General features: G+C 48.2%; 2 protein-coding genes across 6 annotated transcripts; both read left to right on the forward strand.

Moving 5' to 3' along the window:
• The first annotated feature begins 7,546 nt into the window (after positions 1 to 7,546).
• GABRA3 (gamma-aminobutyric acid type A receptor subunit alpha3) lies at positions 7,547 to 71,438 on the forward strand. 5 transcript variants are annotated; one of them, XM_057398450.1, is made up of 11 exons: positions 7,551 to 7,703; positions 14,915 to 15,125; positions 16,778 to 16,906; positions 20,578 to 20,699; positions 45,532 to 45,599; positions 49,108 to 49,328; positions 55,423 to 55,505; positions 59,185 to 59,328; positions 60,931 to 61,083; positions 63,337 to 63,548; positions 71,089 to 71,438. In XM_057398450.1, exons 3-11 carry the CDS (start codon positions 16,818 to 16,820, stop codon positions 71,416 to 71,418), a joined length of 1,422 nt encoding a protein of 473 aa, XP_057254433.1. In that variant the 5' UTR covers positions 7,551 to 7,703; positions 14,915 to 15,125; positions 16,778 to 16,817; the 3' UTR covers positions 71,419 to 71,438. The 5 variants fall into 5 exon arrangements, with proteins under 5 accessions (XP_057254432.1, XP_057254433.1, XP_057254435.1 ...); XM_057398449.1 differs by lacking the exon at positions 14,915 to 15,125 and having other exon boundaries at positions 7,547 to 7,703; XM_057398452.1 differs by lacking the exons at positions 7,551 to 7,703; positions 14,915 to 15,125; positions 16,778 to 16,906; positions 20,578 to 20,699 and adding an exon at positions 33,578 to 33,708.
• Positions 71,439 to 103,642: 32,204 nt separating this feature from the next.
• LOC130593376 (gamma-aminobutyric acid receptor subunit gamma-4) lies at positions 103,643 to 138,884 on the forward strand. Its single transcript, XM_057398454.1, has 9 exons — positions 103,643 to 104,082; positions 109,552 to 109,700; positions 109,896 to 109,963; positions 128,661 to 128,881; positions 129,476 to 129,558; positions 130,657 to 130,794; positions 132,253 to 132,405; positions 134,359 to 134,561; positions 135,578 to 138,884. The coding sequence occupies exons 1-9, from the start codon at positions 104,027 to 104,029 to the stop codon at positions 135,869 to 135,871; spliced, it is 1,365 nt and encodes a 454-aa protein (XP_057254437.1). The 5' UTR covers positions 103,643 to 104,026; the 3' UTR covers positions 135,872 to 138,884.
• The last annotated feature ends 3,076 nt before the right edge of the window (positions 138,885 to 141,960 follow it).

Here is a 141,960-nt window from a genome sequence, read left to right on the forward strand (position 1 = left end):
AACTGCCCCTTTTTTCTGTGCCCAGCCACATGCCAGGACAACATGAACATATGAACCTTTTCTGAGCAGTTCCTCCTTTTATTGACTACTGAGCTTCTGTCTCAGCCTCAGCTTCCCACGAGGCTGCCTCCAGGAGCCAGCGGTTGGAGTGTCCTGTCTCCTGCAGCCACCACTCACCTTAATATCATGAAGAGCTCTTATTACCTGGGTCTCTGCTGTTTTGTTTCAGCTAATTAGAGCTGATGAGATCCCCTCAGTGTTAGACACTTGCTTGTCCCTCAGCTTCCTGTGGTCCTTGTAAAGTTTACCAAACATGACAAAGTATTAATCCTTTCAGGGACCATAGCACAGGCAACGTGGTGAAGTTTAAAGCTCCTGTTAAAGTAGCAGGTTCAGCTGAAGCCTATAGGAACCTTCTGCTTTCATGCCGACAGGCTCTATCCACATCCATACTATGTGGCCAACCACCCGTCTTGGTCCTAAAATTGCTATTTTGAAGAACGGTCTCTACAGTTAGTCTCCAGCTCTGGTAGGTCCCTGAGTGCACCAGGGTTCATACTTCCCTTGAGATTTATTCTCCTCATCACCTTTGCACCTGAAACCATCAACATCTTTGTACCAGGATGCTCACTGTCATTTGGTGCGCAGATATAAACTGAGCCCAGTTATCAAGGCGTGATAAGACCAGGGACGTCTTTGGGATGACAAAGAAAGCTGGGGAAGGTATCCAGAGGGGAGGGAAGACCTGGAATAATATAATCCATGTAATATGAACATGGGGCATTTTCCAAACACTTCAGCAAGTGTTATGAACTCCTGCAACTTCTAATGTGAAACTCATTATATTTGGCCCTGTTTCAAGTTCCAGATTTTGTCTTCATGCCACTGTCCACTTCCTTCTGAAACAAAAAATGAGCTCACAGTTTTGTGGGTGCAGAGGCAAGCTGAGAAGGACCCTGCATCAGAAAATGAATCAAGCAGGACTCTTAAAGCCAGCCTTCCTAAGCACTTGATTTAGGTGAGTGTTAGGTACCTAAATTGCTTAAGCATATCTGGACTTGACAAGCATGCGCAATGCTAGAAATAGAAATGCTGAGGCATCCAAAACCTTATGGCTCCACAGGGGCATTTTTGAACTGATGCTGCTATTGTAACTGCAGAAGAGAAAAGAAAGAGTATGTGAACAGGTCTTTCTCTCCAGGTTTATTTCTGCTCTTGCCAAGGGACTGCAGGACAAGTACAGTCTCTTTCAGGCCTATTAGCTTTTATGAATTTGTTCCTCTGCCAGCATATAGTTTTTGAAATTCAAACAGCCATCTCTGCTAAGAGAGCTCTGGTACTTCTCCATGTAGTTGGACGTGGCTTCTGGAGATCCAGATGGACATTTGTCATAGAAGCAAGGCTCCAGCGCTTTGCTTTGTCAGGATGTGCTGACATGCAGACCTTGAGCTCTGCAGTGTCCTGCAGGAAGGGTGATTTAACTCTTTGAGTTGTTGTGTGAGTGTACGTGCTGAACATCTGTGTAAAATGAAGCTATATAGCTATGCCAGTGCCCGCTTCTGAATTCCCTTGGGCACGTCCAAGCTACGGGTAAAACCCCAGATACACTGGAGCCTTTATCTAAAGTGCCAAGCATTATGTGGTCTTGTACAGAAACACCACGTTGTGCCTCAAGCATCCCTTGGAGTTATATGCGTATATCAGTACTGCTCAGGGAACGTGGAAAGGTGTGGAAAAAATATCATCTTTTCCACTAGTGCACAATAGGGACATGGTTTAGTTGTGGCTTGACAGTGATGGGTTAACAGTTGGAATCAATGATCTTAAAGGTCTTTTCCAACCTAAGTGGTTCTATATGGGATACAAAGAAAAAGCTGCCCCTATTTTTTTTAAGTGTTTGAGGTGGACAGTTTCAGCAGCAAGAACACCTTTTTGCTGTGTATTGGAGAGGGTGAAAAGAACACCATGTCCTGCAGCCCCTTCCCAATGCCACAGGGGAAAAAACACGTGGGGGAAGTCTGCTCTTGTGGGCACCAGCAGATTGTTACCAATCGCGTACCTTTAATTCACCAGCACATGGGCAATAACAGTGGGTTTACTGGTGAGGTGGTGCCCAAACAGGGGTCCTGATGAGAGAACACGTTGAAGGGTAGCCTTGCATTTAAACTGAGCTAGGGGAAAGGTTGCTCTTGAGCTGTTTCTCGATGGCAGGGACAGCACAGCTTTGGAGGTAGCTCTTTGCTCCCTTCTGGCAGGCTTTGAGGGCTTCACCATGGACAAGGATGGGAGGAGGATGCCTTACCACGGGGGAAGGAGGTGTCTGTCTGCCTCAGCTCAGTGCTACCTACCTGCTGGGGGCTGGCCCAGGGCTCTGCTCCCTGCCCAATGAATTAAGAACACAAGCTCACTGCTTCAGGGATGCAAACATGGTGCTGCAGAGGGCAAACAGCAGCTCTGTATGTATATGGGAGGATAGGATGGTGGCAGCAGGGCTCCCAGCATCATGCACCGTGAGCGGTGACCCCCATCTCCAACCCAGGATGCAGGTGGGTGGCTGATTTATGGCCAAGGCGAGATAGGGGTCTCTGAGTTGAGCTGTAGGCGAGTTGCCATGGAGATGGGTTAATAAAGTACCAGGCAGCAGCCAGCTCTGACGCTGCTACGGTTGCAAGGAGCTGATGGGGAGAAGGGGCAGCTGGCCTGGTGGGGATGGAGAGTGAGAACAGGGTAGCACCAGGAAACTGGGACAGGACTTGGGTCTGTAGGGCTGTTGAGGGTGCTTTGAGAAAGGAAGGGATGATGGGAGAAGAGAGTCCCTTCTCTCAGCTCTTTGGAAGGAGGGTGTCAACATGGTGCTCCTTGGTGGTGAGTGGGACCAGCAGCTTTCAGTGAAGTGGTTGGAATCCTCTGCAATCAAAGTGTCTTTTGTCCTGGTCTACTGCCTGTGTCAGCCACCTGTCTACTTAGTGACTGTAGGCTTGCTGCTTCCCACAGCAGCATGAGAGGGAAAGCAATGTGGATGCCAGCTTCCAGAGGACACTGCTGTGCTTAGTGTTGCCTTATGTGTAAGGAAAACTAGACCTGCTCCCTGCCAAGGCAGGTGCCTGCACACAAGCACTCAGACCCTTTCTAACTGCAAGCCCTGCGCTTACGTGCCTTCAGCCTCAGAGCACGTCTGCACCAGCCCGTGAAGCAGTGTGTTACTGGAGCATGTCTCCCTTGACATACTGCCCTTCTGCCTTTCAGCCCTGGGGAAGGTCACCTCTTCCCTTACTTGGTCCTCCACCCCAGCCATTGCAATGTAACTACAGCCAGCTCTTTTAAATGTATGGGTACTGGGTGGGATGAATGGGAATGGCATGGACTTGCCTCCAAAGAGGTGGTTGTACTGGAGCTATTCTGCACATCCCAAAGTTCTTGCTCCAGCTTGCATATTCAGAATGGACCTGCTCTGCTTTGCTAGCAGAGCTTTAATCTGCAATCTCATTCAGTTCAAGGGCACTGTAGCATGGACCTAATACTAAGCCTGCTTTTACTCTGGCTAGTTGGGTAAGGTGATGGGAGGGGAAGACTTAGCTAATTATTAGTGAGATATTCCCAAACTGCTGTACTTCCATTTTGAGAGATTACTCCTCTGTAATATGATGACAGCCATATTTTAACCTTGATCTCCATAAGAAAGGTTTTGCCTGAAAGCCATCAGCTCCTGGAGTGAGAAAGAGTTCAGGCAGGTGTTCCAGCAGGTTAAGGGAGGTGAAAGCTTATGTGTTTTAACAAAGAAATAAAAAGCCTTATGCTGGAGTGATGCATTAAAAGATAATTGCTTACAAGGTTCTCAAGATGTTTTTATGCCTCCTGAATTGATGGATGTATCCACAGAGACTGATGCTCATATTGCAGGGTTCCCTTTCCTCCTGGACAGAGCAGATACCAAAACAGCTCCAGCAAGCTAATGCCAGCTATAGATAACTCTACCCTCCATAGAAAAGGTCGTCTAAAGCTGGACTACTTGAGCTGCCTTCTTCCCTGGCCAGAGCTTCCCCACCATGACAGCATCCCATGTTGAAAACCATCCTGTGCTGCTGGTGAATAGTCCTTGTGTCTTTAACTCTGTCATCATGCACTATCCAGATGGTAGGTGTACTCTCCTCCCTTATGGGTCAGCTGGCTTTAGGCACTGGCTGGGATGAAGGAGGACTTCCACTGCCTCCCTTGATATCTCTGCAGGGCTATCTGGTGAGGTGAGCCAGCCAGCCCTTACTGCTGCAGCCTAACCATAAGGAGCACAGATCATGCAAGGCTTTGGGGTCTGTCTGGTGTAGCAGCCTCTATAATCCAGGAAGGATTTGACTGGTGGAGACCTTGGTTGTTGCTGTTTGGTAGCTAGAAGCAGGCCCTGCTATGGTGCACAGGTGCCCTGCTCTGCCCAGGATTTGTATGAGCTGATATGGTGTGGATCCGCACATCTATAGGGGTGGGAAGCGTTGCAATGTAAATGTCCACAGACCTCTGCATTTAGGGTGCCTTTTAGGTTCTACACCTCTTGCTCTGCTCTTAACAACACACTACTCATGTGGCTACATCCTTTTAATTCCTTACCTTGTGCTTGCTTTCCTGTCTGACCCCAATTATGGCCACTTCCCATACTTTTGTAAGGAGAACTTGTGGTGTGGCTAAAAGGGAAGGGATTTCATTTGATATGTATATTCCTGGGAAAGCTTCTCCAATAAAGGGCCTCCTGCCCAAGCCTCTTTCAGACTGCTACCAGTGTCAGAGGAGACCTCTGAGTGGAGGAGGCAGTCTTTTGAGAAGGCATTTCAGAGTGGAGTGAGATGCTCCTGGGGAAGTCTGTATCGCTGTTGCTCATGGATGAACAAGCCTCAGGCAAAGCATGGTTTCCATTGCCTGTGACTATTGTTAGCACTACTTAAATCCGTAAATGTTGGAATGTTCTTCGACATGAACCATTTAAAAATCCTGAGTAATTTCTGTCTCCGGATATGCTTGTGTCTCTGATTCTGCTTCATGCCTCTTATATCCAAGGCAGTTCGTGCCAGAAAGCTGAGTCAGTTTGGAAAGGAGGAAGAGCAAGTATTAGGGCTTCTTCTGCTCTCAGCCTCCAGGCAACCAGTATTCTTCAGTTAGCCAGGTCCTGTATCTCATCCCACCTCTTGGCATGGTCATCTTCGTGATATTCTCCAATGGAGTATTGGCCTCCAGTGAGAAGATGTTGGACCAGATCCTTGGGGCTTTTAGTTAAGTGAATGGCTGTGCCTTGGGACTCCCTGATCTCTTCCCCATTTCCTTGCCAACACTCCTGTGTTCGCAAGCATGTAAATCAGGAATGGAAGATGTGCTTTGGAGGAACCTTAGGTGTAAGCAGAAATTCAGTGTGAGTATCATAGAATCACAGCATGGTTTTATTGGAAGGAACCTTAAAGCTCATCTAGTTCCAACCCCCTGCCACAGGCAGGGACACCTTCCACTAGACTACATTGTTTCAAGCCCCATCCAGCTTGGTCTTGAACACTTCCATAGGACATCCACAGTGTCTCTGGGCAGTTTGTGCCAGTGTCTCACCATGGCCAACATGTGTTGCTCATGGCACTTTTCTTGAACACTTCCATGGGACATCCACAGTGTCTCTGGGCAGTTTGTGCCAGTGTCTCACCATGGCCAACATGTGTTGCTCATGGCACTTTTTCTTAGCTGACCATGCTTTGTGCAGGAGTTTGGACTCGATGATGTCCTGAAATGTCTTTCAATGTGAATTTTCCAAAGATACTATGATTTTCCCCAGTTGTGGAGACCAGAAAAAGCCCTCCTCTGCTGGCACCCCCCCCCCCCCCCCCCCCATTGTCTCGTGTGATGCTTTTGATTACAGCAGAAAGAATTTATACTTCTTAAAGCAGGAACAGCCCGACACCATGTACTGGTTGCTGTTATTCATGTACGAGCAGTCTAAGGGCAACTAAAATTCTAGCTATCCATGTGGGAGCTCAGAAGTAAGGTCCCTGCAATACAAACAAAAATAGCTTTTGGAGATCAGAAAGTAGTAACTTGAAGACTCAGCTGATGATTTAAAACTATCCTGTGAGTACTTAATCTCCATCAAGTAGGCTTGGATGTGGTCTTGAGGGCTAGAGGGACTTACTTTGATTATTCATGGTTTGTGGTAGTCACAAAGTTCCTGTAAGAGAGCCAAGTCTTGCAGTAACACTAAGGGGTCTTCCTCCTCTGGTCTAAGAGATATCAGGTTTGAGAGAGGGGGCACTGTGTTGGACAAAGCTCAAGTATTGCTCAAGACATTGGCCTTCAGATCATGTGAGGTCTTGCCTATGACCCCTGTCCAGCAGAGGAAAGAAGAACTCTACTGGCATTTGAATAGATACAAGTCTTGATGCCTGTATTAGAGACCATGCTTGGATCATATGGAGCTGAAATTTGGCTCTGGAAGAGAGCTTAAGTTCTCTTCCTATTGTCCAGAAGCAAGTCATGGTGAATACTTCTATCTCACCAAAACTGGGATGAGCTGTGGTCTGTACGAATAAGGTAGAACAGCGATTACCCTAAACTTCCTCCTGGAAACAAGAACTGGATCATTTTCTGATATCAAAGTGCAGAGAACTTTTAGTTAAACTGAATTTAACCACTCATGCCTTGAGGACATTTGCCCTGAAGTATGTTAGCATGTTATGGTAAGTATGCAGGAACAAAAGTATTTTGAAGGGATTTGGGGGTGGTCAATAATGCCTGCAGTTATGATCTTTTATGTCCTCCCGCATCCTCAGGGGTGGAGGAATGGTTATGTACCTTGGAGTCAGAGCTGCGGCTGAGTCTTGCAGTGCGTGTGTAATAGGGAGAGCTCTGCAGGGACAATATATTTTGAGTGCGCCTCACTGTCAGCTTTCGCCTTCCCAGCTTCACTGGTGTGTGGCTCTGCAAAGCACCCAAAGCCCAGCCAGCTCTGTCCAGTGCATCTTGCATCACGCTTCCTTGGGATCCCTACACTGCCACGCTGAATCTGTCCTTGTGTTCACTGCCTACTCCTTGCTGCGTTTTAACCTCTCTTCCTTCCACTTCCCCCCCCCCCCCCTTCTCTGCATTTATTTTCCTCTGTGTGCCATTTTATTGTGATATAAATCTTGGCAATTCCAAGTTGCAGGCCAAACTTCCCTGCCCCGCTGGCAGATCTGGGATTTGGCCAGGCTTTGCAGCAAGGAGGTTGGCAGGAGTTGGGGTATAGGGTACCCCTCGGGCTGCTTGGCATCTCCCTTCAGAGCACCAGCGCCGTGAGAGCTCCCCCTCCATCCCCTTTCAACAGGTAGACGCTGGGAGCAGCCAGCCGTGCTCATCCTCCGGCGCGGAAAGGATGCTGCGTGGCCGGGGGTTTGGCGAAGAGCCGCGGGGCATCGCTTGGGGTGGTGGCCCCAAGCTGGGGAGGGGAGGGCGGCAGCGAGCCGCTCTGCGGGGAGGGCAGCTCCGCACAAAGCGGGTGGGTAAACCCTCCTCCGGCGCGCGGGGAGGAGGAGGAAGGCGGGGGGATGCTGCTTCCCTCCCTCCATCGCGCTCTCGCTCTCTCCCTCCCTCGCCGCGGCCGCAGGAGCGCAGGCAGCGGCAGCCCCGCACGGCGGCTCGGGGCACCCAGCCCCGAGGAGCGCAGCGGGCTCCGGCCGGGCCCCGCTGGGGCAGCCGAGGCGGCGGTGAGTGCGGGCGGGGCGGCGGTTCGCGTCCTGGCGTCCCCGGAGTCTCCCCGCGCCGCCTGGGCGGCTGCACCGAGAGGAGGGTACCCGCCCTGCCCGGGGGTAATGGGGAGCGGGGGGCAGCGAGGACCACCCGGCCGGGGATGGGGCTCCCAGGCGCTGCGCTGCCCGCAGGTTATTGTCAAAGGGCCGGTGATCAGTGCGGGGAGCAGCGGCTCGTCCCTGCTCGCATCCCCCAGGGATGGGGGTTCGGGAGGGTCGGAGCATCTCTGCTCCCGCAGTAACTCCTGACCGTGCCGCTCCGAAGCAAAGCTGCCGCCCGAGCCGGGCAGGGGTCCCCGTGCGCTGGGGACTCTCAGGGCTGCAGCCCACCTGCCTGGTACTGCCGGCTGGAGAATGGGGATAGGTGTAAGCGGCTGTGATAGAAAATGTCTGTATGAGGATAATACTAGAGCCGGACAGTGAATGCAGGGAAAGGGCTGAGTGGAGAGAGCGGTATAGTAAAGTCAAGTCAAGTTTCCCCCTGAATCCTGCAGCCAGGCCTAATGGGCACTGATGCTGTGTCAGGGGGGCAGGAGAGGGAATAAGGCTCCAGATCTTTCCTCCTCCCCCCAGACTTACTAGGACTGAGGAGTAGCATAATATAAAATTAAGCATTAGAGAGTCCACGCTGCAACATTTAATCCATTGTTCCTCGCACTGCCTTCTGCCAGAACAATTCTCATCTGGACAAGAGAAGTATAATTGAACAAATAGTTCATTTCCCTAGCCAATTGCATCCATAGTCTATCCTCTGTATCTGCTGCTGTCTGGCTGCAAACACAGCGGCGTCCTCAGGCAGAAAGGGAGAGCTGGGACCCTCTGGTAAGGCTCTGAACAGCCACACAGACCCAGCAAGAGCAAGCTCACCTGAGTTGTTCTGAAAGCAGCAGCAGATTTGTTCCCTCATCTGTGGTCCTCTTAGCTTCCTTGTGGGGAGTGTGAAGAAGATAAATAACAGGTGGCAAGACGGGTCCAGCCTACAACTAGAAGATGCTACGTGTGGTTCAGGCAAGTCCTCTCCTTTCTGTAGTGTGTTAACTTTCTCTTTACCCTGGAGGATAAAGGATTTTGGGCTGTTTTGAGGTGGTGATGCTGTTGTGTTTGCCAGCCTGCCCTTCAGCCTGTGCCTGTGGTGGCAGGGTGCCCTGCAGTGCGCTCGCATGCATGCACAGATGGAGGAGTGCATGAGCCGATGCTCCTGCTCTTTTCCAAGAGAGCTTTGGGCAGCTGGCAGGGTTGTGGCTGCACCATGACCTCCTTGGCACATGCTTGGCTGAAGGCTGCATCCTTTCCTCTGGAATCTCCTGCTGGTTTGCAGAGCACAGCAGAGCTCAGTGCATGGGGATACACAGATGTATTGTCCGCACTGCTGCGAGATGTGCTTAGCACTGGGAGGCTACTGCTTTTCCTTGCTTCTGGAGCTTCTCTTTGCAGGTGTGCATCATACAGCTTTCCTCCTTCTATTCTTTCTTGTTTCCTCTTTCTTCTTTGTCTGTAGATTGTCACCTTCCCACTTCACTCTTCAGCTTCTACTTCATCTTTTCCTGCTTAATCCATTCTTTCACCTCAGTTTCTTTCTCCCTAAGTAGACCGTGTCCTCTTCAGCCTGCTCCTCTCAGCACTGGAGAAGCAGCCCAGCCCCTCATCTCAGTAGGAGTATTCCTGCCAACTGTTTACAAAAAGTAGCACAATACTCAGACTGAACACTGACATCATTACATACCCAGCCAGAGAGTAGTAAATAATACTGCCTTTCAAGCTTTTGCCCAGTGGTGAGTCTTTTGACATCTCTTTTGCCCATGGGCTAAATGTATTATACTTGGCTTGTATTTACTTATATTCTGGAAACACTAAGTCAGTGCACAGATATATGGTATCAAAGGGGATGTATATTGATGTCTTGCACCGTGTACACTTACTGTGCCTGTATGCATTCTGTGCCTGAATATGCATCATACAGCTCTGCTCCTGCATTCAGGCTTTGACAGTCATGCTTGGCAAGTGTCAGCGCTGTCAGGGAAGGCACAGTTGCTGAGGTGTGGATATTGTTCCATCAGTGAAGGAAAGATGGCTGTGAGGTGAAGGTCAAGAGCACCAGCAGAAGGCACAGAGCTTGGCTAGCCGTGTCTGGCCTGGTTAGCGTGCTAGCTAGTTTTCCAAAGATGATTGTGATTGATCGCAGACTGTGGGTACTGTCAGCACGGTTGTATTTCCAGTTGTGCTTGTGAGCCTGAGTCTGTCTGCAGTTGCTTTGATTGTGAGTCAGTCTGTCTGCAGTTGCAGTAGCTGTGAATCAGTGTCTGCCTGTAATTACGTGGGTGAATCAGTGTTGGCTTGTTACACTTTGAGTGCAAATGGTTTCCCATAGCAGTTGTGGGTGTGAATCACTCTACAATCCCTCTGGATGTGTTTTTTGAGTAGAGAGATGCAACACTGGGATTAATTTTGTTTTGATGAGGAAAAACTGTCAAGCAGCTTCTCGTTTTGAAAAACTAAAGCTGAGTTGGGAGCTGGGCACAGAGCTTGTTCCTCTGTTACCAGCTTTCTACTGAAGAGATCTGCTTTAAGGCTTGCTCCCAAGGTTTCCATGTTGATCTGAACCTTTAATTCCTTTAACTTGTGCCGCTGGTCCTGGGTGTCCTCTTCTGCTGGCATCTCTTGCAGAGCTGCAGACAATGCATTTGGTAACCATCATGTGTGCCTCATACCTTGTGTGTGACACGTTCATGGGAAGGTTGTTTATGGCTTGTGCAGTGTGTGTTTATGGGGACAAGCTAGTGTGTGCCCTCGGGTAGGTAAGCACAAACATTTTCAAGCTTGTGAGTTGAAGACTATGTGGTTCCCTTGCCATATGCCTCTTGCCGTGAGCCAGGGCTATTTCTCTAAGTAGATTGTAAACAGCAAGTTTGATTCAGGTAGGTGGAGGAATTGCTGCCTGTCTCTTGTTCGTGCAAAACACTGTAGTATCTTCTGGCTTTCAGCAGCATCTGTATGGCATAAAGCAGTGCTAAACTGAGAGGCAAGTCAGAGAAATTTAGGCTACATCAGATGATGGAAGCAGAACACTTGCCTTGGTCCAGGCTAACAAACTAAGCATCCCCTGTGCTGACTAGTGCAGGTGGAGTGTGATGCTGGCACGGCTGGACTGCTTCCAGGAGACACTGACTTGGGTGTCTCTGCCTGTGTTGTGCAGTGTATGCCTGTACCCCATTTAGCTCATTTCAGAACAAAAGGATGCAAACAACCAGTAGGACAAGAGTCTTGTGAAATACCATTGTAACTTACGCCATTATTTTCAGGCTCCCAGGTGGATCTTGGCTGCCCATTGTCACCCCTGCCCTCTAATAAAAAGAGTTTTATTCTAAGAGACCCTTCTTTAAGCTGAAGAAGTTGAGAACCAAAGCAAAACCTCCTCAACGGAGACACAGGGTAGCATGCACATTGCCTGCATTTACTGCTGCTGAACTGAGGGCTTGCTGGCTGCCTGTATCTGCAGAGAGAGCTTGGAGCTTTACCCAAAGACGTGCTACAAGAGGCATAGCTGTGATCACCACAAGGCTGGTGTGCTCATGGAGGACTGGTGATGGCTGGGCAGAGCACAGTCTGTGCAGTCTGGATGATTTTGGAATCCCTGAAAGGTGTCAGAGGACCTCTCCTAATGCCTGGGACCTGTTTTACAGAGGCTGTAGTGCAATGAGGAAGGGCTTTAAGGAGCTTCTTGTGCTGTGCAAGTGAGCCTGACTTTGAGAGTAAATATGCAGGTGTTGTGAGGTCACCTACAGTGCTGTGCTCAGATGTGTTCCTGTGCAGGTGGATGGATGTGCTTGTCATCCACAGGGTCAAGATCACCCTCTTATCCCTGCATGGAAGTGCTTGTAGCTGGGCTCTTGCACTGAGGCTGCCTCTAATTTCCAGTTTGTTTTCCAGCTGCTTCCCAGCATCAGCTCCTCATTGCACAGCCCTCTCTGAGATACCTCGCTTGGCAAAGAACTGGAGCAGCTGCAGGGGCTGGGGGCTGAGTGAGAGCTCCGAGAGCTCAGCACTCCTTCAGCTGATGCCACTGGTGTTGGTTCATGGTGTGTGGGCATGCTGACCAACTGACACTGCAGGTACACAGCATCTCTGGGTGCAGCGATGGGGTAAAAATGTCCTTTGGGCTGTTTCATGAATGCTGCCTGCATTATTACACTACTGCTAAGTGAATCAGGTTGTTCCCTTGGCTGTGCATGTTCCAAGGAGGCAATAATTAGAGAGAGGTACTGATGTGGCTCTCACAAGTGAACACGGGTGGGTTTATGTGTCTTTTCTTTCTTCATTCCCTCTCTGATGCTTGCTGTTCTCCCAGGCTTTATTGCAACTTTACTTTTCTCCACCTCCAGAGCGCTATCTGTCTTTCCCTTGTCAGAAGAAGCTTGTGTTAATCACTCATTCCTAAGAAGGCATTTCAGAATACTTAATCCTTATAGAATAAGGTTTTATGAACATATCAAGCTCATTATGACAAGTCAGGAGGTACCCTAGTAACTGTTAACTTTGGGTACCAGGCTGACCTGGAAGGTGTCATCTCTTTCTTGGTTCCCAAACCCACCTCAGTAGGAACAGGGGTTGGAGCATGTTAATGTCTTGAGGACAATAAAGGTTTTCCAAGTCCTTGTTCCAAAACTGCAAATACAACAGGAAGGCTGTATTTCTGGAGAGTGTTGTTATGCTATGATGCTCCGGAGATTGGACAGACTGAATGCGCTGGAGAGGAGTGGGTATGTTTATGATGCCTTTAGTATGTGGTTATAAAGACACCTGCCAAATCCAGAGTGCACAGAATTGTAAACCTCAAGTATCACTGTATTCCAGCTGCAAAGTGTTAGCTGGGCTCCTTAGAAAATCTGCATTGGATTCAGCTGTGGAGGTTACCAGCAACTGCAGAATTAGTGATGAATGCATTCACTAACTGTGCCATTAAGAAATGAGCAATGGACAGATGGAGGAAGGAAGTGCAGAGCTCTTTTGAACATGTACAATCCCTATAGGCTCCATCTTGCATAGGCATAGATGGGCACCAGAAGCTAGAAGAGTGATTTTCTTTACCTTATGTGAAAGAGGGGTCAGTCTGAGTTGTATCACTGTTTTCTGAGCATATAAATCTTTGTATTCTGCTTTTTTTTCTTAACGGATACTGTGGTTGCTTCCTTTCCGCAAGACCTAGTAAGAAATCTTGGATTTTTTTTTTTTCTTCGAGACTATTGCCATCCAACTAACATTCCTAAACCCTCACTCATTTACATGCAGTTACATGCATGTTGCCTGCATCCTCCCTCCCCTTCCAAGAGGATCAGGGATCCCTGGAAGTATTCAGATCAAGACATTGTCTGTTTCAGTGCCTTCCTGAGTGGTGGCAGCTGAATAGCATAGAAAGCACTTTCTGCGAGGGCAGCACCAGTTCGTAGTTCAGGCCGGAGTAGCCCCAGTTTTCCTTTCCCTGGGTGTTTCCATTCCTTTCCTTTGCTCAAGATGGTGTTGCACATCAAGGGGCTCCTTTCTCCCTGCAGTAACTGCTGTGGGGCAGACAGACCTCTGCAAGGGTGACTCTTGTGCTGCAATCTAAGGAGCTCCATTACTGGGCTGTTGAAACCAGGACTGGTTTTACAAACCTGGCAGCCCAGAAACCTTTTTGTTAGAGAGGCTGTGAGGCCAGTAGCTATTAGGCTTGTAAAGCCCTTGCTCTGGCTGATATTCTGCATGTCCTGTGGCTGGTGCTTGGCCTGGATGAGCAAAAGCCCCAGGAAAGGGGAGAGGTGATGCTGAGAGCTGTTGTGTTATGGGGATGACGCTAGGCTCTGGCTATGGGGAGCTTTGGAAGATCCCTTGAACCATATGAAAGGTGAAGCCACTTCCTTTATAAAAGCTTCCTTACATCCTTCTGAGAAATGCTTTCTGCCTGGCAATAGGGTAATGAGCATCAGTGCTGGAAAGGGGTTGTTCCTTCTGGTGCTGCCCCAGCACTCTCTAGCCAGCCCTGGTTCAATGTCACAAGGCTACCTGGGTTCATCACCAACAGTTTAAGCCCCTGTGTTAATCAGGAATGTCAATCACAGTCCTCAGGACCAGGTCTGCTTCTCAAATCAAAGGAGGCAAAACCCACAGAAAATGCTGTGCATTCTCTTGTATCCAGCTCCCTGGGAAAAATACAAGAACCAAAGGAAAATGGTAGGAAACAGTGCCAAGTTATTTTCCATGCTGTATTGTCCTTCCTGAGTCCCTAAATGCAGCCATAGCAAACCAGCCATGCATGTACTCTCACACCCCATTTGGGGGGCATTCTGTGCACCAGTAAACTGAGCCATTGCTGGCAAAGTAATCACTTGGGCAAGTAGTGAAACGAGATGTTTCCTCCCAGTGCAGGTGTACAGAACTGGTTCTGATGCTTGAAATGAGACTTAAGCATGTATTTAACTTTATTCAACCAGCCCTGTTTTCCTTGGCTAGCACCTTCCTCAATAGAACTATCCAAGTAGAAAATTAGCTCTTCATCTCCATATAATATTGAAGGAATTAAAAAAGGGTTTGGCAAGAATGTGGTTGTTTAGAGCTTCTTGGCACAGACAGGCCTATCTTACAAACACTTACATGGAAAGTGTGCTTCTGGCCTTTGTTGCTGTTCCTGACCCTATCTCTTTCTGAATTACCTTGCTGTTCCTTTTTCTGGTCCTCTTTTCTTCAGCTCCTCTGTGCCCCTTTGGTGTGTAATCTCCCCAGTCCCTTGTCTCACCAAATCTAATAAAGATGCTCCAACACGTTCTAGAGGAGTCAGAAGGGTTCCTGCAGAGCCAGGAGGCACCCGCTGCAAACCCAAAGGGTTCTTATTTGTGTGGGTATCTCTGTTCAAAAGCTGCTGGCAGGGCAAATTCTGCCAAAACAAACTATTTATTGAATTCAGCAATTGAATGGGAAAGTGTTGATTTCAGTGAGGTTTTTCAGTGGTGGTGTGGGCAGGGGAGAGGGAAACAGCAATGGTGGGATTTTGGCTTTTGGCTCATGTTTGAAATTGCCTTAATAAAAAAAAATCAAATCCTATTGTATAATTTGCAACTATAAGTGAAATGAAAGGGAAATGTTGAAAGGAAATCTGTTGAGGAGCTTCTAATTGAAGGAGGTTTGAATTTGCCTTGTAGAAAACATCAACATTTTAGCTGTCCTTGTTGTGATTTGGAATGAGTCTCCCCAAACTGTTGGAATTTCCCACAGAACAGATGTTCAGCCTCTTAATTTGTGCTTCATCAGCAAATACATGAATTTCCAAGACTGTGTGTCCCTTCTCAGCTGGAGAGTGGCAGGAACCAGAGGAGCCATCCCAAATTAGGGCTTGTCTCACCAGAGGTGTAGGTGAGTCTATGCCAGAAGGCTCCTGCAGCCTCTGGTAAGTGTGTTCTCCTTTGGTGTGAAGGCTGCGCTTCCCTAGATAGCATCCTGATTAAATAAGGCCTGAGAACACCTACAAATGATCTCATGCACAAAATTAATCCATGCACTGATAGTTGCAAGGATTTTCAGTAATGGGGAGGAAGATAAAGGTAATGCATCTGAAGTATAAATGTGCTTTATGCAAGGCAATGTTACTTTTTCCTTCTGTGCTTGCCATAAGTGAGCATATTGCCAGAACAAAAGCTGAGGTGGATAGATAAGGACTTGTAGTGTCTGGCTCTTTCCTGCTGCTTTTGTGGGAGCTTATGTCCTATTAGAGCTGTACTGAGCTAAAAAACAAGGATCAGACACAGCATCCAGAAGACCGTAGGGCCAAAATGATGTGGGTGACCAGGGTTAGCTAGATGCAGAGTCCTGCTTGGGGCTGAGCTCCCAGCAATCTGCATGGGATTTATGCTGCAGGTTCCTGCCTCCAAGTCTATGTGAAGAAGCCCCTGCTCACTGAGAGCACTTGCACTGGGAGCTCAGCTGCCCTCTTCATCCTGAGCACCCTCTAGGAAATGCCTTTCACGTGATGGGGTTTGGCTTTCAACCCAGCATCTCCTTCCTTCATGCTGGAAGTTGCTGCCTGAGGCTCTGCAATATTGGTGCCTATTGAGTAGGAAAATCCAGAAGTCAGCTTTGGCTGGCAACAACATCATGGCCTTTCTGCAGGCTGTAATCAAAGTGAGCCTTCATTTACGGCTTTGGAGCCTCACACTGGCCATTGGTGCCTGGCTACCAAGGTGCTGAGCTGCTGCTGTGCTAAATCTCCTGTGTGCCAGACATGGTGTTGTGCTGGGGAGACGTCATGACAAGCTGTATTTATACAGGCTGTTGCTTGGCAGTGCTGTTCCAAGGTGCATCAACATAATGAGATACATAAAAGGGGAAGGCAGTTAAATGTGCAGTAACATCACAATAAAAGTAAAACTGAGCATTAATGAAAAATCTGAACACACTAAGTGCAGCACAGCCGAGCACTCCCACTACCTTGGGCCTCAGTGCCCAAACTTAATAATAATTTCTGGCAGTGCCATTACCAGAATTAAATGAGGGCCTAACTGTTCAGAAAAAGATGTTTTGGGAAAAAATGGGTCTTGAGGCTTTGCAAGTGGTTCTGCTGTGCGGGTGTCCCCAAGGCAGCGCAGGTAGCAGGGAGCTGGGAACTGCTGCGAGGTGAGGGCAGTGACTGAGGATATGTGTTGAGAAGGAAGCGATGGGTGGAAGAATCAACAGTGCTGTCGTTTTGGAAGCGGAGCTCTGCGCTTGCTGAAGCAGCTGGGAAGCTGCTGGATCGTGATGAAAATGGGATGACGGTTTGTATGTGTACATACATGCGTGGCTCTGACCCCATGCTCGGACTTCCCCAGGGCCAGCAGCATTGCAGCGGATGCTGCTGCCTTCAGTCCTAGTGGGGTCTCTGGGATTTCATATACAGCACCCCAGCAATACAGACTGCTGGTTAACACGGGTAAGCTGCTGGGCAAAAGTCAACTGAGCAGATTGCTTTTCTCCTAATAAATAAAACCTATTTTCTCTTCTCTCCTTCCCCTCTGTGCCCACCCTGGCAGGTCTTGGAGGCTTGTGTGACGGTCACTGCGTGCTGATACCATGGCGCTGAAGCTCCTGGGAATGGGCTCACTCTCCTTTGTTAGCCTTGGAGTCCTAGTCCTGGTTTTGGCTCTCCCTGCTGATGCTGGGTAAGGTGGTGAACACTGAGGCTGTTGGGCAAAGCTGAGTCCTCTTGCTATGCTTAAATATCCCAGGTCCAGTACCTATGTGAAGTAGTCCAGGGGAAAGTGCTAAGAAGTGTCTCTGCTGTGTTTGACCCTCCACCACTTGTCCCCATCCCCATGTCTTTCACCCCAGGGACTGTACAGTCCCTCGTGGCTGAGCTGACTGATTACATTAGCATTATTTGAGGTCCTCTCACTAAGGACAGTTGTCAGCATTTTTTGCAGCAAAACCAGTTTTCAGATTTGTCCTCTTCACAATTCACTCTGGGCAAGGACTTGGAAGGGAGATTCCCCCCCCCCCCTTCTCCCTTTAATTTCTGAATAGTTTTAAAGAAAAGAAAATGAAACCGCTTCAGTTGTTGGGCTTTTTGTGGTATAAGGACCTGTGAGCCATACACTTGATGTGCTGCAGCATAGGGCAGGACTCTGGCCAGCCCTGGCTGGGCACTCTGCACCATGTCGAGGCTATCCCGGTGCAGGGAATACTGCTGCCAGCCTCTGGGAGCTGTCAGGAGAAGACAAAAGCCTGTTAGCCTTTGACAGGTTCTTCAGCTCTCCTCTGCATCCCACTGGAGCCTTGGGGAGCTCAGAGAGCCCTTCAAGGAAGGGAAGCAAAGACACCACCAACGCAGCCACAGGGAGGGATGAGCTTTGCACAGAGGGAGAGAAATGCAAATAACACATGACTCCTATGAAAAACTTAGGAAAGCCTTTAGAGCACCAGGTATGGACGTTGAGTTGCTGCTGCTGAGTTACAAGTCCAGCAGCAGCCAGGGATTTCTATGCACGAAATAACGTCATTGCTGTCACTTGTACTTCACCCCTCTGCGTGGAGCTTTTTGCTCACATGCATGCTCCTGCCTTGTCCTGCCCACCCCACTTCACCTGCTTGGATCTAACTCTGCATAAGCAAATGTGTCCCGAGCATGCCTTGACATGCCTCTGCCTTCCCCAGTGCTGCCCTTTTGCTTCCCATCACATAGTCACTGCTGCTGCTGCTGCTCCCTCACTGCCTGCCATATGGGTATCGCTCTGGTCCACAGGAAGATTTGCTTCCTAAATTCCCTACAAGGGGACCCTTGTTTGGAGCTGGTGTGCTGATGTGGCAGCCAGCTCTCCAGAGAGCCTGTGCACAGGGACGGGTGGTGAGGGAATGACTTTTCCTCAAGCCTATCCTAATTAAATTTGCTGTAAACCTCTGCCTTCCCTGCCTTCCCTGCTTTTAATTATCTTAAAACCATGATCCCCATATGTCTTTGGAATTCCTTTACACCTTGCTACAGGGCAGCTTTAGCTTGATGTTACAGTTACAGGTGAGCCAGCCCAGAGCTTGGTTGGACTGGGGAATTGGCTGCAATCAGTGCCAGTCAGAGGTGCTGCCTGCACCCTTACCTCACCCTGCCCTTGCTGCTCTTTCCTGCTCAGTGAATCCCATGCTGCTCACACTGAAGTTGAAACCTCAAATGTCAGGCTAAGTAAAACGGCTTTGAAATTTGTAAACTCATTTTTCCCATCACCGCTGAGCCTCCGCCAGGAATTCCTTCACAAAAATCTGTCCTCCCGCTCTTTATATTGCGGGTGATTTTTAAAGATAGCTTATAAAACATTAATGAATGAGCTTTCATGAGCACGGTAGCTATTCATAAGTTATAGATGGTTATATACCCATCAGCAGACACCGGTACAGATTGCTTTTAAGCATGACATCTATTGAAAGCTGTTACAATTGAAAGTCACTAATTACAGCAGGCATTTGTTAAATTCTTCAAAATTCTACTTTTCTGCAGGGAGTTCAGCTCTTTCAAATATTTCAAGTCCAGATGAAAACCAAAACCAGTGTTTTGATTGGAATGCAAAGGCTTGAAGGCTGTGATGCAGTTTGTAATATTAATGGTGGTTTGATGGTTTTGATCTGACAGGTAGCATTAGGGTTGCAACGGGTGTTTTCCCTACCATACCTCACTCCCCATCCCCTATGGGAACTGCAGTTTAGGCACTTTATTACCCTCTTAGGCTCTTATAAAGCCAAACTTACCAGCTTGACCTCTTCTCCCATGCTACCAGGTATTGGTTTGCTAAAACCACAGGCTAAGGAGCCTTGTGAGAGATGGGATCCAATCCCTGGAGAAGGAAACCTCAAGCACTTGAAATGCAATTTCCCAGAGTGTTTGGTTATTGATGCCAACGCAAATTAATGTCAAAATTGCCCAAAATGGAATATTTCAATTAGCTGCCACATGCTGTATAGTATTGATTCTGCCTGGCTCTAAAAATACTCATACCCTGCTCTCGATTTTTCCTCTTTTGCTAGAAAACACTTTTTGCTCTAATTTATCTTAGACAAGTGGGGTTTCTGCTGTGAGAACATTCTGATAGAGAACTCCAAGCCAGCTCTGCAACTTGTCATGCTACTGACCCTTCACAGGGTATTTACAAATAGATCCATAGTGTCATGGGCGATGAGTCTAACCAGATAGGATGCAGCAGGATTAAGCTTTAAACTCTATAAATGATATTCCTCTTTCTGTTTGGTTTTGTTTGTTTGGTTTTTTTTTGTGGGGATTTTTTGCTTTGGGTTGGTTCTTTTTGCCCCATCAATTACTTTCTGGGCATGTTTAAACCAGTGGCTGCACACATCAACTGGAGCAAGAGAAAGGGGCAAGAGAAGGTAAGGGGTAGAAGTGTTAGAAACCAACAATTTATGGGCTTCTCTTGCCCCAGCTGTGGGGACTGTTCCTTCAGTGCATCGTAGGTGCCTTCCCTGGCAATTGCATCTACATCTCGCACCACCAGAGTGTCTTTAGTTTGCTGTGTCTGTGGTCTTCATATGGGCAGTGCTCCCTCATCACACATCTGTTTAGTGGCACAGGGCTTATTTGTCAGTCGGGCTACCTGGTGCCATTGCTGAGGATCCCTCTGCTCTGTCAGCCTTTCCTGCCTTGCCTGGCTGGGCTTCCTTAGCCATCCTGCTGCCTGTTTGTGCCTCTTAATCTCTCTTTGGCCTTATTGGTGTCTTTTTTATTTCCTCTTCCATCTTCCTTGCAATCTCCGCATCTCTATAGATTTTTCTTTTGTTTTTCTTTCACTTAATCTCCTGTTTTTCCATTTGTTTTGGTCCTAACAGCTATTTCTGCTGGGGAAAGCTGTGCTTAGAGCCACAGCACTGGTACTCTGTGTAGTCTGAAATTTCTTTCTGAGGAAAGCCAGTTTCGGAAGCATTCTCAGGCTCCTTCTCTGTTGATTGAAAGGGAGATGCAAAATGCAAATTATTTGCAAATATCAAATCAAATGTATTATTTGCGCCCCTTGGGCTTGCAAAACTGCACTGAGGATTTTGCTTAGGAAGATCAGCTTTTCTTGAGAAATTTACTACTTATTTCAGTCCACCTGGGGCAGCAAATGCCCCGAGGAAATAATTTTCCTTGGAGGATTCCTGGCTTCTTGCATTGAGCAGAGTTAGGAACATGAGAATTCATCTGGTTTCATTGCCTTATGAACATGCACGCCCCACTGCAGCACAGGCTGGAGCATGAGCTGACATCCCTTCGTTTCCAGTAACTGCTCAGAGCATGGAAAGAGTAGGTTTCTCTTCTGATGATGTTTTTATCTCCTTTTTTCCCCCCTTTATATGGCAGGCTTTCTCAGAAACATGTTTCAGACGTCGTCGATGACAGCAAAGACAACATCACCATTTTCACCCGCATCCTGGACAGGCTGTTGGATGGATACGACAACCGCCTCAGACCCGGGCTCGGAGGTCAGTTGGGATGGACAGATGATGTTTTCCACAGCTGTGTAGCTTTAGAAATGAGAGCTTGCACAGAAGACTTCTTATGAAAGCTGCTGCGGTCAGGGGAGGTTGGTTCAGTGCCAGAGTCAGTCTGTTGCCAGTTTCCCTATTTTGAGTCTGCGCTACCTTGTTTGATGGTTTATGAGATGAGAGGTACAAGTCTGACTGCTGTGGTCTTCTATGACATTACATTGATAGGCCTGTAGATGGAGCAAATATAATTAAACTTATTTCTGCTTTCATAGGCATTACCACTTCAGAAATGACGAAACTACCAGTTTGCAGGACCTTCAACTCGTGCTGTTGGTTGTTAGTCAGTGGGCTTTGCTGCAGAGCTTCTGTCTTGACATCTTCTCCGTTATTTCCCATGTAGCTGTCACCTGGCAAGCTCTTCTGTGTGTGCTGGTCTGGACACCAGGCAGTCAGCCAGGCCTTGTTGTCCCCTGAGCTGCTTTTAATACTGCTCCTATCAGAGCTTCTGCTGCTGACTTTGTCTCCAATCACCTACAGTTGTTTAAGGTGCTTTAGAAAGCAAAATCACAGTAGTCCCCTCCCTTCCCAATGCTTATGGCATACATGTAGTGGGATGTAAGGGGGCAGAAGCAACTGGGAGATGTGTGGGGAAGACAGACATGAGCTTTCTTAGTGAGATGAAGGAGACATGAGCTGAGTGGTTTCTTGGTGTGCTGTTGTCAAGGGGTGTTGCTGTGGCAGAGATGATGACCCCTCTCAGGTGCTGGCAGCCGTGTGCCATGGGGGCTCCTGGTGTGATGTCCCTACCCTGATGTCCCAATCCTGCTCAGCTGCAAAGGTGTGCTGCTGGACCATGATTCCCACCCAAAGCTGCAGTCACTGCATGCTCCACTGTTCTGGAAGGTCCTGCTGCCAAGGGAAGTTGGGAACGAGCTTTCCTGACCTCTTGCATGCTGATGGGGGCTCCGGTGATACAGTGCTAGCCTGGAATTGCCCCACCATTCCTCTTGATGTCTCTTCCCAGGCCCATGTTCACCTCTGTGCTATGGCCCTCTGCCCTTCCAAAGTCTAGGAGCATTTTGATCCCAATCAGAAACCATGCAAAATATGGGAAGGAGGGCTTTTCCAGTGAGCACCTCACCGCTGATGGGCTGCTAGGACCCAAGCAGGAAAGGGTTACTGTGTCTGCATAAGCCACCCATCAGTTTTATTGCTTTTGTTGCTTGTTTCTTTCCCCCAGAATTAACTGCAGTTCTGCTAATAGCTTTGCTTCCTCAAGTCTCCCCAATAGCTGTATTGATTTAACTGAAATGAGTTCTGAAAGGGGACTGAGGGGGCATTTATGTTCACCATAGGCTTGGTTGCAGACAACCCCATGCAAAGTATTAACAAGAGGACTCCCAGGAGCCCCTTGCTGGAGGAGTTAAAACCTTTGTTGGAATATCTCTACTCTGCTGCTTTAGATCCTTTAATAACATGTTTAACATAATAAATTGCCTTTGTCTGAGCCAGACATTGCATGTCTAAAGACTGCTTTCACCTCTGATTCCCCCTCATGGAGCACTCCTCTGGACCCAGGTGGGAAGTTTTAATAAGGGCTACGGGTTTTGGGGGCTCTTGGCTGGTAATGAGTTGTCCTCAGTGTATGTGTATGGGGCAGCCTCGTGAGCCAGTCTTTCCCACCTATAGCTGGACCTGTTTACTGCAAGCCTTTCATTCCTTGGGATAGAAGGGCCATCAGGGCTGCTGTCAGGAAGAACATTAGAGGGAAAGACTTTTCCCCATGCTGCTGGTGGCCAAAGAAGCAGAAATGGTCCTGCTGCAGGCTCCAGACTTAGGGGTTGATCAAATGGCCTGGGGTGATAGACAGCAATTGATGGGTTACATGAGATCTGTGAGAGGGATCACTTTGCTTCAAATCAGCAGCTATGCTGCTGTGTGATTCAGGGTGTATTGGTTTTCCTGAGAGAGCACTTGGCCGTCCCTGTAGATCCAGAGCTGGCTCTCCCCATTTCCATCAAGAATATCGTTCCTTTGCTTTTCTGAAGGTATCAGATGAGAGCATCCATTAGCACCACACAGTCCTACCTTGGTGTCTGTGGAAAGGACAGACGTGATGGTATTGCACACACACACACAACAGGTGTCTAAATTATGGATCACCAGGACACGTAGCCCCCCTTCTTGGCCTCACTTTCCTTGCTCTGTATGAGACAGGTCCCCCCAAAACACTGGGTTGGGGTATGGAGGGCTGCACCACCTCTCAGGCTGTGTGTGCCCAGGTGCCTGTCCCCAGCACTTGGCAGAGCCATTTCCTTGTGTACTGGGAACAGAGCAGTGTTTGTTTAGGCTTTGAGAAAAGAGCCTGTGTATGCAACAGAGTGTTGATGTGGTGACTTCTCCCCTCAAGATAGCCTCTTTGTATTTATTTTCTTATCCCCTCTGCTTTCACCATCTGCTGCCACCCACTCTAATAGCTCCCATGCCAGAGCTCCTCTTCTTACAAGGATGCTGCAGACACAAACTGAAGCAAACCGGTGACGAGGCTGCTCGGGAGCGCCCGGTGCTGCAGAGCCACATTCCAGGCAAGGGTATTCCTGTGCCTTGCTGCTGCTTCAGCCTCCCAGGGCTCTCCAGCAAGGAGTCCTTGTAGTCTTGATGGCAAGTAAAGGCTTGTAAGCATACTCCAGGATAGCTTAGAAAAGGAAAGGTGGGGGGAATGGGGAAGGTGGCTGTCAGACCCCTCATTCTGCAGGTGTGCCACATAGTACAATACCATTGGTGCCATAGAAGTCTTCTGTGGTTGGCAGGAGGCTTCTCCCTGTCTCTGCCAGGTGAGCTAGGAATGGCTTGGGTTTACGGACAGAAGTTAGTCTTTTATTTGGCCCATACCACTAAAATAGAGTCTGGCCTTAGGGAGGGGGTAGCTGCATAAACATGTTATAGAACTCAGAGAACCATCAGCAGATAACCCATGTTTCCCTTAGGAAAACACAAGACAGATTGGTTATTAAGTCAGAAGAGGAACAGAAATGGACCCTGAGGGGATGGAGACATCTGTTGTCGTGGCCAACTTTGTAAGATAAGAAAATCTCCTATTGAGAGAGTTTTTACGGACAGCACTGGCCTCCACTCCTGATCTGGAGCTCTGCAATTGCACAGATCCTCTGCCCAGCCCTGCAGGGGCTGTGATTAGGGGCATCTATTTATAGCTCTCAAATTCTCTTTGCTGGGGCTTCCTACAGAGCTGGTGTGTGGAGAGGCCTCACTCAGTTTTGAACCTGGAGCTTGTCTTGCTTGCGGAAGTAGGAGAGAGGAGATATGGCCAGGAGAAAGAGAGAAAACTGGCTGACAAAGAGAGAGACATCGTATACCCAAAAAGAAGGGATGTTCAAGGAGTGGGATGTGAGTGATGGAGCTGAGTGATCCTCCAAGAACGACTGATGCACAAAAATACCTTGTGTATCCTTGTGCTGCTTACTCTGAAGAGTGAGTGGAGTTCTGCAATCCTCGCACAGGCACAGTGATGCCCAGCACACGAGAGGGGTGGGTGGCTGGGTTGTCTGAGGTTCAGTGATGGTCCCTGTGCAGCTGTACCTCCCGCAGCCTTATTTCCTATCTGATGAAGTCTGGGTCCATTGGGCTGCAACCCAAACACAACCACCTCGTGAGTGCCTGGGGAGGGGAAAGCAAGGAGGTTTCCAGGCTTGCCCCAGCCTTTTCTTTCCTTACAGCCTCGAGAATCCATTTAACACACTTTGGCAACACAAAGCAACTGGGGAGCACCTTGCTGCTCAGGGAGGAAGCACACAGGGCCTTTCTGTAGCTGTTTGAAGAATAGGATAGGGATTTCTTCCTGTTCAGCCAGAGACTGTCTGCATCTTGGGAGGCAGGGTGTGTCTGAAGTGCTTTTTAGCTTAAGAATGAGGACCCCAGAAGGCATCTGGAGCAGTGATGGACAAGGTGTCTGTGTTGGTTGTTTGGAGAGACCTGTGCTCCAGAAAGCTGTTGGCCTTTTCCAGGGGGATGCTGAGGAGGAAAAGATTGTTCACCAGGGAAGAGGAGGAGAAAGGAGGCAGCTCAGTTTTCTAAAAGATGGGTTGTGAACTTTCTAGATAAGCCAGTTTCTCTGACTCCAATTAAAAAGCAATTTGTACCATGTTAAGCTGCTAGGCGAGGATCAATCGGTGTTATCCCTCCTGGATGCAGTATCGCTTCGCTTACTACTCACAGTATTTCCTTGAAGCTTCTACCACATGTCTCTGGAGTCCCTAAAAGGCTGACTCGACCCCACTTAGGGCTGGTGAGCATCCTGATGGTCTGACTGCATGATGTGCTTCTGGACAATTGTGGGTTAGGAGCCTACTGAAGTTTTCAGAGCATGGGGTTTACTGGGACCAGCAAACAGAGTCAGCTGAATTAAAGCAATGCAATTTCCTAGGCAGAACAAGGCACTTGGCCCCTTTGGTTTATTCTTCCTTGGGGACAGGGCATGGTGCCTGATCCTTGTTCTCAGGGTTGGCACTAAGAGGGTCCTATGCAGGCAGAGGGGAAGTCGCTGTTTGTATCTTCACAACTGGCATATCCAGAAAGTAAAAGCAATCCAAGCTGGTGGCGTCCTCCTCTTCCTCATCTCCACTGGGCGGCTCTTTGTGGCTTAGTGTCAGCATCTCCCTGCCCACACTGGGGTCAAGCATATTTTGGTGCAGTCAGGCTCTGCTCGCAATAAGACTCAAATCAGGGATGCCCAGCATGGACCTATGGTGCCTTTCATCTGGCCTCACTATGTCAGCTTTGCCCTGCTAATGGTTTTGATCTGCTGCCACCTGTTAATATTTATCCTGCTGATGTATTCCTTTTATTCTTTTGTGAGTATTCCTTGGCTGGAGTTTTCCCTCTCTTCTTTCTGTGGCGCAGTGTTTCTTCCTGCTTTTTTAATGATGGTGTAGTTTGGTAGGATGGCTTCTGAGCAAGTGAGAAACATCTGTATCCCTGTCTTGCCATGTGTATATCATTAATGCAAGGGCTGATGGCCAGGAGGTTTTGGATTTAGGTTCAGAGCAGTTCCCTTTAGGTTGAGATGTTCCTCTGAGGTGCTTGATGTATCGCACTTCAATGCATCTATCACTTTGTCCTGACCTCCTGCAGGTAAGGGCTTGGCTGTTATCATGTGAACATGAAGGCAGAGGGGCTGAAATAGTTGGAATAATTAAATTATAGAGCTGCCTTCTCTCGAAAGCACATTGCTCTTCTAGCTGAAACAGTGAGAACTTACCTGTCTGGCAAGGAGAAATCTGACTGCAGTGAGAGCAACCTGTAACAGTGGCAGAAATTGTTAAATTGTTTGGATTGAAGAGCTAAAATCTGGACAAAATCTTGAAATTGTCCTTTTCTTCTGCAGGTAGGTTGCAAAGCCCTGAGGTAGGGGCCCTCACAAGCCCTTTGGGTGCATGTAAAGCCACAACATGCAGCAGCCCAGCTTTTGGGTGCTCAGTGGAGGCAGGTGGTCCCTCAGCAGAACATCAGGTGCTACCTGTTGCTGTGGGGACACCTGAGCAGTGGTGGCAGAGTCCTGCAATGTGTCCTGCTCCCCACTGCAGCATTGTCACCAGGAATCGATCTGGTCTTGAGCTCTTCTGCAGCTTTTTCACCTGTGCCTGATGAAGCTGCCTGCAGTTTGTCATGTACCTCACCTACATCTGCTGTTAATGCAAGAGAAACGTTAGATATCAAACCCAGTGGTCCTTTGGGGTGCGTTGTGATTTCCAGGGTTTCAGGACTGTGTTTATTCTCTTTCTATCTTAATGTTCCACCTCTCCTGACTTCTCATCTCTTCCCTCTGATCTGACTTCATGCCTTGTATTGATTACTCCAGGGAGGAATTTGATCCTTTCTTAGAAAAAACAAAATCCATGTCTTATCTCAGACAAAGACAAAAACCTGAGGTTCCTTGATGAGTTTTAATTTGAAGCTTAAGCATTGCCTGAGCAGCACTTTCTTCTATTTACCTTTCTGGGCAACAGGGACCCTGCTCTGTCTCATCGAACTTCTGAAGTTAATATCTATGAACAAATTAAAGGTTGTTTTCCCCTTGGGTGCAGCTCTCCAAAGGCAGCTTTGCCATGGATTTGCACGGCCCCACTGCTCTCCTCCTTTCCTCAGGAATCCCAGTTGTGCTGCTGTTTAAACCCACGGTGTACAGGGAGAGGAAACTGTGTGAAAAGGCATGCACACATCAGAAGGCATCTGAGGAATACGAGCTTGACAGCTATGCCTAAGGGTGAAAGTCTTCTCTTAAATAAGTTATGAATTTGCTTAGGGCAACAAGCCTGTATCAAAGCTTTTGGGATATCACAAACACTCCGGAGGGGTCAGAAACCCATTGTGAAAAGAGAATCATAGCTTTTGGTGTGAAACGGTGCCTGGGCTTCAGGTCAGCACCAGGTCCTCTGGGGGCTGCCTGTTCCCCTGCAGTGCCATGGGAAGGAGTGGGCCATCACCATGGGTCCCTGCCCAACCACCCTTTACATGGGCCAGTCATGTTGCCAGTCACCAGCAATGAGGCTGTGCTCTTCAGAGGGGCTGCAACCAAGTCCCCAGGCTGCCAAGGTCGTGGAGGGGAAGGCGTTCCTTTGGGTGCCTTTTTTAGGATGGTGCCTTCGCTCGCTGTATATGTTTCCAATGAGGAGTCCGCATATCCACACATGTAGGCAAGGAGTAAGGCTTTTCCCAAAGGATAAGATTTTATTTTTTTTTCTAGGAAAGTGAATCCATTTGGAGGAATTTTTTGTATTGGAGTAACATCCCACAGCTTGAATGGTAGATAGGACCTGCAGTGAATCAGTGTGACTGTTAGGCAGGTGATCGCTGCCCAAGGGGAAGCTGTCAGAGGTGAGATGATGTTATTTGTTTATAACAACTTTGGAAGCAGGGAGCTGATGTTTAAGCATGTTGAACATGTGTTAGATGGTTTTAAGAACATTAGTAGATGATGTTAGAGATGGCTATAAACTTCTTGTAAGGATGTCTTTATTGATCTGCTGGACCACAGCAGCTACTCATTAGAATTTCCATTCATTTAGTCCCATGTAAAGGATTTATAGCTTGTCTTTCTGGATTGTGAAATAAGATTTTTAGTATTATTATTGTTATATATTATAGAGCTTAAAACTAACATTAGTTGCTTTATTCTGGGAAGCTGGTGCTAAAACAGCCCTCCAAATATTGAGGAAACAGCAGTTATTTTATTCGTTGTGCTAGAGGATAAAATGTTTTCATCAGTTCATGTGCCTATACAGAGGCACTGATTATGTCTGATGAGGTAAAGTCATTGATCATGTTGGTGGTGAATTTTAGCCCTGTTCCATCTGGAAGAAGCAATCAAATCACATCTACCTGGGCCCCCTGTGGTAGAGGGATTAATGCTGCTGATTCAGACCTGTTAGCTTGTTAATGCCGTTTCATTTATTTAAAGGTTATTGTTTGATTAAATAAAAATATTGGAGTGTTCATGAGGCTCTGAGAGATGCATGGGGCTTTGAGGAGTGAGATGCTGCAGGATTATGAGGCTAAATCATGCAGCGTGCCTTAACCAAGTGCTGTTAAAAGTCAGAGTGAAATTCCCACCCTATTGCAGTAAATGGCAAAACTCCCACTGAAGTGGGGCAGGAATTTCATGTAATGATTGCTTTGTCTGTACACACAACCTGCAGCTTTCGGTGTTTATCCCTCCAAGGCAGAGTTTTAATGTTCATTAAAAAATAAAGTTTTTGTGGAGTGCTGGCAATTTTAAGCATAGAGAAAGTTTGTAATCTGCACTATGCAGCATGAGAAAAGGACTCCCCATTCACTTTACCTTCTTGAAGAACATCATTCAAACCGAAGTGTGGTGAAAGCAACTGGCATAGAAGAAGCATATGATTTATTTTGCTTCCCCCCCAAACCTGCTGGAAAATCCTGTTGATGACAAAGTTCAGACTGACTTAGACAGAATGATTCATGACTGGAGTAAAATCATGTCTGAAAACTCAGGACACTATTTTCAACATTGCAAAAGTTGTTTCAGATGCCTCGTTTTTTGAAGGGTCAGTTCTGATACAAGAAACTTCAAGGAAGGGATCTGATGACCATAAAAAAATCCCCAAATCAACAAACAAAAACTGATGCAGCAATTTGCAAAAGGGAAGGTGGCAGAGGCTCTGCACAAGGCTTACTGCACCTATCTGGATTCTGGTCAAGCAAGCTGTTTGTATCCATATAGGATACATCAGATTCCCGCAGCCCTGCATTCCTGTTATGCACCTGAAGACATGTCTCCTGGAGAGCTGTGAATGTCACTTTAGCCAGTTAAAGCCCCTGTCTTGCAAAAAAATGAAGATCAGACTTCTTTCCACAAGTTGTGTTTTCTGTAAAGGGTCATGTGGGAATTGAATTAGAGGTTTTAATGCTTGAAAGATTAATGCTCTTCCCTTTGGAGAGATGAACCTGGGCTTGCCTGAGAATTAGAAAAAGCCTTTTCCTAGAAAAGGGCCCCATTTGCTTGTGTGGGGAAGGGTTAAAGAACAAAAGGATGAAATCCCCTTTCTTCTTTCCTGATCAATCTAGCCATCATTATGAGAGAAGCTTTCTGATAGTTTCTCTTTGTCATGTAACATTAATACCATTAAGTCCACTTCGGCAAGGAAAGCGATGTATAATTAATTTGCAAATCAGGGAAGTGGATGTGATTTTTATACAGAAGAGAAGATCTTTAACTGCAGAAGGCATTGTGTGGGCATGGCCATGCTGAAGATGGGACCTCTGCTCTCAGGCTGGGAAGGAATCCTCCTTGAGCATCCCTCTCCCAGAAGTGATGTTGAGACCCGGAGGTCCTCTTTCAGGCTGGTCCCCTGTGTGCCCCTCTCTGTGTATACACCTTCAGTGGGTCCCAGTTTGCTGCTAGACAGAAAAGAGACTGAATAGAACAAGAGTGGAGTCAGGTGGGGAAGGGGTGGGGTATGCAAGTGCCTCTGAATACTTGCAAGTTGGTTGAGCCAGATGAAAGCATCTTTAAGGCTCCCTCCATCCACTGCATCTTTTTGGTGTTTTGATTTTATTTTTTTAAGCCTTAGCTCTATTAAAATTATTACTATTTTGATGCAGGATGCATTAAAAAGTGAAAATGAGAAAAACCCAAACCCTATCTAGACTGATTTGTTCCCAGAAAGATGCTTAATTTTGTATGTATAATTGAAAGGGGCTAAATATAGCTGTATTAATATTTATGGGCCTTATGTTGGAGTCAATACAAGGGTTGCTGTTCAAGGCAATTAAGCTTTACCTTTTCACATCTAGGATTTCAGCATTCGGAGATGACATTAGTTGTGTGACCTGCATCCAAGAGAGAAAAACATAAAAGCATACCATTATCCATCGAATATGATACCCTGTATTTAATGCTGTTTGTGACAGGCAGTTTGTCTCCAGCAAGGATGATCCCTCAGAAGCAGGACTGCTCTCTTCATAGGAGGGAAATCGGTAAGCTCAGAGGCTTTCAAAACTATCCCTGCAGCTGATGCTGTGTTTTGGGAGGAACTGAGTGACTTGGACTATCTCACAGCATCAGAAAGTGGGCATTGCCCACCTCTGCTGCATTGGCAGCTGCTGGGAATGAAGGGGAAATTATTATGGTGGCACCTCGTGAGCTCCAGTAGTCTTCATATACCCTGGAGCTGCAAGAGTAGGAAACATCACCCTCAGTAGCTCGTGAGCAGGAATGCACGGTGGGGGGGGGGGGAGGCTGTTTGCACCCTATTCCTGGGCTCAGGCTATCTGTGCATGCCCGCAGGGCTAGTCACAACCTTCATGTCATTAAAGCACAGGGAAAGCAAATCCTGTCCAGAGATCTGAGCAGCTGTAGGGAGCGTGTTCACGGGGAATTAGGTCGAGGCTGCAAGGATGAAAACAAGTCAGTTTGCGTTAATAACAAAGGCAGAATGATGATGCGCTTGATTTCTAAAGCACTGCCTTTCATGAGAAGGGTATCACCAGGATAATGTGACAAGAGTCCTGGCAGTGCTTGAATTGGCCTGCATTGCCGCTCTTGGAAGCTGCAGCTCCTCACTGCTCCAGTTAACAAAGAGGCTGTTAGGCGCTGTGAAATCTCTCACTGATAAGGACTGTCTGAATCCTGCCTCTCTACTAAATTTGATCAATGTGTCAGATTTTGCCTTTCTTCAGTCTGGACTCTAATAACTGCCTGCGAGAACGAAGATTGCATTGAGGAGCATCGGTGACTGCTCTGCTCTGCAGCCTCCTTTGGGAACAAGGGGTTAACGTGCCAGCCACAGGGCAGATGCTCATGGCCACGGCTGTGGGTGGAGGTTGTCTCAGTGAGGATGAGCTTGGTGCTCATCCCTGCTCCTAGGACTCACGTGCCCCACAAAATTTGAAGCTTTGTGGAGTTGTGTTCCGGTTTCTTTGCTGGTGCGTTGTGTATTTTAGTAGCTGGAAGCCTTTTAACCCCCTTCAGCAAGCAGTAGGGGAATGCATTTTCTGATGGCTTTCATTAGCTCTTGCTGTTGGAGCAAAACAGGAAGGGAAAAGCAGAAATTGAATGGCACACCAGTGGAGATAGAAATGATGGCCACACTCTTAGTGACTGAGAATGAGATTTCTGCTCCAAATGGCCATTCTGCATCCAGCCTCGGCTCTGGGGATTCACATCCAGTGATGCTGACCCCAGCAGACCAGTGCATTTCCAATTACAGGTGACAATATCCTTGCTGCGCAGTGTTGGCTTGATAGCAAAGGATTGTTCCTTGCTGTGCCTGAGGGTGGGCCAGTGCGGGGCTGAATCCCACCTCTTCTCTGTTCCTGAACAAGGGCAAGCCAAGCTATATATTAAGGAACAAGGAAATTGCACCAGTTAAATTTAAAAAACTCATTTAGCTAAAGCAGCACAAGCTCCCATGAATATTTATCTGATATTATGGAAGCATGTGGACTCCCACCTACTTTATTAAATTGATTTTCAATAAAAATGCAAGTGGAAGACATTTGATTAATGGCTGCTGGGATGGTACAATTATTGTGAAGTCTGGAGTCAGCAAGAAGTGTCCCCTGAGCCTCTGTGTCCCTGCTGGAGGCTGTGCTAAGAAAATGTTTCTAAACGTTCTCCGAGAGAGAACAGCAACGTTTGTCCATGCCGTTTCCAAGATGGGGTGAGCAGGAGCTGCTGTTGTGCTGGTGCATGGGTTAGCTAAGGGCTGACGTCCTGCCCTTGAGCCTGGTGTGTGGCTTTTGCTCTCAGTGCTCTGCCTTTTCCTCTGCTTTCCACACCCCTCCGAGCAGGCTGCACCTGAGAATTAAGCACAGCAGTGAGCTTCAGCGATCATGTCGGGTTTGAGTGAGGCTCCCTGGGCCTTTGAATTTAAACATGCCTGGGATTAGCTCTGTCAGCCTGTGGATCCGCTCAGCTCCTACCAATTTACCTGGATTTGTCTCCTGAAGGAAGGCAATTTGAGGCTGTAATGTTACAGCTCTATTAAAGAGCTCTAGGATGCTTTCCCACTGGGACACCTGCCATGGCTGGCACTGCCTCTTTCCAATTAGCTGTCAGGAGCTTGGGTGGGAGATGCTGAGTGCGGTGCAAGTGAGGGTCATGGGTGCTGAGGAACCCGCTGAGCAGGGGAGCGTGGAAATCCCTGTGGTGAGGAGGAATTCTGTGCTCCTAGAAGGCAGCGGGGCTGGGGGCTGCCTGCACAGCCTGAACAGAAACTGTCCTTGGGGGTCTTGCAAAAACTCTTTAGGAGCTGCTGTGGATGGGATGTTACGTGTCACTTTCTCTGCAGGGGTGTTCTGAGCCAGAGATGTAGGGGTTTGGGGTGTGATGCTGAGGTGAGGACTGTGCAGGAGTGAAGGGAGGTGGATGGTGTGCCTTGGTACCATAGGGGAGGCAGAGTGTGAGGCAGGTCCATCTCGGCCTCCCTCAGCTCTACACCCATGGAGCAAAGAAAGGTACCACAACTCTGAACCACTGCAACAGCGGTGCCCAAGTGGCACTAGATAAACAAGACCTGGGGCACAAGTCCTTCCTGCAGCCAGTGTGGGAGCCCCATGCACAGGCTTCTGCACTGGGGAGCAGGATCAATGCTCTGAAGTTCTCGCCCTTTCTTAGAGGGCATGTGGTGCCCAGTGGGCTATAAGCATATGGTACATGGAAAGCAGCTGGGGGCAGAGACAGTGCAAATGCTCTTGATGCTGCCTTTGGAGGCTGAGAGGCTCTCATAGTGGTCTCTATTTTGCAGTATTTCTGACAATTCTCTGCATGCAAATGTATAATGTGCCCATGATGTGTCTTTGCCTGCAAGAGAAGAGGGGGTCTCCGTGCTGCACCCATGCCAGCAGGCAGTGAATGGGTGCAGATACTTTCAGCATGTTTTGAATTGGTTGGGCATTCCTCTGCTGCATTACTGGGGAGCTGGGCTGACAATGGGCTGGGAGGGAAAGGGAATAGAACAGAAAGGAATTAGGAACACTAAAAAGGGGAGCGGGTGCTGAGTATTATGTATATGGCAGAAAAAGAGAGGCAAGTTCTGATTGAAAACAGAAGCTGCGAAAAGGCAGATTGGCAGGCAGCATATTCCTGAAGACAGCTTTCTCCTCTGTAGGCTGAGTCACCTAAGAAACGTGTCAATAAAGCACACTCGCAGGCACTGTCTCTAATAAATATATATTTAAGAGAGACATTTCTTCAAAACTTCTGCTGGGAGATGTCTAATTCTGAAAGAATGGCACAAAAAATGACATCTCCAGTGGAAGCAGGGAGTTGCTATGGGAACTGGAACGCTTTGAACACACGTCGCTAAAACAAGAAAACATTCTCCCCAGCAAAGGAAATTAAAAATTACATCTGGAGACACCTGCCCTCCTCTTGTCCCTGGGAGCATCGGGATGTTACACAGTGTATCATAAGTCATGTAGTGGGCAGAAGAGAAAATGTGATATTGGTGCTTGGATTTTTGTGAGTAACTGTGATAAAAAGCTTTTCTGTCTACAGGACAGATGATGCTTGTGCCTGAACGGTGCTGGGGAGGGGAAGGTTTAGAGCCATAATGGAATTTCCTCTAAAAGGGTTTTGCTCACCTGGGGATAAAACAACAGCTGCAGTACACAAATAAGCCCACCTCGCTGTGGGTGGATCACCCTGCTGCTCACAGGGTTTGCTGTTCCCATTTGCCAGCCAGGGACTTCCCTGGGAGGCACAGGGAAGCCAGGTGAGAAGGGATGCGATGGAGGGGCACGATGTGTGTACAGGGATTTATTCTGTGCTTTGGAGAGTCTCCATTTACCCTTGCAAGTCTGGGACAACAAGCACAGGAGGGATTATTTCTGCATGGCAGAGCTGGACCGCAGTCCATGCTGTCTAATGAGTTTCTCGGTGTATTGGTAGCAAAGGGAGCACAAAGAGCTGGGTGAGCCAGTGGTGAGGAGTTCTTGTGCTGTACAGCAGGACTTCAGCACCAGAGGAAGTGCTAAATTGACCAGCGCATGGCCATGAAAATTAAACATGTTGATTTGTATGATGTATTGGCATTGCTGAGAAGTAAATGAGTAGTGGCCATGCAGCCCAGTGACCTGTGTATGATGGGGAAGAGACAGCTCAGTGAGGACCTTGGCTCTGCGCACAGCACTCACACAAGCAAGGACCACCTTGTGGTGTGTAAGGAAGGGAATGCATTTGTCTGCGTTGCCCTGGGGGTGGTGGTGGTGAAGGATGCCAGCAGAGTCACAGGAGGAACACTGTCACAGGAGCTGATTAAGTTCTCTCACTGAAGGAAATGCCAGCCAGGAGCTAACGAATAAGGGAACCAGAGTGCAAATTACTGCATTGCTCCCTGCTATGGTTTTCTTGTATCTTTGTCTCAGTACCTGGCATTAGCCTCAAGGGACAGGCTTGTGAATTAAAGGGACCCTTCCTTGCAACTCTAATGCAAACCCCAGTCACCACTTTTTTTCTCTTTTGCACACTACAGTCCATCATGTGGTCTGGCATTCCTCAGCCTGCAGAGCAGCCTGGAACACAAGATATAGCCAGAGGCATGGGAAGGCAGTGCTAAGGCTAAAAGGCAGATGGGGAAACTCAGGCACAGCAGAAACACATTGCATGTTCATTGCCATAGCGCAGATTAACATCAGTGATGTGTTGGAGCTCGGAGCTCAGCCTGCAAACTTCATGCATTTGATTGAGACATCTTGTTTATTCTTTCTCCTTCCACAATGACATAAAGTTGATGCAATGCAGTGTCTTTCATTTGATTTTTCTTGCATTTCCTTGCTTGCTTCCTGGCTTTCCAATCTTTCCAGATGTTTTCCATGTATCAATGATTAACAGGTTGGCAATTGCGGTTCTGTATTGCATCCTTGTGCTTATCTTTTTCCTGGGGATATGCCTTGATCTGTGATGAATTACAGAGCTCAGTAATTGCTTTGTAAATGCTAAGGATTTTACTGTCACTGATCTGAAGTTTCTGCAGCTCTTTTTCAAGCACACGTAGCCTGTTGGGAGGTGATGGTTTGTGTTAAAGAAAGGCTTGCTGAGAATGAGATAACAAAAGGTTCAGTGTTTTTAGGAAATGGAGTAAGCAATAACCTGCTGGGGCCAGTCTGCAGCCTCCCTGATGGAGAAGCGTTAGAGGTGGACCATGTCCATGCAGGTTCTGGTTAAGCCTGGCTGAATGACTGACTCTCGGTTTGCATTACACACACATGAAGGGATACAGCAAAAGCAGCAGTCTGATGGCTGCTCTGTTCGGGCGCCTTCTCTCTTTTGTATATGTGCATGGTCAGTCACAGTGCTGGAGGACAAGACCTGCTGCAGTCTTTCTCTGAGGGTGCTGTGGACCAAAATCCCTTGCTGCGGTCAATAGGAACATCTTCACTGACCCCTAAAGAGAGAAATGAACTGCAGGTGAGGTCAGGAAGGCAGGTCCAGCACAAAACATGGGTGTTTTGTAGGGAACATGGAGAGGTTTGCCTGATGCTGAAGTACCAGTCTGGCATTTTTGCCCTCATCTCATTGCTCCCTACCATGTGTATAGCCATACAAACACCCTGCAGGACTGTGCTCAGCAAAATTCCCCTGGCTTTGATTTCATTAAGGCCACAGCCATGTGTATCTGCCAGCAACACGGCGTTGTCTAAATGCTCTTCCCCTGTCCACTGGGAGCAGCAGGGATTCCCTTTCCTCAGTGCTTCTGGCATAGCCACCAAGGACAGCTTTAATACCGAATATGTTAAATTATGCATGCTAATTCATATTCACACATTTTCTCATTGTATTTATAATATATAACAAACATGTTGCATCTCTCTCCCATTACCACAGGGTCTCAAAGCTCTGTAGAATCTCTGAAAGTATGCTCATACATATATATTCCTCCTCTGTCTTCATGGCATCTGAGGGTGTCCTAAGTCCTTAAAATAGTAACTACAGTAGCTTTGTTCATTCTGTCTTTTCTGTCTGTAGTAAAAATAGCACAAGTAATTTGTAGTCTCTGTTTGTAGTCTGTATGTGTGAGAATGAGGGGTGTGTGTAAAGCCTTCATGACTGCAAACCCTCCAACAATTGCTCCTTCTGACTTTCTTCTATCCGACTCTCCTGTTCTGCTTGGACTTTACAATTGCACCACATCCTGATTCTAACCTCTGGATGTGTGTTCTCTGTCACTTAATGCAGTAATAAGAATACATGCATATGCATGCCTGCACGTGGCAATAAGGGAAGGCTAAATTAAACTACATGAGCCAAATGCATAGCTCTTTTGAGTCGTGCAGTAAGGTTTTTTTTTTTTGCCTGGGCTCCTAATGAAGTAAGGCTTATCATATCTTTCCTTCTGCCTTTTGTCTTCCAAAAGCTTTTGAGCTTGTTGTCTGATCTGAACACAACCTGACAGAAATGTATCTCAGAGATTTTAAGTCCCTGCAAGATTTGAGGAATTATGCAGCTGAGTGGAAAAAGACCCAAAGTAGAGAGAGGTAACTGGATGGGATGAAGCGGTGTTAGGCATCGGGAAAACAGGCAGGAAAAGTTGATCTGTGGGAAAGCAGGGTTTGTTGGGTCCACTACTGTTAAAGCAGCATCTCTCTTAGGCTGTTTTGCTGGCCAGAGCTCTAACCTGCATCCCCTACTCTTGATAAATATGAGACAATGCTCCCTTGGAAGCAAGGAGGAACAAGGTGTGCCTGACTCCTCTGCTTTCAGCAGTAATTATGCCTTGATCCCGAGTCCATAGCCAACATGGTACATAGGCATGGAGAGAGCTCAGACCCGGCTCAGAGCACATGTACAGTGCATTTAGAGACAGTTTAGGGTTTTTTTTAATCCCATGAACTAAGCTGATCTTCCCTCAAGGAGTTTGTGCCTCAGGCGACTTCTGCCTCAGGGCTCACCTAGGAATTAGACATCCATCTAGGCATTACAGTGTGCCATAAATCCTAGACAAGCCATGCTCAAGTGATAATTGGGTCATTTCATGGTCCTGCATCTAGTTTCTGCAGAGGACTCTGGATGCAGCAGCGTTAGAAAGCGATGTATGCGGCATGCTGTGTGAGACAGGGAATAAACCTCTTCATTGCATCAACTCTCCCATGGCCGTGCTGAGAAAGAGAGCCAGGGAAGCAGGCTGTCTCTTTGAGGGATTTGACAGGCATCATCTCACTTCATCTGGGCTAAGAAATTAAACACATGTAATTGTAGACCATGCTGATCTCTCTTACCATGTGTGAGTGCTTTTGTTGTCTCTTGAGAGAGACCCTGAAATTCTTTAGGACTTCTTGCTCCGCTATGCTGAAATATCCAATCTGGGGGGAGAAAGGAGAGAGGGCACAGCTGGAAGCCATAACACATGCATATCTGTGTTTACAGATTTGCTGACTTCTCTCTGGTCTGGCTGGAGGACATGCAATTGTAGACACTGATGTACTATCACACTAGAGAGAAGGTAGCGATTAATCACTGTGGCTCACAGAGCAGCAACTTGGGAACTGGCTGTACAGAAAATGCTGGCAGTCCCAGGGGATTTGAGCAGCAGCAGCAGGAATAAGCCAAACCCCGTGAAAAGATGCCTCAGCACCCCAGGACAGGAAGGAAAGGCTGGATGCTTTCATGGAAAGCAGCAGATAGCCTTGTTTCCTGTGTAAATGTGATGCCTTTTTGATCGTCACTCTGCAGAAGTCACTGGGAGTGTAACTGAGGTGGTCAGATCTGTTACATGGACTGAGTTATTTCAGTTTTACGAGTAAGACAGGGAGAGCACTTCTGCAAGCAAGCAAATAGCCAAGCAAAGCTGCATTAGACAAATAGCTTTTGACACATAGGCACAGCTAGATAAGGATCTGATCCAAAGGTCTTGCTTACAGCCCCCTGCAGGCTTTTACTCACCCCTGCTTTTGCTGAGATAAGACATTTGTTTCAGACATTTGTATTGTTTCTTTCCTTACTACGTGGTTTATTCTGTGGAGTACAAATTTCCCAGTGTTATGTCCCTGGCTGACCCCACTTTGCAGTGGATGAGCATCCTGTCATCTTTAACCATGTTGTCCCAGGTAGGAGCATGAGGCTGAGGGCAGCCTTCAGCCATGGGTCCCTGGTCACCTTTATCTTCATGCTAGCAAGACAGAGGCAAGTATCATCAGAGTCAGTAAGGGTGGGCTGACCTATCTCTGCAGTTACTCTTCCCCATAGACAAAATAGGGCCAATGAGGTCCGTGCTATGTCTTGATGCTTCTGCCCAAGTGCATTTTCCTGGAGACATGTTGGTGTTTAAGGGAGTTTGGGGAATTAAATCTGATGCTTCTCTTTGCTCTGTCTGGCCTGCAAAGGACTGGGCCAGCTGCCAGCCCTCCTGGTGACACCCTTGGCCATCACCACTACCGTTCAGCATTGACTTCTGTGGGCTGTGTAGTGACCTACCAAAAAGCCTTTGCTTCTTACTGATTTGAACTTCTTCAGTTCTATATATGGAGGCCGTTACAATTTAGTCCTATGTAAGGAAGGCTGCTGACAGGACCAAGAGACCCTGTGTATGTTCTAGTTTATTCTTCTTGTTAAGAAGAACATAGTGTGCTGCTGTCCACTTTTGGGCAAGATGCCTAAGGCTGAACTTGTCAAACATGGGTGAATATCTGTGATTTGAGACTTGGCTTTTGCTTTTGAACAAATAATCTCATATTCAAGGATCTGAGTCACTGAAAGGCAAGCCAATATGTATTTTCACTTTGGAATGGGAGTTTGAAGAGGTTGACTGTGACCTCTCTGTATGCTGTCTAAGATCCCCAAGTCAAAATCAGTTGAGGAGAGAGAAGGGGTGGTGCTGAGACCTGCACTCCAGCTCTACTCTGCCTTTCACAGATGCTGGAGGAAATGCCAATACCAGCTTGGGTTTCTTTGCTCTCTGTTCCCCAGCCTTCCTCTCCTGACCCATGCACAGCCTCTTCTCCCAGGATACTTGCTGTGGAAGCATCCCAGGTGCAGTAGGGATGTTTGTGGTCCTGACATTAGCAATAGCTCATGCTGCTTTCTTGGCATTTGGGTGGCAGGAGCTCCATCAGTCTATGTCCTTGGAGTCAGCTTTATCCCCTGGCTGGGCCAGGCAAGCCTACAAGGCAGTAACTGCACTGCAGTGATGTCAACTGAAATGTTTCCTTCTATTCCTGAGCTCCCTAGCAAAAAAATGCAAGAAAAGCATCATATGTGAGAGCCTTGATGGCCCCACGGCAGGAGAGCAGCAGTGAAGCTACATCAGGGTTTTTTTTGTGTGTGGATGGTGATGTAGAAGATGATGTGTCTCCATTTCTGCACCTCTTTCAAGGGAGGTTGTGGGGAGAGGCAAGGTCACCCGCTCCCTGCAGGCACCTACCCCTCTCCCAGTACTGGCATAGCAGTCCCAAGGGCAAAGTCACAGCGGGGGTACTGCGTGCTACCCATCCAGAGATGTGACCTTCATTCTTCAGTGCCTCTGTGCTCACTTAAAGGAGACACAACTAAGCTCCCACTTCCCCAAAAAAGGCAACACCACAGGTTAAAAAGCCATCTGAGAAACCAAGGTAGGAACTTGGCAAGGTAGGGACCAAGGCAAAGGCAGCAGCCCTGATGTGATGGAACTGAAGCTGTCAGAGAGGAGCGAACAGAGGGAGTTTCTGGCTGAGGGCTGCATTGTGCCACCTCCAGAGGCAAAGGCTGCCTTGGGCTGTGGTGCAGCTTGGTTCCAGTGGGCTCATGAGGCATGTAGTAAAGGTCATGGAAACCACTTTTGTTCCAGAGGCTAAAATTGGAAGGAAAATTAAGTCACCCCAGTGAAAGGCTGAGAAACTGAAGAATGAAACACCCAAAAAGCTTCCATTTACAGCCGTAAAAATTGCCTTCTGCTGCTTATTAATAAGCACGGCAGGGATTTGGGAGAAGGCACGAGGTGGCATTTGATAGTACAAACTAATTTCTTGTGTTTCCCTTCTCAGGGATTCAGAGTCAGCTGTAAAGCACCATCCTGTTCAGTATGTTTGCTTTGTGTTTGGGAAAGAGCTGTGCAACATCCCTGCTCTCTTCACAGTAACACTACCCTCAGTGCAGGCTAGTGGGAGTCCTTCCCAAAGGATATTGTACATTTGATGTGACACTGGATAGGTCCTTGGAAAAGGATCACTGAAAAAAGGGGATCTCATCAAACTGAGAAACCCTTGAGCTGAGGCTAAATGCGTTTGTAGTTTAGGAGGGTGTTGAGGGGTATTATCAATCTGTTAATGCACTTTTATTTTGGAGATAGGATATTGGGCTGGCTGGAATCCCAAGCAGGTTATAGGGAGCTGTCCTGGGTTCAGCAGTAGCAGTCATTTTTCTCCTTAGTAGCTGGTGCAGTGCTGTGTTTTTGACTCTCAGCCTGGGAACAGCGCTGATAACAACGATGGTTTTAGTTGCTGCTCAGTGATGTTTACTCTGACCAAGGACTTTGTGAGCCTCATGCTCTGCCAGGAAGGAGGGGAAGCCAGGAGGAAGCAGAGACAGGACACCTGACCCAAACTGACCAAAGAGGTGTTCCATACCACAGCACGTCATGCCCACTATATAAACTGGGGGCAGTTACCTGGAAGGGTGAGAGCACTGCTCGGGTCGGGCTGGATATCAGTTGGTGGGTGGTGAGCGGTTGTATTCTCTTCCCTCGTTATTTCCCTTATCATTATTATTACTGGTGGCAGCAGCAGTGGTTTGTGTTATACCTGAGATACTGGACTGCTCTTATCTCAACCCGTGGGAGTTACATTCTTTTGGTTCTCCCCATCCCTCCGGGAGCCAGGGTGGGGGAGGAAGAGGGGGGAATGAGAGACCAGCTACGTTGCTGGGCTTAGACCATGACAGGAGCCCAGTGTGGAAACATCTACCTCTAGGAGCTGGCTTGGGGCAGATTGAGGGTTTGAACCCCTGAGTGCAGAAGAGCCTGAACAGCACTGTCCTCCTTTCTGGTTTCAGCCATGCCATCACACACACAAACACCAGTACAGATGGGCTCATTGCCTCTGAGCAATCTCAGATCCCTGCACATCCCTGAGGCAGAGCTGGAGCACTGCCACGAGGAGCACAGACTCCAGGAGGTCCCCATCCCTTCCCTTATCCAGCTCATCTCCAAGATAAGGCTGTGCAGCCTCTCTGACGTCAGCGCAGCAGCCAGGAATCCCCTGCATGAAGCCGCAGTGGCTTTGCCCCTGTTTTAATAGTGCACATTGTTTGGGAGCCTCCAGCGCTCGGATGCAGGCACATTATTTGTGCCAGCTTGCGGCATAGCCTCTGGGAACCCCTGCCTGGGAAACGTGACTGTGTTCGGCACATCCTCAAACCTCAAGAGCTGAAACACAATCGGCCGAGTCGATTATATTACAGCTGAGATTCTTAAATAAACAGCACTTGATGAGTGCAGCGGGATGTTTTATAAGAGCCTCCTCAGCCCCCAGTGCCCCCCGCCTTACATAATCACTTGTAGAGGCAGCCCTACCATCCGCAGCTGGTGAGGGGAGAGGCAGCGAGGCAGTGTGATTTGTATTCCAGCTCTGCTAATGCTCCTAGTGCTTCCAAGAAGCAAGTAAAAATAGCACTCCGTCATTGTGTAAATAATAGCTATCTCCTCACGGGCGCAGGGAGTCACGAGCACTTAAAAGGGAGATTGCGGGAAGAGGGGATGTCTGCCTTGAGCCAGGGCCAGGAAGATGGGACATGGGGACTTGGAGTAGGGAAGGGAGGATGAAATGGAAACCCTGAAGCACCTCAGCAGCAACAACTGCTGCTTTACACCTTCTGCATGCCCAAGCGAAGCAATTGATGCTGCTGGTGTGGGATCCTGGTGGCAGGATCTGCCCTCCGCAGAGCTAATAAGGATGTTTATCACCTGCTCCAGCAGCTAGATCTGGCATAGTGAATTGTTGGAGGAGAGGGGTAGCTTTTAAAGCGCGGGCAGGTGTAGGGAGTGCCATGGTAACACTGTGGGAAGGGATGTTACAGCTTTTGTTGTACATTTGCATTGCAGATCTGCCCAGCTGTGGGGGATTTCTGCAGGCAGGAGCAAGGCAGCATTGCCTGGCAGGGACTGGGCTTTGGGCTGTGTTGGGAGAGTGGCGGCTCTGATTGACCTGCAGCACCTTGATCCTGCTCTCACGCTTGCTCCAGATGGTTTTAGAAAGAAAGCTGTGCTGAAGCTTGACGATAAACTGAGCCTATAAATGGGAAAAGGGAATCAGCCTCAGACAAATGGCTTGGGAACATGGCATGCCCTTCAGGTCTCTAAATTTTGCCCATATTTAAACACTGAACCTGAAAATCTCTTGTTTTGTGACAGTCTCCAGGTGGCAGCAACTTGGGGCACGGTGAGACTCAACAATGCACCATTCCCTGGTGGCAGCCAGAGGTGGGCTCTGGGCCTTGCTCCACTCCAGCTTCCCACCTGAACCAAGTCTCCCCTGTTTTTGGTTCCCCACTTATAAAACAGGACTGGTGGCATCTGCCTTCCACCCCAGCAGGCTTGAATGCTCAACTCACTTGTGCATGTAAAAAAACTTTGAGTCACAGAGAAGGGTGATGCTAGGAGAAGAAGATGCCATTTAATGTTCGTCAGCAGGTCTAGGGAAAGTGCATAATTCTCTACTGTACAGTCTGTAACTATTAAATCTTTAGCGAGAACTGGGCAAGACAACCAAGCTGCAGTGAGAGTGGCTGTGGATGGAGAAGGATGAGCATTTCCCTGCCATGTCTGTGAGCAGAGGCAGGAGATGCTCCTCTAGCTTGCTCTTGTTGCAGTAGATGCAGTTTCTTCTTGTATAGTCTCCACGTGTGTAGGTGTGAGGGTAAGGAGAGGGGAGGCTGGCTGGGGAGCTCCTGATTTCTCTGGAGGAGATCACCTCACTAATACAGAGCTGATGAGCTCGGGCAGAGCTGCAAGCTGTGCAGATGCTCTTTGGCTGTAGGATCACAAAGGAAGCACATCTCTTGAGGCTGGAGCTCGCTCTGTTCTGCTGGTGTTTTACTTACCTCTGGATTTCCCAGCTCTGCTGAAACCTCTACTTGTGCAACAACGATTGGATTTCAGGAATCCCTCTGGATCCCAACCCAATCCTGCCCTTAGCAGCACATATTAACAGGGAAAGTTCAGTCTGGCTTTTGCCATGAGAGGTCCTACAAAAGGGTCCCACGGAGTTCAGTGGGTTTGCATTGCCTGGCCCAGGGGGTACATCTGCAGTCTGGAAATGAGGATCCTCTTCAGACCTGGGCTGTAATTAGTAAATTAATTTATTAATGTCACTATCTTTGATTGGATTTGCCAATTGATTGAAGGGATGGTAAAGGGTCTCTCAAGCTCTGTAACAGCAGGATATGGACATAAACGCTCAGGTAAAGTAGCAGCATGATATCAAAAGGTGTTCAAAACTAGTTCTGCCTTTTTAACTCCTCATCATTTCCTGGATCCCTTCCCTTGGATCCCAAGATCGCCCTGTGAAGCATGGGTCCTGTCGTGGATCCCTCTGCCCCCTCAGGTGCACTGGTCAATTCATTCTGCGCCTCACAAGGACTGGCTTCACTGGCCATGGACAAGCATTGATCCTCATCTGATAACCATGGCTGTAGATTATTATCTTGGGCAAAATGAATGCCAAGAAGGGAGGAGGGAAAGGGAGAGAGAGTTTGTGTTTTCTCTAAAACATAATTAGCTTTCTCTCACTGCATGTGTTAGCAGAAAGAGCTTCGCTTCACTAAATGTTCTTGTCTGCTGTGTATCTCATTTGGGGACTTGTTTGGAGATGGAGAGAATACCCTGAGTGTTTTAAGTCTTTCAGAAGTAACTAATTTTGTTCAGGATGATGTCTTGTCGGCTTCTGGGTGTTTCAGAAAGTGTACCGCATACATATTTCTCTTTAACCTCCTTTTTATCACATCAAGACAAGATCAAGGGTTACTTATATAGCACAGTAATATCAGCCAAAGGCTGCGTCAGAAGCTTTCCAGCCATATTAACTAAAGGCATGTATATGTATATTTTAGCCATTAAGGAGAAAACCCTGCCAGAATGTGTTATCTTATTTTTGGATACAAAACTTTGAAGCACAAAACTAAGCTTCATAGTACTGCAAAATAACTGTCAGGGGACAGAAGGATTTCCTTAACTGAATTGAGCAATGGGCCATCCAGGCTACTGGCAAAGCTGCTGCAGTGGCTAAAATGAGGTAATGTGCATAAACCATGAATTCTTTGGGGCTCTAAATTGGCTCTTTCATTGGGAAAGCAGCTCTGAGCCAGCTAATGCAATGCAGAAGGAACACAATGGCATGAACTATCCCTAAAGTGGTGAGGATTTATGGTAAAGTCAACGCACCTCATCCATCATTTCTTCAGTACAACCTAGTGGGCAGAGTGTAGGAATCTGGCAACTCACTGTGCCTTGATTTCCCTGCAAAATGGGACAGCAGCAGAGATTTCAATTAGGAAACATGCCAAAATTGTAATGAAGTCAAGAACGAGAGCTGTTTGTGCTGTTCAGCACACACGGTGGTGGCTCTGTTCTGCAAAGCACTTCAGTTTATCTTTACCTGAAGGCCAGTGGTTAAGGTTTCGCCTGGGTTTTAGTGCTTGGGGTAGGACCTGGGGCTCTGCAGTTTGACTGGGGCAGGGAGGCTGCTGTCCAGCATCCAGGAGGGCAGCACATGCTGGGATGCAGGGGAGAGTGTGATGCAGGCGAGCAGCAGCTTTGCAAGAGCAGCCGCTCACCAGAGCAAGGCTTTTAGGAGAGCAGCAAGCACGACAGCAGTGAAAGGCAATCAGAATATTGATTCCTTTTACATACCGATAAGCCTGAAGCTGTAACAAACCCAGGGTTTCCTGAAACCGCTGGTACATTGCTAGGCTGTTTATCAGGCTGGGAGACACAAAGGCATTTCAGATTAAAAGGCGTTTCAAAGCATCAGGGCTTACCTCTGTATTGAAAATGAGTGGCTCTGTACCATGTTATGTATCATGTAGACACATACAATTTGTAAATATGCATTGTCTGGCTGTGCAGGGCATATTCATCCTCAGTGTAAGCACGGAAGGGAGCAGAGCTACATCAGAGATTAATTTGCCCAATTAGGAGTGATAAAATTGGCCATTGTTCAGGGCACAGCAGAGAGCAGGATGCCAGCTTGCTGAGGGCTCACCAGAGAGGCGCCTGGCAGGAAAACCCACCACATAACACAACCAAACCCTTTCCTTGTACAAGCAAAATGAGTTTTCTAATTGCTTTTTTTCCCTCTTTTCTCTTGTTTTTTGTCCCAGACAGTGTAACCGAAGTCAAGACAGACATTTACGTGACGAGTTTCGGCCCTGTCTCAGACACGGATATGGTAGGTGCCACTGGCTGGTTGCCTCATGGGAGATGATGGTTTCTCCTGCAGCATCAGTGAACATGCCCCATCCTCATCCATGGACAATCTGAGCAAAAGTGGGATTTTCCTAAGTGACAAGAACACGAGCAAGCATCCCAGCTGTCTGCCCAGGCACAAGTGCTCCTCATCATCTTATTGAGGGCTGGAAATGCAGGTGGTAGACGAGGGTTGTTTCTCGATGCTTTTGGTCTTTCAGAACCCAACCTTGGAGGGTCAATGCCTTTGTAACACTCGAGCACAAGTTGCAGTTTTGGGTCATCTTCTTTCTTGCAAGTGCAACCTAATGAAATGGGGAGGTCTGCCCACAGGACCAAGATCTGTGTGTAGCATGCACCACCCATTACATGCCTTGACAAACACCTGCACTGTGGCCAGCTTTCCTTCACCTCCCTGTGTAGAGGAAGGAGGATGCTACCTGGGAAGAGGGGGAGATGTCAGGACCTGGGGTGTTTTGATGGTGGTGCCAGAAGAGAACAGTTCACCGTCAAAGTGTCCTTTGTGCTTGAACTAAAAGGGAGGCAAATGAGGGAAAAAAAAGAAAAAGAGTGAACTGATTGCAATATTTTGACATGTTCGGGGAAAATTATTAATGAAAAGGCCTGAGGTCTGAATTTAGGCTTGTATTCCCACAACAGTTTGTCTCCTAATTAAAACAGGACTGTGGAGCATAATTAATAGTGAGCTTTCTCGAGAGCATTTCTTGCAGCTTACATTCCACACGCTGCGTGCCCAGGCGCACAGAGTTGGCTGTGCCTTCAGGACTGAGAGCCTCCTGCACATCCAGTCCCAGACATGACCTGGTGCTGGCATAGCCCAGGGCAGCTCTGGGCAGTCCTGGACTTGGAGGAAGCACGCTTTTGGAAAGGGAGCAGCAGGGTCAGGAAAATGAACTGAATGATCTTCTTTGGAAAGACCACTCCCCGCAGAGTTAGAAGTTCATGTCAGTGTAGCCAAGAGCATTAATCTCATCTCAGTTCCCTCTCCATGTCGTTTGCTTTCCTACCGCAGCAGACACCCATAATATATTCAGCAATCTTAGCCCTTGGGGAGTATCTGATAATTACTTCCAAGGTGGAGCGTATTTGATTAAGGGAGTGTGTATAATGAACTGTGAAGAAGAAATATGAGGTATTGAAGAGAGGAAGGTATTCTCTGCAATGTGATATGACAAAATGAATTTGAAATCAGGAAGACAGTTAAAGAATAATAAATTATTTCCCCTTCGTGTGCTTTAGTTCCATGTACTTTACAAATGGATAGCAAGTGTGTTTTAGCCTGCCATTCTGGTGCTAAGTACATTCAGAAACATGAGAAAGAGAAACTTCGGGAGGCATGGAGAGAGCCTACTCTTTCTCAGTGGTTCCTTTCATCTGGGAAGTGGGGAAGTTCCTCCTTCCCTGCTCTCCTCTGCCTGGTGATCCTGCTCCCGTCCCTCCCACAGCCATTACTCACTGTGATGGAAAGCCACTACTGCACATCTTGATGCAGACAGAGACTGTAATTATGATGATGGAGGAGAGGCAGGTAAAGCTGCTGTGGAGAGCGGAGGAGAGCAGCTGGTTTTGAAGCATGGAGGAGGACGTGTAGACCTTCTCCCTGAGATGCTCCAAGTGGCTTCTAATCTCTCTTTCAGTTTGGTTTGAAAAATAGAGCCTGGCAGGACTTGACACATACCTGAATCTTTGGTTCTGAGCTCTTGCAGCTTTGCCTGAGCCCACAGAAAATTGAATGGGAGAAACAAAGTTCAAGGGAGTTTTATACTTCTGTGCATGGACTCTGGAGACAGACTAGGTCTTGATGTTTCTGATCACTTCTATAAGGTGGAGAAGAGCATAAAGTAGAACAAAATGTGCTTCTTGGAAGGGGTAACTTGGGAATGATGCTCTCATGGAAAGAAGTATAGAGAAGAGAAGAAGAATCTGAACATGATTTCCTATTCCTTAGGAAATAATTCCTTCGCATAAAAGAAGGATAACAGACCCTGGGAAGTTGTCATGCAAGTTTTGCTTCTTTGTTTGTTTCTTTAATTGAAACAGGGAGTTCAGAATAAGTTGGCTTTTCTGATAAAGACCTTTCCCAAACCTACTTCCTGGGACTGCACACAAGCTCATTTCTTTGGTTTCATTCCTTTACTGAGCTTAAAACCACAAAGTGAAGATCACTTCCATGAAGGGCAGAATACCTTATCTAGGGCAGAGCCTGTGGGAATGGAGGATCTTCTCTTTCCTTCCCCCAGCCAGGCTTCAGAAACTTCACATTTGAGCAGCAGTGGCTCTGTGGCCTGGGAGCAGGGATGAATTTCTTCACCAAGATGCTTTCATTCAGCTGCCATCTGCTGCAAAACCTGTAGGAATTCCTCTGACCTGTAGGAAACTGATGCGCAGCTGCTTTTAAATGCTGCTGAGAAGAGCTGCAGGAAAGAAATCACTCACAATGATAAGTTTAGTCGGTCCTGCAGCCTCCAGGAACCCGTAAATAAAGACTATGAGTCTGCAACGGCAGGGGAAGAACAGCTGGGACACACAGATCGGCTGAAATTCCTGTCTCTCCCTGAAAGCCTCATGAGCTAATGAGCTCCTTCATTAGCAAGAGGAGGTGTATGGCGCAGAGATGAGCAGTGCTGCAGCCCGTGCTGACAGGCAAAGACTTTCCTTCAAGTGACACGAAACCTCAAAGGGCACTGGATGGCTCACAGGGAGCAGCAGCTCCTTGTGCCAGGCACTGGGCAGATGGGTTTCATTTTGCCCTGGGGTGGCTGTGGAGCTGGTAGTGCCTTTGCTGCTTGGTCAAGTGATTGCTGAGGCTGCGTGCACGGAGCAAGGGGCTGGCCTTGGCCACATTTCAATGAGATGACTTCCAGTTGCCCCAGCTGGAATTTGGCCTGGGAAATGGTTTTCTACACCAGCTGAAAAAAAGAAAAAGGGGAAGAAAAGGAAAGAGGAAAAAGAAAATAAATAAGAAACGGGGGGGGGGAATAGGGAAAAAAGAAAAACCACAGGATCTTGTAATGCAAGTTTGTGAGGTCCTTGATTCGTTGCTTTTCTAGAGGTGGTCTGGGGACCAAAATAACATGAAGACAGTGTCATGGCACTTTCTCTCCTGAAACATCTGAATAAAGGTAGTGATGCATCAGGGCTACCCCAGGACTGAGTATTGGCCAGTGGAGGATGTACTGTTGCTTGTCTGCCATGGTCAGAAACACTGAAACACAAATGCTGGCATCATATGTAAGTCATTATACAAAGTGTGGTAAAGGCCCTCTCTCCTCCACAGATTTCTCTGCTACCACTAATCCCTACTTCTTATTGCATCACATTTCATGTCACCCAGAGTGTTCTAAAACACAGTGTCAATGACCAAACACAAGCTCAGTGACCAAAGAGATGTATCATTTCTTGAAGCAGCTTGTTTGCAGCAAAGAGCTGAATAAAACAAGACTTCTTTTTCCTCTCTTTTCTCCACAAAGGAATACACTATTGATGTCTTTTTCCGGCAATCCTGGAGAGATGAAAGGCTGAAGTTTGATGGTCCCATGAAAATACTTCCCTTGAATAACCTGCTGGCCAGTAAGATCTGGACACCCGATACCTTCTTCCACAACGGGAAGAAATCTGTTGCTCACAACATGACAACACCCAACAAGCTGCTGCGCCTGGTGGACAACGGCACCCTCCTGTACACCATGAGGTAAGTTTGTATCTCCTGGGCCAGGGTCTTCTAGGTCCATATGCACATGCAGGCAAGGATGGGACCTCAGGGTCCCATCCTCAGGGTCCCTTCTGCATTACAGCAGGGTTTGTGCAGACTTCCACCGAATCTGTTAACACACTTGATTCTCATGCTGCTGCTTTGCTGGCTGTCCTTGCTTCTACCGATGTAGCATCACTGATCCTCATCTTAAGCATATTTTTACAGGTAGCTTTTTCCTCATTGTTCATGTTGATTTTCCTCTTTCATGTGATGAGGTAGAAGTGCTGGGATTTATAGTTTGTGAAGTTGGTGCGCCACCCAGTTTATTTTTGTTCCTGAGCTCTGATGAGATATGAAGTCAGGTTTCCAGTACTGGTAAGGGAACATTAGGATGGGAGAATCTGTTATTCTGCAGCAGCTAAATTTGTTCAGCATGTTACACCAGAGCTATTTGAAACAACTAATGAGACCAAGCTTGCTTGTTTGAACAATGGGGGGAGGGTGTTTGCTATTTCATGGAATCAAAAATCCAAATCTGTGTCATGAATGCACATCATTAGGAAAAAATCACTGAGCATTCAGTGGGAACCCAGAACATGAGGTTGCCTTGCAGCATGAGACCCCAGGCAGTGATACAGCCTGCGCAGCCCCGCTGTGAGCTCCAGCAACTGGGGCATTCCTTCTAAAACATGAGTCACTTGGGGAACCATGCTTGGGCAGTCATCTTCTCTAGATTTGTCACGAACAGCCCTGGTACATACATCTACCACGAAGCTGCAGTAGATGGAGAACATTAAAAGAAATGCCTTTGGGTTAATTGTGTGTTTGTTCTGCAACTATTCAGATACTCCTGTATGCTTGTAAAGTCTTCACCCATGTAAATACCATTTGCCACCTGGGGTTAATGCACTAATTCGCCTTCCGAGGTAAATGTGCTTATAAATGAAACAGTAAGCTGCTTATAGATGCACAAGAAAGGCACGGAGTTGGTTTTTGGGAAGGTGTAAAGCTTTATTTTCATAAATTATTTTCTCTGCCTCGTTCTCCAAGCTGATCCTACTAATAACAGGCTTCACTATGGATTCTGTGTGCTGAGATGCTGCACTTTCACCTCTGTTTTTGGAGGACCAGGCAGAATTTCATCTCTTCATAGTTAAGCTGGCTGTGAATCTACATAGCATCAGCAAGTTTTACAGCCTACATTGATAAACAGTGTTCTGCTTTTGTGCAGCAGTTCTCAAATATGAGCTAATCCTGCCAGTGCCCTGGGGGGTTAGGTCTCCACACATCAGTGATCTCACGTTACTGAGGCAGATGGGGTAAATGAAGGGAGAAGTCCAACTTGACCTTAGGACTCTGTTCTGCTCCCGGCTCTCTGACCTGCATGTGGATGACTAACACTCCCCTGTTTGTATCTTTGTCTGACTGTAAAGTATTATAGGAGCTACTGGCATAAAACAGCAAAAAAAAAGGACTCAATTTCAGGGCTTTCACATCATTTCACTTCTTTATTCAGCAAACAGCCATTAGCTTCAGCAAGCTTTGTGTGACGGAGAAAGAATTGCATTTACTTCTCCGCTTAGGACTGGGCAGGTGCCAGGATGGCAGCAGCATCACAAGGCTCTTGGGAATGAGCTTCCTGAAGAAAATGGAGTCATGGATTTTTTAGATAAATGCAACTCATCCTTCAGTTTCACTGTCTCACGGAGAAGGGGGGGGGGGGGGGGGGGGGAGAAGGAGAATCTGAGCTCCCTTTGCAGGTGCACCTTAAATCTACTTCTAAGGCTTTGTAAGAAATTAAAAGCCCACTCAGAGATACCCAAGGGTTGAGGATTGGATATGAGGCCTTTTGTCATGTATGGTGCAGTTCCAGGAGCTCTAGTGCATGGAGATCTGCTCCTTACCCAGCACATGCTGCTGCTGTGCAGATGTGTGTGGAGATCCGAGCAGTATTGGACCGGCCTGACGTATGGAGATGTGGTTAGGGGTGGCCAGATGATCATCTGGAAAGCACTGCTCACTGCACAGGACAGTGTGTTGGGATAAAGCAAGGCTCCTCTGTGTTTACAGTTCAACACATCCGGGATATCTGTCCTGGTACATCTGATATTTGCCCTTCTCTCTGCTGCTGACGTAAATGCCTGCCCAGGGTCACAAAGGGTCTTTTAATGGGGTGCAGAGAGGAAGATGCAAGGGCACAGAATGCATCATCCAGGACTGTGCCTCAGGCTGAGGCTCAGAGACCACGTCCTGCCTGGCTCTGCCACTCTTAGGCACTCACACCTCAATTCCCCTGCTAAATGATGATGATGACAGAATCACCCTTGCTTGTTAAGTGCTTTGAAAACTCCTCCCAGGAAAGGGCTGAGAGGAGACTCATGTTTCATGTCCAAGTGGCACATTTGCCATTCTCCCCCATGCCCAGGGACATCTCGTGTCCTTCCCAAAGGGTGGAGCAGGACCATGAAGCCAATCTCAGCCCCCCAGAGCTGACATCCAGCAAAGTGCAAACCCCAAGGAGGCACAGTCTGTTCTGCTGACTAGGGAGTGAGTTTGGACTGCGCCAGATTTCCCCTGCATTGACTAGGCTGCCCAGGTGATGCTCTGCAGGCTCAGTCTAGACTGGTACACTGCCATGCAGTTTGACTCCTGAGACACATCCTTCTCCTTTACCTTGTACCAGCCAATATCCTTGAGGGATCAGTTCTGCTGATGTGCAATTAGAGGCATGTCTCTTCCTATTTCTCCTGCTGTGAAAGCCAACTTCTCTTAGTCAAGGCTTACATTTATAGATGAAGTTGCTCTGGTGGAACAGCAACTCTGACGTGTGCATCCAGCAGAATTACACCTGTGTGACAATATTTATAGCTCCCTGAGAGAGCCTCTTTATCACTGACCTGAGCTTCAAGGAGTCACACACCAGCTGTAGCTGAGCATCCAGAGATTTCCTTTAGTCACGGCAGGGCTTGGTGCAACATCACGGCGCAAGCATCTGATAACTGGCTTGGGCATTGGCAGCTGGGTAACAAGATGGCCTTTGTGACCGCAGCACAAAATTACATTGCTCTATTCCCATCCTTCTGACTGCTGAGGAATGAACAGGATTACTGATCCCTCTGCCTCTTCCCTGCTGTTCTGGCTGCCTTAGAAGGAATGGGCAACATGGTGTTATCATCTAGCCCTGCCATTGCAGTCTTGTTTGTGGAGCTCAAACAAGACCCAAGTAGTTCACAAAAGCCCAGCCAGGGCATCAAAGATTTGGGGTCATACCTGAATACAACAAACTGGGAACGTGTATGGGTTTACATAAGATATAGACAAAAACTCAGCTGCTGCTTCAATCTCTGGATGTACTCTCTGGCTCCAATTGTGTGGGGCACATAGATAATGTTCTGGTTCTTCCTGGCCTTGAAGCATGTGGAAATAGTGAAAGGCTAATGCTATGCTGATGAGATTCAACTCTGAATCCAGGCTTTTAAGAGCTCTCCTGCTCTTCACAGGCATGGTCAGAGTGGCATGTTGAGGATTGGTAGTTATTGTCAGAGCAGTTCCAAGACAATATGTGCTCAAGTTATGCACTTGAAGGATGTTTTCTTTAACTATCAGGCTGACATATTCAGCTGCATACCCAAAGGCTTTGCCTCGGGAACCTGTGTTGCTAAGGACAAGTCCTTAGCGGCAGTGCGTGGGCACTTGGGGAGGACGGTGTGTGAACCCCTGGGTGAGGCAGAGGTAGAGCAGGAAGGAAAGCTGAGGCACCCAGGACACATGCAGTCCTTCTGGGGCTGTTGAAGCCCAGATAACAAGTGCTGTACGTACTGCAGCGTGCTCAGGGCTTTGAGTTTCCCAGGCTGCTTTTTGAAATCACAGTTTCACAGTGTGTCTCCCAGCAAAGGCTTTGGGTTGTTGTTTCAGTCTTTAACTCCAGGCAACTTGTGAGAGGTGTAAGCTGGAGCTTGCAGAGTTCTTCCACACGATGGAGGTACAGCCGTCATTCTCCTTTCTGCAAGAGCAGCACCTGGGACATCCCAGCACTAGCTCCTCTGGGTAGAACAGACTGGCAACTATTTGGCTGCATCCCACACCAGGTCTGATCCTAGACAACAAACTTAAGCAGACCAAAACTAAACCGCTAAACATGCAAGCATATGAATAGGTAAGATGAAATTTGCACACGCTGCTTTTCCCTGTCTTACAGGTTCCAGAGTGGATCCAAAGGCAGAAATGCTCTGTTTCCAGACTTGCTTTTGTGCAGGCAGACTCTTGTAAGGAAGCTGTCCCAGGAGGGAGAAATCTTCAGAGATCACTTTATCTCACTGCATTTCTGCCATCATGGGCTGAAACCTCCAGGGACTGGGGGAGGATGCAAACTGAATTCAGTGCTTTCAGATCCAGCACAAGGATCTTAGAAGCAATTTGGCTTTCAAGCTCAAACCCCAGCAATTAAACCTAACCTAGATTCATACAGCCTAAACCATAAACACTATCTGGCCTGACTGTGGCTATTAATGAATCTCCTAGAGGAGAAGTCAGGACAAAACTCAATACCCCGGCATAAACAAAGCTGGTTCTGCTGTGCAGGGTGCTGTCATGTTTCTGTACCACACAGACACCAAGGGATTATTACATTTGCGTCCCAGAAATTGGACTGAGATTCTCGCTCATCCTGCAGCACAACGCAGGTAACGACAGGGGCTCTAATGACACATCAAAGGCTTCGCTAAGCTCCTGGTAACCATGAGAACGAAGCTGAAGTGGTTTGTTGTACCGTCAGCCCTGGGAGAGGTATGCTTAGCCTGATTCACGCTTCTTGCCATTGTGTTGAGCAGTTCAAAGGACTTCCTGCGACTTAAAAGAGAAAAACATGGTTTCTCTCCTGGATGTTCCACTTTTGGTGCCATTGTGCCAGCAGAGTGAAGAGAAAACACAAGGAGTTGGGGTTTGATTTCAAGAGAGTTCTACAGAAGTTATTGCTAGCGCCTGGGACAGATGAGCCAAAGGATACAACAGCTGGATCGTATGATTGCTGGCAGCTTGGCTATTTCACACATGCTCTTTTAGACTTTAGAATGACGTTTCAGGGCTCAGATGCCTGGACCTGAACCTGTCACCTGAGCAATGAAACAAGCCTTTGTGGCTGTCTGGCCATAAAGCTCCCTTGCCTAGGGTAAGGAGTAAAGGTGAGAATTTCTGCAACAGGCTCTTTACCCCAGTGCTGCAGGGGCAGGGGCAATTGTCTAGAAAGTGAGGTACATTCCCCTTGGTTTGACATTTTGATGTTTCTTTAGGCAAAGCATATGGTGCTGAGGAGTCCTGCAGCAGCAGCAGGAGGTGATGAGGAAGGCCAGAGGGGTGGGGGGAACAGAAGGGGATCTGGGTGCTCTCCTGAGTGGTGATTGATTCCACAGCTCACTTAAATATCTGCTAATTAGAGCCAGCACACTCTGGCATGCACAGGGGCAAAGCAGAGAGGTTTCAGGCAAGGAAGAACACCTTGGGTGGGGAATGCTTGTATTGCTTCCCCCTTTGGCTGAGAAGCCAGCTCCCTTCATGCGTTACTTGTGAAGATGACTTCTGGCTGGCTGAAGTTGCAGGGACTTCATGGGTCTGACTTTGTTCCACAAGCCCAGTAGCACTGTGGCTCCCTGACTGAATAACCTGCCTGCCCTCGCAACTTCCAGACCACCAGGAAAAGCAGGCCATGTTCCCTGGAAGCTCTTTCCCTCTGCTTTCCAGCATGGTCCATGAGACATCCCATGGCCCCAGGCATTAATGAGCTCTTTGTGCACAGTGCATGAGCAAGCAGAAGAGTTGGGCTTTGGCAGATACTCTGATTGCACTGAGGGGATGAAGATGAACTCAGCCAGTAGGGTTGGGTTTATACACTGGGAAAGATTGCCAGATCTGTGTGCCTGCTGGTCCCTCCAAAGGTGATGGCCTTCTGCCTGGAGACCCAGAGGTGAGTGAACACACCGAGGCCCCTTTGTCACCTTTGATGGACTCATGTCAAAGACACCATGGCAGAAGGGTCGGCTGGGAGCCTCCACAGGAGGCTGATGTTTCTGATCATACCTTGTGTTTTGTCTTGTAGGCTGACGATTCATGCAGAGTGCCCCATGCACCTGGAGGACTTCCCAATGGACGTGCATGCTTGCCCGCTGAAATTTGGGAGCTGTAAGTACCCTGATCAACCTCTGCAAGGAGGTGGGTACAGAGCTAAAGAACAGTCTTTTGAATGGCTGATGTTTTCCTGTATTTAGGTGGCAGTGTTATCAATTATTGCTAATGATAATGTGACAGGAATTTGTTTCTGGTATTCCCTACATGCAATTCCTGCCATGGTCAGAAATGGGCAGCAGCAAATATGTGGTCAGTTCAGGCTCTCAGGATGGGTTGGATACCTCTGGTTTTGCAGTAAGTTTATTAGGGAAGTGGGAAAACCAGCTTCCCATTGCCTCTGCCTTGGGTGGGCAGTGCTGCCTCTCCTGCACTGCCAGCCTCAGCAAGACTGGAAAATTCATTGGAAAGCTCAGAGATGCTTTCCCTTCATCACAAGGTGATCCTGGGAGGCCAGATTTGGGAAGATAGCAAAGTCTGCTGCTAGGTGTCCTGTCCAGCTTCCCCTGCACCACAACTGCCCATCTGGAGAGAGCCTGAAATATCTGGTTGCTCTGGCTCCATGCTCCAAAGGAGCTTACAAACCCCTGGCTCCTTTTCTGCCTGTCAAGCAGGCTGGTGTCAAGTAAAAGGCTTGGAAACTCTGGGAATCTCAGTCCCAACACCCAAGGGTCCTGGTTTGCAGAAGATTTGGAGGCTGCTGGTGAGTTGAAAGCATTCCCAGCCTTGCAGGCTTGCAGCTGCTCCTCTGCTTGGGCTTCCCATACCCTGCCTGGAAACAAGTTCCCTTTTCTCTCCCATATGCAAGTTAAATTTCTCTTGGTTTTGTTCCTAAAGTTAGTGGGAATCAAATTCCAAGCCGTTGATTCACAATAATGTAGAAATAAACTTCCCAGCCCCATTTTGCCTGGAGTTTCCTCCAGGTCCAATGAACTAAGCACCACTCCCAGTCTATGTTAGATGGAAGACTCATCCATGTCTGACCAAAGAATTAGCCCCCAGCAGCAAGCTCCCTTCTGAACCCTAAGGAAACAGAGGAATTACAGCCTTTCTAAGCTGATACTTCCTGTAGCCATTGGGAGTTAAAAGCAAGTTGAAAGGTTTGATTGACACTGGAAGAAATCATCTTTATCATGTGCATCTGCCCCTCTGCCTTATGACAAAATGCATCCATGGAACTGGATTACTCAGAAGTACTAAAATAAAGTTATTTCTTAGGCAGCACCTAATTAAATGTAGAACTCATTGCCACAAGACATCACTAAGGCCAGTAAAATAGCAAGCCTTAGAGAAGAATGTATTATTAATGTTAATTGACCTTGTGAGGAAGGATATAAAGTCTCATACCTCAGGCCTAAATTCTGGGATTATTACAAGACTTGCAGGAAGGCAGATTACTCCACATTTAATTGCTTATAATGTTTCTTGGTGAGCAGAAGAGATTAATGTACATATTTCTGCTACATGACTTGGGGTTCTTCTGAGTTCTTACTGATTTGGCCTCTGAATGATGGGAGTTTTGACACAAACAGCTCAGAGAGCTGCCCCTGATTAACATTAGCATGGCTCTTTTTGAAGTACTCATCCACAGACCATCTGAGCTCACCTCTCCTGTGCTGGAGTAGGATTAAACTAGCGTTTGCACCAAAAATCCATCGGCAGCTGGAAGTGCTCATTTGTAGGAAGCTTAGAGTGAGTCAGATTTGCAAGTAGAAGGACAATGCCAGGGCCAGATGCATGCTGTTCAAAGGATAGACAGATTTGCCTCAGTGACCATCTTCCAGTGATCCCCACAAGCTGAATGGCTCATCAGTTGCCTTCTGTCCCTGTGCCACCATGGTAACCACCCACAATGGGAAGGCAGAGAGCTGCAAGAGAAGTAAGGGCATCAGGCATTTCAGATGCAGCCCACCTGCATCATTCCTTGGACACAGTGCAGTGAAGGTGATGGCTTACCTATCACATGCTCCCTAGAAGATGGATGTATGCAGCAAAAAACAACTGTTTCTAAGCCAGCCATAGGACATTTGTACAGCAGCTGTCTGAGGCCATGCTAGCAGGAGGTGTTGTTGAAGTTACCAGCTCCCCTAAATGTCAAAGAGCTGTTCTTGTTCGGATTGGACTGGATTGCACTGCAAGAAAGGCACTGAGCTGAACCGAAACAGCTTCATGGAATTCAGTATGTTCCGAGCACCCATGCCATGCCTCCATGCCTCCAGACACACTGTCCCAGCTGACCAGAGATGTAGACAACTGGGTTTTCAGAGATGATGGCAATAAAACTGTGGGCAGGTTTCCTTCATAAACTGAGAGTGGTTGTGGGTGAATCCTTCTGCTAGAGCAGAAGGTGGTGCCCATCAAGGAGGAAGAGCATTGCCAGAGCTGTACAAAGCTAAGCCTGAAGGAGGATGGAGGTCTCCAGGAGCATGCTGAGAGCTGGAAGGAGGGGTTGGAAAAGCAGAATGTTGCACATCGGATGAGAGGAGCCAGCCTGCATCAGAAGCACTTAGACAGTGGGCTGGCGTGCTGAGAAGCACTGGCTGATCATCAAAGCCACTCCCTGCACTTTGCACAACACCTGCTTGGTATTTAACAGGTTTGCCAGAACCTTCAGTGCAGGGATAACAGTAGTTGTTTTAAAAAGATCAGAGAAATCTGGTCGTCTCAGGACACAATCTTCTACAAAGCAGATGAGACATTTCTGTAGTAGACCTGTTCCATTGCTTGACCTGACCCCAGCCAAAGAATTCCTTAATGTCTAATAGGAGAAGCAGGTGGTAAAAATGAATTAAAACATTGGTTTAGTGAACTTTGTTCTAGCCAAAAAGAGACAGTGCAGAGTGGTCATGGACAGGAAGCTTGGGCATTATGGGGGCAAGGAGCTCCTAGTAGAGCCTGGAGAAATTCTATTTCTGGATACCACAGGACTGGCAAAGCCGAGAGCATGCAGACACTGTTGGGAGAGCTATGAGGACAAGCAGGGGTTTGATCACAACAGCTTGCGAAGGTGACGGTGACGGTGTGAGTTAGAGAGGTGTTTGCATATGGGGAGTTGGGCAGGTAGGATGGGGTAGAGAAGAGAACTCGCAAGCTCCTGGAAGGATGCCCTGGCCCCAAGCCCAGTGCTACCCTAAGCAGCAGTTCCAGCAGCACTCGCCTGCTGTCTCTTTTGTGACAGCCCTGCCCTCCCTCGCTGCCTGGAGGCTGGCAAACACAGGGTCATGGAGGGGAAAAAGCACCTTGGTGGGAGGGCACGCCACCTCCAAAGCTGAGGGGCTTGCAGGGGGGTTGCTTCTGAGTGAGGGTAGAGATTTGTAACTTTTTAACCTAAAATTCAACCCCATTTGTGTTTAGTTTTTCTCACCAGCTGCTGCGGGATCCCTGGCACGGCAGGGCTGTGGCTGTCCTGCTGCCCCAGCAGCCTGCTGGTCTGGACGCCTTCCTACCTTGTCTCTGCTTGGAGCCAGCCCTTGCAGAGTCAGCATGACAAGGGGACAGCGTGCCTTTCAGCAACCGTGCTCTGCCCCCTCTTCCAGCTCCCTTCCAAAAACCCAAGCTCCCCTTTGCTCATTTGATTTAACAGTTGCTGAACAGCCCTGGTTTCTGGCCATGCTTGGCTGTGCTCAGCCGTGTGGCTCTGAGGAATGCACAGCAAGGACTAATTTGGCTACAGGCTAATTTTGGTATATTTCAGGTCAGCAGAAGCACAAACCTCATTCTTCATTCTCCTCCGTAGATGCCTACACAAAGACAGAGGTGATCTACACCTGGACACTGGGGAAGGATAAATCAGTGGAAGTAGCAAAGGGTGGATCTCGCCTGAACCAGTATGACCTGCTGGGCCACGTTGTTGGGACGGAGATGGTTCGATCCAGCACAGGTACTTGTGGGTCCATAATGCAACGCATGGGCCGAGCACACCAGGACCCATGGCCTTTGAATGCCACGATTTGGCATTATTATAGAGGCAGCACCTGTGGGCAGTGAGCACCAAAGTATTTCTCAAGCCACATCTGGGAGAATAGGGCTGGGGGACAACTGGAGCAGTCACTAAGAGGCAGTAAAGGGTTTAGCTTTTAGAAAGAGCCTTATTACCCATACCCTCTAGAAAACGGATTTCAAGCACCTGAGAAGGTTGTGTTGTGTGGAAAACCTGCCCACCTTGCCCAGCTGGCTCTTGGTACTGCAGGTTCATTTGTCTTGAATCCCATTCCAGTCCCTCCGGAGAGCATTGCGGGCAGGGGAGGTAAATGCAACATAATATTCAGTGGGATTTTCACCACATCTGCTCACACAAATATTATCATAGCTAATGGAAGATTATCCCAAACTAATTTTTTCTCTGATTAATGACCAGTATTAATCATCTTTCTCTCCCATCTGCTGCTCCTCCTTTCCCCTCTGAATCCAGGTACTGACAGCCTCTGTTACCTCATGTGTGTCTCTCATCTTTCTTCTTTTATTTTCTTTTATTTTCCCCTATGTATGCGTCAGTGGCTCTTTCATTTGAGGATATTTCCTCTCTGGTGCACGTGATTTTAATAGTGTCTGTCTGTAACAACTCATAGCATCTCCCTTGGGGAAACGTGGGGAGTCCAGGGAACTAAATCTCATAATATCTGGCCGATCTCCCTACTTAAATTGTGGTAAAACGTACAGACAAATAACCTGAAGTGGCAAGAAAGCTGCTAAAGTCTCCTGTGTGTAATGATTTAGCAGAACCACGCTCACAACAAAAAGGCACAATAATCCAGCGAAACATCCAGAGCTGTGAGTGGAAGAGTAGGGCACTGAAAGAAAACAAGGATGGCTGCTTCTTTGATTTACAGCCCAGACCTTTAATAGCAGAGCTTGCCCTGATTTCTGAGATGGTTACAGTTGGGAAAGGTGGAATATTTTCAGAATTGTCAGAGAAAACACAATCCTTTGCTCTGGAATTCTACTGAAGCACTGTTAGGATCTCTCTAGGCTTAAGGGATCTTACCCACAAAGTAGCTCCCTGGGCTGGAGCAGAAAAGGGATGGGAACTGGGTTGGGAGAGACATCTTGTGCCAGGGATAAAGCAGGGAAGGCCTCTTGCCATGTTCTTTATTGGCATTGATTTGCCTTTGTCCCATAACCATTTTGTAGTGAATTAAAGACGTCTCCAGAGAAGTGTTTTGAAAGGATAAATGCTGTGTAGTAGTCACTAAGGCTACACTTGGGCACACATCTGGTTGTGTATGCAGGATGTGCAGAGTCAGTGCCAACAGCATGCTGCAGCATCCATCCTTCCTTTGCACTGCTGTTAGGGTGGCCTGCAGTACCATAAGATACCAGGGCACACCAACCAGGAGCAGGACACACACGCTGGCATTTCACCTAAGAACTTGCAAGTTTGTTCAGGATGGATCTTTAATGGTTTAGAGAAGGATTGGTGGCCAGCTGGCCCCATCCTGGAAAACACCAGTGGCTCAGCATCTCTAACTGGCTGTCTCCGCAGGGGAGTATGTCGTCATGACCACACATTTCCACCTCAAGAGGAAGATCGGGTACTTTGTGATCCAGACCTACCTACCCTGCATTATGACCGTCATCCTGTCCCAGGTCTCCTTCTGGCTTAACAGGGAGTCTGTACCTGCCCGAACGGTTTTTGGTGAGTCCAGGAGCATGGGGCACCCTCTCAGGTTGGAGAGAAAGGCACCACAAGTGATGGCAAATAGAGCGAGCAGCAGAGCTGGTCTTCTCCAGGCCTTGAGCAGCATCAGTGAAACTGCTGCCATGTCCCAGAATAGCTCTCAGTGTCTTCCCAGTGCCCTTGCTTCCACTGAATCACTGCAAAAAATACTCTTGTCCATGTTTCTGCTACAAGCCAAGCCATAAATATTAACAGTAATCAAGGTATTGATCATCTAATTATATGCAATTGGCTGTGTCTGCTTATCTATATTGGCTTCTGAGTTGAGGAGAGGATAGATTCATGGGGAGGCATTTAAAGCTGTACTTCTAAAATTGCTATTATGCCCCTGGTCAGAGCTCCACATAACAAGTTCCTGGTCTGAGGCAGTAGAACTGCTTGGTAAATATATTGTTATTATTTCCTGCTGCTGGTTTCAGATCTTCTCTCCAAGGCAAAGTGTCAGGCTGGCATTGCTCATACATTAATAGCTTTTACAAACATTTAATAACAGAATTGCTCCATGCTTTCCTGCCAAGACCTTTCTCTCAGGATGTACACACACATGTTCACAGACCAGCTGTGATGCTGCAGGTTCGTATTTCCTACAAGTAACACCAACCACCAGATAGCAGATACCACTTAACAGAGAGTATATTGAACAAAAATCACCAGGCAGAGAGGGGATATATGCTACCACCTGCTTCTGGTTCTGAATAAGGCAGAAAGCGGTGGGGCTTCAAAGATCATGAAGCATTTTCTTTGTAGCAAGGGTCATGATAGAAGTACTCCCACAAACCCACAAGGCTACTGTCTTCCTTTCTGGACCCTCTCCACAAGACCTTGTTCCCATGCTGTGGCCTGGTACGTGATGCAGAGAGGGTCACAGGTGGCTCTGCACCCTTCTAAATGAAATAGAAGGGAATCATTACGGTTTTCTTGTTTAGTGGGGCTTGTGACATGCAGGTCACGAACAAGCTCTGTAATTTACAGTTGACCCCAGCTTCTCCTGTTAGCACCAGATTGCTTTCCATTCCCTGGTGAGGCAAATCCTACAGCAATCCCCAGGGAGCTAGGTGGTTCGTCTGACCAAGCTGGTATGCATGATGCAGAATGCAAGAGCTGCATTGAACAGTAATAACAGTGAAGAAGAGAGGTACAACCCCTTAGCACCTATTTTTTGGTGGTTTTAATCCAACAGAATGGAAAAGAGGGAAAGTCAGAGAAAAATCACATGGAAAATAGGACCAGCTCAGACACACACAGAGTCATTGATGAACTTTCCTCACTCATCTATCTGTGAACCACTTGCAACTAAACCCCACAGACTGCACACCAGAGCCCATGTCTGTCCATGCCCCCAGTGGGCTCTTGCATCTGCATTGATTCTGGAGTATCCTGCACTCCCAACACTGGGGGAGAGCCCTTCTCTGGGGGTACTTGATTCCCTCCTATGTTTGTCTGAGGTTTGCAATTAGACAGGTTTCCTCAAGCAGCAGCTCAGATTGAGCAATGGCTGAAAAATTAAAACCTACCTTTGTGAAAAATGTCTTTGCTCCCAAATTGCCTTGCTTTCCTATTAAGAGAATAATGAGAACTCCAATTGTTTATTCCTGGGTTTTTGCCTCTCGGAAAGTATTGTCAACAATGTTATTGAAACTCTTCAATTACCAGGAGTATGGCTGAAGGGAAGTGAAAATTAGTCAATATTTTTATAATGTTTTTAATGCATTTTTAATTGAAAAGCACATTATTGGGGAAAATGGATAGCAATGGTTGCTGGCTTTAATGAAAAAAGCTTTAAAAGGCATTTTGCAACAGGTCATCTTTTAAAGATAAATCATTGTGACGCTGATTCTGGCAGCTTGGGCTACTAATGGGGTCCTGGCTGTGCTGGCAGGACCCCTGATCCAGGTGTTCATCCATGCAGGTCAAGAGACACTCTTTCCATAATGTTGAGAGAACCACATTGGATGTGTGGCCGGTTTCTGGTCATCCATGAAGTTCCCAACCATCTAGCTGTTATTGTACTGTATATTATTCTATGAATTGCACCACAGACTTGCGCTGGGTAAGGCTCCCTAACTTACAAGGAGAATATGGGGCACACGGCTTGGGGTTTAGCTCCTGAATGTACATGATGGAAATGCCAGCTGTGCGGTTTGAGAAGAAACCGGGTGGGTACAAGTGCATGGTCTCACACCATCTTTGTCTCCTGCTGCGTTTCCACAGGTGTCACCACAGTCCTCACCATGACCACACTAAGCATCAGCGCAAGAAACTCGTTACCTAAAGTGGCGTACGCGACGGCCATGGACTGGTTCATAGCCGTCTGTTATGCCTTTGTGTTTTCTGCGCTGATCGAATTTGCCACCGTCAACTACTTCACCAAGCGCAGCTGGGCTTGGGATGGCAAGAAGGTGCTGGAGGCCCAAGAGATGAAGGTCAGCCCTGTGGCCAAGGGGAGAAGGGGGCGGTGAAGAAACGCTGCATGAGAGAACTGCGCCGGGGCCAGGAGTGGGTAACATGCAGCACCAAAGCTATTCCGGAGGCTGGATGCTACTTACTGGGGTCCCCAGCTCAGGTCTCAACTGGAGCGGTTCTTGAGGGAGGAGGGGCTTGGAGGACTGTTTGCTGTGCTTAGCTGGAGGAAAACATCGAGGCATGACTGCCCACTTTCCCCTTTGTCCTTCTGCATGACTATTTGTTGGTGGAAACATGAACGTGTGCATGCATTGGTCTTGCTCTGCTGGTGGTCTTCTCCCTTCAACCCATAAATGCCCCGCTCCATGTTGCTAGCCTGCCACACAAACCTAAATATGCCACTCCTCACCAATGGAGATGTTTCCACTCTGCTGTGTCCCCTGTAGCTGGTAACCCTGACTGTAGGTCTCTTCCAACATGGGCAAGCATGGTGCGGTGATGGGGAGGTCCAATGCTTGTGCTGTTGCCCACATCTGCTGCTTTGTAAGCTCGGGCAAAGAGGGTGGGTGGGAAGCAAGCAATCAGAAACAGCAACTGGCAGTAAATTAGTGCCTGGCATCACCCACGTTTTCCCTTCTCACTTGGGATCAGCCTTTTTGGCAGCTTCCTTCCTGACAGCCACTGCTATCCCTGCTCATGCACCCTCCTTGCTAACTGATTTAGTCCTGGCTGCACAGAGAAATCGCTTACTGTAGCATGCTGTTCCTTGTTTATATTTATTGAATCAATTTGAAAAGCAGCTTTGCCCTTGTTCCTGGTTCTGGAGCCTTTATATTTTTCTCCTTTGCATTTTAATGTGTTGTTAAAAATTGTGGTGGGGCTGTATGCAAATACCTGGCAGAATTGCAGTAACTTTTGAGAAGACGACAACCAACTAGTCATATCTCTGGTATGGAGGTCAAAGCAGGAGAACAGAGGCCTTATGGAGAACCACAGCCATCACAGGGTGCTGAAAGTCTCTCTTGTGTTTCCTGGACTCTCTCTACCTGTTTGCTTTTGCAGCCGTTGTTTGAGAAACAGACTCATGGCAAAAGGCTCCATAGGAGGCCAGTTGATGGTCTTCCACTTCCATTGGGAACAATAATGCTAATCTGGCCTCTAGAGATGAGAAAAGCCAGGTCACTGGCATGAGTGAAGGATCAGAACAGGTCTTCAAAGCAACCATGTTACTTTCAGGGATTGGCAAATCAGCAAAAAGTCAGGATTCACACAGCTTTGGGCAATTATGTGAACTGGGCACAGCTGGAAAAGCAGCAAAGGCTCAAAAGCTTCAGTTTTGTCACAGAAGCAGTGTGCTCCTTAATTTATTCAATGACCCAGCACTGCAAGGCTAATAGCGCTGAAGCAATAGGATAAGAGCATGCAGAATGTTTGCTCACATGGTAATCAAACAAGAAAACAAAGCAGGACCAGAAATGTTTCTGTAAGTTTGCTGCAATTGGTGTCAGGCTGGAGGATCAGGAAGGACTCCGAATTCATGGATGCTTTTTCAAGCTGACCCTGATCTTTACCTTAGAAGGCTAACCCACTTCCAGTCTCTGCAGCTCAGAGAGCTCCTTGAAGAGTGGTGGGATTTCAGGGAGCTTGGGAATATGATGTGTCACCATATTTGCTTTTCATCTTTATTCAATTGAATATTTCCAAGCAATGAAATTGCTATGCAATGAAGATGCCTATTGGCTCAGTTTCAGCCTTTAATTAGCTCTTCTTGAAGCGATTGACAAGCCAGGTGGTTGAAACCACAAAAGAAAGAGGAGGCAGAAGAAAAGCTATTGGCATTTTAAAGTGTTTGTACAAGAAGTAAAACTACCAGTGACAAGCCCAGGATGAGCCCTGGTCTCTGGAAAGCCTTCCTTACAGCCACAAAGAATGTTCTTCATTGGTGTGATGGCAAGGATCCTCACTCCAGGTTTGATTGTTTCCTTACATGAACATGGAAAAAAAGTAAATCGATAAGCATCAGCCCTTCCCTCACCTCAAATGTAGGCACCAGCAATGCTTCCCATCCCTTCAGAGAGAAATCACTATCTTGCAAAAGCTGCTGGTTTCTACAGGTGCCCCTAGTGTGTTCACTCTCTCAGGTTGGTTCCAATCTTTCCTTCTCCCCTTCAGCCAACCCACTGATTTAGGTGGAACGGAGCATTTTTTCAGGTAGAATCTAACACGATGGGCTGAACTTGATCAGTCACTGATCTCTGCATCATAAATGATCATGATGATGTTCTGGTTATAGCTACAGCTGGGTTCTGGTTCTGGGGGCTACTGAAAGGCAGGCAGATGTCACCATAGATGTCACAAAAAACCCCCACTAGCTCGCACTCTGATGAGATTTTACTGATGTTTCTTTGACCCAAAGATTTTCCAAGCCTTTCCTGTCAGCCATGAGCAATCACTAATTGTGGATGAAGGATTTCCTCTCTCTTTGTGCAGCAGAATGCTGCAACCAGCCTGGAGGTGCAGATCAAACTGGGGGAGAGGTTTCTGGATCCTATGTGGAAAACCTGTTAGTAAAGATGGTATTTTTAAAAACATCATCAGGAGGAAGGTGGGAGATGGCAGTAGCTGGGGAAGAGTGAGAGGCCAAAGGCTTTGAGAGGCGCTTCAGTAGCCAGCAAAGCTCCCTATCTCTAATATCCTCAAAATATCCTGTTAAAAAGATCCACATCAGGACAGAAGGGCTGGGTCTGAACAAAGTGAGATCCATCCCACCCATCCCAACCATAGGGAGCCAACAGGGTCACTTTCTGAGTGCCTGTGAGAGTGAGAATCCAGAGAGCCAACTATTAGCATCGTGACTTCGACACTGGGAAACTCATGAAGTCTGCAAGGATGACATTTACCAGGGAATTCCCTGCAAAGAAAAATGTCTGTTCCTCAGGATGGAAGATGCTTTGGATCTTTGGAAGATGCTTACTTAAATCCTCCTGCAATGCCATGTCTATGCATAAAATCTGCTTTAGCTCTGTATCTGTGTTTGTATGACATTGTCCTAAATCCTGGGTGGCAAGAAGCAACAAAAGCAATCAAGTAGCTGCAGTCAGACACATGAAAACATTAGGTGGAGGAATAGTCCTGGGTCTTTATCCTTGTCATCCTTAAGACAATAATCCTGTAGTGTGTGGCAAGAAGGTTAGGTCCAGGCTATTCATGTACTTTTCATATGTCTTTTCGCTAAGAGAAAGTCACCACAAAGCATCCTTCAAATGCTTCTGTAGATATTATCATCGTGACATTCTTCCTTGTATTTTGGAAGTGACAGACATGTTCACCATTTGCACTAGGTGCCTTTTCCACTGACTAAAGCCTAACTTTTTGTCCAACCCACCCTTCAGCAATTACAAAGTTTGCCCTTGATCCAGAGGATAATTCTTCTTCCTTCTTTGTTTCTTTCCTACTGTGGTATCCTTGATTCAATCCCCTTTGACAACAGAGAGGAACTAGAACCAGCCTTGACAGGCCACCATTTTCAACCAGTTTGAAGTCTTACAGACTCATGTTGTTGTTCAGGCTCATCTCTTTTTTTCTGCCTCACTATAGTAAATATGCTTTGGCTGTCACTTTCCCTTGCTGACCATGCTCTGCAGCCCATATATTCTTTCTCCTCCTGCAACTGCAAGCACCTGTAGCCCTCCATAGCACTGTGATTCATGTTCTCAGCATCTTCTCTAGAGTCCATGTATCAACATTTCACCTCCTTCCTCTCAATGCTATCTGTGTGACATGTTGGGCTGATTACTGACTCCATCCAACCTCTGAGTCTTCGTATGGTGATCCAGGGAGCATAAGATCATTGGGCTCAGTCCCACATAATCTGAACAGAGGGATGGGAGGGATGAGTGATGCCAAAGGTTACACCAGCAGCTGACAGCAACCTGGCATTGACAGAGCCTGTTTGTTAATGCAAGACTGCATTGTTTGGAGCCTTTGGCTCTGCTCAGGGTACAGGCATCACAGTGTAAAACACTTTGCTGCTGTGCTCTGATAGGATCAAGTCTCTGGCACACTGCAGAGGGGAACTTTGGCTGGCATGAGGAAGGAGTAACATGCTTGCTGGAACAGCAACTGCAGTTGCTGGGCTTTGAATTATAGGATTCAAGTATGTCAGAAACTAGAGCTGTTTGGAGGTCATTAAAGTGACTTTTCTCTAGAATGGTAAGTTGTAGATACCTTGCATTTCTCAAGTACTGCACATATTAGTGATGGTGACCTTCAGAGTGGCCTGTCAGAGGAACAGTGCTTCCATCCCAAATTTCTTGTCAAGGAGCAGTGCAGAGAGCTAATTCTCCAGCAGATCATAGGCAGAACCTGTAGTTCCCCTAATGTAGAGGTTCAGTTATTAGCTCCTCAATAGAGAGGCTTGAAGACAAGAATATTTAACAAAAATGTCATTCGTTTCCAGTATGTGTGCTGTGGGAGAACTTGTCAGACTGCAAGATCCAGGGAACATATTGATCTCTAGACCAGCTTTTCCCTCAGGAGAGCAGTGCAGTGACAGCTTTGTGCAGCAATTCAATTTCCCTGTGCCCAAACTGGGCAATAAACACAGGCATTGCTTTGCAACTTTGATGTTTTAAATAGGAGGAGTCTTCAAAGCAAGTGTGGGGTTTCCTCCTGTTCCTCCACTCTTCCCTTCTGCTTCAATAAGGCGTGATGTTCCTCAAAGATGAAGGTGCAGGGGGAAGGCTGGGGGCTACCTCACAACTGATAGCAATAAGCACGTTTTGCTCTGTTTGATTGTCAGAATCTTGCCTGAAACACTTATTTGTAAAGCACAGTAAACTTCAGGCTGAACCCATTTCCCCTGACATGTCAGGGGCAGAGCACATCCAGAGCACACACACGTGCCTTGATGTAGGAGTGAGTGCTCTGGTTGTTTCCCAAAGTCTTCCCAGGCTCCCAGCTCTGACTAGGGCAGAAGACTCCATAAGCAGGTGGAGAAAAGGCCCTGGCTGTAGGGCACTACCTGAACAGCCTGATCTGAGGTCCAGAGAAGCCCAGGTTGATGCTTGAGGGCTCTGGATCACACTAATAGGAGTAGCAGCTTGCTATCACCACCCACAGCATTCATATTCATCTGAATTTACTCTGTTTCAGCCTGCTGTTTCCTAATGCCTTTGATCAGGCAAGACAGATCCACTTTCCACGCTCTGGGGCAGAAAAGCTAGCCAGGTTGAAAATGCCATGTCACTTGTAGGAATCGTATTCCTGTAACAAGTAACGTAGCTGATTAATACTAAAATAATCACAGAGCACTTCAGATTGCATTCTAGAACAACAATCTTTTTCATTTCATTACTGATTATCAATTGCTTTATTACCTCCCGTAGCTGTGTTAATAAGTAATCATACTTAGGCATATTTAAATATTTCATAAGGTGAAACCTCTTTAGCCCTTTATTTGCTTCTTGTCAGCTCTTTAGCAGGAAAAGTTCACCTGCTGTGCAGGGGGTACAAGTTAACATGTCTCTAATGATTGCAGAAATCAGTCACTCAGTTAATCATCAAAGATCATAACACCCTCTCCCATAAAAGACCGTGAATATGGTCTGATCAGTGGCTCAGTCTGGTCTGCAGTCTGAAGATATTTAGACCTCCTTCTAACAGCAAGTTAATTTCTGTAATTGCTGGCATTATTACAAGGCTGCAGGCCTGGTTATATTATTGGAGAAGGGTTTAAAGATTGCACAGAAGTCTGGTTTTAGCGTCCCTCTGAAAATCACTGTAGAAAATTCATTTCCTAAGGTAACTAGAAATATCCATGGTGATTGTGGGCACCTTAAAAATGGAAGTACCAAATGAAAGCTAAAGCCCTTGGAGTATCTCTGCAGAGCAGGCTGGGCAGATCTGTACCAGTAGCTACCCAGTGGTGCTGCCTGCTACCTAATGCAGACTTGGGTGGGGAGATGGACAGGTTCTGCTGGCTGCACGCTCTTCCATTCTCTTGCTGATCACTGTGTATACGATTCCCTCACATGTACATGTAAGACCATGCCAAGTACCCCTGGGAAGTGCCTGCATGAGTCTTACCTTGTGTCTCAGTTGCTTTTGAATAAAAAATGAGATCCAAAGTCACACCTTGTTCTGAGCTTAGATATTTGATTCCCACCGTGAGTCATTACTGTGTCTCACAGTGGCTCTTGGTATAATTACAGTGGACACCTGATTCCACAATTATGGAATACCTAAGTGCTAGGATGAGTAGGGTGCCTGGTGGCTGCTTATTAACAGATTTCATTCAGTGAGCTTCTCCCGATGGACCTGGATTGCTTTATATGATATGATATGAAATCACCTATCGTGATTGCCTAGCTTCAACTTCCGGACTACTTATCTTCGTTAACATCTGAGCTGTCCAGCATCTTCCATCATCCTTCGGTACATCATGTCTGACACGTGACATTCGCTATGCATGCTTTCCTCCCTTCAGCATGGACAGCATGGCTGTCCCTGGAGCCCTGTGGGAGGTGTGCACTAATCTCCTTTGATTTGCAGCAACCCCTAGATACAAAGACAAGATGAAAGGCTTCCCTCTGCCCGACAGTACTGTGTTGAGCAATCCTGAAATCCAGGGCTAGTGAAAATGCCTTCCATCTGTTCTGTATCTTACTTGGGTAGGTCATGAGGTGCTCTAAAGAGTCCCAGAGGCATTTTGGACATCATGATATTGAATTATGAAGTATTCCTGTGTGGCATTCAGGGGCACTGAGGCAGTGTATTATATGGCCTTGTAATATGGTGCAAAATATTCAAATGTTGTTGCCCAAATTCTTAAAGCCACTGGATTTCTGCAACAAAACCCCCAAGAACTATGATCTTCTGTGATGTCTCCTCCTCTCACCTGGCCCAGGAAGCAGGCCAGCAAAGCAGAAAATCAAGCTCTTCCCTCAGGATGGCCAGACAGGGTGCTGTTCTTTGCTAAAGACTACATTCCTGCATTGTCTCTCCATGGCTGAACCTTGCATGCAGCAGAAAACATTGCCCAACTGAGAGAGAAAACAAAGAGTCTGTATAGTTCGAGCCTGCATTCACTTGTACTGACCTGGCAATACACAAAATGGACCTGGTAGCACTCTGCCAGTCAAGGAGTGACCTGTCTGGGGCAGCTACTACTCAAATGCAGCTGTACACACCTTTTTATAGCACTGCAAGAAAGCAACAAACCCAGTTATGTGGCTTCAGTTATTTGGCTTGCAGCAGAACATAGCTGCCAGGCCAGGACCTCTTTGATGTATGCTGGGCTTACATGGAGTAGCTGGTCCACCGTAGTCCAGCACATCTGTATGCTGCAGCAGCCCTCAAGTGGCAGATGTCATGGGTTCTGGCCATCTTCTCACCACATCTTCCCTCCCCTCCACAATGCCGCCTTCTTCGTCTCTTGCTCCTCGCACCCTTTTTCATCTCCTCATCTGGACAAGCAGGTAAATTCAGAGGACAAAATGTTCTCCATGCAGTTCTACAGTTACTTCATCTCTATTATGTTTTTTCTTCCACCTACCCTAGAAAAAAGAGCCAGTGGCACTAGCGAAGAAAACCAACAACACCTACAACATTGTTGGCACCACATATGCCCTCAACATTGCCAAGGACCCTGGCCTGCCCACCATCTCCAAGAGTGCTGGTGCCACTGCTACTGCCACCAACATACCCCCCAAGATGCCCCGCACAGAGGAGAAGCTCCCAGAGAGTAAGAAGACATACAACAGCGTCAGCAAGGTAGACAAGATGTCCCGCATCGTCTTTCCAGTCCTCTTTGCCATCTTCAACTTAGTCTACTGGGCCACGTACGTAAACCGGGAGTCAGCTATCAAGGGAATGATCCCCAAACAATAAAACCGGTCACACAAACCTTCCATCAGTGAGCACCATCCAGGCAGGAATTCTCCAGGGCTTTCTTCTTTCCTGTTTTGCTTAATTATTATTGTTTATTTGATATTATTATTATTCTTCCTATTAGATTGTTCTTTTATAATGTAAACAAAACTGTGATTTTAATTTCACCCCCTCTTATGCTTTAATTTCCTTTTACTTTGTCTCTAATGATGAAAGGAAAAAAAAAAGGATCATAACAAGTTGTGCCTCTAACATCGTGAGTCTGATATTCCCCATCTGCCCGAGTCACCCTGTGCTTTCCTCTCCCTGTCTCCATCCCCTGCCATTCCCACAGTCTGCATGCCACTGCCGTTCCACACTCCACTCCGCTGGCGGCTGCTGCCATGGTCCACTCCCTTCTTTCTTTTCTGCAATGGACTGCCCTAGCATGACAGATGGCCTGGGCTCAGGGATGTGGAGGCCTCCAGCATCAGTCAGATCTTCAGTGCCTGGTGCTTTGTGCTCAGTGGTATTCCCTGGGCTGTGGATGAAGGTGAGCAGTGCAGCAGGGGCCAGCTTGTAGCCCAACGCTGATGGTGAACCCACCACTGCTGTGGTCTGTGGAACCACTGCAGGGGTGGAACAGGGTGGCCACGTCTTGTAGGTATCTACAGGACTTCTTCCTCTGTGTTCACCCAACCCAGCTGCTGGTTTTCTCCATGTCTCTCCCCAGACAAAAGCAGGTGAGAAAGGTCTGTCTGCCATCCTGCACTTTTGGGGCAATTTGTGTTAGAGAGTGGGATGGTTGCTACCAGAGAAATAGTTTTTCTCAGGGTCAGTCAGAAAGTGAAGACAGGAACCTTGGAGGAGATAGTGGCTGTAAGGGTACATGCATTCAGCATCAGGACTGGAAGCCATAGAGTTCATGTTCAAACAAGTTCAGATCGCTTTCTCTTGGCCTCATCCACTTACCCTTCCTGACATCTCTTCTCTCTCACAGCACCTTCTTCCAGCTCCCCATTCATCTTCGTTTGGCTACTCAGCAGCCCCCAGTAATATCTCACTGCTCACGGGCCCATGTAGTCAGAGAAGCCCCTACCTCTCAAGCGAGGCACACTGACAAGGAGGAGCACAGCCTGGGCAGGTCCAGCTCGTGGTGCATCCCTGCTCCAGTGCATTAGAGCAGCAGTGATGCTGGTTCCTGTGGGACATGCCAGCGGCCACTCTGACAGCTATGGGGGTGAGCCAGGGGATGGCCAGTCCCCAAGCACCTCCCTGCCCCTGTTGAGCCTTGCTGAGCATCCTCAGCACCAAGGGAGAACAGCAGAAGGGGCTTTTTGAAACAGCAGGGTGGTACTGCTGTCCCAGAGAGCCATGTGAGCCCACAAAGGTGCCAGCCCACAAAGCCATTGAGGTAACAACCGATCCTTAACTGTTCCAAGGAAAGCCCTCCAGTGCCTTGGAGAGAGGCTTTTTCTCCTTTCCTGGCCACCATAGTCAAGGACCCAAAAGAATGGTTGTCCCCTTCTCAGCTGCAGCACAAGATGGTGGTATCCAAGCCATTTGTCTTCCCTTCCTGGTGCCTGGATCCATGGACACACTGTCCTGCTACAAGGAAGGACATCCTGTGCCTGGTAAGTTCTCTTTCCCAGCCCATGGTGAGCACTGATCCTGCCCGCAGCACTGCTTCCAGGATGGGATGCATCCCCTTTTATCTGAACCTCCCTCTTACACTCTGACTGAGCTACCCCAGCATGTTTTGGGTGCACGCAGCCAGGCCAAAGTGATGCCTTCATGACCCTAAAGGTGACGTCTTCATTATTGCTTTGAGCTGCTGTGCCAAGCTTAGTTACCCCCTGCCCATGCAGGAGCAGGGTTGAGCACAAGGCATAGGATTTGCCCCACCTGGAATATCCATGGGGACAACAGGACAGAGCAGGGAAGGCCAGGGCACTTTATCCTGCAATATGGGTGGCTTTGGTGCATGTCCTGCCTGTCCCTTACCAAACTTGCTGGCTCAACAGCAGTGCAGTCACTCCCCCTGCCTACAGCTGCAATAGGAGCAGAGCACAGAGACATTTGTCTCAGCCCCCAGTGCATTCAGTCCATAAGCACATCCCACCAGCAGGCAGCATTAAGCATGCCCCTCAAGCTGATGCTAAAGAAATTGGTTCTCTCCCCATCCTCCCCCATAACATCAACACCCCAAAACATTCCAACAGTGCCTTTCATCCCTGAGGGCTCCCTGCTGGGTGGCAAGGAGAGGAAAGCTTGGGAGCTCTCCCCTTTGCACCCAGCATCAGGTTGGAGGAGCAGAGGGAGAGGTCACCATCCCCAGCCCTTCTGCTGGGCAAGGGGGACATCCTTGCTGCTTTCACACCCCGTGGCACTGGCCTGCTGCTGCTGCAGTCACTGTGTTCTGACAGCCTGGCCTCCCCAGCAGAGCCCACTGTGTCCCCAGACCCCTCGCCACCGAGACCCCTGTAGTGAGTGCCATTGTATTGCCCTTCTGCTCCTTGGGCTTTCCATTGGGAAGTGCCACACTGACCGACCACGAGCCTGTTTTGGAAACTACTCGGGTGTCATTTTCTTAAATAAGGTAGATGAAGCATATCTCATAAAACATTCATGTCTCTATAACACTCAGGCCTAAGTGAATGGAATAGAGACACTTAAAAAGCAAACCAAACACAATAAAACGGTAACAAAGAGTATATTGCATTTACAAACAGAATTACATCAAAGGCAAGTTCAAATAGAGGATCAGTGACTTGGCTGACTTGAGCTGGCCCTGGCGCACAGGTGGTTTCCTGCTAGCCTGGGCATTCCCCAAAGTCCCCTTCACCCCAAAGGCCACATCCTACCATGCATCACCCGCTACGTGTCCCTGGTCTCTTGGTGCCAGCTTCTCAGAGCTCTTCATGAAGTCAAGTCTTACCATTGCTCCTCAGCAGCCGCTGCCTTTGTGTTGCAGGGTGATGCTCAAGGTGCTGGGGCTGGATCTCTCTGTGGTGCTGGGCACAGCATCAGGACAGCATCTGAGCTTCCTCCCTCTTGTGGGTGATCCGATCTGTCATGGTGCATCTCCTGCCTCTATCTTCCCCAGTCTTTCCCTCCCTGTGATACCAAGGTTGTTGTCCCTCCCCAGGACACATCCCATCAATCTGGCTTGCTGCTGACACCCGTCTGCTGGCTCATCTTTGCTCTTCCTGACTCCAAAAACTTTGCTCTCTGCCTGATAAAAGGCTGCCTTCCTGGATCTGCGTTAACACGCCTTGAAAGCCAAGTCTATTCCCACCAAAGCCTGGCACTGACTCCGGATCTTTTTGCCAGCTGGAAGCAGAAGTACCAGCATCCTTTGGTTAAAGACAACAAACCAAACAGGATTTGTAGTTTGGCTCCCAAGCAGGGAAGCATTTTGAGAAGATGGTTATAAATAAGTGGTTTAACATCTCCTGCCAGCAGACATCACAGAGAAGATAATGTTCTTTTTTTTATGAATCTGTCAGCAGCTCAAATTGGGACATTTCCTTCCCAGCTAACACGAGGCTGCTGATGGAGGAAGCTTCCTGTAAGAGTATACCAGAACTAACCTAGTACTAGTCACTGGTGTTCTCTGCTTGCTGTGATAGTGCCTAAGGGCTCCGTTGTTATAATTAGCCAGGTATAGGAATAGATCTGTATGTGGCCACTGGTAGTCTCATCCATACTTGTGCACAGCATGGGCGCTTCATTTCGCTGTGAACCTTAATACTACAATATTCTTAGTCTTCTGGCAAGGTCTGAAGCCTCCCTGACTTGATGAGAGTCTCCTAGGTAGGAATTACAAGTCTTTGAGAGTGATAAAAGTGACCTGTTTGGTCTGTGCTCCTGTTCTGTAGCTTGCACCACCTGGGACAAACACTGCAGCCCAAGCCTGCAGTGGCATTCCTCCTGAAAATATCAGAGGGACATTTTGGCACTTGAAGTTTGCCCATTGTCTCCTCTGACAACACAAATGGGCAAAGCCCTGGGGAGGTGAGGGCTGGTTCAGCAGTAGAGGCAGAGCATGGTCACTGCAAGTGCCACGTCAGTGTTGTGACATTTCTGTGGGGTGACATGCAAGGGAGAGGGGAGATGTGATCCCTTGGTGCCACCCATTCCAAAGGGCTGATGGAGTTACCCCCATATAACATCTCAAGAACTTCTTGAACATCATCCAGCAGGACTGACACACTCAAGATGGAGCTTCCCAGTTCTCCTCTGTACACTAAACTCAACATGAGCAAACCTGGCTTTGTATTCCCTAGGTTTTACAGGCAAGTGCTGTGGCCAGCACAGCTCACCTGCATCTTGATCTCTGCAAGCTCGGGGGCACTGGCAGGGTTCTACCTAGCTCATTTGCTGTAGGACATCCCCTGTCCAAGCAGACCCTATGCTTGCTGTTCCCAGACACAAGCTGTGCATGCAAACAAGGTCACAACCAGCCTCTTTCTGCAAATCTATCCTATGGACACAGGGTGCATTCTTTCCTCATCCACTGCCTCGAGTTCTGTCCATATCTGGGATTCCTTTCAGCCATACCCTGGGGAGGATTATAGGGCTGCATCACATAGCAGGAAGGGATTTCTCTTGCTCCAGATCACTTTGCATGGGAAGACCCTTTGCTCCTCTATGACCTGGTGGAGACCTTCAGAAATCTGGAGCTGTTGCCTCTCCCGGAGGGTGCAGCAGAAGCACCTCTTAGCAGCTGCTGAAGGAACAGAGCAGTTAAATACACGCTGCTGGTAAAGGAAGGATCACGGTCAAACGCTATGAGAACAGCTACTGTGGTCTCCCAGCTTGCCATGAGCAGGAGAGGACCAGGCAGTCTCAGTGGTCTCACATGAGGGACATGCTAGTACCCCTCCTACCGCAAGTTTGGGTGGTGGAGAGCCAGTATGGGTCTGTGGGACTGGGTTGTTGCACCACACAGCATCAGGCCAGCCCTTACCCCAAGGCTTCTCCCACAAACAGTGTGCTTCTGGGGCCACACTTTAACCCACACGATCAAATATCCATGTGGATATTGCAGACTGAAGAGAAATACCACTTCCCTGGTGGCTGCTGGTGCTGGGGAGGGCTCAGCAAGGGTGAGAGGCACGTTCATGAGAATCTAAATGCTCTATTAATGTCAAAGCAGGGAGAAAAAACCCTCAAACAATTCACCAATCCTCTCTCCATATCAAGCTAAACTGCTCCTGAAGGCATTTTTGGCAAGAGGCCACAGCACAGATGAGATTGATGGCTTCCAGGTATAAATATTTACTGTTTGACCTTGTTATTGTTCAGTCAGCCAAAGGTTTTTACATATATATATGCATGTGTGTATATTTATGCTCACAACCTCTTTGTATCTAAAAGTCAAACCTCTTTCTCTTTGAAGGAGAAAATGGCCACCTTCAATTGTTTTACTTCCCTCTCATTGTCTTTGCTAAATCTTCTGGAAGGATGTGCATCCCTCTCTGCTGGTCCTCAGATGGCTTTGAGAGGCACAGGAAACAAAGGAAGCAAGGGAGAAGAGCCTTGCTCTGCCCTGGGGTCTCAATGTGGGATTGCCTGGACCAAGGTCACTGCTGGCAGCACTGCCCAGCACCGACCCAGAAAAGTTAATCCCAGGTACCACAGCTTCTCCAGGCAGCCTTTGTCCTGTTCCAGACTCTAGGATGTGTTAAAGGCAGCATGGCTCTTTAACAGCTGAATGCTGTAAGCAATTAGTCCTCACTCCGTAGCACAACCAGGGAAGGTATAGCTGAGCTTTGCAAAGGGATGTGAGGTTTCCACCCTAAATCTGCTTCAGGAGGGAGCACAAAGCCTGGTGGGGTCCATTACAGATGTGCCTGGCCAGAGGAACACTGCAGGTAGCGGCTATGCTTCAGCTTGGCCTCCTCTGCAAAGGGAAGTGCTGGCACTTGTCCACTGCTTGCTGCTCATCCAGGTGGGATGTGCTGATATGTGATTATGTGCTAATTGTGAGAGGGGTCAGCAAAACATAGGCCTTTGCTGCTGCTGTATCCTGGACCTGCATCTGATCTCACCCCAGCACAAGCAGGACCAAAGACAGATGCTGGGCAGCCCCTCGCAGTGGTACCCAGCATCAGCTTCCCTCAGTGTCAGCCTTTTGTCTCCCCCTGTCTTAGAAGAAACGTTTAGGCAGTGATCCTGCAACAGCATTTGTAGCTCCTATATTCCTTCCTCTGCTGCTGGAGAAAGGCTGTGGTTAGTGGCATCACTGCATTTTAGTGTCCCAGCCACAAGAATGAAAGATGTTAGCACCCATAAGCAAACAAAGCTGGTTCTTTCTGCATCTATGCCTGCTTCCCACCATGAGGATCTGTGCTCCTTCAAACAGCAGAGAGCCTTGGGCTTGGATTAGTCCTAACATTTGACCTGCCATCCTTCATCACAAGTGGGGTTATGCTGGTTTTTGCTCTTGAAGCTCTAGGACAAAATATGATGTTCTAGCAACTCTTTGCTCATCCTCCTTGTCCTGGTCCACACCAGTGCAGATCTCTTCTGCTTTAATGCTTCCATCTGCCTAAAGAGGGAAGCCTGTTCCCAGGTTTGCTATGTAAGCTATGTGAGCCAGAATGCTCCCACAGTCTTCGAAAGCTCTTGGCTTTTCTCTTCACTGCAGCTTGAAATTCCTGTCAACTTCTTAAGTCCATTGGCTCCTGTTATACTGCAAGCAGCTCTCTGCTCCCCCTGATAAATCTATGGATTTCTTCTATCTTTTTGCAGGGAACCCAGCAAAAATAACAGCAATCATACATTGAGAGTTGGGAAACCTGGGTCTTTGTCACATTGCCTTTGCCAGCCTGTGGTTAGAGTTGAAGGGCTCCTCTCAGTTGTCATAAGGGAATTTCAGAGCTAAATCTAGTCAGGTGGCCACAAGTATCCTTCATCAACTTGATTTCCACTGTTGACTGACCTGGGGATGGCCACAGGCAAACGTCCTGTCTGAAGGTGACAGTACCTGCTGCTTCGTTAGCTGCAGCCCTAGTGCCCTAGTGCTTATGAGAAGTTATATTAGCATCATGCTAGGGCAGCCCATCATGGGAAAGAGCACACTACAACAGATCACCAGAGAGCACGCTCATTTTCACTGCCTCAGGTTCACCCTGTGCCCCAGTACGTCTTCTGATTTGTTTTCCATCTTGTGAGACTTTCTTTACTCCACTATGGGAAAAAATCTAGCTGGCAGCATTTTAATGCATGACAATCCTGTTATTACAGCTGTAAATAATTAACAACTAGAGAAAATGCTTTTTTTTTAATTATTATTTTTGTCAGTTTTATTTTCTCTAGTGACTAGCTGGTAGCCACTTTCTTAAGGAATTTCTCATGGAAACTGTGACCTTTCTTCTCTCTCTCTTTCTCTTTCTCTCTCTTTCTCTTTCTGAGATTTGTGTTTCAAATGCTTTTTGGTGCAATGTTCAATGCCTGTTTGTATTTTTGAACCGTATTTTTCAACCCTTGCCAGAAAAGTTAAAAAAAAGAAAACTTGCCCATTCTAATTGGCAGGATTTTGGGTCCTGCAGTTTTTTTTCAGCTTTGAGCTTTTTCAGTAAGTTAAAGCAACAGAAAAGTATCTCCAAAAATCACAGTGAAGTTCTGAAGAGAGGTCAGAAACCATCAGAAACAAGAACTACATGAATAAGATCAGCAAGAGGAGGAGGACTCTTCTGACCACCTACTAACCTGATCTAACACACAAGGCAGGACTAGACCTCTTCACTGAATGAAATCACTCCGCTTTTCCACTCTGCCCACTCTCTCGAACTCCGATCAAAACAAATTAAAATTCATATTAAAAAAAGAGAATCTGTGTCACTGTTTTGTCCCAAACCATTCGAAGCCGAATGATGCTGACATACAAAGGGATGGGGGAGCCTGTGGAGCCGGTCCCTCTGGGCTTCAGGCTACCTGAACAGCTGGGGGGATTGTCCCAGTGATGAGCAGACAGGTTACCTATGAAGAAATAGATATTTCAGGGGGAAATAGAAGAGCTTGAGCTCTCATTGTGTCATGTTTAAAATGTTTTCCTTTCTAATGGCAGGGGAGTGGAGGGCACTACATATGTCCAAGGCAGATGGGTAGATAGGGAGTTTGGGAACCAACTCAAAGATGGGATGGTGGTGTTGTGACGGGTGAGCAAGAAGGAGACACTGAGATGCGTTCTTTCTCTGCAGTGTGTGGCCCATGGTTAGGCTTTGCTTTTCCTGTAGAGGTCTTTGGCAATTCTTTATGTACAACATGAATCAAGCTTTCTGCTGCTCTATGGGGCAATCAGAAGAGGCCATGGCCAAGAAGCTGGTTTATCTAAGCCACCACATACCCTTCTCCAGCTGAATCATGCCTTAAAGAGACCCTGGTGGTGCGAAGGACACGGAGGCCCTTAGCCCAAATGTCTTTGGATGTGGTAAATTGAATGTGTGCCAAGGTAAGGTTGTGGGCAGTTCAACCCACCCTGCTGGGCTGTTCAGCTGTTACAATGAACTCCACTGTCACTTTGGTCCACTCAAACAGGTTCCAGGCATGACTTGGGATTTACCATGGTCCAGAGACCTTTGCTGTAGGCAGTTTTGGTTGTGGCTATCCCAGTTTTGGAGATCTAATAGCAGGTAGCTGGCCATGGCATGTCACAGTATGATGGACACGTGTGATGTCTGGGTGACTCTGTGTTCTGCTGGCAAGGAAGTGCAAGGTGTAGGAGCTTCTTTTGGACACTTCCTTGGATGCACAAAAAGTCATATTTAGCAACTAATAGAAAGATTTTTTTCAGTGGGTAGAAAGATCTTAAATGAAGTAAACCTCTTCAAATGCAAAAGTAGAAGAAAAATCACCTGCAACAAAGGCTGAAGTTTTTTGAAACAGCCCATGTTCCCCTGGGACTTTTTCCTGCGTTTTTGACTATTTTTTACTTTAAGATATTGATAATTTAGCCAAATCCCCCATATTCAATGTGGACTTTCACCCCCTCAATTACCATGGGAAATAGCAAGAAAAGCAAATAACTCCAGTGACATCACTGGTTATTTTCCATGCCTGAAGAAGGAATGAAATGCCCTCCCTCCTTTTCCCGGATTCCCAGAGCACCATCTGGATGCTGCACCAGGGATTTGCTGTCGGGACAATATCTCCAAACATATTGCAACCTTGAATAAAAAAGTTACTCATTTGAATTTGCTGCATTCAGCTGAATCCTCCTCGCTCAGAGATTCGGATGGCAGAAGAGGCTTGGGAGTGCCGGGGCTCACAGCTGCTGTGGCAGATGGAGAGTTACCATAGGTCTTAGCAGTGTAGGCTGCAGACTTATGCTTTCCCAAGGAAGAAGCATAGCTTGCGACCCCAGCAAGAGCAGGCAAGGAAGGAGCCCACCACTTGTTCAAACCATAAAAGCTGGAACCTGAAGTTTTCACCCCTTTCGCCACTCGAGTCCTTCCTCAATCAAAACTGCACAGGGTTGGTCCCAGCCTGAAAAGATCTTCCTGACTCAGAAGACAAAAATAAACAGCAATGTGAAAAGCTTCCCTGCATTATCACTTCTCTATTTGAACCTGGAACAAGGGCTCTGAAGAGGAACAGAGTGTAATTGCAGTGTCCACAGAAAAAGAAATACTAATGAAAACAGGCAGAGCCAAGAGAATTGGCAGAGAAGAGGCAGAGCTGAGCAAGTATTTATTGCTCCAGCACTTAGTGCTCAGGCTGACAGGTGTCTTAGGAGCGCAATAGCCGGGTTTTATTATTAGGTGCTTGTTCTACAGCAGTGCTCAGAGCAGGCAGGGGATGGGGTTGGAATGGCAAGGGGGCACTGCTGATGTGTGGCTCCCAAGGTGCCAGAAGATGGGGAACAGGTAAATGTGTCCCCTGTGCCAGGCTGTAACGTGGGGACAGCTCAGCCCCATGAAGGGAAGGATCGACTGGGGCACAGTGGTCATCTGCCTTCAGAGTGGTTGTTCCAGAAACCTCTTATGCAAAACCACCTCCTCATGAGGTGCCCCAAAACCAGCCCTAAGGTAGCCTTCATGCATTTGGGTGGTAGGATCAGAAACCCCAGCATCGAGGCATGGTTCCCTCTGAGGGAGTAACTCTCTTATGTGGTTCCTTCACCCTCTAAGATGAGTAGGTCCAGTGCTCCCATTGGCAGGGCTCTTCCCAGGACCATCCATGCTGTCTGCTTTGTAAGCAAAGTGCTTTCTTCTGCAAAGTACAGCTCCTCCTGACTGAACTCATCCATCAGCAGCTTGTCAGCAGGAACATGGTTTGAGACTTTGCTGTTGCCCTACTCCATGGAGAACACCCTCGCTTGGCAGATTTGTGGCTTGCTGGGATTCATTCTCCCTTACACTTCACACGTTGGCAGGCTGCAGGGCCCTCACAGGGGATCCCAGGCTTCGCTGCCACAAGCATGCATTCACTGCAATCAGAGGTCAGAGAAAGTGGCTGTGACTTTCCTCCTGCCCCCTCCACCTTTCCTTTTCACAATGGGTGATGTGATAACAACAGCCAGAGCAGCAAGGGGGGCTGCTTGCCAGCATGGATGTGCTCAGCACCTTCTGCACATCCTCATGTTCTTCATGGGGATGAAGGTGTCCTCTTCCACCCCTAAGGAGGTCACAAGCAATCGGGACCAGGCAATGACACCCTGGAGCAGCGAGTGTCAACCGCATCAAAGCTCCTTCACCCCACAGCATCAGGGAAAGCCTCCCTGAGCCCTTGGTCAGGGGAAGCAGGAGAAGCCTGCTCCAGCCCTGCTCTGACTCCAGAACAAGGAAGACATCTCCAGTGTTGGAACCGCAAGGCTCCTTGGGTCTCATTCCTGGCCAGCCCTGCAGTGTTAGCAGCAGAGCAAGTGTCTACCCCATGTATTGCTGTTGTTCCTGCTCCAGGGGATTGGTACCACAGGTAGGATTCAGGTCACCCTATGACTGATGTAAGACATAAGTGAGGCAATGCTGGTAGGAAAAAACAGTATTTTTAATTACCCAGATTTTTAATTTTTAATTACAGCTGAGGAAAAGAAGCGAAGTTTTCACACCTGCAAACTCCCCTTCATGGTGCCATCAACCTCAGGTCTGTAAAGAACTGGTCTGGGCCAGCTTTGTTAATGAGGCAATCAGAAAGCAAAGGCTCCTGGCAAGATGCTTGTAAGGGGAAATGTGCTTCTTGGGCTTTTGTGAAGAATGAAAGAGAGCAGGAGACAAAATGGTATTTCTGAGTTTATCCAGAGACAGAAAGAAAAGCATGCAGAGATCTGGGTTAAAAATATAAACATGCATATAATGTAGACAGAATCCTTCTCTAAAGTCAGTGAACATGTTTTTTCAGCACATGCAGGTGTTACTCTTGCTCAAGAAACCCAGGAGCAGCAAATCTCCAGTCTGACCTCAACTCAGCTATACATTAGCCTAGGAAATGACCATAACTCATGAGCCCATCTCTTGGCATTCAAGGGAAGCTGTTTAGGCTCCCCTTACAATTTCTTTCTGCTATTGTGAATCTTTAAATATCTGTGTCAGGCTGTAATCCTCACTTTGGCTGTAAAGCTAGCCTTTACCTTCATACTGCCTTATTACACCCAGCTTAAGTTATGAGGGGTAACAAGACAGGGCTGATAAGGAGGATTTATTACACTTGACTGACCATCTGTAGCAATTCATTGCTGAGTGGCTCCCCCTCATTCTGCTGGAGAGCAGCTGTTGCCTGAATACACTCATTTTCAAGTGTGAACCCTCAATTGAATAGGATCAGAGGACCTCATTCACATCCTCATTGGGAAGAGAAGATTGGATCCACTGCCCATGATTATAAAGAGAAGTATCCCAAAGCAACTGGGTAGAGAAGTTTATATTGGTGTGGTGCTTGCCTGGGTAAGGAGCCGGGATGAAGAGAGATCCTTTATGTGGGGTAAAGATGCCTCAGGTGCTGAGGAAAAGGAGCTCTGAGTGCATCATGTAGAGGGCATGGGGAGCTCAAGGTGGTGAGAAACTGCATTTCACCCAAAACAGCAACACCTCTTCCTCTTTGGGTTTCCATGTAGACAGTTTGATGTAAACCAGCTTCCTGGGAGCATGCTGGGAGTCAGCATCCCTACTGGGACCATCAGTGGCTGTCTGCTGGGATGTGCTGGCAACTATGCCACCTCCCAGGGTGGAAATCAAGCCCAGCTTGTGATAGGGCAGAGCTGGCCTGCCCCTGTAGCCCTGAGGGGGTAACGGGGGGAGGTCATCCTTTTGCTCTGTTGTTTTAAAGGGGAGTTGGATGACATTTCCCTTCCTTTGGTAAGTTTAGAGTGTAATTGTTGTGCTGCTTCTTGGGGTTCTCTGCAGCCCTGCTGTCTGGGGATCTCATTTGTGTGATTTTGCTGGGTCCTGGCTAATGGTGACGTCAGGTACAAACAATTCATTCTGCTGGACCGAGAGTGGGCTTTGTTGTCATGGGAACCTTTGATTTGGAGACTTGCAGGAAGGAGACAGGTAAGTGCTTGAAATTGCCATGTTTCAGCATGGTTTCAAGTGCCTTGGAAGGCTGAGGCCCATTTTCCATAAATGAAATTTCAAGTCTTGTTGAAGTACTTTGTAAACAAAATTCATTTATTGTCTGAAGAAAATGGAGGCGAATTTAGTTGAAGAAAACACTTTTAGAGGAACTGAGGTTTCATGAGGCACTCTACAAAAATAATGGAAGTTAAACACAATGAGAATGTGTTAATGCTGCCTTTTCCCCAAAACTTAGCTCTGGAGAGAAGAGATCTTTTCCCTGCAAGAGGAGATAGAACAATGGCCCTCAGGGGTAAGCCCAGTAAGGAGACTTAGGTGCTGGGGTGGTATGAAGAAGGACAAAAGCAGGTCTGATGGGAGCAACCTTGAACAGGCTTCAAATGCATCCCAAGTGTGTTGTGTTTTATCCAGTCTGAATGAATAAGCATCTTGGTTTCCAAAATTTGGGTCAATGAGTGCTGCATTAGTCAAAATACTCTGGAAGCCAAGATTCTCACTCAGACCTAGATATCTACATGCTTAGTCAGAAATCTGTTTATGAATGCTTGTGGTTTCCTTCCAAATCAAACCAGGATGATGTTAGCCCCTCTGGGTATGAGTTAGTATGAACTGGGGTTGTAGGGAGACATTTCCTGCTGGAAACCCTGGGCTTCTGAAGGGAGGCTCCCAGGTTGGAGACACTGTCAAAAACTGCAGAAGCTGTATAGTGCTGAGTCCCTTTCAAAGTGAAAATCAACCCAAACCCAAAGGCATGCCACAAAAGGCACCATTTGGCATCTGAATCGTGCCAACACCTTGGTTAGGGGTCTTTGATTGTGTAGCCTTGTAAATGGTCTCCAAGGGGACGTCCAAGGTTGGGTCAGTGTAGCTCTTTGGTTAGATCATAGTGTTAAAGGAGAACCTGGTGCATTGCTGTTACCAGGATATTTAGTGTTTATTCAAAGCCTCTTCAGCATCCTTTATACCCTCTAAAGTGCTGTGTCTCTTCCTTTGCCTGGATTAGGGTGGCCATTTGGGGCAACTTTCTGCCAAAGTTAAAAGAATCCCTTGAAACTTCAGCTCTTGCATAGAAAACATAGTTTTCTTCAAGACATGTGGGAAATGAAGGTGTTTCAGCTCAGGTACAGCTGGTGATTTGGGGTGGAAGGAGGATGAGATGAAACTCATCTGGAATGGGAATTCTTGTGCCAGTTCAAGGTCCTGATCCAGCACCTGTGACTTGCACCAGCTCTCCAGGGTGCCAGCAGATCACCACGGCACGATGGAGTGTGGTGGTGAGGAGGGAGCTCTTAGGGGGATGTAATCCCAGGGAAGAGAAGCAAATTGGGTCTGTGCTTCTCGGGCTCACAAGGAACCCATCCCTAGTGTACATGGGAAGTGCTTGAAATAGAAGCATTTAGGAGATAGTGAAAAAGGAGTGTTTCTGAAGGACTTCAAACCTTTTCCGTGTGATTTCCTCAACCTTTCAGAGTGTCTGTTGTTTTTGTGGTGGCAGAAGCTATTCAGGGAATTTGACCTGAATTTTTGCATCACTTCGTATGCCTCGAAATTGCATTTATTTAAAGCAAAGTTGTTTACTTAAAAAATATTGCCCAGCTACATGCAGGAGACGAGGCAGGTATTCCTAAAATTAACCCAAGGTTAGTGCAGGTGTTTGCTGGGCTCACAATCTGCAGGCAGAGAAGAGTTGCTGTACCGGGAGAACCCAAAGCCTTGTCTAAACACTGTCCGATTTCTGATAGCAGTCGAGCAGCAGATTCTTCCTATAATCTTAGGCTCTCTTTCACCCTCATGCATCTTGCAGAGCTTCACCAGGGTGCTCTCCCAGCCTCCAGCAATCTGTGGCTCAGGGACTTGCCTGGAAAAGCCACATGCATATGCTTAACTGTTATCCTTATGTTAAGGAGGCTGAGGAGTGACCTCATTGCTCTCTGTAGCTTCCTGAGTAAAAGTAGAGAGGGAGGTGCTGATCTTTGCTCCCTGGTACCCAGTGATACGATGTGTGGGAATGGTTCAGAGCTGTGCCAGGGGAGGTTTAGAATGGGCATTAGGAAGTCTGCCTTTACCAAGAGGGTGGCCAAACATTGGAACAGGGTTACTAGAGAGGTGGTTGGTGCCCCAAGCCTGTCATTGGTAAAGAGTCATTTGAATAATGCCTTTAATTTGCTTTAGTTTTCAGCCAGCAATGAAGTTGAACAGTTGGACTAGTTGGTTATTGTAGGTCCAACTACTTCTAATGGAAAATATTCTATTCTAATAACTCTGGTGGTGGTGGTTGTTCTATGAGTTGGTCCAGCTGCTCCTTAAATTTGTATCAGCTGTGTCCACAATGCCCTGCAGAAAGGAGTTTCCTGGTTCAATTGTGGTATAAAGAACCACTTCATTTAGGTTTGGGGCTATGATTTTCCTCCTCTATTCGATGTCTCCTTGTGTGCTTGCATTAGAAGAGAAGGTGAACCCTTGATCCTTGTCCATCTTCTACCTGTTTCACAATTATACACTTGAACTTTATGCACTACATCCCATCTTAAGTATCTCAGTGCCTGCTGCTTGGTGCCTGACACAGGACATCTTTGGAATGCCTTTGGTGATATTTCCTCCAAGCAAAGCCCATATGCCAGAATCTCTCTGTGGCCACTGGGATGTGCAGCAGTACACCAAAGGGTGGTTTCTAGGGCAGCGCTTAACTGGGTTCACATCAGCCTGGGAAACCCAGAACATGCTAGGACTCATGTGACATACAGGCTTGCTCCCCTTTCTCCATTGCTTTCCTACTGCCTGTAAGGGCTGCAGCTCTCCAATAATCTTGTCCAGGCTGTAGTTTTCACACCAGCTGTGTAAAGTGGCTTCCCAGCCAAAATTTCAGTAGCAGGAGCTGACTGTCACCCTCCCTCTGAGCAGTGATCACCCCTGCCCTTGGTCTTACAGGCTTCAGAGTCACAATTTGTTGCACTTGAGGGGTCCTCATCTCTTTGTAGGAGTTAGAGAAGAGCAGAGCCTGTTTAGCAGGAGCTGAGTGAGTATTGCACAGTGCAGCTCTCCCCTCTGCAGCATTTGAAATAAATGAGGTTCACATAAATGGGGGCAGGAGCCCCCACTTAATGTCTCCGTCAGGGACAGCATGGGGATGCTGGCTCTGAGCCTCCCTCTGCCCTGACCCCAGCTTCCCTGCTGTCGTGGCTCTGAGGAGGCACCTCTGTCCTAGTCAGCATCCCTTAGCTATTCCAACCCTCTCTTTGCCCTTGCTCTGCACAGCAGGGGTGCTTCAAGCTCAAAATGAAGGGCTGCTTAGGCTTTGCTCCTGGCTGCTAACTGCCAGTCATTAAAGCTCTCTGCTACTGCTGGGCATGATGTAAATAAATATTTCTTGAGAGCACAGAATTCACTTTATTAGTGATCAGGACAGATTTTTCAGGTACAAACCATGGATTTAGAGCTTAATCCCTGGCTCCTGCTGTGTTGCAACCACTCTCTAAAACCATTGTGGACACCAAGGCTGTTTTGGAGTTTCAAAGTTAAACAATCCTTCTCTCCCTATCCTTGTAACAGCAGAAGGACTGGAGAATCAAAGCCTCATTTGTGACTATATTCTGTTTCTTATGTCTCCCTGCTTTGAACCTGTTTGTGTGGTGTGACTCCAGGTCTTTCCAGATTATTTCTTCTACCTGGAGATAGAGCTGGTCAGAGAACTGTGAAACAGCCACAATCCTCCTGATGCTCAGATATGCTGCAAACAAAAAGGACAATGAATTCTAGCATAAATAAATATGAATTTGGTGGGGTTTTGAAACTTTTCATTTATTTTCTGTGATTCAGATTAAAAAATCTTCCCGTCATCCAGTCAACGACAGGAAAGGACAAGCTGGTGCTTCACTGGCTGATCCATGGCACAGACACCACTTTGTAGACAGGCAAACCCAATGGTCAGTCTGTGCCTGACGAGGTGGAAATGGCTCATTAAAAATAACGAGTGCAAACAAAAGGCCGAAAACTTGAGTTCTACTGCTGCAGTCAGACACCGGGGCAGAGTTAATGCCTCCTTTAGAAGCCGGGGTTTGGATTCGTAAAGTCCTTGCTTTGAATTGCACCATCCTGTTCACACCTAAACTCAAATATCCTCCAAATTGAGTAAAATGATGCTTGTGAAGAGAGAAGGGGGAGCACAAAAGGTAACCAATGAAGTAATCTGCAAGGAAAAAATAATCGGTGGGCAAAAGTCACTGCTTTGCCAGCAGTCGAACCATTCAGCCAGGCACAATAGTGCGCTCCCTTCCCATTCTTTGCAGCCCAGCCCTGTGCATTTGTGGTTATTATCTTGCCTGGAGCAGATTGGTGTTGACAAACAAAAACCCAGGTAGCTTTGATATTCCTTGTGTGCTCGGTCAAAGGGAAGCAGTCATCTGCCCCTCAGTGTCTAATTTCTCATTGTCCTCACGCTGCTTTATTCCCTCTGCACCCCAGCAGGGAACAAAGGCTTGAATTATGGCAGAAGATGAATGAAGCCTTTGCAAAACTATTAGAACAATTAGGCACTGAGGCATTGTGCAGGGGGAGAGCAAAGGGGAGAGCACTTGGAGGAGCTGAGTGCTCTGAGGCTTGGGAATGCTTGTGGAGCTGGCCCTCTGGAGGGGAAGCAGGAGAGAAAAGCCAGGAGCGGTGGCATTGCTGCCATCCTGTGACTGGCTATCTAGATAAGGAAGCCTGACAAAGGCAGCCAAAGTCATTCTTTGGTTCCACTTCCATCCTGATCTGGTATGGGAAGCAGCTCCTCTCCCTGCTAAGGGAGAGGGGGGAGCGGAAGCCTGGAAAGGCAAGGAGACAACAAGACAATGGCAACTCATGCAAAATGACTTGCTGAAACATGGAGGGTCCTCCTGGAAAGGCAGGAAGGGTCTGTATGTCTGCTCCTTTCCTTAGCATCTCCTCTGGGCAGCCGCTGGGACATGAGGCACACTGAGGACTTGGCATTACCTACTGTGGCCTCTTCTTAAATGTGCTATTACTGTGCAGGTCTCCTGCTATATATATTTGGAAAGAAAATTTCTAATGAGGACAGTGGTCGATGATAGCAGCACAGGGTCCCTCAGTGCTAAGGCCATGTGCTAAAGATAAGGATTATTTCTTCCATTACACCACTGGGGAGCTCAGCACCAAGAAATCCCTGAGGCTCAAATCACAACAGCTTTAGAGCCACAAACAGCCCCAAGCCATAATATTTTTCAGTGGACAACGTTTCACACGATGGGAGGCAGGTCTCTAGGGCACTCGGATGATGAGAAATAGCAGTGTGGATGTGGGAGCAGAAACAAAAACCCACAAAGCCTCATCGCTGCTGGGAAAACAGCACTGAGGGTGCAAAGGTAGAGAAGGGAATAACCTGAGTATAGCCCTGCTGTTAATGTGATGTTCATCAGGTGTGATGGGAGCTTGGGTGTAGAGGTTTCCCTTCTGCGCTGCTGTCCCTAGAGCGCTCCCTTCTGCCTCTAGTCCAGGCTTGAGGGAAAGCTTTTACTCCCCTAAAACCAGACTTTGTGTCAATGAAAATGAGATCACGACTCCCTTGCTGGAGGAGCAGTGTGAAACAATGGTGATACAAAAGAAATAGTAATCTCTTTAGAGAAGAAAGGCCTGGTCTCGCTTGGCAGGTGTTATTTTCTTCTCCTAGCAGAGGGAGCAAGGAGCTGTGCCTGGACTCTCTGCTTGGCTTCCCAAGGTACTACTGTGACATTTTAATGATCTAATCCCCCTCAAAGGTGGCATTTTCACTTGTTCCCCTGACCTATCGCTGTATATCTGCTGTGAAACAAACTATCTGCTATCGGTCCTGACACCTCAGGCTCGGAGGAAAGGAAAGGCTGAGATACTAATGCGATGACTCGTCACACTGTTAGTCCTTGCGAGGGTGTAGCTGTCTGCTTTCTGCATGGGCTCTGGGGCCATGGGCTCTTTTGGAGTATGTCAGCATCACACCATTTACCTTTGCAGTTCTTGCCAGCACCGGCTGTGGCTCAGGGTTCATCCATGTGATGTTTCCTGGTCTGTTTACGCTCTGCCTGCACAGCTAGAGGTGATGCTTATGCTGGTGTGACCCTTTTCTCTCTCTGTAGCATGTCTCTGCCCTGTTTGGAGGAATCACACCAGGCTGGAGTGTTGTTTGGGATAGGCATGGCTTGGACAAGGTGACCTGCAGAGGATGTGGCTTGCAGGATGCCCTGCCCCATAGCCTGGCTCTGGTCTCTGTTCTCTGGAGATAAACTAGTTCATGCTGGTGTAAAATGTGTGCAATGAATAACACAACTACAGAAAAATAGTTTATGTAAAGCACTGATGTGGGAGAAGTTTCATAAGAGGTTTTCATACCTCAAAAAGGCCTTTTGTCAAAAATAGAAGCATTTTCTCTAAGAGAAAAAAAAATCAAGTTCTTGAACAGAGAAAATCAAGTCTTACTTACTGTCATGCTAGCACTGTTTCTAGCTGCCATGGAGACCTTTTCTTCGAGAGGAAGAGATGCTGTTGTGGTCCTTTTCCAAGCAGGACACAAATCGGGGGCAGCCCTTTCTGGAGTGAGTGGGTTGGGGACACTTTCTTCCAACCACTGGAGCAACTGGCCCTACAGGAAAGCCCACTGGGGTCCAAGCTCTTTGGCAGGTTGGTTAGGGCACATGAAGAAGGTCCGCTGTGTGAGCCAGTCTGGTAGGAAATAGAGAGCCCATGGACAGGCAAGCTGCTGATGAGACCTGCAATGGAACAGAGATGTGAAACGGTGTATGGGGAAACATCCACCTCTGCCTTGAGACTGGGTCAAGTAAAAGCAGCTCTGTGTGTGTGTGTGCTGCTAAACTGCAGGTGAACACTGGCATCCGGTATCGGTGTTCCGGTTTCTTCCCCTGGGAAGGAAACAGATACAGCAACCCCCCAAACTAGGTGAGGCACTGGTGCTCCCACTCCAAAGAGGCAGGGGAGCTACAGGGATGGGGAGAATCCAGGCAGAGAAACCAGGCCATGGAAGTCAATGCAGATGACTTTGATTGCAGAGTTTCAAGCCCATTTGCACTGTAGGAAGCAGTGATGTCAGCAGGGATCTCACCCCAGTGAGAGGGGTGGGATCTCACAGCTTGCGAGATGAAATGAAGAATGTGGCAGATGCCTTTTATTTTCTTTCTAGCTTCAGAGAGCCCTTTGCAAGAAGCCCTTAACATTGCTTCAGTGAGCCAAAAGGGGATGATTTCTATCTCCAGCCCCATACTCTTACCTTTTTCTCTTGTTGTACGTGGCAGCACAATAGGCAGCATTAGTACCATGGTGATGGGGCCAGGGAGTGATGGGCACTAGATGGGACTGGTGACAGGGAGGCAGTGGGGCCCTGATAAAACACCTCTCCCTAGGGCACAGGGAGCCTTGGTACCCTGGGTGACCTGCAGAGCCACCCAGTGAAGCAGCAGAGCCCCTCCATGAGCAACAACCAGCAGTGTGGGAAGGGAGGCTGCTACCTCCAAGCAGGCTCCGTGCCCTGCAAACCGCCCCTGGGGAGAGCTCGCATGGGGAGAAGCTCCAGTTGTGTCAGTCATCATTTCTAGGAGCTTTTAAAAAGAAATCCCTTTGGGGCACAGGCTCTGTTTTCATTCAGAGCTGCATGTGATGGGACATGTGCCTTTGCTCTAGTTTCTCAGTGCCACTGTTGTTGCAGGTTAATTATCGTTAGTAATTAATCATCACTGCTCACAGAAAGACTTTTCCCTGCTGGTCAGGAGGTGCACGGGGTATTAACAGCTCTTTTTTTCCCCCTGCAAACACAGCTCCAGTTTGGCCCAGGGCCTCATCTACCCGCAGCAGCTGCCTCAGAGCCTAGCAGACCCTTGGAAGGTGGTTGAGGGGAGTCTTGGTTGCTCTACCTGGTGGCTTTTTAGTTCTTTAAATACAATTTAAATACAGCTAGCTAAAGTCTCTCCGTGCTTGTGCAAAGCTTTGTACAGGGTCCCCTAGGCTAAGTCTTACTGACCTTTTCCTTTTAGAAGTTTTCCAGAGGCATCTGGAAAAAAAATCAGTGGTAACACAACAGTTTACAAAGATGTAGATGGAAAAACTAGTAACTGTAGTCACTGCTTTCACTATCCTTAGAAAATAGAAGAGAAGGAAGGTGGAATTGGGATGCTTCTGTTAGGGCCACACTAGGGAAGGAGACACCCTGGGAGAACTGCTGGTCTTGGGGTTATGCAGACATGGGCAGAGCCATGAGGTCTCTTCCTTGTGGTGCCAATTCTAGCATTGGACTTGGATGCTGGAGAGGGACTCTTCCTTAGGGACTGTAGTAATAGGACAAGGGGTGATGGGTTAAACTGAAGCAGGGGAAGTTTAGATTGGATATAAGGAAGAAGTTCTTTACTATAAGGGTGGTGAGGCACTGGAATGGGTTGCCCAGGGAAGTTGTGAATGCTCCATCCCTGGCGGTGTTCAAGGCCAGGTTGGACAGAGCCTTGGGCAACCTGGTCTAGTGTGAGGTGTCCCTGCCCATGGCAGGGGGTTGGAACTGATCTTAAGGTCCTTTCCAACCCAAACCATTCTACGATTGGACTCCCCACAGCACTGTGAGTTGGGCGTTTTCCTTCTTGCAGCTCCTAAAGCAGGTCAGGCATATGGGATCATGGCATGAGCAAATTCGCGCTGGCTCGAGTTCAAGCTTATAAGGAACTCGGTTGCCTTTTTAGCTCAAACCAAATCCCAAACACAAATGATGGGAACCGGGCGCTTCCTGGCGCCTGCAGCTGCTCAGCAAAATTGACTTTTCCGTCAGCGCCGCCGCTCCTAGCGCAAACCTGGCAGCTGAGCGCGGGGCCCGGCTGGAGCCCTGCTTTTGGATTCAACAAGAGTTCAGCCAACTCGGAGCGTTCCAGACTCAGCGAATTATCTTCTGACACACAAAAAAGCGCTGGTTTATTGGGAAATTTCCGGCTGGCTCTAATTGGGACAGCTGTTAAGGTGGCAGTTTTCACAAGAACTGAGAGTGGCTTTCAGATGAGCACAGCTCTTAAAACGGCTGCTGCTTTGATAGCTGCTCGTTGCCTTTCTTGTCTGATTATTGAGCTTAGTATCTCCCTGCAAGCTTAAAGAAAAATCCACTTTGCCTGTCTCCTCTTTCTTCTCTTCACCAAACATCTTCCGCTCCTCCTCCTCCTCCTGCTTCAAGAAGACTCAGTTCAGATTTGACCCCAAATTTGAGCTTTGCAAGAATTAACGTGTGTAGCATTTCAGATTAAGAGAGTTTATCTCCCTCCTCCCCCGAGCTTCCCAGGATTCGCAAACACTGTTGGAAAGTCAAAGCAAACATTCGCCTTGTTGCTTTTAACATGGGAGATCCTGCCAAGAAAATTAACAGGGCCTATCTCCACAAAGGGAAGAAGCTCATCTCGTTTTGATGGTGGTACTGAGACGTGCAGCTTGCTGTAATGACTTGGGTTTTAATTTAATTGTTTTTCCTTTCTAATCCCAAGTACATTTTTTGCCCCCAAAGCAAGGAAGTTGAATAAAGCATCTGAGGGTTCCTAAATGGCTCGTCCCCCAGAGCCTGTGAGCTGGAAATTTTATATCCTTAGGGATCTGTAAGGGCTTGACAACAGCCCTTGATAAAACAATATTATGAGTCTTAGCCTGATCTCCTGGGAATAATCACCAAACTTGCCTTGCTCACCGTGTGGCAATGGGAGGACCTGGAGCTCCAGAAGTCCCTGGCTTTATAGTTCTTGCAGGAAGGATAAGAGCAGAGATGTGGCATCCCTGGTTATAGCCCAACAGTCTGGGATGGTGGCAGCTGCTCTTGCTTGGGGACAGCAAAGTGTCCCCCTCTCAGGCAGGGATGTGCTGAGTTTCCCATGGGAGTGGGACTGGGATGCCCGCTGCTCCCCCTCTGGCCTTGACCATCTCACTGCTCAGGGATCTTAATTTGTGCTGGAGTTTTACCACCAGTGTCGTCATTTCTCTCTCGAAGCTCTCTCCATGCTGGATACTTCATCACTGCTGAATTGCTTGAGCAATGGCTTGAAGCAATGGTTTGAGCCTCTTCATGCCAGCTCTGGGCATGCATGGGGTTGGGGTTTCAGTGAGAGCAGCTCTCCAGGGAATACACATTGCAATATGGAAATTGCTGTGGAGCAGAGTGAGGAATGTATTAAACTTGGTTCAGATTGAATCAAAACATCTTTTTATTATTTATTTATTTTAATATGGCTTTCCAGTGAAACAGGAAAAATGAAACAGATTCATCTTGTCATCCCAGTGCGTTGTTCAAACCAAAGCAGTGGCTCTTTTTCTACCCTTTCTATTTAAAGGAAGTCAAGTTTTAAACGAACAATGCTGTGCTGATGTGGAAAAACTTGAAGCATTTAATTTAGAAAATGGATCGATGAAACATTTTGGCATTCTTAAGCAAAACATTTTATTTCAAAACAGGTTAAAAAAAAAAAAAGTGCTTGGGTTGCAGCTGTCCTTCCTTGGAGTGTGGCTTTGGCTTTGGTTTCCTTCTCTCTTAAACTAATTCCCAAATTCTGCCCAAATCTGCCAGTGGTTTAGATGCCTCAGACTGTTGCTTATCGGATTTGTGGCTCATTTAAAATGAGAATCCTTCCACTCCAAATCACACATAAACAAGGAGAACCCTGACTTTTGGGTGCTGATGAGCAGTTTCCTGCAGCTAGCACTAGGAATGGCTACCTGGCAGCAGTGCATGCTGTAATTCCCCTATAGGCAATCCCCAGTGGAGTACAGCTTGCTCCTGTTTGTAAATAGGTTGCCTGAAAACCCTGCAGTGCCAGTGCTGTCCCTCTGGGCTCTGTGCTAGCCCCTGTGCTGCTGCCTGGCCCATTCTACAGGTAGAGGAGCCCAGCACCCTCTTTGGGTTCCCAATCCCTCCTGGGGCAGGGAGAATCCCTTCTGCAGGACTCTGGGACCTATGGAATGCACACAGTGTCTTGCACCCAGTTGTTGACCAAAGTCCTGCCCTTGGGTGGCAGAGGGAAGGAATTTAAACGAAGAGGAGTGAAGTTTATATTTAGAGTGGGAGGATGCTCCTTCATCAGATTACGCCAGTTTTAAGTAGGTCACACGGGAGACCCAAGATCCAAGTCTCCTTCAAAGGCATCCGTCCGGCACTTATTATTCCAGGCATTTCCCTTTCACTCTGCCTTCCTTTCACAGCCCTGGCCCTTTGTCACTGCTTCTGGGCTGCACTAGCACTTGCCATGCTTCCCAACACTTACTCCTTTCATTGCCTTTCCTGGCCTTCATCCCCCTCTGGCTCCAGTACAGCAGTGGGGACAGCAGTGGCCTCAGCCCTGTTATTAAGCTGGAGGGTGCTTAAAGCCACCCTTTTGGGGTAAAGCCCAGCAGCTGGGGGCCAGAGGGGGCCTGCATGCATGGACCCTCCATGTCTGATATTTTAACCTGAACACAAGTGTTTTCAGGTGAAAGCAAGCAATGAAAACCTCCAAAATGCAAAAGAATCTCCCAAACTTCCCCATTTAATCCTTTTATTCTGAGAAAATAATTGCCTGCCCTGATCAGCCTGTGAATGCCTTGCCTGCTCTGCCCAGCAGCATCAGCACCCAGGCATCCGTTCCAGTCAGTTTCTCCTGTAATCAATCTTAATAATAAAGGCTCTTGGGCACATACAGGACCCTTCCTGCATGTTCCAGGATGCCTCACAAACGCACAATAAGAAGGAGAACAGCTTCTGGGGTCTTGTTGTATGGCTCAGACATGTAACCCTGTTGCCTTCATTACCCAGAAAGACTTAAATCCCCCTCTCCTTCAGCATGGGCAGGTCTGACAGCAGCGAGGGGGTGGGTACGGAGCAGCCCCCGAGGCTCATCCTCCAGCAGAGCACTTCAGTGTGCATTAAGTCGTTTCTTCCCAGCTGACTGGGGCTATTTGCGTGCTCCTGATTACGGGCTTTGTAGGGTCTCCACAGGGATGTTGCACCTGGGAGGAGCGGGGCTTTTCTGCCATGGAAAGGAGCCCGTAGCCAGGATGGGCAGCTCAGTGGTGCCTGAGTGGTTCGGAGTGGGACCAGGGATGCTCTGGACCCAGAGCATCAGCTGCACTGGCACGTTCCCATGCCAGAATCACCAGCGAGTAATCCGAGTTTGTTTTTGCCGAGCCATTTTCTTTGCTCCCAGCCTATTCCATTTCCCAGCCCTCGGTGGAATTCCATTTTTTCCACATTCAAGGCCATCTCGGGGCTGATCACAAGAGAACACCGAGTGCTTGTTTTTTCATACTCTGACAGGTGTTATTTTGCTATTTGCTTGTGATGATTCAGGACATTTGCATCTCTTTGTCCTTAATTAAAAAGCACTTCACCCCTGCTGCAGGGGTATGGCAGATTTCTCTTGATCTATTCATTTGGGGGGACTTTTAATCAACATATCCACTCTATTGGTGCGGGTGCATTTCTGACAGTGGAGTGAAGCTTAGCACAGGGTGGAGAGCTGTGTAGGTGTAATTATGGCTCGCTCTTTGGGGGGGGGGGGCTGAATTTGGCTGCTGTAGAAATGCATTTTCTACCAGCCTCCTAGAAGACAGGAGTCCTCTGACCACCAAATAGATGGACAATGACAAAGGCAGAATTTGCTTCAGAGCCTGGAGCTGAGAGCCTGCAGACAGGCTGCCCCCACTGTGCAGGACCCCCATTAGATCCCACACTGCTTACATGGACACTATCTGGTTCAGTTTGTCTACATCTCTGCATTGTAATCCCTTCTGCAAACAGCCTCTGCTGGGCACATCCCTCTGCAGAGCGTGGGGTGAAGGTGGGCATGCTTGGTGTGCTGTGTTGGGGTGCACTTGGAGTATCCAGGGAGAATCCTTGGTCTCTTACACACACACACACATCCTTTTACAGAGTGAAAGAGCAGCACCTTACATCACTGGGACTTCTTTAATGGCAACATGTGCTGCCTTGGGCTGTCAGAGAGGCTGAAAGTACCTGTAAACTGAGGAAGGGATTCAGCAGCAGAGACAAGTACACAGTCCAGAAGCAGCTTCCACTGCAGGAACGCCCCAGGCCTCAGGGGAGGATACAAGGAGAGGAGAGATGCCTCCATGCATGTCCCTTGTACAAGGGTAAGAGGATACTGGCATGGGGCAGGCTGCAGGGATGCTGCAAGGCAATTGGATGCAGAAGGGGTGAGGCAGCCCCAGGCTGGGTGGTGGGAGCAAGGTGCTGTGTTGCCCTGGCTCCTTACCCTGACAGCCCAGGATGATGGGCAGCAAATACCCTGCCTGGATGTCTCCTGGTAGGGAAATAGGAATGGGCTTTGTCCTGGGGACCTAAGCCTGCCAAGGATGGGGTCCCAGGGGAAGGGCCCAACCCCTAGAACTGCTTTCTGATATTCCAGCTTTAACTCCTCTGTCCTCTCACAAAATACCAGACTAAAAAACAACTCCAGCAAGACTCCCGCTGCTGTTCTCAGTGTTTATCTGTTCCTCTTTTCCAGGCCGGGGCGTGAAGGCTCCTGGGAACCTTTGAAGATTATTTCTCTTCAGTTTTCCGAAGATACTTCATCCACCTCTTTTTATTTTACCTCCTTTCAATGCACCAGCCCGACTTCTCTGAGATTTAACAGCGACAAACAAGATTAAGGTTGGAGCTCAGTGAGTATTAGGAGGTTTCTCATTCCTGATGCGCTGGCAATCACCAGATCCTACTGCCAGCATCTCTCTTCCAGAGGGACGCTGTGTGTGCAGGCGTTTCTGCTCTGATGACTTTGGGAGCACAGAAGCTGGAGGGCACCGAGTGCGAACCGCAGCTCACAGTGTCGGCTTCTTTGCACTTCAGCTGCCACTGATTGCTTTCGGCAACTGGAGGGGCTGGATGAGGGGGGCGAAAACAGAGGGTGATGGTGGATGTTGGGCACTGTGGCACCGGCTGCGTTCCTGGTCAGGGGTTGGTTTTCCACTCAATGAGGTGTGAGAACTGTTTGGTTGGAAAGTATAATCCCAAAGGGGGTACCTGAGTGGGGCTCACCATGCCTAGCAGCCACAGCAACACAGCCCCAGCTTATGTGTATGCAGCACAGGGTTGATCTAGGTCAGTGTTTCATGGGAGATCCTGGAGCTGAGAAACTGCTGGCATTTCTCCACGCATGCAAACAGAGGCATCATGGGTGCTCACAAGGATGTGGAGGTGGAAAGGGTGCAAATGGCAGTGCCAGCAGCAGAGAACAGCTGGCTGCTGCATGTAAGTATGCACTGGGAGAGCAGCTCTGCTCTGCAATGGACTTGAGGGAGTCCTGGTGACATGACCATGGGGGGCTCTCAGAGCTGCCATGGGGGCCAACTGTTCTGCTGTGTCCCATATGGGACAAGAAGATAAAGAAGGAGAGACAGTGCTGCTGCTTCCCCCTATCTGGGATTGGGTAATAGCAGCACAGAGGATAATCTCTCTCCTGAATGAATGACGCTTTGGGCCAGAGGTGAAAGAGGAGCTGATGAGCTGCTCCAGGCACATAAAGATGTGCCAAGCCTGTTCACCTCCCCAGTGAGCTTTTGCTAATGTAACCCTGTTGGGGTGGCACCAGGGACAGCAGAGCTGCAGTCCCAAGCACTGCCTCCATAAAGCACAACAAAACCCAGCCCCTCCAAAATGTGTCCTGTGAGTTCAGGCACTTGAGCGAAAAGGGCATTTTCCCTCTTGCTGGGGGGACACCAGAGCTTCAAAGGGGAGGAAAGCAGAGACCCTGGAAATGCCTTATAGCTTCCAAGAAGGAAGGAGGTGTGAGAATATGGGCTTGCTGCAGGTATCTGTCCTGGGGCTTCAGAGTCAGTCCCGTAACAGAAAAACAACACAGTCTGTGTAATCCCAGATCATCTGGTACCTGCCACAGGAGGGATGCTGTGGGAGGAAAGCTGCTTTCATAGGTTTCTCCACTTGCCAACTGCTCTATGTTATCCTCAGGCAGACAAACACCAAACCACCAGGCAGAGGTGGGACAGGAAGGGTGCAGATCCGCTGCTGGAAACAGTTGTAATTGCAACAGCTAAACGTGGCCACAGATGGGCAGTTGCCATTATTTACTGGTGCATAAACATTCCCCAGCCAGTGTAGAGAGCAATGCCACATCTCTGGACAAAAATGCCTATGGGTATAACAGTACAAAGCAACTGTGCCTCCCTCTCTCAGTCTCTTACATCCTGCTAGGGATGCCAATGGGTGGTGATGTGCCCTCATCTGTGCATTCAGAGCTGCAGTATGGAAAGGGTCAGGCAGGTCCATCCATGGGTTTTTTGGCTGTGAGCACCATCTTCTGCAGATGTAGGCTCTGCTCTGAATCCTGCAGGTCCTCTGGAGAGCCCTGAGACCATTTTTCCAAGCTATTGGTCACCTCTGGAAGGAATCACTGTTTGAAGTATAGTTTGCATCCCAATGACAGCTTTTGTTGCCTCCATGACCTTCCTGTCTCCTTTTCCTCTCCCATGAACCACCGTGGCGTGGGTTGATGAGGAGCTAGTGCGTCTCCATCCAGAAGCAGCCACATTTCTACAGTGAAGAGAAGCAGCTGCTCCTGTTCCCGCAGCTGCATGTCCCCAAAGTTTGTGTCAGCAGTTAACTGGTATTTAAAATATGGATGTACTGCCTGGGAGTTATTCTGGGGATGACACACCAAACTGCCAGCTCGTGGTCCTGTACTGGATGGATGACATCAGATGGCATAGCTGTGAATTCCATTTGAAATAGTATTGAAACACCTGGTGTTCAATTTGCTGAGATTTTCCCATTTTTTTGTCAAATGCTGCTAATTCTCTTCCCCTCCCCAACCTTTTCATAGAATCATAGAATCATTGAGCGGTTTGGGTTGGAAAGGACCTTAAGATCACCCAGTTCCAACCCCCTGCCATGGGCAGGGGCATCTCACACTAAACCAGGGCACCCAAGGCTCTGTCCAACCTGGCCTTGAACACCGCCAGGGATGGAGCATTCACAGCTTCCCTGGGCAACCCATTCCAGTGCCTCACCACCTTCACAGTAAAGAACTTCTTCCTTATATCCAATCTAAACTTCCCCTGTTTAAGATTAACCTGTTATCCGCCGTCCTATCATTACAGTCCCTACGTATGTTTTCTTTTTTCATGTATTGATCTCTAGGAGGAATATTACATGTTAAACCCCAACCTAGGGAAAGTGCCAGAAGATCAGAACCATAAAAACATGGGAAATGGCATCTTTTCCGTACTCAAGATGACAGCAAGAACCACTCTGACATGCAGGATCGGCTCACCTATCAGCTTGGTGATCCTTTCCCACCAAGCAACTACTTCTGAAGAGGAACTATCCACAGTGGAAGGGATGTGGAGACTCCTTCAGGCCTGGCCTGATGTAGCAGCAGAGGATGAAAGTAAAGATCTTGCTCCTGTCATCGTTCTTGTCACCCTCTGGGACAGTTTGCACCAGCTCTTGCTGCGGCCCATGCTGTCCTCCCACACCCTTCATTCTCCTTGGGAAATGTTCACATCATGTTTGTTCAGGCTTCAAACACACTTTTTTTATCTGTCAGCACCACAAGTTCACTCCAGCACCTAAAAACTAAACTGTGTCCTGTCTGCTTCATATATCATCGCTGTCCTGAAAGGTGGGAAGCCAGAGTCCAGCTGGAGCAGTTATTCATGCAGCATCTGCTGCTGTGCCCAGCCTGCCCAGTGAGCCTGGAAAAGACAAAACCTTGGCTATGCTGAAAAAATGCCCTGGTACAGAAAACAAATGTTTCTCCCATGCAGGACGTGCCCCGGTTCAGAGAAAAGGATTGAGGCTTACACAGGGTTTTTCATTCTCCAAGTTTTCCAAAGGGGCCCTGTATCCAGCTGCTCCTTGGATGTCCTTTACCCCTTGCATCCCAGGCATGTCAGCATACTCAGTCCAAGGATGCTGCTGTAGGAGACTCGCAGCCTGACCTTCTGCCAGAGCCCTCAGCTCTTCTGGACAGGGGGAGGAGATCCATGGGAAACCTCAGCCTGTGAACCCGTGCTGCTCCCGGAGGATGCTCTGGCTGTGTAACAGCACAAGCCCCGCTTCGTTGCCAGGAGGAGAGTGAGCATCAAGGACAGTGGCTCTAACGGTGCTCTGTCCTCAGACAGATGACGTAGAGCGGTGATGGGAGGAGGGGAAGGTGAATTCACCTCCATGCAGCCCTTCAGAGCTGCCTGCTGCATGGCCCTGGCTGGGGCTGCCTGCAGATACCCTGGCAGCTCCTTGTCCTGGCGTCCCCAGCTCTGCCAGCAGTGTGCTCAAGCCTGATCTGCTTCTGCAGAGCCCTGTGGGATCTATCTCTGCCCAGGGTCCTCCGGTCCTTGCTCCTCCACCCTTGAAAGACGTGTCTAAGGAGGAGTTTGTGAATGCCAAGAGCCTGAGTTTTACTGGGTTAATACTTTTCTCCACTTGTATCTATTTACCCTCCTATTTACCTATCTATATTACAGCACTCCCAAATTGCCCAGAAAATCAGTCTCCTTAGAGAGGGACATTCCTTGTCTTTGGCATCGCCTGAGGCAAGAAGCCAGCAGCTCCTTGCACAAGGAAGAGGAAGGCAGAGCTTTGCCTCCTGCCTTCATCTCACCAGCCACAAACACAGGAGCCGGCAGCGCAGGTTTCATGACTGAGAGTGCAAAGGAGCTTTGGAGAGAGCACAGAGAACCCTCACAGAGAGAGAGAACCCTTTCAGAAAGGGTTGCAGATGTGCCCAGGCTCATACAGGACTTTCTGGCTATAGGGGGGCTCCCTCTGAAAGCACTGCCATCCTTGCAAGGTTTGGGATCATGTCCCAGGGCTGAATTCTGCGGTGAGGACTTCACGATCAAACCCTCATTTACTGTGGCAGTGTGGCCCCCTCAGGCTCTGAGCTCATGAGGACTCTGTAAATAACAAGTTTTATTAGTTTGCTGGTTAAACTGAAATACCAGAAGGGACAAAAAGCACCTTGAATAAAATATTTCATCCCCTGTTTAAGTTAGGAGCATCCTGTGACAGCAGATCTCAATAGAGATGTCTCTTCAAAGTGGAAAACAGGGGCTGTTTCCTCCCCAAACGCTGGTGCAGGACATCTTCTCCTCCTTGGCATCTGGACTGAGAGTGTTTTTTCCTGGTCAGAATCATTCAACATGGATTTGAAATGGGTTTCTCCCAGACTGAGGCTATGATGCTGATTAATATGGGTTTTGCTTGAAAAGCAGTGTGTAGATGAAGGAGAAGACCAGGGAGGACAGCTGCTTGGCTATTCCTAGTGCATAAGACTGCCTGGAAGGTGCCCCCCACAACAGCATCATGAATGGATGTTGTGATTCCCTAATGCTGCTCAGACCATCTCCAGCTCTCCAAGCAGCAGCCCTCCCCATATCTCTCAGTTCTCAGGTAGCAGAGGGGGTGATCAAAAGAAATCAGTCCCCACATACCACTTCACATTCTGTGTCTTGAGGGGGAGCTGAGAGCACATGCACAAACCCCTGGATGCTCTGTGATCTGTTCATGACCGGAGTCCTTGACAGCTATGCCCTCCCTATGGCTCCTCTTGCACCTTTCCCAACTTCAGCTTCACCTGGATCCCTGAAGAACTGGGATAATCGGGTGGCTTGCTTTGAAGCTTAAAGGGCTCTTTTCACCTTCACTGCTGCTTTGATACTCATTATTTACTCTTTTGACATGTGCTTCCTGTGAACTCAGCCATCCCAGAGCTGCCTTCTTTGCGTGCAGTAAAGAAACCTAATCTGCAGCTGCTTCTGACAGGGAAATGCCGTCTCCGACGCCTGCAGCTGGTTCACACGGCTTTGAGGCTGCTCAGATCTCATGCTTGAGGGCTTAAGGTGATCATTGCAAGAATCAGCAAGGGAGAGCCTGCGGAGGAAGAGCCTTGAAAAATCACCCAGGTGTGCTGCGATATTGCTGCCTGGACTCCGCAGCGCTCTTAGTCCGCACCGAGGCTGGCCCTGGCTATTAGGCACTGAATGTGTGGAGGGAACAGGTATCTCCCTACCCTGCTGAGCTGAGCAAATGGGACAGTGGTTACCAGCGTGCTGCAGATGGAGAGCAGGAAAGTGATTTGTCCATGTTCACATGAGGAAGGCTGTGACAGGGCCATGGGGAAGAAAGTCTGTTGCTCCCAGTCCCACTCCAGTCCAGAGGGATGGCACCAAAGCATCATTTGTCACCAGCACTCCAAAACCCTCTGGAGGCATAGGACCAGGCCCCTTGAACAGGGGCTCCTCCAGCTCACGCTGTGTAACCACATGGGGAAGGACAATTATTGGCACCTCATGTACCTGTCACAAAGTTTATTCCAAGCCACTGTCACCCCGCACTCGCCAGAATGGACTCTTACTGCTGTTGACAAGTCAGATGCCAGCAGTGCAAAGAAACGCTAGGCACAAACCTAAGAGCAGAGCGCTCCAGGCTGACCCCAGAGCCCACCCGCGCCCCCGGCTGTCCCGCAGCTCCTACCCATGCTCTGTCCCGGCTGTTTTCTTGCGGGACAGCATCCCCAACAGGTGGGAAAGGACCCGCTCCCTGCAGCGTCTCCCTGTGCAGCTCAGCCCAGCGGGAGCTGACGCTTTGCATATTTTAACAATAATTACTCACTCTTTCCTTTCTTTTTTTTTTTTTTTTTTTTTAGGGAAAAACACCCACTGATGTGCATTAAAAAAAGCCACTATTAAGAGAAACCAAGCGCCTCGTTGCGCAGAGGGGGAGCGGGCGATGCTCGCTGACGGTGCCGGCTCCCCGGCAGCGGCGGATGCGCGGGTCTGACTCCGCCGTGCGGCCCCCGCCGCTGGCGCTCGGCCGTCGGGGGGGCGCGGGGGGAGCCGGCCCCTGCGCGGGGCGGTAGGACGGTGCGCCGGCCCCTCCCCGCCGGTGAAGAGATGCCCAACTTTCCCCTTCCTCCCCGCCGGCGCGGAGCGGGGCTCGGAGCGCGGAGCCGGGCGGGCGGCGGCGGGGCTGGAGCTCGGCGCAGCGGGCAGCGGGGGGGTCCCGCCGCCGCCCCCCGCCCGGCCCCGCGCTGAGCCCCGCCGGGGCGGGAGAAGCGCGGCCGCCGCCGTCGCCCCCCCCCGCCGGGGCCGGTCCTCGCCTCGCCGAGATGCCCGGGAAGGTGCTGCTGCTCTGCCTGGCCCTCGGGCCGGTCCTGCGAGCCAGGTGAGACCCCCCCCGCCAACCGGGATGCCCCTTCCAGCCTCAGTTTACCCGTCGGGGCAATGGGAGGGGAGGGGATTGGAGACATAGCATCGGTCCTCACGCCCCCCTTATGCCACCCCCCACCCCCGTTTCAGCGGGGGTTTGGGCACCCCTGTGCCCTCAGCCGCTAATTCCAGCCGGCCCCAAGGCAGGATCAGGTCTATTCGCGGCAGCACCTACTGCCTGCGTGTCCTTTGCACCCCATGTCCCCTTCTCCGCATGCCGGGAATCAAGAGGACATCCCGTTTTCCACCCCGCCATCACCTCGCTGGCTAAATCCTGCCGGGGGGCTGAGCCCCTTCTGGCGGTGCCCAGAGCAGGACCAGGGGGTGCTAAGCACCTCCTGAGGGCTCCATCCATCACCGGGTTATTTCCATGCAGAGTCGGGATGGGTGGAAAGGAGCTTGCATCCCTTTCCCTGCACTCCATTCCCTGGCACCCCTGAAGACCCTGCAGGGTTCGCAACCTGGCAGGAGGAGGGCAGCGCGGGCTCCTGCCTCACTCTACAGGTTGGCCCCAGGTCCCAGCTCCGGGTGCTGGCAGGATCCCGATGCTAGCCCAATGCCACCAGCGGAGCGTGGGGCAGGCAGGTGACAGCTCTCTCCCAGGGCCCGCGGTTCCTAGTGCTTCCCTGTAAACAGCAATGAAAGGCCCCACGCACAAGGGGGTTTTCAAGTTTCTTTTCCCCTGTTTTATTTTTACATTTCCTATCCCCACTGGTGAGTTTAAATGGCTAGATGGGGAAAGAACATGTTGTCAGCAGATTGTTCCCCCCAGGGCTTGGGGGGGAGAGGGATTTTACTGGTTGAAGCTAATTGGCAGAATAAGCTGCCTTAAAGCCGATCAAATCCCATTACAAATCCAGTCAGGGACAGGGAGCATGAATCCTGCTACTAACAGTCTGCTCTGCCAAGGCTACCCGACCTCAGATGCAGGTACAATGTCCATCCTTGCATGTCCATCTGGGGCTTGGCCTTCCTGGGGTTGAGGCAGCAACAGCTGCCCCATGGCTTGTGCCCTGACACCCAATGTGCTGGTGCTGGGGGGCATTGAGGACCTAGAGGGAGGGTCTGTGGTGGTCCCCGTTCCTGTGTCCTACCATCCCTGCAGCACACTGAGCACTGCGTTATGAGAGGGTGAGTGGTAAGCTGCAAGATCACACAGAGGAGCTGTTAAGTCATGTATTCACATGCCCTTGAGCAGGAAGATTTACCCCATGGCTGTCCTGGCTTCCCTTCTGTCCAGTCCCTCATGTGTAGCTCTTCCCTGAGCCCCACTTTGCCAGAGTCTGTGCATGTTGGGGGGGGGTGATGGAGCAGGAGAACAAGCCTGTGGGAGAAGAAGGAGAAAAGGAGCAAGTTATGTCAGGGTCTCACTCTGCATTCACTGCATTCTTCCTGGCTATAGCTTCAGGGGGTGAATCTCACCTGCTCTGTACTTAATGGTGGGTGCTGGGGTGAGGAGCCTGGTTCAGATGCTGCATGTGTGTATGAGCTCTTCTCCCACCCAGCTGCAAGACCCCCCCATCCCCTCGTGCTGGAGTGGGCTGGATGCTTTGTGCCGGGTGACTCAGCATCCCTGGACAGTCCCCCTACCACAGAACCAGATTACCAGCATTTCCAGGGCACTGCCTTTGCTGGGATCAAGGCACCTAACTGAGCCCTGAAGGCAGGATCCCTGCACAGCATCACACCACCAGAAAGTTGGGCTGGGTAGATGGTTCAAAACGTGCAGGCTTGACCACTGGGGCTTCATAGAGCATGCTGTGAAAGGAGAGGTACAAGAACATGTGAAATGGGTAGGGTACAGATTAGTGAGCCCCCATCCTTAAATCCTCTGCCTGCTTCTAGTTTAGAGTTATTTGCCTGAACATCCCTGTGCCTACAACCCTTGGAGCCGTTGGGATGGCTGGCTGGAAGGACATGTTAGCATGTGGTAACTGGGACTGACCAGTGCTTTTCAACCATGGAAATGTTGCTCTTGCATTTTGTTGCTGTCTGTTCCTCTGGAGCAGGGCAGGCTTTGAGCTGTGTTTGCAGAGGGGCTGGACAATCACGGCCCAGTGTCTGCATCCATGGTATTTACCATTAATTTACTGGTCTTAGACTTCATTAATGCACCAGGCTGCAAGTAGTAGTGGATATGCATCTTGGTCAGGTATGTCTGACTGGGCTCATGTCAAATGTTGTTCTTCCCCTCTTCCTGCCAAGTGAAACCAGTCACACAGCCTGTGCGCTGAGGGGATGGAGCCAGCCACCAGCTCTGCAGGGGGCTTTAACTTTGACCATCAGTGTGCTTGGAAACCTCAGCAAGACCGGTGTTTGCTGAAGCAAAGCAGAATGGGGGAGGCGAGGCAGGCACTGTCCTGCTGTAATGCCAAGGGTTGCCCAAGGAGGGTTGTCCAACCTCATCCGTACATGTGAGCACATCTGAAAGGACACCTCCCTGCCGTGCAGGTCTCCTGCTCTGGGCACCAGCAGGAGCTGCCACAGCCCTGACTGTGTGTGTCAGAGCAAGGGATTCCTCACCATGTCCCATCTCTGTCCTGCCCACCCCATGCCCATAGCTTCATCCCAGCCCCGTGGCTGAGCAGGAGGGGATGTTGAAGGTGTGAGGTGGATGTTCTGACATTTCAGCAGTGGAGGTGAGGAGATGTGGGTCTGCCTTTCCTCCTGGCTGCATGGAGACATATGAGAACTGGCTGTTCCCTGTCACCGAGCCAGTCACTTTGTGACAGGAGACAATGCTGCCGGGCCAGCAAGTGTTCAGAGCACGCTGGGATCACTGCAGGTTTGCACTGTGACATTTCCATTAGCAGCTGTGGGGGGACACGCACATGTCACCTTAATTCCTCTCCTCTGTAATAGCTCTTGGACTCTTCCTTCCTTGAAGTGGGACCACTGGGAAGAGAGACTGGGGAGGAGGCAGAATCTCGCATAGAGGGGCCTAAAAGTCACACTCCTGACCAGCAAGAGCTGGTGTGCGGCTGTGTGAGCACTGACACCCAGCAAAAGCATGTTTTCTCCAGGAAAAGCTGGCTTGCTTATGCTAAGATGGCTTAGTATGGTTTAGTAGCTCAGGATTAGCTGCATTAGCAAAAAGCATATTTTTGGTAGTGTCACAGCATCTGTAACAGGGATGTGACTCCCTGGAAATGCTACCCCAAATCTTAGGGTGTTAATCAGTGACACTGAACGGGGGGAAGACAGAAGCCCAAGGTCAGAGTAAGCAGCCTGGGTTTGTTCATCCCCACAGTGGGGTTTCAGACTCCCCTGTGGTCTTAGGGCTTGGAGGACCTGGGTTTTATTTGGGCAGGGAGACATGAGGAGTTCAGTGCCAGCAAGTGACCTGTCTTGGGCTGGCTTCAGTAGGGTCAAGGGAACACTGAGACAAGGTTTCCATGTAGCCATTCCTACTCTGATAGAGGCATCTGCATCATCCCAAGCACCGGCAGCAAAGGGAAGCAGTTAGGATTGCTTCCTCTGGCCCGAGCTGGACTGTGGGCACAGACACAGGTTTGCACTCCACAGGAGTGGGGCCAGCCCCAGACTGCATCTCTGGGAGGGTGCAGCAATGGTCCCCTGTGCCTCCTGGGGATGCCACGGAGCCATCAGCTCGGCTGCATGCCGAAGACACGAACACAGCGCACAGCACACAGCACGCAGCCAGGCGAGCCCGCGCTGCCACTGCTCACATAGGGAAGCGCATCCTGACAGTGTTGCTAAGACTCCTTAAGCATCGTTAGAAAGTGCAGCGCAATCAGACAGGAAACAACAAGCTGATGTACCAGTACCTAATGTGCGGCGGCAGGCAGGCAGCTGCACGCAGCACAGACCTTGTCGGGGGACACAGCCCGGCACCTCAAAGCTGGGGAGATGCAAAGAGTTTTAAAGCGGTTGTGAAAGCAAGTTTGAGCAGAGGTTTTCAAACAGAAGCACCTGATAAATAGCCTGCAATGTGTCAATTTAATGCTCTTTTTCCCCCTTCAAGTGCCTTTGCCAGGCTCTGCATCCTCCAGGCGCTGAAGGGGGTTGTGTATCCATGGTGCCTCATTGCACCTTGGAGCTGCGAGGCTCCAGCTGGGAAGTGTCAACACAATGGCAGCTCCTGCTGTGAGACCCTTTGATGTTGGAGCGGGGGGGACACGCTGACATGGCAGACATAGAGGGGGTGTCCCGGGCATGGGAATGCTCAGCATTCTCTCCCATGTACGGCTGTGTCATTGTGGGGACAAGCTCATGAATGAGCTGCCCAGAGCAGCAGCAGGTGGTTAGAATTCCCCCTCGTGACCATGTGGACCTAATTTAATTAGAGAGTTTCTTCATCAGGCACTGTAGTGATAGGACAAGGGGTGATGGGTATAAACTGAAACAGAGGAGATTCAGTTTAGATATAAGGAAGAAGCTCTTTACTGTGAGGGTGATGAGGTGCTGGTACTGGTTGCTTAAAGAGGTGATAAATGCTCCATCCCTGACAGTGTTCAAGGCCAGGCTGGATGGAGTCTTGGGTGACATGGCTTAGTGTGAGGTGTCCCTGCCCATGGCAGGGGTTTGGAACTGGATGGTCGTAAGATCCTTTCCAACCCAAACCATTCTGTGATTCTAAAAACTCCTTTAGGAAAAGGGAAGGGTGCAAAAGCTTTAGAGAGGGCAGATGTGAAAGGCAGTGGGAGAAGCTGTTGCTAAGTGGTTCAAAGGAAGATGCAAGCTTTCCTTGCTGGGTTGGAACTAGAAGATCAGGAAGGTGGAGCATCTTTAAATGGGAGCTCGTGCTAAATTAAAGGCTGGGGAGGAAGGGTTGGTGGGTACAGGGAATGGGTTGTGGCAGGTCTTGGCCTGAGGGCAGAGGAGTTTGCATAAGGCTTTAATTTCCAAGGATATGTGCTGGGCAGATGGCTGGTTTCCTGGCAAACCAGAGGGCATGCTGCATGCTTAGTGGTTTTAGGACCTCTTTTCTCTGAAGTGCTTTTATTGTAAGTGCATTGCACCCCCAAAATGCTGTTTGGTCACCATTGTCTTCATCAGAGGTGCAGGCAGAGCAGCTGAGGTATATGGTGTTAACAGGCAGCTTGGAGCAGGAGCTGCTGGCACTGGCAGCAGAGGGCCAGGCTGGGACAGACAGAAATACCACAGGGGAGGGTAGGGATTGGCAGTGTGTCTCCAAACAGAGCTGGGGAGTCTGTGGGTCACCCCATGCCTGCTAGTCCTGACTCTGCATGTCTGGGGACCCTGAAGTGAGCAAAGGTGCCAGGTGAGTTGTGTCTTCTTATCAGTATGGCTGAGAGGAGTCTCTGAGGTCCTTACATTCTGCATTCTATCAGTGCTGCATCCTCCTCCTTAATGTTTCTCAAACCCAGCTGTGCCCCTGCTTCCACAGAGCACCAAAGAGATGCAACAGTGATGTTCTCTCTCCTTTGTCTCTCTGCTTCAGGTGTGAGAGCACAGAGGAATATGATTATGATTACCTCAGCATCAATAAAACCTGGGTCCTCACCCCCAAGGCACAGGAGACTGATGCCACACAGATCCTCAACTCGCTGCTGAAGAACTATGACAACAAGCTGAGGCCTGACATTGGCAGTAAGTGTCCCCTGACAAAGTGTCCCCAGTCACCTGGCCCAGCTGTGTCTTGTGTTTCCCATGCTTTTGTGGATGCTGTAGTTGGGATTTTTGGTGGGATGGAGCCACGCTGATCCCAAATGCTCCCTTGGTCCTCAGCCCTTCGCAAATAATCTCAGTCGCAGCTCACCATTACCTGTTTCATTTTGTTCACAGTCAAGCCCACGTTTATCGATGTGGATATCTACGTGAACAGCATCGGGCCGGTGTCTGTCATCCAGATGGTGAGTGGGGCCGTTGCTGCAGGGTCGTGGTATCACAACAGCTGGGAGAGCGGGATGTAGCTGGCATGGTGCTGTTGGCAGGGTGTGTTGTACTGGCTGGACATGGTGTGAAGGTGATGTTGTAATGGGAAGAGGTGGATTTGTTTCCCTTCCCTTGGGAAGAGGTGCTCTGACCTGCTGATAGATGGAGCTACAAAGGTTTGACAGCCATCCCTGGTTAGGAGCAAAGGTCTTGAAGTGCCCTTGGAGAGTTCAGCAACATTACCATACTCATGAACTCAGGGAGAAGGATAATGATGCTCTGTGGTCCCCACTGGCAAAGTGTGGACAGAACCTCTCCTGCTTGGGAAGTGCGTGGGCACAGGATGCCTGAGGCAAGTTGCACTACCCTGGGTGAGCCAGTGTGGTGGTGGCAGGGAAGGGGAGCAACACTTCCTAGGAGGACTGAAATAGGTACCTGGAGATGGTTTCCATGGCAATGGTCTGATGGTGTGAAACTTGGATGCCCAGGCCTGGCCTTCAGTGCTGGGGAGGGGCACAGAAGGTGCCCCAGGTCCCACGGCTCTTCTCCAGCACACAGCACCTTAGATTGATGGCACCATGTCTCTGACAGGTTCTACTTATGGCTTGGACCCTATGGGATTGGGAGCTGCAGAAACGCTTGGTCTGAAGAGCCCCCAGGCCATGCACTGAAAAGCAACTGTTGATTATTTTATTCACACAATATTTACAATGTTATTCACAGGAAACTTACATTATTATTTCCTTGTGAAGTCCTTTTTTAGAAAGAAACAAACATGACTGCTTTTAGCAGACTTCTTTGGCCCACTGGGCAGTGGGGTGGAGAGGACAGGAGAGGTACAGCCAGGACAATTTAGCTTTTCTTGTCTGTCAGTGCAAAGCAGAGCAGGAACAAAACCAGCCCCCTGGAGAAGGCAGTTCTCAGGATGAGCACGTTATTTTTAGTTTCCCAAGTAGAAAATTTCCACTGAGCAAAGCCCTCTGGGTATGGAGGTGCTGTAGGTGCAGTACCTCTTCCGCCCCAGGGAGCCTTTTGAAGCAGCCCTTCTGGCCAGCCACGACTGAGCATGTGCCTCTGGGCAGTATGTGCTCGTAAGCCACCAGATGGGTACCTGGCTGGGTACACGATGAGGAACCATCAGGAGGCCCAGCAGGGATGGCCTCAACCACAGCCCAAGCCCTGTGAATGTCATCCCTGGCTGCCAGCAGATACCACAAGCTCCTTCCATCCCATGTGGGTGTGTGGACACAAAGCCACAGCAACGTAAGAGGAGCAGTGCAGGGGGAAGGGTGCAGGATGTACCCACGTCCCTGGCTATTGCTGTTCCTGAAGGTAGAGCATTAGAGTTTTGTTGTAGGTGGCTGTCCTGTCTGCTCTGCACTGACCAAGCAAACCATGCAAAACCACAGTGTACATCTTTGTTCCTTCTTTTTCCCTCTCATCCACTTACTTTACCCCTTCCTACCCCTGCTGAAAGTTCTGCTCTTCTCCCTGTTGCAGGATCACATGTACTAGCAATAGAGTGGCTTATAAAATCCATTCTTGCATCCAGAGTTCATCTCCTGCTAAAAGGAGATACCAGGCACTGCTGCTAGTCTGGTTTCCTAAGAAACATAGCTTACGCCGTGGTGATGGATGCATCCATCCCAATCTCCCAGGTTTTTAGATTCACCAAGCTAATACCAACTATATATGGCTGCAGGTATAGGACTTCAGGCATACTCAGCTTCTCAGTGTTTTTGTGGAAACAGGATGCAGGGCAATAACAACACCCATCCCCACCAAGGAGAAGAGCTGCTGGGTACTCAACCCTTACAACACACCAGAGAATCCTGGGAGAGTGCTGCTTAAGGCAGCCCTGACTGTTCCTAGAGCAGCTCAGCCCATGTGATTGGCTCTTTCTAGGCATCAGCAGAAGTTTTACACTTCATGAAGTGGGGCTCCACAACTGCACAGGATCCCAAGGGCTCCCTGTGCTATTAAAGCAAGGCAGGACTGGCAATTGGAATTGCCTGTATCTGCTGGGGAAGCTGCTGCCACAGGGCTAATCTGCACATCTGCAGCCTCCCCACGTGAGGAAGGGATTGTCATTTGTTGGGAATGGCATGGCAAGGAGCTGCTCAGATAGGGAGGGAAACCACTTGATACAGAGACAGTTAAGGGACTTCATGGCATCATTCATAACTGGCTGAACTGTCTCTCTGAAGTGCCCAGATGCTACTGGCTGCATCCCAATAGTCACCAGTGATCTGAAGACACCTCCATATGACTCTCCAAGTAGATTCGCTATGGGCACTTCTTCTCTTCCTCCCTTCCCTACCTTACCACTCCTTGGGCAACTTCCTAAACTTGAATCTGTGATGCCCTTAAGCTTTAAAACCTTTCTCCCTGAGATGCTGGGCTGATATTAAAAGTACTGAGGACAACTAAACCTAGGTCTCGTAGACTTGAATGGCAGCTTTTTGCCATCTGTCCTCTGAATACCTCCCCCTGCTCATGAAAGAGGCTGAATCTTGCTATAGCGTCTCCTGAAGCAAGAGAAAGGGGCTGTGGCAACACTGTGATGGTGTCACCTCTATATCTGGCTGCTTCACTCACTTGTTTTGTGTTTATTTGCTTTTCCATGCTGATACAATGAATTAAGTCATTCTGTGGGTTGTGCCAGCTGCTGGCAGACTGGCATCAAACCTAAAGTACAGGTTGTCTGCTGGGGATGTCATTCCCATTTTGCCTCTTTTTATGTAGCTTCTTCCAATCTGGGAAGCTCTGCCTTCTCCCAGCTATCAGGCCCAACCCACATGCCTGATCATTCTTTATTCCCATATGCATCCTGAGGAAATGGACATATCTGAAGGAAGGAACCAGCTAGATCTCTCCTGAGCCCATGGTGAAATTTCTCTCTGCCACAGATAGAGAGGCTCATGTAGGCTGGAAGCTTGCTGGAGGGGAAATGTCCCACTGATCTCTTTTAGGTGCATTATGATGACAGCATCTTATGTAAATATTTCTCTTTCACATAGCCAGGCTATGTAGAAGATAAAAACCTAGTTCTGCTTTTAAATACAGCAGCATTACTGTGGCTATCAGCTTGGACCAGCATGGTCTGAGTAATCTGAAGCAGAGGGCTATAGCATGGCCTGACAACCTGGTGGCTCTAACTTAAGCAGTGTAGTTTGAATACTGGTGTCCTGTGATCCTCTGCTCACTCCTCAAATGGTTAACTACTCACCACATCACTCCTTTAGCCTGCTGATGCTCTGTCAGGGATTGGAAGTTGGCCCTGCGTAGCCACTGCTCAACCTCCAAATGATGAATCACATCAGGATGCAAAACTGATTCCAGACCTTAAAAATGAATAGGTGATTTGAAAATGTCCTGTGCTGGGTGTGAATTCAGCATCCCCTCATCAATCATTTGTCATAAATAACATGAACATTCAGGAACTGGCAGAAGGCAGGCAAGTTTGGAGGGGGGAGAAATGTAAAGTGATTTCCTCTACCATTTGTAGACCAGAATGGCAGTCTTGTTCTCCATTAAGGTAGCTGAGCAAATTTACATTCTCTTCTCCCTGGGGAAAGGACCCTCTGTGCTCTGCCAGTCAAAATGTGGCAGTAACTAGAAATGAAGCTAGGAGGTAGTTAAATGATAGGAAGTGGGATGGGGCTTGGTTGAAAGAGGATGGGCTGAGAGGGAAACGCTGCAGAGAAGTGGGACCATTAGGTCTGACAGCTGTTTGCTCCAGATGCTGCATGCACTGGGACTTCCTCCCTATCCCCATGAACCTGTTGTCTTTGGGTGGGATTGGGACACTTGGTGCTTCTCAGGGTGGTGGGAAGATCTGTTTACACCATCAGGGAAAGGATGTGCTTGGCCATGAGTCCTTCCAGAGCCGCTTGCTGTCTCTGGGTGCCAGCCAGCCGCACCTCAAGCCAAAAGAGTTATCACCCACAGCACCGCAGCTTTCCAAGCTGTGTCATGGATCTGGATGCCCAATTAGATTCCCATTAACATAGTGTTTAGGTGCCCTTGGCTTATCACTAAGCTGAGCCTGCTGCAATGAACCACTTTGGTTCTCTTGTCGTGTCTGTGGGGAGGGCTGTGGCAGCAGGGACCTGCAGAGGAGACTTTGGGTTCACATTTTTTTGCTGACTGGTTCTGTGCTGGAGGAATTTGCTCCTAGTTTTGTGTTGTAATGGCTTTATTGCTACAGATTATAGTGTTAACGGGTGTCAAGGACACCTAGAGTTCTGGGTCACCTTCCTTTAGGGATGCTTAACTCTCAGAAAATGATGAACTAAAGTGGTTGCCAGCTACCGGGGCTGAGTGTCTTTCAGTCCTGTGGATGTCCGTGAAGTGACCACCAGAGCCAGCATGGGTGGGAGTGGAAAAGTGCTTCTGTTCTGAGCTCAGGGATGGAGCCAGCCCTGCCCAGAGATTCCTCCTTGAGGTCAGAGCTGAATGTCCTTTTCTTCCTTTCTTGCACCAAGCCAAGCATGAGGCTTGAGGGGTTAAACACTGAGAATGTAGCCCAAACACTATGGTAGCCTCCTGACCAAAGTGAATGGAGACACGCCATTCATCCAGGGACCTGCTGCCTTACCTGCTTCAGCTGCCTGGGGTCAGAGGCGGTGTAGTCAGGGTTAGTTTAGGTGCTGGAGACCTCTCATTGGTGTATGTGAGGTTAAGCCCTTGTGTGCCAAATCCTGTAGCATAACTCGATGACAGCTCTTTTGCTGGGATTGTGCATCACCTCAACCTGATTCCTTACAGGTAATGAAGATAGAAAGAGCAAAATTGGCCTCCATCATTCACCAGGGGCTCGATTCTGCTACCTCTGAAGTGCTGTTATTTCCAGCAAGCAGGGCTAAGCCCCTACCTCCCTCACTGCAGCAAATTATTTCCTTATCTCTGTCTGAGAGCAGGGGACTGCAACCCCACGAGGGTGATAGTCCAAATACATGTTGAATATTCCTCCCTTCCCTCTTTAGGAAGGAGGTGCTGCACACAATTAAATTCATAATGCTGTGCCTGGCTGCATTAGTTACCATGCAACACGCTAACAAAATTGAGGATGAAGAACATATTTTGCCACATCTGTAGTACTGCAGAATAGATGGAATAGATTTACATGTGAGGTGCATTTGTGAAAACACCGTGAAAAAGGGGGAGGGAGGGAAAGGGGAAATGTTTATTCGTTATCAGCTGATGAATAATTAATTTACAAACGTTGTCTTGTTAAGTATAAATTAAATCCTCATTTGACACACTTTATAATTTAGAAGTATAAGCCCAGCATGAATGAAAAGAACTCCCCACTGACTGCTTTCATGTAAATCCCGAGGAGCTGGGGAGGGAGGTTTGCCTTTCAGAGTTAAAGCTGACAAGGGTTAGTGGAGAAGAAGGGAGCTGCTGTGGCAAAGCCAGCCTGGGGACCTGGGGCACTTCATCGTTGCTTTTGGGTGCTCTTTGTGCAGGGATGGCTTAGTGGGGCAGGGAGACAGTGGCTTTGGGCACAACCCTCTTCCAAGGATTGCTTCCTCCCCACTCGGAGCTGCTGAACTGCAGCTCTTTAGGTAAAATCCCCGTCAATGTCCTATTATCAGTGGGCAGCAAGCTGGCAGCAGCCTGTGAATGGCTGAGCTACCCCAGCAGCAGGGGCCAAGATCCCCAGGAGAGGAGCCAGGTTCCACTGAAGCCGTGCAGGGCTGAGCCACCTTTGTGGAGAGCACAATTTGAGGCATCTCCACATGGAAGTGAAGTTGCACCCCGAGCACTGGCAACTGTGCTTTGTTGGAAGGCATTAGTGTGGGAGTCACAGCGGGAAGCCTTGGGTTAGAGCCATGGTGTCCTGCTGCAAGGCTTGGGTTAATATCTTCGTTTCTTCTTAATAGATGGGGAAACCGAGACCGGTAATAATTGTCTGGCTCTGAGGAATACTTAAGTCCTGATTATACTTAGCTTTGGCTGCTTTGGAATAAGTAGGAAGGAAATGAAAATGGCACACTTTTAAAAATGCTTGAATTTGTTTCTCTGGAGCACAAGATAAGCCTATAGGTAAAGGAAATTTGTTACCTTCCCCCCTTCCCTTCTTCCCTGATAATAGACTCCAGCAGTTGCACAGCACTTCTCAACTGAAAGGACTTCAAAATGCTTCACAAATCATCTGTCTAGGAGGCAATAGCCCAGATGCACCCACTTCTAGGCTGCACTGCAATGCCTGAAGCATGCCACAAGTCTCTGTCAAGGACTGTGCGCTCTTCTTGGCCTGCCTGGTGTGCAGCAAGAGTTGGTCACCAGCATGAATCTAGTGAGGCTGCACAAGACATGTGCTCTTGTAATGAGCTAGGTTGGGGTTTGGTCCCTGATAAAGATGTGTATTGCACAAATGTAAAGTGTTGGGAAATGGGCATTGCTCACTGAGGGCATTGCCTTTTCTGGCCATTAGTTTCCATGCCTGAGTGATGGCTTAGCACTACTGGAGCTGATGGTGCATTTATAATGTCTTCACAAATACTCATTTGCTTGGATAGTGCTTCTGTCTCCTGATTCCTTGGTGTTCAGGGATCATTCCTGTGTGCCCAAGTGCTAGGATAGAGCCTGTCCCTCACGTAGCTGCTCGTGTTGGCGTGACCGTGAGGTCAGGCACACGGTGAAGGGCAGTGCCTGTCCTGTAGCCATCGTTTGTCATTGCCTTCAGAAACAAAATAAATCAGGAGGCTGCTGAGGAATAGCACCAGTCATCTGTGACCTGTGGGACAAAACACGAACCGCAACAGAAGGCCTAATGAGATAAATGAGTTGCTCTCATCCTGACTGTATCCCAGGAGCTTCCGCAAGTTTTGGGGTCTGCTCCCAAACTGGGAAAGGGCTCATTTATTCACCATGAATAATTCAACCGGCTCCTTTTATTATCCAGAACTCACACTAATCCCCTCCAGATATTTTCTGTGTGACATCCATGTTGGTATTTTATTTATAGGCTGTTTATTGGGCAGGAAACACGAGGAGCCTGTTATCAGTGCAGATGAACAAAACGCTGGGGTTTTGCCTGTAAAATTGGGAGCTAAATAATATATGAAAATCTGGACAGTAGCGTCCTGGGGAGAAAAGTGCTTTTCTTCAGAGGCATTTCTGGAGAACAAAGTCCTAAAGTTAATGAACATCCGTGCTCGGAGCCTGACACTAAATGGGGAATGTGGCTGTATTCAGTCAGGTTTCTTATGCTGCAGCATCAGTCCTGACACGTAGGTGCTCCATGCAGCTTGGGCAGCCTCTGGCCCTCCAGCAATAGGGGACAAATCAACATTCATAATGAAGGAAGCAGCTCTTGTAGTTCCTTCATGGATCTGATTTCCGGCCTTCTGCTGGTGGGAATGGCTCAATCCTGCATTCATTTTGTGCCAGCCTTTGGAGAAAACTCCCATTTCTTCAGCCAGGCTGAATGCAGAGGGGTTGTTTTTTTGCCCTGAACCCTTGCAGGCATGCTTAATGTCAGTGCTTCCCGAGGAGCTGATGTGCTCACCATGCCCAACTTGAGAACATTGTGACTCGTATTCCTCACCCTTGCCCACATGAAGCCTTTTCTAATGCAGATCGTGACCACAGCAGCTACGCTTGGTCTCCCTTTCCAGAGGTGTGTGCCAGCAATTAGGTTTCTGACTGTTAATGGCCTATGATGACAGTTTTCCAGCGACCAGGAGTCTCTCCTTACTGGACCAGGCTGCAGGGGCATTCCCTGCCTGGGCAACCGAGGCAGCGAGCAGCTCTCTCTTGGTTTGGTAGGAGCTTTTCCCTCTGGCAGGGCATTAAAAGAGGTTTTGCTGTGATGCACATTAATGGGTGGTGGGAATGCAACCTTGCCCCCACACACTGGTAGGGATGTGCCTGGGAGCTGCAGGCTGAGGCTTGGAGCTGCAGTGTTCAGCTGCATCTTGTGGGGAAAAGCATGGATGCAGCCATCTCCATCACAAGCATGTTAGCTTATGGAGTTGCTTTGTGGTCTTCAATGGTCCCGCTCCTCCATACAGAGGCATGTGTGCATGGACAGGCAAAGAAGCATGTGTTTGATTCAGATACTGATCTGTGCTCTGAACCTCATTAAATTGATTCTTCCAAGTCAAAAGGAAAGCACTATTGTGTCAAATTTGAAAGATATAGGCTCTGAGCTGTGCCAATAGTTTTTACCTGACGGACTGAATTATTCTTAAGGCAGAGTTGATTTATTTGAACCGAAGGCTTTAGATCTCTCCACAGAAGAGGTCTGGATATTTCAGGTGTGTGAGAGCCAAGTCAAAGAGCTGGTCAGAGGCCAGGGTTTCTGGTCTAGGGTGAACAGACAGCATAGTAGAGGAGGGAGCCTCACTGTTCCCTCCCAGCTGAGACAAACAGCCAAAATTCTTCCACATTTCTGCAGGAAAACGGGTCTAGAGACAATCAAAATATTTATGTTTAGCATCATCAGATTGTTTTGATTTGCTTTTCATGCGGTGATAAATCCTATCCTATAAGTAAAGCATGAAAATGAGCATTTGAAAATAAAAGTCAAAATGAAGCGAATCAAAGAGATAAGAGTAAAGCAAAATGCTTTGTGAGCTTATAGAAGAAGAAATGTGTCTGAATGAAATGATGAGCTTGAGGAAATTCATTTTAGGTTCGGAGAATTTTAATATATTTTCAACAAAACTTCCTTTTTTCTTTCCAGTAGAAATCAGTTCTCTTTATTTCCTGCAACCAGCATCTCCTGTAAAAGGCTGATGTGAAATCTGCTAGAAATGTGTTGTGAAATGGAGACCATATCTCAGAATTCAGTGGCACTGGGTAACCAGAGGCAATATGCTTCAAGGACCTCTTCATGCCTTGATGTTAAAGGCTGAATATTCAGACTATTACATCCCATCTCCGTGCACAGGAAGGGTTTAATTGCCCATGATACAAATTGCAAGCGAGCAGCAGTGGAGCAGTGATACTGCCAGCCAGAGCCTCCCCATGCACCAGGGCTGGCCAGGCTGAGGCAGCGTTTGTCCTCTCCTCCTTGCAACCCCTCACATCTCCCCTGTGCCTCCAGGCACTTCCTTTGTGCCTCTGAACCTTCAGCTTGGTGTCTGTTGCGCTGGTAGGAGGTACGTGTTAGGCACAACAAGTGGGTAGGTAGGTAGATCTTCACATCATCTGCCTCACAGTGGTCAGCAGCAACCAATCCTTCCCCACTGTGGGTTTGCTGATGCTGCAGCCGTTTCATACCAGCACTGCTGAGACTGACCCCACCAATTCCCAATGCAACAGCTCCTCAAAGCCCCAGGGAAATCAGTGCATGGGGCACTGGGTCTGGGCAGGGCTTTGGGTTTGCTGTGTGCAGGTAACATGGAGGTGATGGTAGCTGGGGACCTTGGTATGCAACTTGCTTGTCCGTCTTCATGCTCAGAAGGCTTTGCTGTGAGGATTCCTGTGGTTGTGCTGTGACCTGCAGTTAGCTCTAACCGTCTGATGAGCTTTGCTCAACAGGAGAACTGCAGGCAGTGATAGTGGCTCACCCACAGGCAGATGCACATGGGATGTGTGAACCACAACACTTGTGTGGGTGGGGAAACACCTTGTCTCCATGTGGTGGGGAACAGGGGAGGTCAGAGTGGGGACTTCGCAAATGCTGTAAGCCTTGTTTCCGATACTTCCCCCCAGTCTGCTTCTGTTTCCCTCCAGCTTTGCCAGTGTACCTGTTACACCTCCCACACCAGACCTGTGCCCCTTGGCCTGCCATTCTCCTCCACAGAAACCCAAAGCCACCCTAGTAGTGTAGTGAGGACACGTGGGCTAGAGAAGTGGGAAAAGCCTGTGGGAGTTAAGTTGGTTATTCTTACAGCCACAAGGAGAGGTAGGAGGATTATGTTGAGGTGATAACTAACTGATCTTCTCTTCATTTGGTCCTTGAAAAGCTGAAAGCAAAGAGAACTGTAATATTCAAGACAAACATTTCATTTCATGATCTGGCACTGACAGGCTGACAGACCTGTCCAGAGCTTGCAGCCTTAGTTTGTCACATGAATCTGTGCCTTGTGAGAAGGCACAACGGACCCTGGTTGTCCCTGCCACAACAAAGAGCCACGGTGGTGACGTGGTTTGGAGCAGTGTGCCAGAGGCATTTGCAGAGTAAATCTCACCTGGAGGCTTGGGGAGAAAGGGTCCCTGCAGAGAAGGCAGGGGATGGAAGCAGTGGGAATGTGATGTCGGGCACCCAGTTTGCACTACAAGGGAGGAGTAAGCCATTGTGTGAAGCCAGGCTGCTCGTGACTGGATGTTAGCTCTGCATGCAGCTTCGTGCGAGCTTCACTCCAGTTCTGCAGCAGCAAGGTTGGGGCTGTTTAGACACAGCTCCTCTCCCACTGCAGCAGCAGGAGGGGAGGTGAAAATACCTCAGCGTTGCTGTTATCACAGAAAGCCAAAGGCAGGTCCAAGTGCTGGGGTTTGGCGAGGAGCAGCAGAGAATGGGCTGTCCAGCTCATGGAGACTTTGGACTAAGCCCAGGAGCCAAAACTGGTTTCTTTCTATGTATGATTTTGGGTTATACAAGCTCTGCCAGCGCATTCCTTATGTCTTATATCCAAACATGTCCTAAAGCCATCTATGATGCCTGGGGAAGGTAGAGTGTTTGAGTTTTAAAGGAGGCATCTGCAGTAGGCTGGGTCTCCACAAAACAGTTGGGAGCTGGAAGCAAAGACTGGGAATACCGGCCCCCAGTTTCTGAGGAGGTTCTTCTTCTGCAGCCACTGTGGGCTACAGAAAGCGGGCAGCACAGAGCAGCAGAGCTCTGCAGGTCCTGCTTGCCTGGCGGCTGGTGTCCTGGCTTCCAAACAACCATCACACTTGGGATGTGTGGATGTATACCTTAGAAAGGAGAATCAGCTGGCCTGGTGTCCCTTCTGTAACTGCAGTCCAGCTCGCTTTGCCCTTCAACTATGCAGCAGGGGAGACAGAAAGAAATTGTTCTTTCTCTGTAACCTGATTCATTCCTCCCAGCTGCTTTCCTCAGCCTGGTACTCCCTTGAAATCTCATTAGGGCTCAGCTGTGATTCTGTGGTGGCTTGAGAAGAACTGCGAAAGGAAAAACAAAATGAAGCAGAGAGAAGGAGCTAAATCAAGTAACTGGCAGGGCAGGAAGGGAAAGCTGGCAGGCACAGCAAGGGGGCATGAGAGACAACATGAAATAAGTTTCCTTGAAAGAGTCAGTGAAGCAGAGTACTCTGTCCCCATCTCCTCCTCATGCAGGAGGGCATGCATTTAGGAGAAGGCTGTAGTGATTTTCCTGCTCCTTATACTCTGTGACTGGCCGCTGTAGGAGCCTGTTGGGACAGAGGGACACTGCCTGACATTGTTTGTCCATTCTTAACCCCTCTGGTTCTGCATGCTGCTTTGCCATGCCATGAAATTCCTGCACTGGAAGGAAGCTCCTGACTCTGATCCATACAGAAATCATAGCTCCTATAGCTCCCTGTCTTGGCCACCCTTTCCTTCCTGTCTTGACCTCAAAGCACAACTTCTATAGCAATTTCTCCATCACTAAGACTCAAGTGGAAGGGCTTTTGTCTTTGTAAGAGAGTTGGCATCCATCTGAGATCACTTGACACCTTTCAGTCCATAGAGAGAGGCAGTCCCTGCCCTGGAGAGATGTCCTTACTAGGCAAAGCAAAGTCCCACAGGAAGGTGGGATGGTGATGGGAAATTGCATGGGAACAAGCTGCCCATCCCAGACACCTCTTCCTTGGAATGTTTAGGGCTGGAAACTGGGACTCATGGGATCTCCTGCCTTCCTCTGACTGGTAGAGGGGAGCTCCAGCAGCTGCTCTCACAGTCCTGGGCAGTATTAGATTATCCGTGCCAGTTCATTTTAATCACGGTGGGTGCCATGGGAATGGAAAATGCAATTAAAGAAATTTCAGCTTCTCATCTGAATCTGGCCGAGCTGTCCTGGAGCAGCAATCCTGGGGGTTAGTGCATGCGGTGATAAGGTTTGTCTTTTTCTTTTCGTCCTGTCAAACACCCCCTGAGCTTAAAGGACAAATTAACAAGAGCACCTGCCTGAAGTGCTATGTATTCACTTCTAGTTATCCCATGTGCTTCTCTCCTCACCTTTTCTCTTCTCCTGCCTGCTCTCTTTTTCCAGCACAAGGGTGCTTCAAGCCCAACATCATGGGGAGCATTTAAGCATTTAGCAGTAAGGTTTGACGTGAAAACAAGACTTTGGACAAGGGTGGCTTTGCTCTGCAAGCAGAACAAACATTTTATAGAGATCATGGTAACTGGGCTGCATCCTTGTTTGCATCACACTTTCCACCGAGGGCATGTCTTGTCCTGAGAGTGGTGAAAAACTAAGCTAAAAGGAGGCGACTCCTTCCCTGTGGTGCTTTGCATAATACTTCATTGAAGTGTTCAGTACCTTCCCTTTTAATTAATTCTGCCCATCTGTATACATCCTGTACCTACACCTCTGCCTTCTTATAATAACCTTGCTGGGGACAGTGCAGGTAGACTGTGCTTCTATAAACAAGAGCCTGGCTGATGCCATGTCTCCATTCAAGGTCTTTCCTTGATCCTTTGGGTAATGACTGTTAATCAGCTGCTGAAACACACATCCAGGTCAGGTGCTCCTGGGGCTCACAGTAAGAGGCTGCATGTGCCAGGGCACCATAGCAATCAGCCTCCACCTCGGGATGGGATCAGGCATGAGCAGATGTGTGTGGGAATGGGCAGGTAGGGATTTCAGGAGCCAGCACTTGGCTTTGAAAGTCCTGTCCAGCTCCTGTCTGCAGACCCCAAAGGTGAGCAAGCCGTGACTGGAGACTTTGCAGTCGACAGAGCAGTTATGTACAGCAAGTCTTGTTTGAAGGCTCTTGGCACAAGCACAGGACGTGGTGATGGGTTTTAACAGCGAGTTTGTACTGTAAAAAGAACATTGTTTCAGCTGAGATTCCCTGGGCAGAGGTGAAAAACACTGAGACAAGGACAGCACTGCCGATGTTGCTGCAGAAGTGAAACAGATGGGAAGTTCAGTGTGTCACCTTGAAAACACAGATCATCAGAGCTCTGCTCCTCTTGTCCTCGGGAGCTCCCCTAGCCACTCTGGCATCATGTCCAGAAAGCTGCCTGGGGTCTGATTTAGGTAGAGGAGAGCCTTCAAAACATAACGAAACTTAGATCCTCATTCTTTTGCTCTTTGTGTTGGGGAGACAGCCCAGAGCAGGGACATGGAGGCATTCACAAGCGAGGTGTCTCACTCATAGGACAGGCTTGACGCTGCCCAACTGGTCTCTGAAGTGGTGAGTGTCAGGTGTTAGCATATGCTGTTAGTACACGTCCTCTCTGCTTGCTGCCTTTGAAGAGGGCTTGCACATGTCATGCTAGAAGCACGTTCCTGCCCTCAAGCTGTAGGGACAAGAAGTGGAACATCAGATTTGAAGAGTATTGTAAAACAAGGCTATTTTCTTTACTTTATTTAGTCTGGAGAGTGTCTCCCGACTTTTTGCTATTGCTGAGTGTGTTCCCTGGGACATGGAGCTCCAGGGGTTTGTCAGAGATGTTTGCATGCTGGGAGGGATGTGTGGGAGGCTGTGGAGAGGAAACTGCTCACCTGTGCAGGGGTATAGAGTTGTTGAATGCAGTTCTGTCTGAAGCGGGGATGCTTGGGCTGACCCCTGTATTGTAGAGGAGGGAGACTGGAGGAGAAGCTTCCTGGCTTGCCTTGGGCTGCATGGAGCCTCCTATCAGCCCTTGAAATACACCCCATTCCTGGGTCTCTTCCAGTAACTCCTGAGGTCTCACTGACTGCAGCATCCCAAAGAGCTTGCCTGTAATGCTCCTTTTGCTTAGCTCTGTGATTGACAGCATAGATCCATAAGATTCACATCAGCCCACACGGAATGCTGGCCATGCTTCTGAGAAAAGCAACCTGCTTTACTGTACTGCAACGAGGGATTTGCTTGGAAGTGCAGAGGAAAGGGGCTATGTGAATAAAACCAAAATCAGAAGAATAAAAGCCAGAATGAGACTGGCTAGGACATAACCTCTCACTGTTATTTAGGATTTTTCTAAACTCTTTCTCCAACGGAGAAAAATAGAGGAACCTGTTTCCAGGTTCTGTGTTCCCTATTTGGAGGTTTTCTTGTTGCTGTTGAATACAAGTGAAGCTGTAAAAAAACACCTTGAAATCCTTAATTTTTTCCTATTTTAGGAAAAAATTTAAGACATCTTCATCTCACGGCTTTGCTTCTCTCTTGGGCATTTGTTAGAAAGCTGAGGTCTTACAGAACACAGAGGAAGAAGCTCCTAGATAGAAAGGAGCCATGGGGTACCAATTCCTCTGTATCCCACTAGACGCACGCTTGAGAGGGGTCAGCTGAATTGCACATGCATTGAGCCATTTGAAAAGGTTCTTGTGGTAGTGCACAGCTCCAGGCTTGGTGTACAAGGTAACCTGAAAATACAAACAGCTAATTTCAAGCTGTGTCATGCTAATGCTGTGAGTTTAAGCTGTTAGTCTAAAACCAGGTAGCCCTTACTCATCTGAACCCAGGGTAGAAATTAGTCTAGAGTTCCTGGGACCAAATTCAACTGGAAATAACTGGTTGATTCCCAATATGTGTGCACATACACACAGAGGTGAGAGAAGAGGAAGAGGGAGGAGTGAACTGGGGCTAGGCTGGATGTTCTGGCTGTATTTGGATGTCGGGAATGGAATGGGTGCTTTGGGGCTGTGAAGGTTAGGGCAGAGTGGCTGAGGTGACACAGAGCAGGGCTTAGGGCAGCACACTGAGAGCACTGGTCAGCTCCAAACTCTCTTGTGCTGGTGACAGGCTGATTTCTGAACCTGTTCATTTTCCTTTGGATGGAAAATTTGGGGGTTTTCTTTGAAATTACTTTTCACATGGAAATTGCATGGCTTTTTACTTAAACTATGGCTTTAAAAATGAAAGGGTTTGTGAATGCAGTAAAATCTTTTTGTTGTTGCTTTATTTTTTTGCTTCCAAGATGAAATATTCTTGTCAACTCCACATCCCTTTATTTCCCACAAATGCTCTTTTGCAGGACAGGTTTTTTCCATTAAGTGTTTTCAGATTTTGCCTTTTTTTTTGGAATTGGGTTTCCACCACCATCCATGCTGCCCACATGAGGAAAACAAGGGCTGAGCAGTGATGTGTAGCAGTGCTGTGTGATGACAGTGACCAAGGGGACTAGCAGGGACATGCTGAAAGGCTGAGCTGGGCACAAACCCGCACAGCTAGCACCAGAACTGGATGAACTCACATAGAATCATAGAATAGTTAGAGTTGGAAAGGACCTTAAGATCATGATAGTATTTAGGATAGGCAGTGATTGCCTTATGGGTAGCTTGATTCATTATTCTGTGACTGAAATTTGATGTAAAACTGCATGCATGCCAACATGCGTGTGCTACCCCACGTGTGATCTAAATGGCGCGACCTAACTGAAGAGTGATTCCTCTTATTTCGTTAGCTCCTTCTGGTTGAAAACACTAAAAAAGCCCGTGCTTTGACAGAGAAGTTAACAACCTCCATGTGCTGCGCAGCAGATGGTACAGTAGTGTTGGAGGCGTATTTTACAATAACCTTTTTCTACACGGGGAAATTGAGGTATTGAGAAGTCTCTTTCTGATGCTTGAGAATGAATCAGGGGCAGACAGAAACTACAGGGGTGCAGGAAGCAAGTTTTAGGGGCTGAGCTCATCCTGCCAAATTTCAGCTATTCAGCCTTGATCAGCCTGGACTCTTGTAAGGTCAGAAAGAGTGGGAGGCACTTCCAGAAGACAGCTTGGACTGCATCGTATTGGGATCTCCCTCCAGAAGTATGACCATAGGGAACCCATGGTCAAACACCTCCTATTTTAATCGGATATCAACAGCTAAGTGGAATCTGATTAATACTCAGAGAAAGGTCTGAGCACTTTGCTCCCCCTGCAGAGCCACAGTTGTGCAAGGTTCCCCAGCACCAATGCAGACCTCACCTTGTGGGAGCAGTGCTAAAGTCTTCAGGAACTGGTTTAACCCCAGCCAGCAACCAAGGACCACACACAAACAGGGATGGGGGAGAGAACTGGAAGGGTAGAAGTGCTCCCAAAGGCTGCAGCGTTCTTATATAAATCTTGCCTCAGATAATTCTGAATGAAAATACATTTCCAAATGCCAACATTTCCCAATGGGTTCCTCACATACAGGCAAGGGAGCCAGCTCAGCTACTAAGTTCTTCCTCATGAATAGCTGTGCTAATAATAGCCTCTGAAATTAGATCAAACACCAGGACAGTGACAATAACAGCTCAGGTTTTTCAGAAGAGGTGAATGACTTGTGCACTACACCTTTTGCAAAGGCTGGCTATGAATGGCACAAGAGGAGCTCTTTAATGCTCATCCCTTCTGAAAATCTCTGCTTGACAACAAATACTAAACCCCTGGGATAGCTGACCCTCCACTCTCCCAAAACATTAGCACTGGTTATCCCAGTGCTGAATGCTGAACTTCCCAGCAGGACATCTAACCTGAGCAGCCACCCCAGAAGCAAGAGCTCACAAATTACTCCAGTCAGGAGTTAGAAATTGATAGTGGCATCTAACATGGATTTATAATTGCATTTTTGGTTGCTTTCTTCTATACCACAGATACTGCTTAGGAGGAGCGATGTAAGCTCGTACTGGGTCAAACAGGGTTTTAGTCCCAACAGCTGGAAGCTGGCAAGGAAAAGAAAACAGCCCCAAACAGAATACAGTCAGGCCTCCCCATATATGTCATTTTCTTGGGCTGCCGTTACCCCATCTTGTCCCTGCTGTGTCAATGCTGATTTGCCCATCTGTGGGCTCTATTTCAGTGTTCACGGCCCCATCCATGCCTTCATCACTACATACCCTACATCCAAGCAATATCTAGTGCAATCCAGAGCACTCAGATGCTGGAATGGGCTCTTCCCACCTCCTGCCCTGGGGTAGCGGCTATGCTTGTGCACTTGGCTTTGGGGGCTGCTGCTATCCTTGCTCAGTCTCCTCATGTCTGTTTTGAATGAACTGCAGGGGAAATGCCATCACTTTGAGCATGCTGCAACTGTCCCCATTTAGAGATATGTGAGGACCTCATCACTGTCACCTTTGCTCATGCCTGTGTCTAACCCGGGTGAAGGATCAGTCCAGAGAGAGACTTGGCCGCCTGATGGCAAATGTTCTTTTCTCATGATCTCATTCCTATGCAAGGGACGTTTTTGGTACCAATCACTCCTCGCCGGTTGGCTGACAATGGAGCGAGGGGGAGGAAAGTGAAGTGGGGAGTCGTGCGCTGCCCTGCTCTGCCTGCCCCAGCAGGACAAGCTGTCCAAGGGAGCGCGCTAAGAGCACAGCATCTATTTTAGCAGCATGGTTTGAGGAGTCGGCTCTGAACCAGCAGCAAGGGCAGCGGAGGGAGGGTGTGCTGCAGTCATAAAAATTCCACTGAGATAAATCAATAGAGGGAGGAGGAGAATGAGAGGGAGAGATGGCAAAGTCAGACATTGTTCATCTCTGTCTGCAGGAGAGAGGGAGATAATGCCTCTGTGGTCATGGGGGTTTAACAGGAGTGAAAGGGAGCAAAGCCCAGGTTGGAGAAGAGCTGTCAGGAGCAGGTGACAGTGTTTATGATGAGCTGGTGGAAGTGGAACTGGGGGTCTGGTTCAGCCAGGCACTGAGTGCCACACAGGCTCTTGCATGGCACTAATTAGCACCTTCACAGGCAGATGAGAAAGAGGGTAAGGAGCAAATTGGCTTGCAGCAGAAAGGTGGGTTAATGAGGTGGACTGCTGCCAGCCCAATCCGGGCAGGAGCTGCCTCCCAGCCATGCTAGTTAGGGGTGAGCTTGGACACCCTCTCCCTCTAAAACCAAAGGTTCTCATTTTGTGGAAACTCCATGTTCTGTCTGTAAAAGAACACGGTGCAACCTTGTTCAAGCTTTTGAACCGGTTGCACCAAGAGCTGGGTCCATAGCAGCCCCTGCCCCAGCTTCCTTGTCTAATATTCAGCAAGGGGTATCTGCCCAGGAGCCCACAGTGCCCTGGTTTTCTGTATAAACTATTTACAGTCTAAGTCCTGCAGTAAGGGGTGGATCCTCATTAGCTTTATGCACAACACTACTATTGCTATATGTACAGATTAGGTGTACAGAGCACTCCTGGGCTGGATCCTAATAACTAACAGAAAGAGCTGCCTGCTTGCCTTCTCTGGTAAGCTGGTGAGCAGCTTTCCTTGCCTGTGTTTGAAAGGTGTAGCTGAACTTAGGGTTGTATTCAGCCAATGTCTACACTGTTCCTTCATGCCTGTGCTTAAAAAGAGTGTTTGGCTTGAGTTGTCCATCAAGAGGAAGCCCAGGCCCTCATTATATGGTCTTGGCTTTCCAGCCATGGGTCAGGCGAAACGTGCTATGGCTCAGCACACCAGTCAGCGCACAGTCTTTGGCTCTTCCCAAGTGTGCCATGGATGTCCTGACCCTCAGCTAAAGATGAGCCTGGAAATGTGTCAGCGGTCACTGACACCTTCTCTTAGGCTTAAAAAGCAGATGTTCTGACTGTAACTCCAGAATGGTGCCTGCAGAGCAGAGGACAGGGCTATGCTTTGCATGAATCCCTCTCAGAAGGACACATTCTTCCTTCCCTTTCACAGGAATACACCATTGACATCTTCTTTGCTCAGACATGGTATGACCGACGTCTTCGCTTCAACAGCACCCTGAAGGCCCTCACGCTCAACACCAACATGGTGAGCCGCATCTGGATCCCAGACACCTTTTTTAGGAACTCCAAGCGGGCTGATTCCCACTGGATAACCACTCCTAATCAGCTCCTTCGCATCTGGAATGACGGAAAAGTGCTCTACACGCTCAGGTACAAGCAGCAGGCGCTGTAGCTGGCTGCTGAGGTGAGGGAACAAGGAGCTGGTCAAAGCAGAGCAGGTTTCCAAGTGGCCTGAGACACAGTAGTGGGGATGTCTCACAGTGCTGATGGGAGTAGATGTGCAGTACTGGTTGCAGAATGGGCTTCCTCTTCCCAGGATGAAGGCTTCCAAAAAATCAAACTGTTTTTCCATATAATGCCTAAAAAAGAGTTAAAGCTACAAATGGTTTCCTAAACCAAAGTCCTTTAAAAGTTAATGTTGGTCAGTCCATCTATTTTCTTCTCATAATAAACATTTATTTTTTGTTTCCCACAGATTCTCACTCCCATAAATGAATCTCAAAAACTTATAAAATAAAAAAGGCTTTTTGAATGTGAAAATTAGATGTTTTTTCTCACTTTAGAAATACCCAAACATATGTTTTGTTTTGGTGCTGTGTTGAAATGTTCCTGCAAACAGACTGATCTTCAACAAATTAGTGTTTCTCTCTCAAGGAAGCGAGAATTCCTCTGTCACATTGTGGTGTTGAAATCAAGCCACCTTCAACACAAAATCTCAGTCTCCTCTCTCGCTTCCTCTCTCAGGTTGACAATCGAGGCTGAATGTCTGCTCCAGCTGCAGAATTTCCCAATGGACACTCACTCCTGCCCTTTGGTTTTTTCCAGTTGTGAGTATACACGTATTGTTTAAATAGCTTTAGAAGGCAAGTAGAAAAACCTCACTGGTGTAAAACTCTTTTGGGAAGACCATCCTCCCTTTTCCACCTGATCTTTATGACTCTCTTCTTGGACTGTTACCCACCATGCCCTGAAGCTTCCTCCCACTCCTGGGCTAGCAGAGCCTATCTGCAGGGATAGATTCACAGCACCTCTGAGTGTCCCTTAATTTGGGTGGAAAGTTAAGGGTGATTATTCCACTGATCTTCTGGTCACTCCAGACAAATGGCATCCATCCTGCCTTGCATCTTCTCCCTTTCTCCCACCCTCTGAGGCAACAGCTTGGCTTTCCAGACCTCAGCTCAGAGCCTCAGACCTCTGCACCTAATCCCCACTTGTCTATACGCATTAGCAGAAAGGGCTGTTGATGTTGGCACATTCCCACTGACAATTTTGCAGGGAGCCTTTCTGCACCAAGAGTTTCCTGTCCTCACTCGTTGCTTGGAAAACTGGTTTAGTCATTTTAGCTCGGGTTCGCCTCTCCCGCTTCCCCTTGCCACTGAAGAGATGCAGCTCACATGGCTCTGAAGTGCCTCAGAGAGAGGCAGCATGCTGAGGAGATATCATCCCCTCATCTCCCACCATCCCTCGTTCTTTGCTAATTAACAGTACATGCCCCACATGCTTGATAATTAGAAACACACTTTTATTTGGCTGCCAAACTCTCGCTCCTTCCCTACTCTGAGGAGCTCTTTCGTAGGTGTCAAGGTCCCTGCTTCACAGTAGGTTTGTTTCTTTGCCAAGAAAACCAGAGCAAGGAGAAACCATGAAGCAGCCTGCAGGAGCCAGGTCCCCTTCTCCATGGAGAATGCACCCTTCCTTTTCCATACATAGATCAATTTCTAGGGTGAGAGATACAGGGATAGTCAGAGCAGCCACAGCCATGCTACCTCACTTGTTGGCAGCTTTGTATTCTTGGTGTACTCATGCTTGAGAAAGGAAGGTAGTCATGAGGAGCAGTGAAGGTCCAACGAGCACCAGAAATACCTGCTCAGTAAGCTGGAGGAACATGATGAAGTCTTTCACTGATGTCCTCCCGCTTTTCCCAGATGGATACCCACGTGAGGAGATCGTCTATCGCTGGAGGCGCTACTCCATTGAGGTCTCTGACCAGCGCACTTGGAGGCTCTACCAGTTTGACTTCACTGGCCTGAGGAACACCTCAGAAGTTCTCAGGACTGGGGCAGGTGAGGCAAAGGGAGCCAGCCCACAGAAACAGCAGTGTGGTGGAGACCTCATGGCAGGGAAAGGAGTCATCAGACAGCTCCACAGTGGTAGGGAAGGAAGGTCACAATGTAGATGAAGGGATGGACCTTTGCTTGAGGGAGCAGAAGTGCTGGAGGTGAAGGGTGAGGTGAAGACTAAGCAGGGGTAGGACAAAACTACTGACGTATGAACTGTGACAATGCTGATGTGAATGAAGCTATCTCTAACTGAAGGGTCAGGAGGGTGAGGAGGCAGAGCTCTCCTGCTGCAGTATGTGCATACTGTATGATCCCTGCGTGATGCTTATAATCAGAACAAGGGTGGAGAAATCAGAACTTCCCCCCTGTAAAATTGTGTGGGGTGAAGAAACCCGAGTTACGCTTGAAGAGACAGGAAATAGGCTGCATGTGTGAAGAAACCAGTGAATGGAGGCCCTCCGGTTCCACCTCCTCATAATAGCTCACATCCCCACTCCTTTCCACAGATAACAGAGGAAAGCTTCTTTGGATTCCTGCAGATGGGGTCAGCTCATATGTTTCAAGCCCTCTGAAGCAGCAAGTTGAGGTAGTGCTGCAGAAAGCTGCTGTTGCCAGCACCAGCAGCCAGCCTCTAACCAGGGTAGAAAAGGCAGCACAAACCAGGACAAGAAGTGGTGCAGTCAAAGTGTCTTGAATGCACCAGTGTCTGTCTGATGTTTCTCTTTTCCGGTAATTGCTTGCAAGCTCCATCTTAACCCTGGAGTTTCAGGTGGCTTTTTTCCAGTACTCACTAGGAGCCTCTGAAAAAGAGGGAGAACCTCAGCTGCAAGTTGCCAAATGAGCAATTAGGATGTACAGCACCACATGCCTTTTCCAGGGACAGAACTAGAGTCTCAATGGAAGTGATTGAAGGACACCTCCTTTGTCACAGCTCAGGTAGATAGTTAGCGAGCCAAACCGTGTAGCCTGTTACAGCTAAATAGCTTCTATAGAAAAGAAACCTTCACAGCAATCAGCTGAAGATGAATACTCACTGTAGTTTCTTCCCTGAAACTTGTCCAGTCTGTTTTTCAGTGTGCTTGGACACGCAGCCAGGACTGTACAGCCTGGTGGCCACATAGCCAGGCAGCCAGTTGGGCAACCACAAAGTCAGCTCTTCCATTAGTCACAAAGACAGTAAGTCAGACAGCTACAGAGCCAGCCATGTAGCCACAGGTCCATTAGCCATAAAACCAGCCACCCACAGTGCTGGAGAGTCACTAAACCTACTGAGCAGGCCACACAGCTGGCCATGGAGCTTACAACCTGGGCAGCCACAAAGCCAGCCACAAAACCAGCTGGCCAGGCAGTTAAAACTACAAGAAAACCTCATCAGAAACACTCCAAATTCTGAAACTTTGCTGATTTTTGTGTTTTAGGAAGGCACTTTGTAATTCTAATGTCTCTGTTACTTTTTCCTAGGGGAGTATATGGTGATGACAGTTTCTTTTGACCTAAGTAGACGTATGGGTTACTTTGCCATTCAGACCTACATTCCCTGCATCCTGACTGTTGTTCTTTCCTGGGTTTCCTTCTGGATCAAGAGAGACTCTACACCAGCCAGGACATCTCTGGGTAAGAGACAGGTTATTGCATGTCTGATGCTTGTTGAACTCTGTAAGGCTTGCAGACAGTGTTGAAGTCAAAAAACTCCTTAAGCACTTTTCTGTGCCATCATTCAGCATCCTGGAGGATAGTCCATTCTTCCGTCTTTGTATGTGTAACACTGTCGTCAGGCTCAACCAAATCTCCAGCTGTGCTAGCTTGGGCTACTGGATTATTTCAGGGTAGCACAGCACTCTCATATCTCAATCTGAGACCTGAACACAGCCTTTTCCAAGTTGACAATGAGGTATTCTCATGTACCAAAAAGGAGAGGGAAGGGGTGAGCTGTGGTATTCCGATGCTGGCCAAAGGGCTCGTGTCACATGCGTGCATTCTGCATTTCCTCAACCCTTTTCAAGGGGTCAGTGTAGGACCAGTGACATAAAGGCTGTACGGTAATGAACAAAGTTGCTCAGCTGTACCCACAGAGTCCCAGGATGTGGCAGCCCTGTAGGTACAGCCTTTCTCTGTCAGTCACACCACAGTGGGAGTCCAGGATGTGGCAACAGCTCTGCCTGTTGTTTAGATTTTCTCAGCAACCTGCGGTGGCTCTTTGAGACAGGAAAATGCTTATGTTGATTGAATCCTGCTCTGATAGGCACTAGAGAGGTCTTTACGAATATTTAATGCATTTCGGCTGTCAAGCTCTGCTTCCCAATGCTATCCTTCCCATCAGCCCTGCTGACTTTCCCTTCAGTAGCATTCCCAGCCCTGCCTGCAAGCCTCTGAGGGGAGGGAGGGAAGGAAGAGGAGAGGCGAGGGGCCTTCAGCATCAGGCAGGGCTGTTCAGAATCCATCCATTCTGACCATCTATCCCCGCCTCCCTATCAAAATCAATTTCTTTGGTGGCCATGGATAGAGCAGGAAGAGGAATGGAGTGTCATTTCCAATGGAGATGAAGGAACGCTGTAGTCTGTGGCTGGGAAAGGAATGGACAGCAAGAGGCAAAATGTTCTGTGCAGCTGACACCACTATGGTGGCTGACTCAAAAAACAAAGGCAAGTTTTCCCAGGGGGGGCCATCTCTATGAGAAGGGACCTCAGCACATCAAGAGCGATGTATTCTCTACAGAGTCCCTGCTATCCTTAATACAAATGATCCCCAGTACATTTCAAACCTGCCAGTCTATATTAAGGAGACGTAAACTGGACCAGTTCCATTGGCATTTCAAATATATGGGAAGTCACATCACATCTGCTAATGCAAATACAGAAGGAAAATATGTAAATCTCTTGCTATGCTGCCACCCTGAGCCATTCGACTCACCCAGGAAAGGGTGGCAGGTTGGTTTACACGAATGCTACAGAAGGAGGAACAGGTGGAGTTGCTGCTTCTTCTCCACATCCTAAAAAGCAGTGGATGATGGATCATGGTACCAGCACCGGATATTTTGTTTTGTGAGCTTTACTGCTGCTGCAAAAAACAATTCCAAGCCTCATGCAAGTCAAAAAAGATTCTTTATCATCTCCTCCCCACTTGCCCTCTACATTGAGAAATTAATAGATTGTGAAGAGCCGTCTCTGAAGAATAGTGACAAGTAGGTGGAAGGCTTATGGGTAAGAATTAGAGACCAAGGCGAGAAAGGGATCCTTGTGACTGGTGCTTACTACATTACCCTCCCATTATCAAAGCTTCTTTTCCTGTATACAGTCTTAAGCACAGTCCGAGTTCTCTGCTCCTTTACCAGCCCACATTGGTGGCCTGTGTGACGCTTGGGTTTTGAACAGCTCTTCTTCCGTAAGAGCATTGTTAGAGGGAACCTCACGGCCAGAGTCTTGCTGAGCAGAGCAAAAACGGGACCAAACAACCAGCGGAATTTCTCTCACACAGAAGAGTGTAAATGGGGATGTTTGGGGGGTTGGATGCATGTAGAAGACAGAAGTGCTCCACTTTATTACTAAAACCATCTCTTTTCTCTCTTAGGTATCACAACTGTGTTGACAATGACCACCCTGAGTACCATTTCCCGCAAGCACCTTCCCCGTGTTTCCTACATCACAGCCATGGACCTCTTTGTCTCTGTGTGCTTCATCTTCGTCTTTGCAGCTCTCATGGAGTATGCTACACTCAACTACCTGGTGGGAAACAAGAAACCAGTTGAGCACAACAACAGGAAAGCCAGGCTGGTAGGTCAAGGGGAACAGCAGAGGTGGGTGCTGTTAGAACCTCAAGCTATTTAGAAATATCCCTCCTCAGCCTGCATGGAAATTGCTGATCTGGTTTAGTGCCTGACCCACACTGTTCATTAGGTCCTTGGACCACTCTGTGTGCTAGGTCTGAGTACCTGAAAGATGAGACACAATTAGAAAAAGCAGCTGATGATGCTCCCTTAGACAAGAAGGTCCCTGTCAGAGCCAGGCACCTCTTTGAAATTGCTGTAGAGCTTATCAGTATAGTTTATGATAATTCACATGACCAAATGTAAATGTCCACTTTAAGACAGGGTGATCCACGTTCTTGTTTTTATGCTGGTACACAGAGAAGCAGAAACCTACTTTCTTTTATAGTCTGTACCTTGGAAGACCTCCTGAGTATGGGAATAGTGAACACCATGCTCATCATCCTCTTGAGATCTGCCCAAGCTCATTGCAGGACTTCTGACACATCAGCTGAAACAGGCCTCTGAATTGAGACAGAACTGACACCAAAGACGGCCTCATTGCCCAGCATGGGTGGAGAGAACTCTTCTCTGAGGCTGATTATACATCTCTTTTCCTGGGCCAAGAGGTTATGAGTACATACAGACTTTCCCCAGCAATTTACAGCAACCAGAAGACACATCTGCCCTGTGTGCTGTGTCCTCAGAGACAACTGAGCTCAGGGGAATGAAGGAAGAGGCTAGCACTCCTGAAATCAAAGAGGTCCTGTTTCTGCACTGACTGTTAGTAGCAGAGATGGGGAATCAGAGCAATTAGATCTTTGCTGACTAAGGCTATGTCCTAGGGTGCCAGGGAGGAAAATCACAGTCATGCAGGTAGCTGCCAGTCTCCGCAGTAGACCAAGGTAGTGATTTACAACCAGGTACATTGAACAGCACCTATGCTATGAACTGACCTATTGCCAAGTAGAGGGCTTTGGATGTCTAGAACATGTTTTCTTGCCTTTTCCTTCCCTTTAATTCACCTACTCCCCCCCATTACAGCCACCTACCTGTGCACAGGTGATGCCATCCTTTACCACCATCAACATCAACAACATCATGCACTGGCCTGCAGAGATCGAAGATGATGAGGATGAAGACCCTGGTTCCCCATGCTTGGAGGGAAAGGAATGTGAGCGGTTCTTCTGCTGCATTGAGGACTGTCAGACAGGAATGTGGCGGGAGGGGAGGGTTCGTATTCACATCTCCCGCCTGGACTCCTACTCTCGTGTATTTTTCCCCACCGCCTTCCTGCTCTTCAACATTGTCTACTGGATTGCCTATCTCTATCTCTAGCTGTTCTTTGTCATCAGCTGGAATGGACTGGAGACCAGCAAGATGGGCTTCTCAAGGAGCATAGAGAACATCTCTTCCATTGTAGTAGATTGTCAGTCTGAACAATCCAACCTGGTGATTCCCTCTTCCTGCTCTCATCTCTTCTGAGAAGAACAGACAGCATTTTTTTAGCCTTCTAACATATGTTTTTAGAGAATCTACCCTTCCCCAAGAACCCTTTCTCCAGCACCACCAGCATTTTACTCCTTGTAAAATTGCCCCCCAAACATCCTGTTCCCATGTCAAAAATTAGGGATTTTGTCAAAAGCAAAACCCTTAATTTGTTTAATTTTCCCATCCAACCCATGGGAAGTGATGGCAAATGGAGTTTTCTGTACTGTTATTAAGACTGCAAAGGAAATAAAATAGATCTTACAGCTTCTGCACCACTTCCTCCAGAACAGACTTTGTGAAGTACTAGAGGCTTGGGAAGGTCAGAAGGAAAGAAGTGTCTAAGAAGGCAGCAGTACAGCTTTTCCACAGTGGCTGAGCTTGGCTAAAATGTTTTGAACCTGCCCAGAAAGCTGACAGTGACACTTACTTGGATGGAGCGGCTGCAAGCCTCCCCCTAGAATGTCGCATTCCTCATGGATCACTCCACTTGTTGTACCAAGTGGCACCCAAGGCATCCACCCACTGAGGAGTTGCTGATTCTCATCAGATGGTGGTAAAAAGCGCTTCACAAGTTTGAAGGGCCCATCTGCCTTACTGGTGGAGCAGACTCTTCATGGCACAGAGTGACATTCTGCTTTGTGATCAGGACTCTGAGCACGCTATGCAGCTTACCTTGGGCAGAGCCAGAAGAGGGAGAAAGTCCTTATGCTAAAAAGACCAGAACTAGTCTTGTGAGTCTGTTGTGACGTAGCTTTCTTTGGCCTGTTTCATGTGAACTAGGCCTTATTGCACCATGTGTCATAGAAGGGCAGTGCTCTCCTTCACAACAACACTGGTTGAAACCATCAGATCCCTGCTTGGTAGTAGCTGCTAACCTGAGAAAGGGGTAATAGAAAAGAGAATCTGATCTGCTACCAGTACTGCACCTACCAGTGGTGGGGAGAGAGCGTTCCTGCAGCTCCAATGTGTTTTCTTATGTCTGTTTTGGTTTTTCCATAATTACATAAAAAAACAGACCACTAAACTGAATGGCTCTTCCCAGACACATCAATACTTGGCCATTTTCTTTCCAAAATCAGGAAATGGAGCAAGTCACCCTGGTAGATTTCAGGAAGGTCATAGTGAGATGGTTCCTTATGGTCCATCATGAAGGGATAGAGAAATGTGTAACACTATCTCAATTGGGAAGAAACTGCATAATGTAAAAGAGGAAACTCAGGCCCAAGGTCCATAATGTGTAAATCGGCTCCGCCCCCATTTATAGCAACTGCTGATGTGGGCCACAGCATGACCGAGAAGCAATGTGCCATTAATAGTTAGTGTGTAAATTACAAACAAAACACCCTTTTTAAAACCATCAGGCTTTAGAAACGACTAGTACTTCAAAGGCTTGCCACAGGAAGAAAGCCAGCATGGCTGCAGAGACAAAGTTAGGAAGGGCTGGCTCACTGCACAGCTAACAGAGGCAGCAGGTTTTACATGTTCTTAGAGAGCAATTTGATCTGGTTTAAAGATGCATTTTGACACTTAAATGCGAGCTGGATAATGAAGTGTCATGTTTAATTCATTCATAAATACAGCCTTACCTTAGTTCCAGAAGAACAGGTAGAGCACCTAATTAAGTATACAGTAGTACAGCACTCTGCTAAGTATAACCTAATGGGGTCAGAGCAGCATAGCTCTGGAAGGGGAAACTGTGCCTGTCTAACCTGTTACAGTTCTTCTTTTAAAATACCAAGTAAGAGACAAAGGTTATCCAGAAGGATAATTTACTTAGCTGCTCCGACAGCTTTTGAAAGGATGAGAAGGAATTATGGCGGGTGGTTCTAACTAAGGAAATTGATTTAGCAAAAGAATTATTAAGGAGGTTCTAATTAGAGGAAATTAACTGAGGAGAGGGGGAAAAAGAATTGTTAAGGCGGCTCTAATTAGAGGAAATTAATGTTTTAGAGAGAAAGACACAGAGAGGGAGAAGTCTAAGAAAAGAATCAAAACCACTTCCAGACAAGAAGAGCTGCTGGGTGACAGCGCCGACTCCCAGCCAAGCGGGTTGATGTTCTGCTCCTGATAGCAAAGCTCTATTAGATGTAGCAACAGAAAAGCCTCCTATGACTCAACCACACACCAACAGGGAGCTGGATTAAACAGGGTCCTGTGATCTCTGCAGGGAGCCAAAAGGAAAGAGCATCCTAGATTAAAACTGGCTCACGTGACAGATGCTGAGTGAAGCGAGTCTTCACATGTCAGAAGGCAGCTGGTAGCATGTGTGTGGGACTTGGCACCCTGGTGGCAAACCAGGGCCTGTGCCAAATACAGTCATTAACAGAATGGTGGCATAAAAGGTGTGCAGGCAATGCAGGCTGCAGGGCACAGGCAGCAAAACGTGGAACGGGAGCAGCTGAGAAAGGGATGAAGGAAGGGAAAATTTAACATCCATGTGCAAAGGAGTCCAAACATCTGCAATTCACTGTAGCTCTGAAGCACCTGAGAGGCTTGAAGGACACAGATGATCATCATGGGGACCAGAGGACAGACTTCAGCAGCTTGTTGAAATTAGGCCTTTTAGAGAATCAGCCAGGAGAGGAGCAGGTTGTATGAGAGCCCTAAAAGGATGACGGGGACTTGGGCAAAGTAGACTTGAAAAATCATAAGATTTCACCAAAAAAAAAGATAAAGCCAACACACACCTAGGTAATTTAACCAATGATGGAGGATTTGACAGAGGAAAATAGTGTAGTGTGGGTGGGAGCACAAGGAAGCTGATTACTAAGCCTGGGGAAGGAGGAGGGAGGGGGCTTTATGGCTTAGGGAAATCTGTGCCCATCATAAATAGCTCAATAAATAAAGGCATGCACAAATCCATCATGGTTTTAAGTTTCTACAGTATCTCAAAAAAAGGAAAGTTAAGAAAAGCCAGAAAGAAAAATCCACCATTTTGGGGGGAATTACTTTGCAAAGTCCAGGCTCCTCAAAAAAAGGTTTCCCTGCTTATAGCAGGTAATCCAGGGTACAGAGACATCCAGTAGCGGTGTGTGGCCCTGCACAGCAGGGCAGTGGGAGCTGAGCCCATTGATCCCCTCCTAGACCGGCACAGACCACTTGCCTTTCCCAACATGTTGTCTTTTCTGCCATCACACTGGAGTGGGTTGTGGACCTATTTCAGATATGACAAGTTTCCTTGCTGGTGGCCAGAGAGTGCCTGATGCTGGCTATCGTGGCTGATCCTGTAGCAGAAGAACACACATCCCAAGTAAGTTAGTGAACTTTGCTGTGTGATCAGTTCCACTTCTTGCTGGACAATCATCTCTACAGCTTCCAGGATGAAGTGGATAATGAACTCATCTGCCACATCTGCCTTTAGGCTCTGCTATGGACACCCCCTTGGACATACGCACTGTTTCAAATGCCTTGAAAACTTCATGCAGGAGTATAATTTTTTTTCCTGCAGATTGGAAAAATCTCTTTCCAGCTTTCTAGTATGAATCCTGTTGGATAAGCTGATTGTCTTCTGTCCTTTCGAGGCAGAGTGTCAGTCAATGAAGAGGTGTGAACTAGAAGCTCAAGTGCAGAAGAATTAGTTGCCCTGGTTTCAAGAAATACAAATCTGAATGACAGTGGAAAAAGAATCCCATTTCCAAAGGGAATAAACACCCCTTACCAAGATGGAGACAAACGCACCCAAAGATCCAGAGGTACCAAGTGAAGGATCATCACTTGTGGCAGAAAATTGCAGAGCCTGGACTGGTTAATTTAGCTTTTAAGGAGATTGAAGAAGACCTTCCCCAGAGAGGATGGATCTGGACAGACTGGATCAATAGGGGAGGCCAATTGCATGAGATTCAACAAGGCAAAGTGCTGGGTCCTGCTCTTGGATCGCAACAACCCCATGCAAGGCTACAGGCTTGGGGCAGCATGCCTGGAAAGGTGCTCAGTACAAAAGGACCTGGGGGTGTTTGTCAGCCACCAGCTAAACATGAGCCAGCCTGTGCCCAGGTGGCCAAGAAGCCACCAGCATCCTGGCCTGTATCAGCACCAGTGTGGCAGCAGGGCCAGGGCAGTGACTGTGCCCCTGCACTGGGCACTGGTGAGGCTGCACCTCGAATCCTGTGTTCGATTCTGGGCCCCTCACTACAAGAGAAACACTGAGGTGCTGAAGTGGGGCCAGAGGAGATCAAAGAAGCTGATGAAGTGTCTGGAGCACAAGCCTTATGAGGAGCAGCTGAGGGACCTGGGGGTGTATAGTCTGGAGAAAAGGAGGCTGAGGAAAGACCTTATTGCTCTCTATAATTGCCTGAAAGGAGGATGTTGCAACACGACAAGAGGAAAGGGCCTCAAGTTGTGCCAGGGGAGGTTTAAATTAGATATTAGGAAAAATTTCTTCACTAAAGGGTTATGAAGCCCTGGAACAGCCAGCCCAGGGCAGTGGCTGAATTACCATTCCTGGAGGTATCTAAAAGACGTGTAGATGGGGCACTTGGGGTGGTGGTTTAGTGGTGAATTTGACAGTGTTTGGTTTACAGTTGGACTGGATGATCTTAAGGGTCTTTTCTAACCTAAATGATTCAATGATTACATCTAGGTAATGATGGGGACTGGAAATTATGACTTCAGCATTTATGTTTTATAGGGTTTTTTTGGAAGACGCAAGAAAGGAAAAACATTGATTTCTCATTTCTTTGTCTCCAATTCCTATCTTCCCCCCCCAGATTATGCTGTGTAAGGGACCATTTTTAGACTGTATGCTCTTCAGGGCAGGGGCTCTCTTATTGTGTGTTTGTACAGGGACTAGTACACTAGGGCTTGATCCTTAACTGAGATTTCTGGATGCTACTTATAGATAATAAACAACAGTCATTAGTCATACCTGATGTGATATAGAAATTAACTCAGGAGAGAGACAAAACATCTCTCCTTCAGCCGCCGCTCCCTCAAGCCTTGAAACTCATTAAAATCTCCCCGAAACATCCCATTTACCAAAGGAAGAAGGAAAGAGAGCATTGATGCTAATGAAGGAGCCTCCTCCCAACCACTAAAACCCCCACAAGATCACCCTAACGCACACAGCATCGCACCAGTCCCGCCTGAGGAGGCCTCACTGACAACATAGAGCAGGGCTGAGCCACCTCCAAGAGTTATTTCCTCTCATTAATCTTTCTTTCGGGGCTAGTTCTATGTGTTTCGGTCACCCCTGGTTCTCCGGACACATGAGGGCCCATGTCACTGACAGGTGCCCATCCCGGGTCAGCTTCAGCCATACAGGGTAGCAACAGACACCATCCCCCCGTCACCATGGAAACCATTATGCCGGCGTTCAAACTAAAAAAACATCATTTTTCTATCATGATTTTTCCCCTCATTTCTTTCCCCGCTTTTGAATGCCCACAAGAGGTGTTATTCCTATGTGAGGCAAAGTGAGGGCAGGAGCTGGTTCCAAAGGAAGTCGTTACTTTTTATATTCCTAAAAATACATTCATTGTAATTTGTCTTCCACTTTAATGCCTCGGATTTATAGCCTTTGGGAAGATGGAATTAAAGGAAAATGAGCATGGCCAAAACTATTTCAAGCTCTGCACCACAGGGCAAGAGGTGAGACATAACCATTGTGCCCAGTGTGGTGGGGATGGCATCAGACTGGGTGAGGAAACCCCAGCACCCAGGGGAAATGCCTTATTGTCTGCAGAGCTTCAATAAAGAGCTGGGGGGGGGGGGGCAGAAAAAGCTGTGTTTGGGGTTATTTTTAAGGATTGTGCAAAAGAAAATTGACTCAGTTTTCCGTCAGAGGAATCTCAGGTCTTTCTGCTTGGGTTTTGTTGTTGTTGCTGATTCTTTAGATGGCTGCCTCACAGGATTTTACCCCTCCTTGTTCTTTTTCCTTCTTCCCATATCTTCCAAAAAAGTAAATAATCGAGTCCAGGCCTCATCTATCCCAACCACAC

The sequence above is a fragment of the Pezoporus wallicus genome, unplaced genomic scaffold, assembly GCF_028554395.1.
Source record: "Pezoporus wallicus isolate ANWC-B61680 ecotype Strahan unplaced genomic scaffold, APGP_CSIRO_Pwel_v1 contig_10431, whole genome shotgun sequence".
NCBI lineage: Eukaryota > Metazoa > Chordata > Aves > Psittaciformes > Psittacidae > Pezoporus > Pezoporus wallicus.

Coding starts and splice junctions, on each gene's coding strand:
- GABRA3 (XM_057398449.1), top strand. CDS start 16,818: ATGGCGCTGAAGCTCCTGGGAATGGGCTCACTCTCCTTTGTTAGCCTT. Junction 16,907..20,577: donor GCTCTCCCTGCTGATGCTGG/GTAAGGTGGTGA, acceptor TTTATATGGCAG/GCTTTCTCAGAAACATGTTT. Junction 20,700..45,531: donor CCTCAGACCCGGGCTCGGAG/GTCAGTTGGGAT, acceptor TTTTTGTCCCAG/ACAGTGTAACCGAAGTCAAG.
- LOC130593376 (XM_057398454.1), top strand. CDS start 104,027: ATGCCCGGGAAGGTGCTGCTGCTCTGCCTGGCCCTCGGGCCGGTCCTG. Junction 104,083..109,551: donor GGGCCGGTCCTGCGAGCCAG/GTGAGACCCCCC, acceptor TCTCTGCTTCAG/GTGTGAGAGCACAGAGGAAT. Junction 128,882..129,475: donor AAAGTGCTCTACACGCTCAG/GTACAAGCAGCA, acceptor TTCCTCTCTCAG/GTTGACAATCGAGGCTGAAT.